This window comes from Poecilia formosa, unplaced genomic scaffold (assembly GCF_000485575.1).
Source record: "Poecilia formosa unplaced genomic scaffold, Poecilia_formosa-5.1.2 Scaffold49, whole genome shotgun sequence".
In the NCBI taxonomy this organism is placed as follows: domain Eukaryota; kingdom Metazoa; phylum Chordata; class Actinopteri; order Cyprinodontiformes; family Poeciliidae; genus Poecilia; species Poecilia formosa.
This window is the reverse complement of record NW_006799988.1, coordinates 1,288,590-1,428,136: the sequence shown is the minus strand read 5'-3', so window position 1 is coordinate 1,428,136 and position 139,547 is coordinate 1,288,590. Positions and strand designations below refer to the sequence as shown.

The 139,547-nt window shown below is 41.0% G+C and overlaps 12 protein-coding genes across 19 annotated transcripts; 6 read left to right on the top strand and 6 right to left on the bottom strand.

Moving 5' to 3' along the window:
- Positions 1-7,213: 7,213 nt before the first annotated feature.
- Positions 7,214-23,230, bottom strand: mmp14b (matrix metallopeptidase 14b (membrane-inserted)). Its single transcript, XM_007552574.2, has 10 exons — positions 22,578-23,230; positions 14,150-14,298; positions 13,914-14,036; positions 13,478-13,785; positions 12,851-13,012; positions 11,401-11,561; positions 11,175-11,313; positions 10,941-11,091; positions 8,838-8,953; positions 7,214-8,754 (listed from the first exon to the last, which is right to left on the bottom strand). Exons 1-10 carry the CDS (start codon positions 22,674-22,676, stop codon positions 8,306-8,308), a joined length of 1,857 nt encoding a protein of 618 aa, XP_007552636.1. The 5' UTR covers positions 22,677-23,230; the 3' UTR covers positions 7,214-8,305.
- A 1,024-nt stretch (positions 23,231-24,254) lies between these two features.
- On the bottom strand, positions 24,255-31,172 carry sall2 (spalt-like transcription factor 2). The gene is made up of 2 exons (XM_007552572.2): positions 27,541-31,172; positions 24,255-26,326 (listed from the first exon to the last, which is right to left on the bottom strand). Exons 1-2 carry the CDS (start codon positions 31,018-31,020, stop codon positions 26,048-26,050), a joined length of 3,759 nt encoding a protein of 1,252 aa, XP_007552634.1. The 5' UTR covers positions 31,021-31,172; the 3' UTR covers positions 24,255-26,047.
- A 7,269-nt stretch (positions 31,173-38,441) lies between these two features.
- On the top strand, positions 38,442-49,103 carry trim110 (tripartite motif containing 110). 3 transcript variants are annotated; one of them, XR_001662200.1, is made up of 8 exons: positions 38,442-40,338; positions 41,699-41,794; positions 43,269-43,502; positions 45,309-45,331; positions 45,465-45,610; positions 47,206-47,477; positions 47,993-48,343; positions 49,000-49,103. XR_001662200.1 is itself a non-coding variant. In XM_016671769.1 (8 exons), the coding sequence occupies exons 2-8, from the start codon at positions 39,850-39,852 to the stop codon at positions 48,260-48,262; spliced, it is 1,530 nt and encodes a 509-aa protein (XP_016527255.1). In that variant the 5' UTR covers positions 38,442-39,117; positions 39,820-39,849; the 3' UTR covers positions 48,263-48,447. The 3 variants fall into 3 exon arrangements, 2 of the variants coding, with proteins under 2 accessions (XP_016527255.1, XP_007552633.1); XM_016671769.1 differs by lacking the exon at positions 49,000-49,103 and having other exon boundaries at positions 38,442-39,117; positions 39,820-40,338; positions 47,993-48,447; XM_007552571.2 differs by lacking the exon at positions 49,000-49,103 and having other exon boundaries at positions 38,442-39,304; positions 39,820-40,338; positions 47,993-48,447.
- A 194-nt stretch (positions 49,104-49,297) lies between these two features.
- cbln12 (cerebellin 12) lies at positions 49,298-55,508 on the top strand. Its single transcript, XM_007552570.2, has 4 exons — positions 49,298-49,445; positions 49,996-50,300; positions 51,772-51,891; positions 51,981-55,508. The coding sequence occupies exons 1-4, from the start codon at positions 49,415-49,417 to the stop codon at positions 52,176-52,178; spliced, it is 654 nt and encodes a 217-aa protein (XP_007552632.1). The 5' UTR covers positions 49,298-49,414; the 3' UTR covers positions 52,179-55,508.
- Positions 55,509-56,446: 938 nt separating this feature from the next.
- Positions 56,447-80,914, top strand: chd8 (chromodomain helicase DNA binding protein 8). The gene is made up of 39 exons (XM_007552568.2): positions 56,447-56,551; positions 58,319-59,495; positions 60,361-60,663; positions 62,906-63,019; positions 63,111-63,616; positions 63,699-63,810; positions 64,239-64,445; positions 64,581-64,649; positions 64,727-64,782; positions 64,856-64,973; positions 65,057-65,140; positions 65,249-65,386; positions 66,406-66,527; positions 66,635-66,878; positions 67,610-67,786; positions 67,879-68,022; positions 68,116-68,214; positions 68,947-69,106; positions 69,195-69,405; positions 70,357-70,552; positions 70,644-70,814; positions 70,912-71,202; positions 71,948-72,168; positions 72,267-72,469; positions 72,569-72,725; positions 73,244-73,333; positions 73,420-73,523; positions 74,021-74,144; positions 74,733-74,808; positions 74,916-75,187; positions 75,306-75,538; positions 76,463-77,128; positions 77,210-77,316; positions 77,412-77,633; positions 77,741-77,836; positions 78,547-78,660; positions 78,776-78,877; positions 79,559-79,663; positions 79,783-80,914. Exons 2-39 carry the CDS (start codon positions 58,422-58,424, stop codon positions 80,161-80,163), a joined length of 7,869 nt encoding a protein of 2,622 aa, XP_007552630.1. The 5' UTR covers positions 56,447-56,551; positions 58,319-58,421; the 3' UTR covers positions 80,164-80,914.
- Positions 80,915-82,386: 1,472 nt separating this feature from the next.
- On the top strand, positions 82,387-87,220 carry tox4a (TOX high mobility group box family member 4 a). Of its 2 annotated transcripts, none has more exons than XM_007552566.2 (9): positions 82,387-82,839; positions 82,912-82,977; positions 83,141-83,428; positions 83,517-83,762; positions 84,105-84,449; positions 85,235-85,315; positions 85,404-86,027; positions 86,398-86,540; positions 86,638-87,220. In XM_007552566.2, the coding sequence occupies exons 1-9, from the start codon at positions 82,735-82,737 to the stop codon at positions 86,693-86,695; spliced, it is 1,956 nt and encodes a 651-aa protein (XP_007552628.1). In that variant the 5' UTR covers positions 82,387-82,734; the 3' UTR covers positions 86,696-87,220. The 2 variants fall into 2 exon arrangements, with proteins under 2 accessions (XP_007552628.1, XP_007552627.1); XM_007552565.2 differs by having other exon boundaries at positions 82,391-82,839; positions 83,138-83,428.
- Positions 87,221-88,523: 1,303 nt separating this feature from the next.
- LOC103138395 (E3 ubiquitin-protein ligase RNF135-like) lies at positions 88,524-94,118 on the bottom strand. Of its 2 annotated transcripts, none has more exons than XM_007552564.2 (8): positions 93,874-94,118; positions 93,470-93,741; positions 92,089-92,406; positions 91,942-92,019; positions 90,908-90,989; positions 90,732-90,821; positions 89,976-90,020; positions 88,524-89,143 (listed from the first exon to the last, which is right to left on the bottom strand). In XM_007552564.2, the coding sequence occupies exons 2-8, from the start codon at positions 93,725-93,727 to the stop codon at positions 88,608-88,610; spliced, it is 1,407 nt and encodes a 468-aa protein (XP_007552626.1). In that variant the 5' UTR covers positions 93,728-93,741; positions 93,874-94,118; the 3' UTR covers positions 88,524-88,607. The 2 variants fall into 2 exon arrangements, with proteins under 2 accessions (XP_007552626.1, XP_016527263.1); XM_016671777.1 differs by having other exon boundaries at positions 93,470-93,744; positions 93,874-94,117.
- Positions 94,119-95,032: 914 nt separating this feature from the next.
- On the bottom strand, positions 95,033-102,137 carry LOC103138394 (zinc finger and BTB domain-containing protein 14). The gene is made up of 4 exons (XM_007552563.2): positions 101,683-102,137; positions 101,294-101,424; positions 100,342-100,435; positions 95,033-99,020 (listed from the first exon to the last, which is right to left on the bottom strand). Exons 1-4 carry the CDS (start codon positions 101,930-101,932, stop codon positions 98,047-98,049), a joined length of 1,449 nt encoding a protein of 482 aa, XP_007552625.1. The 5' UTR covers positions 101,933-102,137; the 3' UTR covers positions 95,033-98,046.
- Positions 102,138-103,007: 870 nt separating this feature from the next.
- On the bottom strand, positions 103,008-112,519 carry LOC103138393 (calsequestrin-1). Its single transcript, XM_074560039.1, is given in 12 exon segments — positions 103,008-103,729; positions 103,731-104,195; positions 106,184-106,258; positions 106,376-106,476; positions 106,624-106,678; positions 106,822-106,867; positions 106,971-107,101; positions 107,811-107,884; positions 108,083-108,194; positions 109,087-109,187; positions 109,919-110,012; positions 112,095-112,519. Coding segments are annotated over 12 exon segments (1,512 nt in total). The 5' UTR covers positions 112,332-112,519; the 3' UTR covers positions 103,008-103,708.
- A 3,177-nt stretch (positions 112,520-115,696) lies between these two features.
- LOC103138392 (crystallin J1A-like) lies at positions 115,697-119,942 on the top strand. 2 transcript variants are annotated; one of them, XM_007552561.2, is made up of 10 exons: positions 115,697-115,736; positions 116,367-116,433; positions 116,548-116,724; positions 116,906-117,004; positions 117,099-117,191; positions 117,269-117,425; positions 117,584-117,699; positions 118,763-118,840; positions 118,925-119,064; positions 119,171-119,942. In XM_007552561.2, exons 2-10 carry the CDS (start codon positions 116,367-116,369, stop codon positions 119,267-119,269), a joined length of 1,026 nt encoding a protein of 341 aa, XP_007552623.2. In that variant the 5' UTR covers positions 115,697-115,736; the 3' UTR covers positions 119,270-119,942. The 2 variants fall into 2 exon arrangements, with proteins under 2 accessions (XP_007552623.2, XP_016527245.1); XM_016671759.1 differs by lacking the exon at positions 115,697-115,736 and adding an exon at positions 115,743-115,849.
- A 2,992-nt stretch (positions 119,943-122,934) lies between these two features.
- Positions 122,935-131,457, top strand: LOC103138391 (translation initiation factor eIF-2B subunit epsilon-like). Of its 2 annotated transcripts, none has more exons than XM_016671758.1 (16): positions 122,935-123,038; positions 126,119-126,243; positions 126,344-126,529; positions 126,622-126,799; positions 127,386-127,466; positions 127,542-127,619; positions 127,713-128,025; positions 128,107-128,252; positions 128,774-128,918; positions 129,005-129,106; positions 129,188-129,289; positions 130,153-130,243; positions 130,332-130,455; positions 130,542-130,667; positions 130,763-130,873; positions 131,177-131,457. In XM_016671758.1, exons 2-16 carry the CDS (start codon positions 126,146-126,148, stop codon positions 131,237-131,239), a joined length of 1,944 nt encoding a protein of 647 aa, XP_016527244.1. In that variant the 5' UTR covers positions 122,935-123,038; positions 126,119-126,145; the 3' UTR covers positions 131,240-131,457. The 2 variants fall into 2 exon arrangements, with proteins under 2 accessions (XP_016527244.1, XP_007552622.1); XM_007552560.2 differs by lacking the exon at positions 122,935-123,038 and adding an exon at positions 125,702-125,909.
- Positions 131,458-132,067: 610 nt separating this feature from the next.
- Positions 132,068-134,923, bottom strand: LOC103138390 (mitochondrial ubiquitin ligase activator of nfkb 1-A-like). Of its 2 annotated transcripts, none has more exons than XM_016671760.1 (5): positions 134,679-134,923; positions 134,415-134,533; positions 134,247-134,334; positions 134,035-134,155; positions 132,068-132,897 (listed from the first exon to the last, which is right to left on the bottom strand). In XM_016671760.1, the coding sequence occupies exons 2-5, from the start codon at positions 134,529-134,531 to the stop codon at positions 132,405-132,407; spliced, it is 819 nt and encodes a 272-aa protein (XP_016527246.1). In that variant the 5' UTR covers positions 134,532-134,533; positions 134,679-134,923; the 3' UTR covers positions 132,068-132,404. The 2 variants fall into 2 exon arrangements, with proteins under 2 accessions (XP_016527246.1, XP_007552621.1); XM_007552559.2 differs by having other exon boundaries at positions 134,415-134,541; positions 134,679-134,922.
- Positions 134,924-139,547: the final 4,624 nt, after the last annotated feature.

Genomic DNA, 139,547 nt, shown 5'->3' with positions numbered 1-139,547 from the left:
GCTCTACAAAGTAAGCCTGCAGTTCTGGGCAATACAGACACATAAAAAAGAATGTGGGAGTTTAGCTAAATTCGACTGAATGTGTGACAGGATTTGGGTCAGAGCAGACGTGTCCATTTGTGTACATGTCAGACTTTTTTTGTTTGTCTTAGCTGAACTTGTTAGGAACAATACAAAGTATGTATACTTTAATAGCAATGGGTTTTTTTGCAGTCTTTTTAATAGTTTTAATAGTAAACAAAAATCACAAATATCCGCAATGTTAACGTGAACTGTTTCTTTTAATAAGACAAGCCAAGATCTTTTTTTTAAATGTTTTGCTTCTACAAGTATTTACAGATCATTTTCCCTCAAAAAAACGATTATTTGTTTAACTAAACTGTTCCCTGTGTTTATTGTTGAGTAGGTAAAAAAATGCACACAATATTTTTGTTTTTTTATCTAAAAGAAATGTATGTAGCCCTCGAACACCTGAGAGTACGGTGTGAGGATGCCTTATATGAAAAGATGTAAGAATTCAATATTTTAAACATAGTAAAAGGAAAGAAAAAATATTTATGTAATGAGGAGCAGAAATTTATAGAGTCCCAAAAATCTGGCTGCCTTCATGTTACTTTGGAATACAAATTCATATCGTAACTCTGCACCCCTTAATCTTTGTGACTGTTTATCAGGTTACAATCACAAATATCAATGTTTGAGGGAAAATCATGAAAAGTCAGATTAAATTACTAATTTTTAAACCATTTAAATTACAAAGAGGCATCCACCAGTGCTGTCCTCTGCTTTTTGATCTGGGCTTAGAGCCCCCCACCATTTCACTGTGTACCAGTAAGGAGAGATATGTGGCATTAAGAGGAACATAAGGTGTCGCTTTGCGCAGACGATCTTTTGCTTTTTTATCTCCAAGCTATCAGCTTCGTTCTTTTCCACCTCATTCTGTTGAGCCAGTTTGGTCAGCTTCCTGGGTATGAGCTGAACCTTACTAAAGGTGAGCTTTTTCCTTAAAGTAGAAAAGCAATTATGTCAGATTTCACTAATCTGCCGTTCAGAATTGACAGACAAAAATTTAAATATCTGGGTATCACAGTGACAGAAAATTTGACTCCTTTGTGAAACCAAGTGAAAGGATTTCTCACAAAATGGTTACTGCTTTCCAGGTGCTCTTTAATGAGCTTAATTTGATTATTTTCATCCTATATTTTCCCTAGGTAATTGCCCAAGACTTAATAATATACATTTTCAAAAACCTAAAGGGGAGCGTGGAAGGTTTACCCTTGCCAATTTATGATTTTATGATTGGACTACCAACCTTAGATGCTTAGTGTTTGGGTATTTTCCCCATAATTTAAGCCCTGACTGGGTGAATTACACAGTGACAACAATTCAACTCAAAAATACTTTATTGATCCCAAAATGGAAATTAAGTAATGCATTCATACCGGCTGTCCTCTGCTCTCTCTCTTCATCTGACTCTATTTTAAATCCGGTTGTGAAACATCCACTGAAAACATGGGGGCAAGTTTAAAAATACTTTAAACTCCATAATATTTACCCTTGTAAGACCAATTGCACTCAACCATTTCTTTAAACCATCTGTTCGGGATGCGGTGTTCCTAGAGTGGCACAGGAAGGATCTTACTCATTTTACAGACCTTTTCATAGGGAAGAAATTAGCATCATCTTAACAACTTGACAACAAATATGGTCTACCACAATCCCACTTTATCAGATATTAACAAGCCAGAGTCTCCTCTTTCAGGCTTGGTTTCTCTGTCAGAGTCGACATCATTGGACTTCATTCTACTATTGGACCTGACCCTTAAAGGACTCATGTCGTGGCTTTACAATAAAATGCTAAATACGACATAGACCTTCTCACCAAACTCAAAACTTTATAGGAAGAGGACTTCCCAGCTGGAGACATCTATGTTTAAACTTGTTTATTGAAAAAGTGAGCATCCGCCATCGTCTTGTTCCGTTTAAAGCGGTACGTAGACCCCGCTTCTCCAAATGCAAACCGTCTTGTTCAGTTCTGGCACCAACGTTTTTCCTACGCTGTCCAGGTTCCTCAGAGTGGCAATAACACCTAGCCCTGTCTTGGCTCTTTTTGGCATCAGTGGTGAGGAGTTGCCTTTACCAGCCTCTAAAAGACAGGCGTTGTTGTTTTGTTCTCTGTTAGCGAGACGCGCAGCTCTAATCAGACGGAGGGGTGTTTCTCTTCCAAATTACAAGCATTATTTATATGACCTTATGACGCGCTTGAGACTGGAAAAAATAAGATGTTGTCTTCAACACTCCACTGGGAAATTATAAAAACAAAACAAAACAAAAAAAAACTCGGGACTCCTTTCTTGACGCATTTCAAAACATACAATAATATTTCAGGTGAATTTGTTTTTATTAAAATGTGCTCCATTCTTGTGAGGAGTCGGGATGCAGTGGGCAGTGACCTGGGCAGGAGTGAATGAGGTTCTTTTGTACAGATTATTGTGTTGTAGTCTGTTTTTGTTTGAATATGTAGTTTAAATAGACTATATGTCTGACTCCTCTTTTCTTTATGTATAAAAGAAAAAAGCTTTAATAAAAAAAATTTTTTTAAAAAAAGTCATTCAGCTAGACATTTGCTAGCTATAAATTACTTTGTTGCTTCTGAAAGAGTTTAAATGAAAACATTTCTGGTACTCAACCTCAATTTAAAGTCACTTTTATAGTAGCTTATTTTCTAATTAGAACTGTCAATCGATTAAAAATTTTAACCAGATTAATCAAACGCTGTGATTAATCACAATTAATCCCTAACTTTGTAAGCTTAAATTATAAATATGCAAGCAGAGGTGGTTCCTTCGGTTATGGTCCCTCTTTCTGTCACACTTCAACCAATTAAAATGCAAACAGTTATCAGATTTTTTTATTTTTGTAGCGATGGCAGGTAATGCAGTTTCCTGGTACTTAACAGCAACTAAGAAAAACTTACTCCACTACACATTCGTACAAGTACATAGTATAGTAAACTTGTTCAGGGGGCAACTGAAAGATAACATAAACAGCTCTGGAAAAAACAAAGAGATCTTAAAGAGAAACTTAAAATGATCAGTTTCTCTGGTTTTACTTTTTATATGTATATGTATATGTCTGAGTAAAATGAACATTTCTCCTTTATTTTATGAACCACTGTTCATAAAATAAACTTGGAATTTCAGATGTTTCTGAAATGAGAAATAACAAAGATGCACCACTTTTGGACCTCAAATAATGCAAAGAAAACAAGTTCAAATTCATTTGGAAGCAACAAAACTAATGTTTTAACTCAGGAAGAGTTCAGTAGTCAACATTTGGTGGAATAACCATCAGGTTTTAAATGGGGTTCAGTGCAGTGGTCTCTTAATTTTGTTCCAGAGCTGTATTTCATTTTCCACTTCTTGGATGCCCCACGCCTTTCTGATGGCACCCTGGGCAATTGCCCATATTGCCCATATCAAAAACTTGACTTTCCCACATGGTGCTGTCACCTAGGTAACCCTCAGTGGAAGAGAAGCTATAAGGTAAAAAAAAAAAAGATAGTTTGATTAATCAGCGTTATGTAATATTAACGCATTAAAACCTCCAGATTAGTTGTATATTTTAGCATTGACATATGCTGTATTAGAAATTTTTACTGCAATAAGTACATTGAGATTTTCTTAAGATGTCCAGTCCAACATTTCAGTCTGCAGAGTTGCATCTGGTTAAAATGGGAGTGGAGATGGCTAAAAGAGTCCCGGACATAGTGGTGAGGTCCTTTTGTTGGGCTTTGTGAAAAGAAAAGAAAACAAAACAAAAGAAAAGAAAAGAAAAGAAAAGAGAAGAAAAAAAAATCAATGAGTCATTTCCCGGACAGTGAAGAAAAGTTCTCCAGTTACACACAAAGAAATGAAGAGAGAAGACTGTGGGGAAGAATTATGCTGAAGCAATTCTTTTCTGCACTCTGCAGAGTCAGCTGGGAAAGGACAGAAAACATCAAATGTTGACCCTCAGTGAAACATCTGACTTGTTTGCAAGCCACAGAGGACTGAGACGAAGATGATCCATGGTGAAAGAACGTGCTCTAAACCCTGCCTGGAAGACAGAACATTTTAAAAAGCTACTAAAATTCCTTATTGTTTTCTGTTTTCATAGTCCAATGGATCCCATCCCCCATCGCCTCATCACTCCGTCCTGCTGAGTGTCTGGCTCACATGATGCAGTCGGAATTCCAGATGTTGTTCATGGAATTCTGCTCCATCTCTGGCCTCCAAATGCGGCTCCCCTCTCACTCCTCCTTCCTCTCCCCCCTAAAATGCCTCGTGACTCTCCTCTCCAAAACACTGCAGAGAAGTGAACCAAAAAAAATAAAAAATCGGCGCCCTAAATCTTTCTTGTGCAATTGGAAAATTACCTCATCATTGTAGCAGCGTGATACCCCCCTTTCTGTAATAATTGCATATCATTGAGGCGTTTTAGCGCCCTCCCCAGCCCATCGACCCAACTCTTTGTGGCAACTGTAATGTATGTATGGAAGTTGTTTGGAGAGTGGGTCATTAAGAAGAGGGGTGCCGCCTAAGTTTACTGTTGGAGCCTTTATTGGATCACGATGTAAGGTTGCGTAAACACACTGTGCATAACGTGCAAAACACATTGGCTTGCAAAATTACTCAAACCACTTTATTCTTTTTGACATTATATCCACAACCTCAAATGTTGTGGATGTAGACCAACATAAAGACGCATGTTTGATGCCTTACCCCTCCTTTATCCTCTTTTGACAAAATGATGCCAGGTTTTGGCCAGCTGTTCCTCAGTACAGCTCTGACATCAGGTCGAGATCTGCTGGTTCTGATTCGTTCTTCCCAAGTCGGGAATTTTTGACAAAACAATGCCTTTGTCAAAAATCCCCTAGGTTTGGAGAACTAAGAGGGGGACTGTTGACCATGTTTACCCTAGTTCCACTGCTGGGAACCTCGGTAAACTTTGTCAAAAATCCCCTGGATCTGGAGAACCTAGAGGGGGAACTAGTGACCCTCTTTCGACGACTTATCTCTTCTTACCCTCATTAGGGCCCAGCCCTCCCTAACCTGGCCATTCGGAAAGATTATTTGGCCAACTTTGAAAAATTGTAAATCCTTAACCCAAGGTCACAGCAGGATCGCCTGAAAGCCTTATCTTTCATGACCTTTATGTCCCTATATCAGAATTTTTTTAACCTACGGTGAGACCGTGACAGACCGCCAAAGTTGCCTTCACACAAAGTTGCCTACTGGTGGAATTCACTGATGCGTTACAGTACCTAAAATCGCCACCAGATGGCGTCAGGATATTTGGGTATACCTTTAAATGGCATATTTGGGAAGTGGTCTTTGGGGATAAAACAGGACATTTGGGATGAAAATGACTTTTGCCATGCATTGAGTAGACATAGGGGATGAAACGGGATATTTGGGGAAATGACTGTCAGCCAGCCAACCTGAGTGTTGCAGACATTTGGGAAGAACCACCCAGAAGTACTGGGTGTAGAGACTGGGCTTATAACCTTTACCCATCCTCACCACAACACAATTTTTGGGGATTAAAAGGAGCTGAAAACGGGGTTCATTGATAAAGCGTGCCAGACACCCATTTTTTAAACAGGTTTTATGTCAACACCACCTAGCTATCATAACTTAAAGTTACTTCTTACCTTCTTTCGACACCTTCTCCCTTTTTCCCTTAATGAGAATACGTGAAACAAAGTTGTGTTAATCTACTTATTGTAGTCTAAATAGAGGAGCATGTTGAGCAAAGAAAGACATTAAGGTGCAAAAGTTCACTGCACAATGTGCATGCAGTTCCGTCTTGCTCCGCTCCTATCAGTCACACGTCCCAGAAGATTTGCGCTTGACTCACTCTGCTGTTACAACAAGCAACAAGATGGAGGCGGAAGATGTTGAACAAAAGCTAAAATCGGGAGAAATTACACTGCTAACTCAAATTATGATCTAAAAATTAAAGTAGTAAAAGCTTACCTAAAATAATATGTGGGATTTACTTTGGGCTCAGGTCTTTAATTAATGTTAATTAGTTGGTCGAATCAGGCTCTGGCTAAGTTGGACTGGATGTTGTTAGGCCCGATCTAAGCTCTATTGTATGTTTTAGCCCTTGAGTTGATATTGGAGTATTTGCATGCTTTTACGAGTACCAGTGCTGGTACGCTGGTATTGACCCAATTCATTAACCCAGATTTTTTCAGAAGCCAACTAAATCATAAATAGAGCCCACCTGTTTGATAAAGAACATTAAAGAATTGCCCTTAGCTAGCAGGAGCTAGAAATAGCATCATGTTACTGTCTTATTGTCTCTAAATGTTGCTTATGTGTGCAAAGGTTTGTTTTTTTTTTGCAGCCCCTCACTGCATCCACTGGACACAGTGTGGGACAAGATTATTTGTATTTGTACAATAACTAAATAAAGCATTCTGATTCTGATGAAGACCAAGAAACAAACCAGACATACAGGTCAGGGAGAAAGTTTAGCATTTACTATTATACAAAGTAACAATATATGAAATATATGAAAGCTTGTGGTTGTAAGAGTAAAAAGGGTTAAAAACCTGTAACACATTCATATCTCGGCAAAACACAAACATGTGCATCTGTATTGCTGTCTTTTTTATTTTCTACATTTAATCACTGATTTATTCAAAATAGACAAACTTTTGGCTGATTTTTAAACTCTGGATTCAAGCGTTAAGTCACACAGAAAACAAAGTCCTCCGTCTTTTCAGCGTCCTCATTATTCTGTGCTTACATTCCACGAACCGTCCCCATAAGCATGGAAAGGCAAGGACACACACACACTTTCTTTCTTTCTTTCTTTCTCTCTCTTTTTGTCTCTTTAATTGTATAGTTTAGATATGTTTTTCTGCTGTGCAGCAACGAGGTTTATACAATCGTCCTCATCCCTGTTTCTACTTAAGATTTGGATCCACTCGGCATTTTCCAACCCAGTTAAAGTTCCTGCCAGTTCCTGAGCCCCAGTATTGCAGTGGTGCGGTTGGGGAACAAGAAACCTGGAGGTCCAGGGAGAGTGGGGAAGACCAGATGGAAAAGAGACACGATCGGCACAAGTGATTCAGCTGAAATACCCAGGTGAGAGCTGGATTATGAGTAAGCGTTTTAAAAAAAAGGAAATTTACTGAGTGAAAATTAAAGCACAGAAAGCCTTTTAAAATTACTTTATTCATGTAAGAGAAAAAGGGAAAAGAGGAAGTACACACAGTCTTGTTAAAACCAAATAGTTGTCATTATAATCATAATCACTACTATTATTGTCACCGTTGAACTACTTTTACCCCCTGACTAGGAATGTAGCACCGTAATTTAAAAAAAAAACTGTTCAAGTACAATGACAAAAAAAGGAGTCATTTTTTTCTTAAATCTTCAATTTATTTTCATTTGAGATAGAGTCAATGTATATTTAAAAAAAAGAACAATCAAGTTTCAAGCATACATAGCCCCGTTCCCCCGTTCACTGTCCCCACATGTATAAAATTAAGGCCACTTTCCAAAGTGTATGTCTCTGTCCAGCAGGACGTTTTAATGTCAATTTACAAAAAAGAAAAAAAAACATTCAACAATAATAGTAACAGTCATAATGCTAATGACAACATCATTCTCGACAAAATTAATCACTGAACATAAAGGTAACGAATCAGCGGTTGTGAATGACTGAACTCGTGAGTGTGTGTCATGTTTTATGAGGACGTAACCAGATGGCTTGTTTCCCTTTTATGGTCCAAACTGGCTCCAACATGTTGTTTGAGTGGAAGACCAAGAAATACAGCAACTATTTGAATGTGGCTTTCAAGTGTGTGTGTGTGCGTGTGTGTGTGTTTTAGTGAGTGTGTTCAAGCTTAACAAGAGGAGAGAAGGAACTGGTTGGAGGTGGGTGCTCATGCAAAGAAAACATGCTTCACTCTGCGTTGTGGAAATGAAGCTTCAGACTGGGAATTCACGAGAACACAAACCATACCATTGGCAAAAACTACAAGTAAGACATTGAAAACGGCTAAAACAAACAGCAACAAGCTGGCGTCAGTTACCACAGGAGGACTGGAAGGAGAGAAAAGGAGAGGAAAACACAGTGGTTAAGAGATAAGAGATGGATGAAGTAGGCAGTGGTAGGATTATTTGAAAATAAAAGTCTCGCACTATTCCTTCGGCTCTTTCTCTCTCGATTGGCTATCTGTCAAACTTTTGCTCCCATTTTGTCCTATTCCCCTCCTTCCTAGCTCCTTCTGCTCTTCCCCCACCTACACCTTGTCTAGTAGAGATCTTTGGAAGTACAGGATTCGGCGTGGAGTGCCATACATACGGAAAAACACCAAGGCTGCCAATGTGGCAATCACACAGACCAGCAGGAACAGTGGCAACACCACAGCCACTGCTCCGTTCCCCTGGTTCGTCTCGATAATGGTCACATCCACCTCTTCCTCTGTCTCCGTTTTATTCTCCGTTTCCCTGTCTTTAGCTCTAGTTCTGTCCTTATCCTCCCGTCCCTTTTCCTTTTCCTTTTCCCTTTCTCTTTCCTTCTCTTTGTCTTTATCATGGCCGCCGCCGCCTCTCCCGCCGTCTGTCTTGGAATCCTCGTTGGGGCAGCCCATCCAGTCACGGAGCGCCGATTTGGGGTATCCAGGTTCCACACGCATCCTCTGATTGTCATATTTCCAGTACTTGTTGGCTTTGTAGAAGTAGGTATACGCTGGTGGACGGAAGACTGAAATGTTAAAAACAACCTCTGACAAGTACTAACAAGCATGAACTGATATTATATGTTGGCCTTACCTTGATCTTTACTCATAAAGGCTGCCTTGACGTTCTCTGGAACGCCCTGCCACATGTCGATAGATTTGGGGTAACCGTCTTCAACTCTTCTTGAGTCTTCATTGAAACGGTAATACCTGAGGAATGGGAAGGAAAGGAAATACATTTGCTGTAAGTTACTACTCACACACACATCTTCAAAACTGAAATGTTTTACACCAAAACTTGAAACCTGACTTCAAACATACGTTGGATAGGATATAAAATTTGCTTAGGAAGAGCCAGACCCTGAATTAGATGATTAGTGGGATTAGTCGTGCCAGAACATTCTTCCCTTACTTAGTGTTTTTTTTTTTTTTGATTGAACATCCTTCCCATGATTCAGATGGTCTTTCTAACTATAGGCTATCATCTAAATTACTTTTTCTGTTTAACTGTAAAAGATTGCCCTCGGTCTAGGCCAAACTTGTCTTGTTAATGACAGTGTTTGGGTAAAGTTTGAATTTGCTCACATAACACAAATCTATCCTTTGAATGAGTTTTCATGATCTTCTTGTAACTGTTCAATAAGCACGATTAGTTGTTTTAGTTCTTTTAGACACAACTACAGACTTCAACCCAATCGATCTCCTTCTCTCATTTAGACTTTAATGTACTTTTGGTCTAAAGGGGAGAGCGTTATTAGTTTTGTTTTCTGTTTCCAAAAGAAAAGAATAAGAAAAATGTCTTTGAAGTGGCACCCTCTAAAATATGAAATATACACAACTTTATTCAAACTTATGAATCTATCCAGTCTTAAATTTCACCTGGTAAACTTCACATTTGTTTTCATTCAGTTAAATGAAAACAAATGAAACCTCAGGTCTTCATGAGGTCATTACTCCTTGTTTTAGCTTGTTTTGGGTCAATATTACTGCATTTGTTTTTTTTATTTTTTGCTGTGTTTATTATATTGGTTGGTGGTTTTAAACAATCTTGTAAAATATTTTGTTCAACATTTTTTTTTGACACACTACACATAAGTTAAATTAAACAATACAAGACCTGGTTTTAATGATTTGAATAGAGCTTGTAAAATGAATTATTTCATCATTTCAAGTTGGACTTGACGTCCCAGATAAACTATTATATATTCATTTTGACCCAATTCAATCTCTGATTTATATTCCAAACTGGGTTTATAATGAATCCATGCCTGAGTTCCTCTGTGATTAGCTTAATGTGACAGTTTGGATCCCTTGCTGAGTTTAATGGCTCTGTTTCTCACAGTAGACAGATTGAAGGCTAACAGCTACATGTATAGAGGATAAAATAACTTCACCTGAAAATCTCTGGGTTAAATGCTGCACCATTGAATATTACCACTTTCACAAGCGACAACTGAACAATTTGTCACTGTAAGAAATGATGCCGATTAATTGATTTTGACAATGATGCACAATTGACCACCTGTCTCAAAATCCCAAAGTTTACACCCTGCATCCTCAGCTAATTAAAGGCTGCAGCGGTGAGTGATTGAGGGAACAGCAGCAAAGTCAACAGTGGTTGCTTATGGCATTGTACATGGCTAATATAAAGTGTTTCATTCAACGGGTATTGATATTTTCAGCTTGAGTTGTATTAAAATGCTCATATTAGGGACAACGGTAGCCCTCCACTGATGATTGTTCCTTCACTTTTCTACAAACTTTCTGCATAACTTCACAGAACCTTGCATTAAAACTCCCTGTAAGCACAGGAAAAGCCTCCCTGTTGTCATTTTGCAGAACTGTAGAAATGGACAAAAGAAAGGAAATCTTTGCTGCTGCATCTCATGTTGAGGCCTGTGCCACAATGTAGGTGGCTTACTGCACCTATGACTGACTTTTGTAGGGGGTACGGGGTTTATACCAACGACTTTTGATTAAGGGTTTAGTTTATTTTTGTGTTTACACAAGAATCAGTTTTTTTTTTTTAATTCACAGTCATTTACTTTTCTTGTTTAAACCCTGTAAGGTCAACAATCAATCATGTCTTAGGGAAGTGGGAAAAGAGGGGTTTTCCTTTGAACTGCCACCATTTTAACTGGAGCTGTTATTTATTTTAGATGCACACACAACTGGCCACACGCAGATGTTGACTAACTTGTTAGCTCGGAAGAAAAATGTCTGTCCGTTGGGAGTGTAGAAGAGAGCAGCGTCTATCCGATCCTTGGGAAGTCCAGAGCCCATTTCCTTCAGATACTTGGGGTAACCAGAGTCAAGAATAGACTCGCTAAACACCCAATACCTGTCCCCTGCAGAGAGATAGAGACATGTGCACTGTTAGCCGTCTAGTGATTACACAAAAAAAGGGTTTACTCTCTGTATGTTGCCTGACCTTTGAAGAAAACAAATTTCCCCTCTTCATTTTCAAAAGCAGAATTTACGTGAGTGGGTAATCCTCTCCAAAAGTGACCAATGGGCATGGGGTATCCATCCAACACTCGGCTGTTTCGAACTCGCCAGAACCATTTGTCCTGGAATGTTTAACAAAGACTTAGCTTTATAGTAGACCAAGAGTAAATAAAAACAACCAAAATCAGGGAGTTTTTATAGGATCTCACCTTGAACACAAACATTTCTCCTCTAAAGATCCCGATGGTGTCAAAGTGTCCATCGCAGATGTCGGGACCAAAGTGAGGTTTGTCCGGTGAGTAGGTGGGCTGAGGGTTGTGGTCAGGTGGGTACGGTGTCAATGGAGGGGGTGGCAGACCTGATCCAGACCCTAATGGAGTACAAAGACATCTTAATCTATCAGAAAACCAAGTTGTAACTTCAGCTTTTAAGTCACAATGCCGTAAAACTAACATTTCTGCAGTTTGCCTCAAACTCAGGATATTTGTGCATCCTTAAAAGTCTTTTAAAGTCTGAAATTCATGTATCCAAAATGACTTTTTTAAGGTAATTTTGTCTTAAATACTTTAATCACAAGTCTTAAATTTTGTCATCAGATGACTATCTAGGTTTTTTTTTTCCTCAACTGATTTTTCTCAGGCAAAAGTTTGAGTCGCACACCAACATCTTTACTCTGTGACTCGAGGCAGTTGAGGCTACCGCTAGCTAGTTTCTAATACATTTTTTAAATTTTTGTGTGCAGCCGGTTGGCTGAACAACATTTGCTTTTGCCACTGACTCACAAGGCTACGTCCATTCTGTAAAAAACTTTTAAGCTCGGCACTACAGTGGTTAAAGCTGGGGAAAGCCAGATGCAGTATGCGAAGCATAAAGCTGCTCCAAACAAACCCCAGAAGTTTGATTGTTTGTACTGTGTAGCCGTTGCAAGTCTTTTGTTTCTACCTGCTCTAAAACACACAGAAACTCAATTATGTGCCCTTTGAGAGCTCAAGCTAATAGCATGGCCATCTATTTTCAACTCTCACCACAGATTCTTAATTGGATCTAGGTTTGGCCAATCAAATACACAAAGCATGCATTGCATCTATACATCGATAGCTGTACTTTCAGGGTTACAGTCCTTCTGGAGGCCATAGGTCTTTTGCAACTTCTAACTGGACTTCTCCCAGGATTGCCCCATATATAATTCAACTGGCCAACTCTGAGTGGCTTCCTTGCTGTTGTAGAAGAAGAACATTAAAATCTGGGACTGCTGCCACTGTGTTTCAGTGTGGAGGATGTTCAGGGAGTTGTGCAGAATTAGTTTTTTGACACAGAGTTCTGCATGTTATGTGGTCAAAAAAAACATCAAGTCTGACCTCATTTGACCAGAAAGAACACTGTCTACATGTCCCTTCTTATTGCTTATTCCCTTTCTACTCGTCACTCTTCCATTAAGGTCAGATTTGGCACTTTCTCTGGTTGGTGTTTTCACCTGGTCCTTTATTTTGTTTTTTATACTTTTTATATTTTTGATTTTTTTTTATTTTTTTTTACCAACTCTTCAGGGACAGAAGAGTATTTTAATTAAACATTTTAGCAGGGCTTTGGGGAGCTGGCAAGTTGTTTTGCAAAAAAAAAAAAAAAAAAGGTGTGCAGTAGTTTGTGCCTGCAACACACCGTAAAGTTGCTGTATGCCCCTGCGGTCATCATCAGGAAGCTGGAAGTTGTCCGTGTCCATCCACTGGTAAAACGGAGCCATGATGGCCGACGGGTCGTTGGAGTGCTCAAGACCCAGAGCGTGGCCCAGTTCGTGCACCGCCACGAGGAAGACGTCATTCCCTGGAAGACAAAGACTCGTTACAACAAACGCTTCATTTTTGAGGAAGAGTGAAGCATTTATCCTGGTGCGGTGAAGTTTTAGAGGAAACAGAACTGCTCCCTCATTTAGAGATGACTCAAAAGCACGCTACTATTTCACATCGCACCGGTGGATCAAAATAAAATTGGACCAAAGTCATGTGAACACAAGTTTGACTTGAACAGCTGACAGTGGACATTTCTGTGGTTTCTGCACTTCGAAAATAAGCACATTCCTCCGAGCCTCATCTACCTCAAAAGTTCTGACACAAGTCTGGACCTGCACCAGGTTCTGCTTGTGACAGCAAAAAGAAAGAAAGGCCTAGACTCTGAACAAACAAGTTACTCCCAACATTTAAACATTTTCATGTTTCATCAGATTTCAGAGAATCTATACAGAGATTTAAAAAAATTCCTTCTTTTACTTCAGGCATCTCGGAGCCTCACCGTACAGATCCTGGTTTCCAGTCGTCCACGGCTCGGCTGCGTCAAAGTGAGTGTCTCCTCCGATGCCGTTGCCAGGAAAGTAGGCGTGCGCCAGGAAGCCCCCCTCGCCGTCGAAAGGACTGCTGTCGCCGTGGAAACCCTCCGCAAAGTAGATCATTATGTCGGCAAACTCCTCGACTTTGTCCCGTATGTGGCTGTAGGGGATTTCCTGGAAGCGGAGTGGGGTGATGCTCTCCCACACCTTGAAGGCCTTCCTGATGGCCTCGTAGGTCTCGTACTCGCCCACCTTCGGGGTGTAGTTCTGGATGCTGCACAGAGCACGAGTTTGATTGGGATTTTAAGAAAGATTACATCCCATTGGCTAAATTATGTCTATTATTATTTCTTCTACTTAAAAATGGCTTCATCTGGCCCACTCAGGGCTTCGTTGACTTACGAAAAAGTGATGCGGTTCTTCTGCCACTTCAGGTTCTGGATGGCGTAACGCTTCCTCCTCAAGTTGCTCTTCAGCTCAGCTCCGAACTTATCCGGCACCCCACAGCGCGGCCGCTTCATGGCCCTGTGAGAGAGAGAGAGGAAAAAAACAAAAACTAAAACAAAAGCAACGTTCAGCTCAAGGTCAGAAATAGCACCTGTCATGTTTTGTGCGCTGCTTTATTCATCGGTACTGACGTGATCGTATTCTCGTCGATGGCACCGGTTACTGTGAGTCCGTAGAACCTCTGCATTGAAGCGATGGCTGAGGAGACGGATTGAGGGGAGCGAAGGGAGTGGGTCCTCAGATCTCCTGGGGGAAGATAGCCGTACTGCTGCAGCCATGACTGGCAAAATTAAAAAAAAAAAATAAAGAGGAAACTCATTAGATTTCTCATGAAACACACACACGCACACACACACACACACACACAAACACACAAATTCCTGTTTTTATCCAAGATAAAACATAATTAAGAAATAAAAACACATTTCAGCTCATTTTTGTTGATGACCCTGCCAGGTGGATGGTACTGTACGAGACGAGGGAGGCTACAAGGAGTACAAGTTCAGGAAGTTTTTATTTGGCTGCAGCGAAAACACATTCTGCTCTGACAACCAAAAATGAGCTCTTAAATTATTTTTCTCCGTGTTTTCTAGCCTGAAGGAGTTGCACCATTTCCAAGCGCTTGGCCAGTTTCCAGTTAATTATTAAAGCCAAATGCTATTCAACCATCAACATGACTCACCCCAGTGGATATGTGCGCTAATGCCGAGCGAAACCTCTAATAAGGGCAGTTTGGGTTTCGACAAACAGCCACAGGGGCTGGAATTCATACAAATCACCTCAAGAGGTTGATTATTAAAGTTTTAAGTTATTCTGTGCTAGTTTGGCATCTGAGCCAGCTTCACTTCTCCCACAGAGCTTCTCCTACACCCTTTGCCTTTTAAACCAGAACCAAGAAAATAACACCGAGGCCTGTCCAAACAATGGTAAATGACGTTTGTGCTGTACGCAGTAACCCTGTGATCTCGGCTGTGGTTAGGTGGTCTCTTTTATGTCTCAAATATACTGTATTTGAATCCGTGCATGAAGTAGTTTGATTTGAGGCAAACAATTGCACAAGGTCATTTGTTTTGAATGGTGGGGTTTCGGAGCTGTGGGTAAGGTAAGGGCAGTGTGGAGAGAAAAAGAGAATAGCAGAGGCAGAAGAGCAGAGAGCAAGGGAGTGTCCCAGGGTGAGAGTCATGCCCTGGGCAAACCCCAGTCGATGTCTCCAGTTGAGCAGCAGCGTCAGTCAGTAATTTAACTGAGAATTTCTCCTGAGCCGCATCCAAACCTCAGAGTCAAACTCCCCTTCGTTAACGTCTCTGTCCTTTCCTCATCTCACTCCCTCCCCTCAACTCCCTTACCCCACTTTTATGGAAAACCCATTTGCTTAAATAATCGTAAGGAACCACACCCTGACCAGCTAATTTTTTTGCTTTGCAGGATATTGGTTGCTAATAGTAAATTCAAAATGTTTTTATTCGCCTTTTTTCCCCCGTTTTCCGCTGACATTGTGCTGTATTTAATACCCTGTCCACTCAAACATTTTGCAAAACTATGACGTAGCAGATTTATGGATGTCCTCAATTGCTTCAAAACATCTTAAATAGTCTGGACTCTTCATCTCCAATAAAATTCAAAAATAAGATAAAGAAACTAGATAAGATAAAATTAACCATAAGTGTTTTCAAAATTTTTTTAGTCAAGAACTGCTTCAGCCTGCCACTGCTTGAAGGACGATAGCCTTGGACTGCTGTAACGCAGCTTCATTTTAGCCTGGAACTACTTTAACTGAACAATAGCATAGACTTGGACAAGTTTAGCTTTGCACTGTTTTTAACTAGCACTGCTTTAGCCTCTCACTGTTTTATCTTTAAATTGGTGTAGAATAGCATAAATGCAGCATAGAATTGATTCAACCTACCACAGCTATAGCCTAGCATAGCATCGTACTGTTTTAGCTTAGCACTGCTATAGCCTTGAACACTTTTGGCCAACAACTGCTTTAACCTAGCCTAGCACTACTCTCTGTTGTTAGCAATGTTTTATAATATAAAACTAACTTAATGTAGCGCTGCTTCAGCCTAGCACTGCTGCACTCTAAAACCATTTTAGCATCATGTAGCTTTAGCCATGCATTCCTGTAGCCTAGAACCACTTTAGTCAAGCACCACTCGACACTGCCTTAACATGGCATTAATGTAGTCTAATGCTGGTTTATCCAAGGCAAATACTTCTTCAAGCTAGCACTTCTGTGTTAGCCTAACATTGTTAGCCTAACAATGTACTAGCAGTACATTGCTAGTACTGTTCTAGCAATGTCCTGGCTCTTCTGCAATGCTGCAGCATCATCCCAGAAACTCTGTAGACACATTTTAATAGCATCGCCACCATCTGAATGACCTCCAGGTCTATTTATTTTTACTAGCTTTATGTTAAATATGCTCATGCACCTTGGCTGAGATCTGGCAAGAGCAGAACGGCAGGTTTTAGGTCCTCCAAGGTCCAGTTTTGCCTCCCCTGTATACCCTAGCAAGACATGGAGGTCTTAGTGTTTAGACTTCACCCCTGAATGAGTTCTTTCTGGTTCTGACTCACCGCTGTGGACACATAAAGACCCACTGTTTGTTTCTGTTACAGCACGGCTCCGAGAGTGGGAAAGAAAGAGTGGAGCGCAACAAGAAAAAGATGAATTTTACATGAGTCCAGATAACGCAGATAGGAATCACAACGAGCCCTACAGTTTGTCGACAGTGTGCGACGTACGTCTTCTGAAATCAAAGGAAAGCCCATGCTATCCCCATCCCATAATACTGGCCTCAGCTCAGAGAAAAACAGACTCATGAATGACAGAGAACACTTGTTTTAACTTTAAGGCATTCATGAGCTCCTCAGGTTACTTCACAAAGTCTTATTCAGTCACACACTGCTATTTCTGAGAGCACATACAGATTTGGTAACTAAAGCAGAACGGGGAAGAGGAAGTGGTCAGCATTTACAGTGGGATAAGAAGAGACATGTAGGGATTATACAGTCTTTTGATTTTTAGTTCCTGCTCTTTTTAAAGGCCTGACCAAACTTCTTACAACATGCCTGATTGTTGTTATGTACTCTAAATAGAAGTGGGGTATTTGATCTATTGGTTTTTATGTTCTTCGTCATATTAGCTGTAGTAGTTGATCATGTTTTCTGTTATCCACAAGCAACTTTTTATAATGGAATAACTGGGTTTCCAACTATGCAATGCTCCTTTTTTGATGTAATGTCACCCATGATTCGAGATACACTATCATTTTACCTGCGCCGTATTTCCATTGCATAGAAAAGTATGCAACCTTTAGTAAATAGCACTTCTATCATCACTTTTCTTTGCATCTGTTACTGTAGCATAAGTGACGTGATTACCTGTTAGCCAGGTTTCATCAGATTTGTTGGATATGTTGGCAACTATGAGATGCAATATGACCGCATTATTTGTTGACCAGTATATTTCAAGAGTCAGGAATTCCCATTTGCATGCCAATAAAATATTATGCCAGTTGGACGGAGTCTTCAACAGGAACACACCGTATCATCACTGCACTAGATGCACACAGAGAGTAGTCAAAACATTTTACAAGCAAAGCCATCAAACATTAATACCACTTCTACTAAATTTAAGCAAATACTCCTGAAATGTTGTAGAGACTGAAAAGCATAACCTAATCTCATGCTATGGTATGCAGACACTCTGTCTGCGCTGATGAAGACTCAGTCACCTCGGCATGCAGGGTGTTTAATGTTGCTCCAATAATTATTTGACGATTTAGGGTCCTCTTCCTTTAGTATGGTTAAAATAAATTTGATGTTGATGAGAGGGAACTTACTGAACCTCAAGCAGTTTGACTCTCTAAACTTTGCACCCTTCCTCTCAATGGATACACACCACACAAATCAGAGACTCAAAGACGTGACAGGACTTGACGCTTCCCAAAATGTACATTTTATTCCACATGTAGACCCAGGTAAAATAAGTTTTTTATGTTTATATACACGCCAACTCACTCAGTGAAGCGTTTATGTTGCATAGGATGAGAAAGGGAGCAAGAAGGACACTTACTCAGTTGTTCCGTTAGCTAAATGCCAACGGAGAGAAACTCTGGTTACCGATGATGGGAGTCCCTCTGAGGCATGCAGGCTAAACAGAGCACGCACATCTGCTTATTACGCCTCCCTTCCTTTATAGAGAGGGTGGCAGGATTGTGTCAAATGACGTGAAATTATATCTTCCAATTCCCTTGCAACTGTCCATTACAGGATTTGATCGTGTGTGGGCAGGTGTGTTCACCACAAGCCTGCAGAAATGGCAGAAATGTTTCCCTGCTCTATAAAGATTTGCTTGAAGCATAGCTGAGGCGTTTGTGACTTCTTCCCCATCTTTACAAAAGACCTCATTGACACACATGTAGACTCCTGGGATTCCCCATCTGCTATCTGCTGCTGACACGCATATGACGTACAGCAGTCTTTTATGAGCAAAAAAAAAAAAAAAGCAAATGCCAGGCAAATATCAATGGCAAAGCATTGTTAAAGGGCTTTTCTTTTACATTCAGGAGATGAGGTAATTTGTTTAAGTGGTTCCTCATATCCTGGGACCCTTCCTGGTTTTCCTCCAGGAAATTGCCATTTAGCTAACAGGTTAGGATTTAAACAATGGCTTGGTCTGAAAACCATCCAGACTTCCTTCCTTTTCTCCTTCTATCCTCTTTTCCAACAGAGAGTTAGCATAAATTTGCTCCTCCAAATTGTCTGAACTGCATTTACAAGCAAAAGGAGTTGGTTTTATTCACACATGCGTAACTGATGTACATCCTGTCTAATGCAGTAAGACAACTGCTTCATTTTTCTTCTTTTTTTCCCCCTGCACATTGCCTCACTCCCTCAATGCATTACAATGCCTTCCTTTCTCATGGCCTGCAACAAGCCCCTTTACTGTCCTCATCATGTCGTTTCATGACTGTTATCCTTTATAGTTGATGATCTCAGCTTGCAGACGTTTTCGTGTGTTTGTGTAGACACGGATGTGCGTGCGTCCTGAAAGTTGCTGGGTGCTGCTGACACAGCACAGTGGTTTTGGATTGAAGTTGACCCACTTCCTTCCTTCACCGCCGACCACAGGAAGTGGCATTTTTTGCCACACTATCTCCAGGTGTTTATGTCACTGACCAACATACACCTACTGGCCTGATTGAGATAACTGCAGAGGAATAGTAAAATGCCCACAATGGAGAAAACAAGAAGTCCACGGAAACTTGAGTCTTTCTTCATTAGACTTAACCGAGTTTTTTTTTTTCCTTTAATGGTTAATTTTGTTCCTGCTGCTTTTAAGGTATATTTGTGTCAGACATGTTCAACACGCTCATGATGGTAACAATAATCCTAAAGGTTTGTTTGCAAAATATTAACAATTTTATGTCCTTAGAGCTTCAAAATAGATCGCTCGTTCACTGTTAACAGTTTCATTCAGGAAATCTTTGTCATGCAGCATTTCCTGCTGAAATTCAGTTGGACATTCAAAAATAACACAAAAATGAGCACATTTATGAAAGATTTAGCAACAAGTTAAATGACCTTTGGAAAGCGTATTAGTAAAGTAAGGAGCACAATACATCAAAAGCTTCCCTGTAACATAATGTTGCCATCACCAAATGTAACGAAGGCGATGATATAATCACTTTGATGTGTCTTTACAAATCCTGTCACCAGACTAAAGTAACTAAAGTTGAATTGCAACATGAGACCAACTGTGCCTTTGCAAAGCACATTAATTTCAGAACGCCTGAGTTTATCCCTCCAGTCAGTAACGTCTATCACGGCTCGCTGCTGTTCCAGCTGTAGATCTTTTTGGGGTAGATTTCTATGTGCTTTGCACTTCAAGAGACTGAAGGTGTTGCTCATGACTGTTTGCAAAATAGTTCTAGTTCATTTGGACTGTGCAACTGTCTGTGCACGTCCGTTCTTAAGTCTTGCCACCGATTCTAAATTGGGTTTGGGTCTGAACTTTGACTGGGCCATTCAAACAAGAATTTGCTTTGGCCCAAAGCACCATGTTTAGAGTTGTAAACCTCCACCCCAATCTAAGGCTTAAGGATTAGCATGATGCTTCACTGTTCTTGGATGACAAAAACGTCCATTTCTGTTTCAGCTCACCAGAGCACCTTTCCCTACATGACTTTTGGAAAACGGAAAATGGATTTTTGTAGTTTTCTTTCAGTAAATGCCACTCCATCAAGGCCAGATCCAACCTTCTCCACCTACTTGGTGTCTTCTTTGGTCTGCATGATTCTGCTTGTTCTCTAATCTCATCCAACAAACCTCTGATGCCTTCAAAGAACAGCTGGATTTATTAATTAACAAACAAGTGGAGTCTGCTGACCGCTGACATTAACTGGTTGCTCTGGATTTTATTTTGAGACGTCAAAGTAGAAAGCCATTCAATGTAAGATACCATTTTGTGCAATTTCCTAATGTAGTTATGTGTATGTAAGACTAAAAACCATCCAGAAACGTGAAAAAAAAAAAAAAGGGTTTGAGGAACTAAAACATTTGGAAAACACTGGTTGCCGTCTTAGTTTACATTTTGCAGCTCAGTCTTTCAAGCCTCCAGCCTAATGTAGGTCAATACAGAAACTGAACTCTGTTTTTTTCCACTGGCACGGCTGCAGCTCCAATTCCTCGCAGGCCACAGGCAGGATGCAGATATTACAGAGACGATTGGCGCCGTTAAGATTTTTGGAGAAATCTTCATAACTCGTTGATCGCATTCGTGGTGAAAACAGTGGCCTTTCCCGCGCGCGCTTGGCGTTTGCTGATGGTTCTGAAGGAAACAGGTGTGCAAGTATCACAACCGAGTCACTTCCTTGAATTAACACTGAACTTCCCCCGTGGCTCCATGGGAATTCTGCAGATAAACACGTCACGGAAGAATCTAAACAAATAGGATTGGGTCGTGGCAGAGACATTTAAACTAAATTGTGGCTTTCTGGAGGAAATTTAGATCCTTCACAGATGGATTTGCTGAGATCCGTCAAACCCCCCAGATTGTGAAAACCCAGCTCACCCCAGTTCAGACCTAATTTATGACATATGTCAACAATTAGCCTACATTTCATATCCCTCGAGCAGAACTGCCCCCACATCTCACAACCCCTCCTTCAATAAAAAAAAGAAAGAAATGCCTCCGTCTCTGACCCAAACCACAATACAATTTCATGCATTACTTGCACATTTCTTCCGTCTTTTGCTCCTTGCGTTTTTGCCCTCTCAGCATTTTTTTTTTTTTTTGTGTGTGTGTTTTTATGAGGCTATCATCATTATGGGCTGTTTCCCCTAACCCAGGGTCAAAGCTTTTCCCATTTCGCCACAGAAATAATTACCCATTAGAATATGTACTGAAACACAAAGCTATCAAACGGATTGCTTTGATTCCCGGCCTGAGAGGGTGTTTACGCAAACGGATTCACAAACAAATCCTGATTGTTGTAGAAGAGAATGAAGGTCGCCCCTGACAGGAACTCACACGACAGAAAATGGATCCAGCACAGTAGAGTGCCGAGAAGTAAAGAGTTTTTTGAAAGAAGGACGTAAAAATTTAATGTAGAGGACAAAACTCTAGTGCGATGAGACCAAAACTCAGGTTATTTATGGTGAAGCACATAGTAAAACATGGCAGTGGCAGAATGATGCTGTGGGGAGGCTTTTCTTTGGCATGGGAAGGGAAGTTGACCTAAACAAAGGGCAATCTTGGAAGAAAAGCTGATAGAGGCTGCAGAAAACTTTAGGCTGGGGTGAAGCTTCATCTTCCTGCAGAACAACAAACCTAAATATCTAGCCAGATAAAAAGGGGAGCGTTTGGATCGGCACAATTCCATGTGTTTAAGTGGCAACGTCAAATTTAAGACCCAACTTCAAGGGAGAATTATCAGCAAGACTTTTGAAAAATTGATGCTCGCTTTTCATTTAGCAGTATCAGACGAGAGGGAATTGAATTCACGTCACATTTTTAATTATAACATGAAACCAAACTGGTGTGAATACATTTATGAAGCACTGAACATTTACCTCTTTAGTTGTAGGAAACATAAGACTATACTAAGACTACGATCTACTCGTTTTCTATTGTTATGCACATGCTGTTGCCTATACGCATTTCTTACAATTGCAAAAGTTTCCACTTCTGTTTATACAACCTCCTTATTTTTTATTTTTACCTGGTTCTCATCCTATGTTATTTATTTTTATATTCTGTTATAGTTCCCAGTTGTGACCTAATACGCATCATCGTTTCGTTCTGCAGAGCATCTCCGATTGCTATGTTGAATGACAATAAAGATAATCTGAGTCACCTTCGTATTTTAAGACCTGATCTGTGATCTCCATTCCCTCTGGCATTATTGCTACACACTAATTAGATTTTATCAGTTCGCATATTGTTTGCTCTTTTAATTGAGGCTTGTTTTGTCTTGCCCAACGCGGATGTAAGTAAATGAATCGTGTTTATGAAAAGTGTTTTATGCTTGATTTTTTGTTTTTTCTCACCTCCGGGTTGACCTGCCGCTGCGTCGCTCCATGCGCTCTCAACTCCCAGACCACTGCCAGCAGCAACAGCCGGACCACCGACCTCACCTCTGGTATCATCACTTCACCCACAAAAAAAAGGAAAAAAAAAAAGAAAACGGACACCTAACTTTGGCAGATGTTCCTGTACACGTCTGCACAATCTTCCCCCTGTTTTTCTTTTTCTTTTTTACTTTGTCAAAACATCGTCTGCGGATGGAAAGAAGAAAACAACGCTCCTTGACCGACTTGGCGAGACGAACTGAATAATAAAAAAATTAAAAACGCGCCTCTCCGCAACTTCAAACTCGCGTTATTTCAACTGATAAATCTCCGGTCTGTGCATTCTTGGGGGTTTTTTTCACTGATTTTTTTTCTTTTCTTTTCTTTTTTTTTGCGCACGGTTATCAACTTCGCTGTCGTTCCTGAAGGCAGGAAGTAAAGAGGGGGCTTGCGGGGCTGTCCGAGTTCAGCCTGCGCTTTGCTCCAGATGTTGCGGCAGGCTTTTGTTTCCACACAAATGAAAGCTCTCTGTTTCCTCCTGTCCTCTGCCTGCTGGACTCTCGTCAGCCTATCCTGACCCCCTCTCCTCTTCCCTCTGCAGACGTGGTACTGTGATACTCCCGGGAGGTTTTTCAGCTGGAAAATATTGGGCTGTACACCTCCTCCTCTTCCTCCCGCCTCCTCCCCCTCTGCCTAAATCTGCCCGCCTCCTCTTGGAAAGCTAAACGGATTTAACTTGATGACCTATCAGGCTTGGCACAGTTTTCTCTTACCGTCAGGCAGCAAGTAAATAAATAAATTAAAAAGCCTTAATGACACACAGAGATGTTACTGTCCTCATGAGAGAAGATAGAATCAAAAACTTTACACTTTTAATTTATATATATATATATTTTTTTATCAGTTTTGTACTTTCTATCTGTTTGCAATCTCAATATCTTGAAACAGACGATGGTATTATAAATTTTTATCTTTGCACGTTAATTTCTTAATTATTATCGCTTCCGTTGTTCAGGACTGATGCAAGACGAGCACAAATACACCGTTTACCATTTGTACCATCAAACTACTTTAAGAAGACGTAATTGCGCCCCCTAACGCTCATATAATGCAAGGTCAAGAGCAGGGGGTCAATCTTTGTGCTGCTCACGTCTAGGAATTAGATTTGTGCAGAACAGTAAAACTCTTTGTTATCATTATTATGTAAAATGTGTTTTCTGTAATATTAAAGAGCCAGAGTTGTACTCCTGTTTGTGGAGTGCAGAACAGTGAAAATCCTACTTTTATAATAATCAGGTCCACCAAACATCTGCAAAGTTCCTGGCTTGAGCTGTTAAAATGCTGAACTGCTGTTAACTACATCAAACTACACATAACACATCGATCTGTTTTGTGTTTTAATGTATGTTAACTTCAATCAAAGATCTAAGATAAACAACAATGTTGTTTTGTGTTAATTTACTGACAATATTGTAGTTAATTAGATTAAAACAAATCAAACTCTTGAAGTTTACAGAATGAAAAATGATTTGCTTTAGGATATTGAAGAAAAGCCTGTGGTGTGCAGTGTAGTGGAGAAAACAAAATGGTATTTCTGCAACAACAACAAAAAATAAGATTGATTTTTTTATTAAAATTTATTAAAAAAAAAAAAAAAAAAAACCGGCTCAGCTCTATGTCTGTGTCCAAAATTATAATGGACAATGTGAAGGTGCCAAAGAGCCACATGCAGCTCTGGGGCTGCAGGTTGAGTATTTAATTAGGCCAATATTAATGAGAAGCTTCATTCAATAAAAGCTTTCCTGTTATGCTCATTACCTAAGTTTTTCTCTTTTTATTTAGCTTGATGACCAAACATGTTAATATTTGGTCATACTTTTGGGGAATATATCTTTTCATTTTAATTCAAACAAATGTGCATATAAAGAGCTAATAAGACAAAACATCACTGTGACTCAAGGAAGCAGGGATGGTTTACATATTACAGTGATAGCAACCGTTCATATAACCTCAGTATTTCCGATCCTTCGCGTCTGTGTTTAAGGAAAATATAATACATCAACTCATTACAAAGACTTCTGTAGTGTTAAAAACCACTAATAAAGTAGTGCACTTTTTTTTCTTCCCAAAGTGAATATTTTTAATAAGGGGAGGTTACATAAAGTACAGCTGACAACAAAATGACATATATTTTAATATATATATACTTATAAACATGTAGGTTTAGTAAGTTTAGTAGCTTTAAATGTGTTACAGATCTCACTCGTGGGCCGTACAGCAACAGTAACAATAACATTCCCCAAGCTGAAGGGCTAACATCACAGGACAGACCACGCCCGCACCGGGCTCACAACAACAGCACATGTGCTTTTGTTTCAATAGGACAATACAGTAGAAAAAATAGACTAAAAAGACATGAACTAGTGCTCCCCTCCCCACAAGAAAATTAACAAAAAATAGGAGCAAAACACTTCTTGTTCCAATAGAAATGCATTGTATTGTCTTTGTATTCTCTTACCACTGCTGGATGAGCTCCCCTTCACCAAATTGTATCAACATGAACTTCTTTTGTTTCTTCCTATTTCTATTTTGAACATGTGGAACTAATTTTAACCCATGCAGTAACACCGCTTTATTTCTCTCGGTAGTTAGGTATTTTTAGCGAGAGATAAATCGCTCTGAAATTCAACTGCATGTTGTTTTCATAAGATTTTGTATAACACAGTAGTTACATTGATTGGGTCAGTGATCTTGTTCGGACCTTTTGATTCTGAGACAGATGAGATGAGTAACGTCCTGCTGTTAAGATAAAACATTTACTGGAATCAAATAAGCACATTTCCCTACAGCAGAGCATGAAGAAATGACAAGACAATTATGGAAAATTCAACACAGAAAGGTGGGTACAACCTGATGAATCATGGGTAAGAAACGTCCTTGTGGTAGGCCAAAAAAAGTTTGATAAAATGGTGAGGAGGCAAAACAGAAAAACAACACCAAGCATTACCAAAACAGTTCATTTTGGTTGTACTGAACCTTCTTTGGTGCCATATGGATGAGCCTCAACACATGGCACAGCAGTCACAAAGTGTTTCGAAAACAACATAAAAACGGGCAAACTTGCTCTTTTTGTGTACTTTTCAGTGACTCATCAAGATGCTAGAACAGGGTCTTCTTGCATGTTCATGATTAGTACTATGAATCACATAGTTCAAGGCTTGGAGACAACTGCTGCCAAACCCATTAATAATTGGACTACTGCCTCTTTTGTAGCACAAGACAGCCAAGATGGCTGGCTCACAAACTTCACATATGAACATGTTACACTGATTATCAAACTGTGTCAAATGTGTTGTGGAAGCAATACTTTGTGAAGGGCAACAGAGTTGTGCTTAAGGACAAACAATAAAACAAAATACCAAAAAGCATTTTCTAGCCAAACAGTTAAGTTATGAATCTTTATCTGGCTCTTCCCCAGCTTCCTCCGAGGTTCCAGTATTCTTCTGTGCTGATTTATTTTCACCTTGACCCACAGTCTTCTGGTCGTCAGCTGACGGAGTACTGGTGTTGAGGAAGGCTTGATACTGGTTCCAGAAGCCTCCTGAGCTCCTGGTGGCTGGAATGTTTAAGGACACAGAAGACGAAGGAATCTGGTCAGAGGAGGAGCGACTGCTCCTGGCCGGCGGACGTGATGGTTTGGCTGCACCCCCATGGTGCTTCATGTGTCCCTGGGAAGGAACATGGACAACATGGTTCTCACTCCAGTGAACTGTTTACTCTCTTCCCCCCCCTTTCAAAAACAGAGGCTGACTGACTGAAAGGCGGTAGGGAGGGAATGATGTAGGAGATAAATGAAGAGAGGAGTGGAAGACACAATGGGTAAAGTGAATAAGGCAGGAATGAAATGCACAAGGAATAAAGGAATAGATTAATAATTACAGACACAAGGACCGGAGGTGGTGAAGGAAGTAAAGATAGGAAGGACAAGTACGGAAGGAAGGACACAGTGAATGAAATATAAGGATGGGAAGGAAGACATCCTTATATTGTCTTCCTACAATTAAAATACGAGAATTTTAATGCTTTCAGGAGGAAGTACACAAAGCTGAAGTAGTTTTAAACATTCCTCTTTCTGTGACTGGTATGTGCTTTTTATTTGTGTTTATTAAGGGATCTGTGTAATTATGTGAGAATGCCTGTTGATGGAGCCCTTGTCAAAGAAGAATTTCTGTCACCAATTGACACAGATACAGCTTTTCTATTCTAAAAGAAAGAACACAATGGATTGAGAAAGACAGAAGAAAGAAAGAGAGCTACGAAAGGAAGGCGGAAAAAAGGAGGCAACTTTTAGACAAATGTCTACAGGAAAAAACTCTGGAAATACGAGAATTTTAATGCTTTCAGTGCCTGAAGTTACATAAAACAGATTTCTTACTCTAACTGACTATAGATTTCTTGTGACTGAAAAATCTCCAATATGACTAATAAATAACACCATTGTAGTAGAATCTATTAAAGATTTCAATTACCATAAGACCTGGGGCCTTTTTGTTGATGGTGTACTATACTTTAGTAGCATCTTCCTCAAACTTCACAATAAAAATGTAGCTTATGTTGACATTTTTACTTGAATTTATTTCTATTGCTGACTTATACATATATAGCATTATTTTATGCTGAAAAACAGTTTCACAGCAACTGTGAAACTGCTGCTGTGCCTGCATTTGTGAAACCGGTGTTTGATGAACTCCCAGTAGATGAAGTGGTGGTGCTTGAGAAAATCTCCAACATGGATGTTGGAGTAGAGGGGGAAAACCATGGAGTGCAGGAAAGTGAAGGGGACTTCTCTAGCTTTTGATGCTATTACATCAAATTGTGTGTATAGATACACAATTTACACCAGAATATATATATATATATATATATATGTATATATATTTACCTTTAATCCACTGCGACTGGCGTACTCTTTTCCACACTCGGCACAGCAGTAAGTTTTCTTTTCAGGACGGGACATTGGAGATGGGAGGGTTGGAGCAAGGCTGATGGGCACTGAAGCATCCAGAGCTTCGTTTGAAACCAGTCCACTCATTTTACTGGCATCCGCCTGGTCTTCCCTCCCATATGAACCAAAGTGAAAGCTTTGGCCTGTCTCTCTGACAGATGTGGCCTGCTTGTGCAATCCCTCCCTTACTTCAGCAAATATGGGGTCTGCATTCTCCACCACGGGTGTCATTTTGAGGTCTTTCTCAGGCACAGTTACTTGCTCTTGTTTTGGTGGTGCATTCGTAGGAGATTGGCCTTTGTCTTCCTCCATAGGTTCTGGTGATTGTGGCCTTGTGACGTCTGAGTGTGAGCCCAAAGCTGCCTTTGTGCCAGCATCACAAACGTCTTCAGTTGACATAAGGTTAGAGGTTGAACTGGTGTAATCATAAGGAGCATCAGTAACGGGTGTGCTTTGTAAGTCCTCTGGGTTTGGTTTGGAATCAAGGAAAGCATCAATGTTAGGTGATTCTTTCATCTTTGTGGGGTCCATCATCATCGAAGGGGGTGACTCTGTAGTTTTGTTATCACTAAAGAGAAGTGGTGAGGGGTTAGATGTTGGAATGAACATGTCAATAGGTTCCTGAGGTTGGACTTTGTCGTCTTCATTAGGAGGTGAGGCTGAGTCTGACTTTTGGGAGACCTTTAGTGGTGCACTGACACAAAGGACGGGAGGATCTTCAGAGCTGCGTGGTGGGCTTTGTGTGTTAGAGTCCATAGTAGGGTCAGGGCTAAGGTCAGCCGGGGGGATTTGATTTGGGCTGGAGGGTGGGGAATTACCAATATTTTTCTCAGCTGGTTTTTTGCTAGAAGAGGCGGGCGCTGAACCGAGAGTTTGAGTTTGGAACTGTGAGTTCGGTTCTGGGCTCTTTACGGGGCTGGTGTGAGGAGGTGTTTTGCTTGAAGGGGGGATTTGATCAGTGGACTGGGAAAGACATTGTGACAAGGATCTGGGATTAGATTCAGATGAGATCTTCTGTTCAGAATCCTCTGAGCCATCTGGGGGCAACTGTCCACCAAGGTGCATGCGTATGTGGTGCTGAAGAACAAGAGCATTGGTAAACTTACGCTGGCACAACGGGCAAGAGTTTTGGACATTGGGTGGCCGGGCATGATGAGTAGCAAGATGTGACCGCAGGCTGCCTTTGGTAGAGAAGGAGCGGCCACATATCTTACATGGAAACGGACGTTCTCCCAGGTGTGTGGCCTGGTGCAGCCGCAGTGCTCTAGGACAACTCAACACCCGAAGGCACACCCCACACTGGTTGGTTGTCAAGTTATGGGTTGAACCAGCGGCATTTGGTGATGGTAGCACACCACCCATCATGGTATTTCCTTCATTGCCACTCATTCTAAGAGCAACAACCATCTCACGGGTGAATTGGGAAACTGATGTGGTGATGTTTGATGATGGAGATGCAACTACATTGGTCGTGGAGCTGCCTGCATTTGTGAAGCGGGTGTTTGATGAACTCCCAGTAGATGAAGTGGTGGTGCTTGAGAAAATCTCCAACATGGATGTTGGAGTAGAGGAGGAAAACCATGGAGTGCAGGAAAGTGAAGGGGACTTCTCTAGCTTCTCGACTAGTCTCTGCAACTTAGAGGTTTCAGATGTGGGAGTAGCAGTTGCTATGGATGTGGGCAGAAAAGACTGAATGGTGGTAGTGGGTGAATTGGGATTTTTGGGAAGGGAGGAAATAGGAAAAGAAAGCTGGGAATGACTGGAAGAGGCATGTGGTTGGGATCCTGCAATAGAAGGTAGCTGGGTGCGTAGTAAGCTCAGTGATGGATGGCTGTAGAGGGATGAGTGGGCAGCTTGGGTAGATGAAGAAGTTGAAACAGGTGAGAAAAGGAGCTTTGGTAGGTGAGCTAGTTGGGAATAAGCAGCAGGAGATAGCAGAGGTGCGTAAGGTGGAGTGTTTTCATCAAAGCGCTGCTGTTTGACACCTTTGAATAGCCCAGCTATGGTAGATGATGAAGACAGTGAAGGGTTTGAGAGAAGGGAGGTCGCCAAAGAAGAAGTGGAGGATGAAGAGGTTGGGATAGAGGAAGCACTAGCAGCAGCAGCCCTATTAAGCTGCAGGAGAGAATGTGAAATCAAAGCCAGGTCCACACTAGGCGGAAGGGGCAAAGTGGATGGAGCTGACTCACCCGAGGTCCCCATAGAAATGCCACTACTGTTACCACTGATTGTCAAGTTGTCTCCACATGTTTCATCCTCCGTCCTACTTTTTCGCTTTTTTTGTGCTATATTCATCCCGCTGGTACTCCCAGAACTATCAGTGATTTGTCCAATGTCTGATCCCCCACTGGCTCCTAAGGCTAACCCAAATAAAGATGGTGGCAGGAGTGAAAGTGAAAGCTCTGGATTTTGTTCGCGGTGACGAAGGAAATGCACCTTTAGATTGCCTCGTGTTGTGAAACGACTGAAGCACACGGGACACTGATAGGGCCGTTCTCCTGTGTGTGAGCGGAGATGTATCTGCAGAGCAGAATCACTGCTGAACACTTTTCCACAAAAGCGACATACATGCTGGAGTCGGCCAGCAGCGATGGAACTTGATGCGGAAGAGTCGCTGCCGACAGAGGCGGCTTGCAACTGTGAGTTTGGGTTTATAGACTGAGGTGTGGTAAGGGATGAGCTTAAAAAGGACAAATCACTCTGCCCACCTGCTGATGTAGTATTGGAAGATTTCTCATGTAGATAGCGATTGGGTAGTGCCAAGGATAGAGCTAAAGCATAGGTGGAAGAAGGCACAGAGACACCTGCAGAGGAAGTTGTGAATGAAGAAGAGCATTGGGAGGTTTCCCATGACTGACCAGTCTTTCCGGTTCCTTCAAACTGTGATTTATGAGGTTGCAAGATCTGAGACAATGACGTGCTTGGCTGTGTGGTTTTGTTGGCTGTTTGAGAGGGGTGCAGGGAAGAGAAACATGACAAGAGAGGAGCCAAAGAAGTAGTGGGTTGAGGTGCCGCTGGCTGGGTTATGGAGCTAGATGTATTTTTGGTACCTTCCAGACAGAGTTGAGGCAAAGGGGGGAGGATATGCTGGGATGGTGTATCTATGGCGTAGGAGTCCCCACCCAGGCGTAACACCTGTCTACAGATCTCCTCAGTGATCTGCATCTGGTGGATCTGCCGTTGCTGCAGCACTCGGAGCTCCTCTAGGATCAGAGCGATGCTCAGCTGGGTCCTTACGGGTGTTGCTGACGCAGACGTTAATCCTGGGCTTGGGGTGGGAGTTACAGGACTTGGAGGACCCTCAGGTACCCGACTGGGGCTTCCAGGGTGTGGTGGAGGGCCTAGTGAGGCTGAGGATGATGAGGAGGAAGAGGAGGTGGTAGTTGTGGCTGACAGGCCCAACTTGGGAGAGGCCATGTGTGCACTCTGGGAACAGTGGCCAAGTAGCACTAGAGAATCAGGATTCAGGCAGAGAGTCAAAGGGAAGGTAGATATTTGGTGTTAGAAAGATGTGTATGGAAAGTAATAGGAAGGAGTGTTTGGTGAATCTTTGAATGGCTGTCCTGGCAACGAGGGTGTTAATGGAGCCCGTGTGGGTAGCGGGGGATCTGAGTGTCTTTAAAAGATGCACAAAGAGCAAGGGGCAGATGGGAGTTTTGAGAAGATGGGGAGCATAAGAGAGAATCCGTGATGATTGTAAAGGAAATTTACTTCACTGGCAGGTTGTGATCTGGAGAGGGTTAGAAAAAAAAAATCTAAATTTAGGAAAGGGAAGCAAGTTTTAAGCAAAATATACATTTCTAATAAATCAATAAGGTTAACCTTCAGACTTTATTTCCACCAGCTTAAAATCTACCTTAATTTGTGTTTTGATTCTTTCATTTTCCCGATCAGTTTTTTTTTCTTTTATCAAAGGCTGCCTCTTTACCCCCATATACACTCACAAAAGCAAACATTATGCAGGCTGAGCACAAACCTGCACACACAAAAACACACAGCTGTGCCCTTCCATTAAGGAGCCTACTTTGTTTCCAGGGCAACACACAGAGAAAAACAACAAACTTTAATACCACTAGACATTCTGCCCCATTAAAACATGAAGTTGTAATGCATTCTTTCATTCATCCCCGTCTCTTTCCCGGCCTTCAGTTCTTTAAGAGCCCTGGTAGTCCAGTGCTGTGCTAAGGGTGAAGTCCCTGCTGAATACTGAATGATGCACAGCAGACGTGACCTAAAACACTCTGAAGTCGCTTTCCTGATATTGTTCCGAGGCAAGCAGAGAAAGCAGGGTTGCATGCACTCCTTGAAGCTAACTAAAAGAATATAGTTTAAGACGCAGTGTGGACTCCATCTTTGGAACTAAAGTGGACAGTCAGACACTGAAGTGAACAAGCATGTATGTAATGTACTAAAGTTTATGGCTCCATTGAATTTTATTTATGGGTATTAAATTGAAAGAAAGACTGAACACCTTTTCATGTCACTGTTCAGATTATATTACTTTCCACAAAACAATTATGTACTACTTTGTATTAATCTGTGACATAAAATCTCAATAGAACGCAACGAAGTTTGTAGTTGAAACATAACAATACCTTGTGTTAAATGAAGAAGGCAAACCACAGAGTCATTAATCAAACTGCCATATATGATGATTTGAAGAAACCGGATTTACTGTTCGACCATATCGGTGGGATTGTAGTTAGGAGGAAAAGAAACTCATACTAAAGAGGTGGTTTCTCTGAACAAGTGTCCCTTTTGTCAAAACTCCTGGCTGGCCCTCCTTCTCTTTCTGCACACACACAGATGCACTCACTTGTTCATCCACTGCTTTGCATTCAAAAAGAGAGCGAACTCCAGGTCCTTTGAGACGAGGGTTCTATGTCTCTTTAGTGAAACCTTTATACACTGGAGCTCAACTTCATCCCTTTATTGGCCGTAGTAAGGGATTCCAATTATTAAAATGAAACTTCCTTGCAACGATGATCTTTTTGTGCGGAAGACTGATGGATTTGGCAAAAGCTGTATAAGAGTTGCAGCTTGTAGTGATGGGTCGTGCGCAAAAGCACTGACACAAGCTTTTGCAGTAGAACAAATTTTCTAGGATTGGGTAAGTGTAAGGCTTCACATAAAAACATTAATGATTTATTAACGTGCAAAACATTCATATTTACTAAGCTAAAATATGAGGAAACGGATGACAATAAAATCAGAGCCATGTGTCAAGAGCACTCAGCTCTCTGGACAGAGCTGCACTTCCCGTCCCTACAGCTTTGCAGATGCTCTAGTGTTCTTGCCATCACAATTTGGCCCCTTTCAAACTATCTCAGATCTTCACGCTTGCCCAATTTTCTTGCCTCTAAAACATCAACTTTGAGGACATAATGTTCACTTGCTGTCAAATGCCGTCATGATTAGTGGTAGTTGAGCGGTGAGGCAGACGCAGTAGATCCAGGTTATGGAGAGTAAATGGAGATTTAATGATGAACAATGCAGAAATCCAGGCAGCACAGAGTGAGCAGAGCTAGTAGCTAATCTGTGGTAGCAACTTGTAATCAAACAAACTGACAGCAGACTTGACGACTAGACAAGGACCTGACAAAGAACACAGGTGGGATTAAATACACGGAGGGTAATCAGGGAAACGAGACACATCTGGGAACAATCAAGGGGGAGACAGGACAACACAGAGACTCAATAGACACAGAGACCTAAATGAATACACAGAAAAAAACAAATCCTTACAAAAGAATCCTATACTCAAAGACAGGCCTGCTCTTTTTAAGGCCATTGAGTCACATCTGGCTTAGATGGGCCTGCCTGGCATTTAGTCAATGGAAAATCTGACACTAAAAATCCACAAACTGGTAATTTTGCAATCTGGTTATGCTGCTTTTAATTTGAAGCTTTCAGTTGTGTGTTTTGATGCAATTAGCTCAAGGACTTCGCAATGCATCACAATCGTACCAGTGCATTATTCGTATTGTAAAGGACAATTTGGAATGCAGTGTTTGTTGGTTGATATTTACAGCATGAATACACACTTTGCATACCTGCTGAATGGAATCACCATGCAGTAGAAACCCACACAGATGAAAGCCAAATGATTTCAGTCTTTCTTCCTTATATGGCACATCTCTTACTCCTAAAAATGTATTTACTCAAGTCGAAAGTAGCCCTGTTACAATATTGCATGATAAATTAATTGCAATAATTTCCTTTTGCATGAAACACAATTTCCATTTTATGCAAAAATCTGTTAATCTAATTGAAAGTCTTCAGTCTGGTGGGGCAGCTGGTCTCAACAAGTTCATTTTCTGAAGGACAATTTGTTTACAGAGACTTCATCATTTGTTTTATTTGTAGTTTCTCTTATTTATTTATTTTTTATTTATTTTGGATATTTAAAATGTCTTCCAGTTCCAAAACTAAATGTTCATTAGAATGTAACATTTATTGATCTTTGAGAATCTTCTTGTGTTATTATACCACTACCATTATATTATTTGAAAATTGTCTCAAAACAACATTATAGTTTATCACAATAATTCTGGGACAATTTATCGTCCAGCAAAATTTGTTATCGTGACAGGCCAAAAGATGTTTTGTTTGTGGAGATAAACTGCTGTTCTTGAGTATTATACCTTGAACAAACATGATCAGACTAAATACTCTATTTAGTAACAAATAAAAAGCTGAACATGTTGTTTCTGTTCTGAAACATGGTTTTGTTCTGAACATGTTGTTTCTACTGACATGGACCTTTGGAACAAATTAATCGCCCACCCCTGTGGTAACGGGATAAGAAAGAGACAATCTGTGTTATTTACCTGTCTTAATGTTGTGTCCGTTTTGTGAAAAAGTTTCAGAGAAATCCAGTCAGGTCAGTGTGAAGTTCAAAATGGCAAATTATGAGGTCCGTTTTAGTGCCCCCTTCTGGCCCCCCAAAAAACTGAGTTATATTTTTTTGACCCAATGTTTGGGTTGAAGCTACCAAACCTCTCTCCTAACAACATAAACCCAAGCATTCCTCAGAGGGCATTACCTTCAAATTCATATTTTCCAATTGTAGGAACGTCGCACTCATTTAATTTAAAGTCCAATCAAAATTCCCGCGGTAATCTGTCTCCAGTGGGATTCAAAGTAGGCCTCTTTGTGACCGGAGCAGCTGAACTGGGGAGGAATGTGCAACAATGGCGTTAGGGGAGCACAGCTGAGTGCACATCACCCTCTCACACAGACTCTCCAACACATAATGCCGCTGACTGGAGGCACAATGCTCCCTTTTCTTACCCTCAACCAGACTGTTTATCACGTGGGGTGAAGGTGAAAGGTAGCGGTGGAAAATGGACAACCAGAAAGAGAAGGAAAAAAAAAAGAAAAACATTTAAATGCGTGCTCCCCTTCACCCTACCTTCTGTGGAAGCCCCACCTCCCGCATCCCTCCACTCCTTTCTGTCTCTCTGAAGGCTTGGCTGGAATAATAAAACGCACAACTGTTGTGATGTAAGGTTTGAATGAATCGCACACATGCGACGTGTTAAAAATGCGTTTTAGCGTGTCGCATTTAATCTTTTAGTTCCAGCGGAAAACTACAGTTAACAGTGAGACACATAGATGCAGTTTAGTTTATCATTATTTGGGGGGTCTTAAATCTGCTTTCTATTCCAAGAAAAAGATGAATAATTTACAAAAAAAAAAGACATTACGATACACTACAGCTGCATGTCACGGTTACATTTATGAATTAATGCACTCAACTGATATAATTGACAAGCTGTAAAAATATTTACAAGAGTAGATTTAATCGTATTTTAGGCACAAAAGGCTTCGATAGTACTCGGTGCCTCTTTTTCCCCGTTTCTACCCGGTGGTTGGGCGTTTTTTTCCCTCCCCCCCTTTTTTTTCTTGCCACCGACGTTTGGAAATCAGCGTCAATAACACTGTGAAAGATGCGCGCTCCCGCTACTGTACGGCGACCTGTTGCACGCCAGGCGCGCTCCCCCCCATCATAACAAGTTATGATTCATAAAATGTTATGACTCCTAAGTAAAAAAAAAAAAAGACGCTGTCCCGGATGTGCATTTCCACCGCTAACCGCTTGTCTCTGCTTCAATCCTCTTAAATATAACAGAAATATCACTTACCGCGTTGGAAGCGATGATTTTTGTATTGTTTGTTTTTTTTCTTAAAGCCCCCTCTTTTGGCACCGATGCTGTGGAATGACAGGAGTGGTGGAGAGCAGGAAGGGAGGGAGGGAAGAAACGCTCCGGAGCTCCGGGGTTTTGATCGGCTCCGTCTTTCAGCCGGGACACTTGCGCAGCATTTCCCTGTTCAGTCCCGGGGATGCGCAGTCGGACAGCTGCATTTTTTTTTTTCCGTCCCTCCCTTCAATTATTTATGCTTGTCGTAAATTGCATTTAACTCTCAAAACAAAAGGTTATGTTCTGCCATGATGTGTCTGCGGGATGAGGAATAACGGGGGCGGGGGGATGAAAATATCTGGAGAGAACACTGAAGTGGGGGGAGGATTGATTTTGTTGGCGCTGCTCTTCCTCCTCTCTTTGTATTTGTCGGGGGGCCTGTTCTTGTCCGGCCTGCCTGTCTGCATTCGCTGCGGTACTCTGTCTGTCTGTCCGGTTATCCCGGTCTGCTGTCTGGTATAATTAACGACCCTGTCTTCCACGTATAGAAGCACCGACCAGCTTACCAGCTCCACTAGCTCACAGTCGAAGTAAATAGCCAATATATTTTGAACAAATTTGCTTCGCAGACCTCCATTATCCTCTTCTGACTCACGTACACAATTCACATGTTGCATATTTAATGTTTAGTCAACAATTTAAAGCCAAAGTGGGTTCAAACACATAAGCTTTCAATGTATTTTAATGGAATTTCAATTGATAGACCAACACAAAACAGTGTATTAATATCAACTGAGTGAAGTCACCTTCTTCAAATTAAGCCGAATTTTGTCTGTGTTACATTTATGCAGTACATTTTCTTTGTTTGTACCACTATGATTTTAAAGACATTAATGATAATTGTTTCCAGAGGTCATCAAAGGTCAACTAGCTGCACCACATTTACAAAATGCAGCAAATTTGGTTACTAACTCTGCTGCAAATATTTCAAACATATACCAATCAATGTATATTGATTGTGTTTGATTGTTTTAGTCACCTCTGGCAAATGTCTTACGTGGAAAAAATAAAAAATAAAAATCACACTTGCAGAGGGAAAATTGAAGTTTTTTTTGTTGATATAAGCTATTGCATCTCTCATTTTAAAATGTTAAGGAAATGTTGTACAACATGTAAAAACAATGTTGTAGAAACATTTTTAAAAAGAAAGATGGATGGTGCTAAATGCAGAGCAGTCATGGAAACAAATCTGATAAGGGTGATTAAATATAAGGGCACGCCACACCTTTCAGATCTTTACCTATAGACAACAAATGAGGCACATTTTCTTTTCTCTCCTTTTAAGAAAACATTAGAAAAACATCAGCAGTTTTCATTCTTAGTTTGAGAATGATACTATTAGCATCTCATGACGTAGAGGAGTAACCAGTCGCTCGTTATATCCACTAGGTTGCGCTGTGGAACAAGCATTACAGACTTGTTGCAAAGAGCTGGATTACAGCTTCAAAAACACAGACCCACAAATTTTAACTCATCACAAATTCTTTAATGTTTCAATATATAGAATTGAGTAGATCCTAGCTGGGCGTTTAGACTGGATAAATGAAAACTCAGACAAATAGCAGCACATGAATTGTTAAACTACCTCATTACTTATTTAAATGCACAAGCACTACATGATAAATTATGTCTATCTTTGTTCATCCAGAAAGTAAGCAACTGCAATGTGGACAAAAAGTGTGAGCACTTCTGCAAAAATGAGAAGCTCTGTCTGTTTCCGGTCGGGAACATCCATGTGAAGAAGTGACAACAAATCTACAATTACTCCCCCCCCTCCAAAACACAAAAAAATAATGATTGTTAGGAAATATATCTAGGAAGGGTTACGAGGCCATTTTGCTCACAATTTCTCATTAAAGGTAGCATTCGTTGGCATGGGATTGGCCAGAGAAACACCAAACTTCCATAAACAAGCTGAGAAGCCCAAAAATAAACAAACAGCACAGCTTGACTTCTGTTTGCAAAGCTGCATCTGAACAAACCACAAGATGAGAAAGTGGAAACACATATAAGCCAACATATAGAGAGAGCTTCCTCAGAGAGAAATGGACAGGGTTGTGTGATTAGGAATGTTTTCTCCTCGTTATATCTTGAAAATTTGGTTTGTTCTGGTAATCAAGAGCCATTTTTTTCCACCACTAAGTCTCTCTGATTCAGCCTTCCTTGTTTTGTGGAGCCGTTTTCCAGCCTTGGGAGTTTGAGAGCCGTTCTTTTTTTTTTTTTTGCACCTATCTTATTAAACTGAGCCTTGTCTGAGTTTGCACTTTTTATTATAAAAGAACTGTGTGAAGGACATTTTTTAACAAGCCTAAATAATGCCTGTGCAATTATTTTCTCAAAGCAGAGAAAGGTTATTATAATAGTACGGAGCTTTTTGGGTACAAATGGATTGAATGTATGATGATACTTGAGGAGGGAGGATTTTTTTTTAAGTGTAACGTGTAAAAAAAGTTTATATCCTACCTTTATCTTTTTATGTCATTTTACATTATTACAGCAATCCTCAATCTTTTGTCTAACCAGAGATGTAAATGACAAGCACAATGTTGCACAAAGCCAGGAAATCAAAGAAAATATGCACGGTTTTCACTTTTTTTCCACATATAAAAAATATAAAGAGCTGTGTGTATTTCTATTTAGCCTCTCTGAACTATGCAGAAACACCTTTTGATGCAGTTACAACTGCTTTCTTACAGATTTCTTGATTTTCCATGATGTCTCAAAGGGAAACAGTGTGTTTGAGTTAAAGTATGCCTCCTTTTCACTCCGATATCATAAAGTCTTGGAATGATCTTTTAGGCTTTCGTGCTAATTGTTTAAAGGTACAAAAAATCTTAGTGTGTTTGATTTTGAAGTAAGCAATGAAAAATCTACAATTTTTTTGGTATTTTGCGAATGCTACGTATCTCACCTTCTAGTGAGACATATAGCACTCACTAGAAGGTGAAAGTCCTTCCAGTCTCAAGTCTGCAGTCTAAAAATAGCAGGACAAACTTTTATTTAGCTCCACTACTTTATGTTGCTCCATCACATTAAAATACATGAAGGTCTGGAACTGTGACGTTAAAAAAAAAAAAGTCTTAAAACGCAATGAATGCTTTTGCACTGTATAACCAGAATGAATTGAAATCAGGGAGAAAAACTCCTCCACAAACAGCAAATCTGTTTGCCTTTAACCTTACCTAATGACAACCCTTCACCTCCTCCCGTCTCGGGGTCAGGTGACCTCTCCGTCTGCCTTGAATCAGCTGGGATTAGTCAACATACCAGCTGCCTTCGGCTGATGGCAGTAGTCCAGTAACACCAGCAAGTAAGGAGCGTGCTTTATTGTTTCCTTTTGATTCTCTTATTGACAATTAAGAAGCCCGTATGGGGATACGGGAGTTAAAACAAAAGACGATCTATAGGGAACGAGTAGAAGAAATCAGGACGAGGTGTTGAGGATGATCTCCTGATCTTTGCACCTCAGCAGCTTAATGACTTAATGTTCATTTGAGGTTAGTGTTATACTCATTTCACCTTTGCTTAGATTAAATAATAATAATAATAAAAAAAACAGTTTTGGTTTTGTTGTTATATGCTTGTTTTTCACTGACTTCTTTGGTACATTGGTCTTCTTGTAATGCCAAGTTAAGGATGTCCGTTCACAAGTTAGAGCAGATTTGTGTTTAAGTTCATTCACTTTAGATCATTTTATCTTTCTGTTATTGTGTCATCCTTCCATCTGTTTTTATGGTGATTTACTGGGCGGTGATCTAATCTTAGAGCGGAGTAGGCAAAATCCCAGTAGACAGGATTACTGGTTTGAGTGAACAGTTGGCACTAATCAAAGGCTTCCCTCTTGTCCCTCTAATGCTGTTACATGAAGCACGGACATGTAACCGGGGCAGATAGTCCTTTATTTGAGCCTCAAAGAGAAAAGCTGTTTTTAATTTTATTTTCTGCTTCACTGATTGTCTTCCAAGTCACTTGTCTGCTCTCCTCTGTTTCGGGCCGATCTTTTACCTCGTAGCTCCCATCAGGCATCATCTTCTGAGCTTCCATGGCGTCTTTGGACGAAGAGCTCACCTGCTCCGTTTGCCGAGACAGCTTCAGCCAGGCCCACCCTCTACCTTGTGGCCACAGCTTCTGCCCCGCCTGCATCCGTGAGGCCTGGAGCGCTCAGGTGGAAGGAAAGGGTCGCTTCACCTGCCCCCAGTGTCAGGAGGAGCACGGCGAAGTCCTGTGCGACTGCTGCCCTCTGCAGGCGGAGGACAGTCGGCCGCCGATGGCCGTAAAGACCTGCTTGAGGTGCGAGGTGTCGCTCTGTGCCGACCACCTTCGGCCCCATCTGGAGAGGCCGGCGTTCAGCTCCCACCTGCTGGTGGAGCCGCTGGGGGACCTGTCCCAGCGGAGGTGTCCGGCACACGCGGAGGTATTCCGCTACTACTGCGTGGACGAGCGGGTGTACGTCTGCGGGGACTGCCTGCTGGAGGGGGCACACACGCTGCACAAGGTGAAGCCGCTGAGGCAGGTGGAGGAGGACCTGAAGGTGAGCTGGGTGACAGGGCAGTGTTACGTGTTTTCTCTTTCTTTCAAGGTTATTCCCGGTGTTCTAGTGGCCTTTATTTGAGAGTGGTCAGGCAGGAAAGTGGGTTATGAGAGGAGGAAGACATGCAGCAAAGATCAACAGGATCCATTAAGGCCACATCTCACGCTTTATCCTTGCCTGCGACTGGGTTAAAAAAAAAAGCTTACGCAACACTACCCCTATGTGAGGATGATAGTGTGTTGCATATATCAAACATAATATGAGGGTCACAAACTGAAGCCGATGTTCAGCAACGTTTAGACGTCTCTCCTCTTCAGCCCGGCTCCAATATTAGCTCTTTAACTTCATACTAGAGAGGGAGGTTCACCATTTAATTCAAGTGTGTAGGCCATAGGGACATATCTAAAAGTTGCATAAGTCTCTCCCTCCAGGAGTGCAGCTGGAGACTGCTGACTTAAAAGAAATTCGACGCAACTTGACGCCTTGAAATTGGGCCTCTGTCTCTTTAAGAAGTTCCTGCTGTTTCCAGCGCTCCGCCTTCAGCACATCATCACTTCAACTCTTACAAACATTAGTCAGCGCACTGGACTGAGAAATAGTTCATATAATGTGGATGTGCAGTTCCACCAGGTGTTTGCTAATTGCTTCTGGCTAGTCTGAAGGAGCTGAGTGGTGGAGCGGCTCTGTAATGCAGAAGCTTGGCTTGGAAACTGCAGCAGCGCATGGAAGAGTAGAACAGAATATTTTATAAGGCGGCCCTTGGTTCAAGGATTGCTCAAACGTGCACGAGAGAATCAATAAGACTCTACAGGTATGTTTTTGATGAGGGAATAACATCATTACATGAAGTAAATATCAAAAAAGTTGATTTTACACAACTCTGCCCCTTTAAACATTCTAAACTTGTCCATGCTACAACCTCAACTTTCAACGTGTGCAGCATTACTGGGATTTTATATGGCAAACCAGTACATTGTACACAGGGAAATGGGAGTTATTGCATTATATGGGTGACTTTCTTTTGGCATGGATTTTAAGATAACCTTTTTGAGTATTCCAAACACTTTGTTTAGATCAAAGCACATTCAAAAACTGGAACTGGCCATTCAGTTGCAAAGAAGAATATGGAAAGCAGGTGTTACGTCAAAGCTGTAGATTAGAAGGTGCAACTGCGGCAAAAAGTGGTTTAAGAAAGTATTGACTCAAAGAATCCGAATACAAATGCATTGTTTATATATAATGTCCCAGTAAAGCTGCATTGAGAAAAAAAAATGTAGAAAAGGTTCAAGGGTTATTCATGTTTTTGCTGGATTTTGGCAGGTCCGGGTAAGGTTGCTCTAATGGCATCTTGATTTTACAGGTCATCTTACAGACGCTCCTCATCAAAGCAGAAAAGAAGCTAAAAGATGGAGAGAAAGCTCTCAAAGACCACGAAAACATCGACTCTGCAATGGCGGTAAATAAAGACTTTGTCTTATCAGTTTAAGTTATTCCAAACCGGACAAGGCTAATCCATTTGAGGAGTCACGAAAGGCGATCAATGTCTGTCATTACACAATTTATTCAAACATGTTGCATGCAAACTCATGTGAATAAAATAGGACACCCCATATCTCATTGGTCATCAACAAACATTGACGACTTATCTCTGAAAAAGAAAGCTTGATTGCACTTAAATTACAACAAAAAAAAGCATGATATGCTTATCTGAGAAAAAAGTCAAACAAAAAATATGTTTTCTAGCTAAGCAAAAAGTTAGCGCACCCTTGCCTCAAATAATCTCACATCTTTTGACTATAATAGCTTCTTTGAGAAATTTGCCCCAGTCTCTGACGTCAGGTGCGGGGAAACTTTTTCTCCTCTCTTTACTTTCAGCTGTGAGATGTTTGAGGAGTTTCTTACATCTACAGCCTGTTTCAAGTCACGCCACAACGTCCCAAAAGGATAAAGATCCAGGCTTTGACTCAGCCCAGTACTCGCCATTTCTTAATTCTCAGTTCTTGGTGGATTTGCCGGGATGCTTTGGCTCGCTGTCATCTTGCAGAATCCAGTTCTGGTTCAGTTGTGGCTTATATTTTTACAGAAACTCTCATCTTTTCCTGCAAAATTGATGGTGGATGCTGTGATTGTGAGCAAATAAGCCCCTGCTGCATAAAGGCATTCCCACACCATGATACCTCCACCTTTGTGCTTTACAGTTGGCGTGAGGTTTCTTCTCTTGTTTATGACAATATTTATTGCACACATTCAATAAATGAGTGATTTTTATGAACTCTATTCATTTATGACTAATTAATTACTTTTTTTTAAGTCTACTGGTACTACTTGAAATTGGTGTCCATATGGTTGACCTTTGACCTATGGAGACTTTTTTTTATGAATATCTTTAAAATGGTATGGGCACAAACACAGATCAACAATTTTGTTTAATTTTCGTAAAGTTTGGTTGACCATTTGACCTTTAAACTGGAATTAATTTCTTCAAAACAAAAGCAGCACAAGAGAAACTTTTATCAGCACAAACGCAGCAACCTTGATTGTCACAGATCGTGTTTGAGTTCGCAAAAGCGAGGGGACCTTTAGAAATATTTATTAAAATCTTTAAAGCAATAGCGGCACAAATTAAACTTTTGGTTGTGCAAAACAGCAGAAAGAACGTACAAACATTTGACACCTGTCTCATCTGATTTGACAGATGGTGCCATGTTGTTTCGCCAGTTCAATTTGGGGTAATTGTGGGGGCGTCCTAATTTATTCCGCACCATAAATTGTAATTCATTTTTTTTAGTTACATCTTAGAAAGACACAAATAAACTCTCTTTTCTTCAGCTTAAGTAAATCGGTCGCACTTCTAGAACTTTGCAGAATCATTATTTCCACATTTCCACGTGTCAAAATGTGCCAAAAATCACATGACTGGCTTCCTCCAGGACTCCCTGAAGCGGGACGACGGCCAGGTGGAGCGGCTGGACACGGACCTGCAGGCCCAGGTGAAGAAGCTGGTGGCGGCTCTGAAGGAGATCACCAAGAGGGAAAGGCAGCAGATCATAGAGCGTGTGCACCAGGACTGCGCCAAAGTGAGAGATGACATGAGCCAGACGGCGCACATTCAGCGCTACCTGAACCTGCTGCTGGCAGAGACCGACCCTTTCCTGCTCATCTGGGTAAGACTCTACAGCTACTCAGTGCAACAGTGGGAATCGGCTGAAAAGCGTGGCACAAGATCTTTACATTTGAAAACACAAGTAAAACCACTTGAAGGCATTAAATGGGAGAAGATGGGTGATACTGCATATTTTGGTATTGAGCCAATGCCAAGTAAATACAGAGCCAGTATCGGTAATACCGGTACTTTTTCTTTAAGTTTGATATATCATCAAACGTCTGACTGTTAGGTGTTTTTGTGGTTTTTCTTTTGGATTATTTACCCGGGACAGAGTCTGGACAAAGTTTATAGGTATCTACAAAGTACTTGAATAACTTTCTAACATGTTTTGTGTGCATTTTTAGTCAATGAACAAATTGCAAAAAATATACAACGTGAGAGGAAATCGAAACAAAATCTTTTTTGTGGAAGAGTCGAGAAACCACAGCACAAAAATAAAACAAAATGTCAAGAGGGAATCTGAGGCTAAAGTATCGATCTTGTGGATCCAATTTTACACCTGTATTAACTGGTTACTCATCTAATTTTGGTTTGCAAAATGAAAAATACACACATTTTGGATCATTTGTGCGTCCCTTCTTCTGACTGCACCGGTCAAGATATTACATACGGCGCCAGATTTAAATGATCGGAGGCAAAGGAAAGAGTACAGAGTAGCCCTTACCTGCATCTGCTCAGCTGGTGAAAAATTGACAGTCATAAGGCAGAGTCTATCCAGTGGATATAAATCATTTACACAATCCTGGTAAGACGTAAGGTATCTCTGATATAAAATGTAACTTTTTCCACAAGTCTGTTGGAGGGAAATTTAAAAAAAAACTAAAAGAAATGGCAAGAAACCTGACCGCGTACGTTCACACACTCTTTGACTTTGACTTTCCAAAACCGTCCTCTAATTAAAGTTCAGAAGCGAGACGCACACTATGCCAGTTTAACCATCTCACAGGAATATCTCTGGCATTTTCCGCTTTTAACTGTAGCCACAGTTTGCAAAGAGGAGTCATTAAAAGAAGTTAAAAAAATTTAACTTCAAAACTGTTTATCTGGGAAGGTTTGGATATCAGAGCTTAATGATTATAGTCAAGCCTAAAATTATTCAGTAAATGTAGAAGAACCTTTAAAAGTATGTCTGCTCATAGGCTTTACCTTTTCTGAAAATTAGGTAAATACAAGGTAAAAAAAAATAATGTATGCCCTGAAGTGAAATTTATGTTTGTGCTTTAGCTTTCAAAATTATAAAAATGAATCCGAAATATACAGAAGTGGTGTTAAAAAAATATGCACACTCTTCCTTCTTTCATGCCCCTTTAGTGGGTTAAGTACAAATTATTAATTGATTAACTGATAATTGTAACGTCTTGGAATCGTAATTTGCTGTAAAACAGAAGAATCAACATGTTCCTGTGAAGGTCAGAGCTGCAGTCTGATTGAAATGCTCCTCTAACATACTGAGAGACACAAATTAATGAATTAAGAAAAGCTAAAAAGACGAGTAGAAAATAATTATTTTATCACAATGTCAGAGACTAATAAGGCCTCATAGAGCGGAAGGTGATTCTCCATCTTACTGAATCTGAGAGGTTTTACGGTTTCTCAAATATTCTTGCTGAAAATGTAGCAAGTTGTTTCATTTAATGAAAAAAAAAAAGAGAAGAGACAGGAACATGCTTCGTGTGAATGAACAAAAACGTGACCTTGTAGGTTTTTTTCCCTTTTTTTTCAGAGCAGATTCACATGAATCCTTGTAATTCATTCTGTTAACGTAACGTGTCACGTTTCTTTCCACTGTCCTTTTCTCTTGCAGGCGTTTCAGTCAGACGACACAAAGTAAGTCCAGTTTGTTATTTTTCTGTTAAGCATGCTTGGGATGACGTAAAATCTAGATTGGCTTGCTATAAAAATGCAAGATGTAACAATCATGAGAGGATTTTCTTATTCTGCACCATGCGGTGTGTTGCAGATTGCTAGCAGACCTGAACTGCCCACTTTTCCTCCCTGAGCCCATCTGTGTGGACAGGAAGCACATCCTGGAAGACGTAGAGGGCAAATATCGGGAGTTCATCACGTCCACCCTCCGCTGCCTCAGCGAGCTCAAGAGGGAGCTCTGTGAGTGGCTCGTTAGTTTCACCCGTCGGCTTCACCGAACAGCAACATTACTTATCTGTGGGGAAGTAGTTTGACTTCAGGGAAATGTTTGCATTTTTCGGTAACACTTTATTTGAAGGGGTGTGCATAAGAGTGACTTGACACTGTCATGTTCATGACATAACACCCGTTATGAACATGAAGAAATCTTTATGAATGTTTATGACAGTTGTCATGAAGTGTCATTCAGTAAATAATGACACTTTTAATGCAAAGTTGCTCTAAAAGTTGCATTGAAAGTCCATTAAAAGTGAAAACTTTGCATGATTTTGTAAATTATGATAATTTAATGCAAAGTTGGCATTTTTAATGGACTTTCAATGCAACCTTTAGAGCAACTTTGTATTAAAAGTGTCATTATTTACCGAATGACACTTCATGACATCTGTCATAAACATTCATATAGGCTTCTTTATGTTCATGACAGGTGTTATGTCATGTTTATGACGGTGTCATGTCAGTCTTATGCACACCCCTTCAAATAAAGTGTTACCCATCTTTCTAACACGTCTACTAAATTTTACAAACTTATTCCCAGACATGATCCTTTTGGAAAACTGTTCTTTTTTAAAAATTCAGTCATGAAAAATTATTCATATCCCTTGATTTATTTATTTACTTCCTTTTTTTTAATTTATTTTTTATTTTTTTACATTTTATTACATTACAAGCCCAATCCCTTTGTATTTATTTATATCTTATGTAGTGAAGTAGAAGGAAAAAATATTTCTGGTTCTCAAACTTTTTTTTATTTTTCTATTTTTATTTTTACCAAATACAGAATCTGAAAAGTGTGGCATGCTCATCCTCTGAACATATAAATGTTGTATAGAACCACCAATCACTGCAATTAAAGACACAAATGTTTTGGAGGTATTTTCCTTTGATATTTGACTTACTGGATTCAAAGGCATTAAGTCAAGTGCAAGCTCAGGTTAGCAACCAGAGCCATATTTATCCTGTGGGCCTGATGGCATCAGGTCCAGATTTTACACCTGGGTTGTGAAGATATGTCCCGACTCCATCACTATCCACAAAAATATAACAAATACAAAAGATAGTTCATCCAATTTTAGAGAGAAAAACACAGCACAGCTTTTTGAATAGCAAACTCCAGGTAAGTTCAGCAGCTGTGCATTTTAAAATCAAACTCTTGACTTATATAAGAAATACAACCTTGCTCTTCCCAGATCCAAATGAAGTTGCATGAAATTGTAACTTAATGCAGGAAGGCCTTCACACAATATATGAATTTAAATTAAGATTACATTACGTTTAGGTAGACGCTATGTGCAAATAAAGTGATTTCCGCTGTTGCCTTAGATTTTTGTTTTGGGTTGTTGGATTAAAAACCTTGGAGGTTTTTTCGGGACAACCCTTTGCAACGTCCACAGCGAGGTCTTTAAGGACGAACAAGTATTAGAGAAAGTGTTTAAATTAAACTACCAGAAAACGATTCACTGTTTAATACAAGTCCGGATTTCTTGTTAGGTTTCAGATCACTGATAAGTGCAGTAAAAAGTAACCACCTTAAACGCTGGACTCTCTCCCCGCAGTAACCAGCCCTCTGTCCCTGGACACAAACTCTGCCCATCCTCTACTGAGCATCTCTGACGACCTGCGTTCAGTAACGCGTGTAAAAAGCCGGCTGCCCTGCGCCGCTCACCCCGAGCGGTTTGACCACTGGCCACAGGTCCTCACCGTCCAGACCTTCTCCTCCGGGACTCACTACTGGGAGCTGGAGGCTGAGGGATTCTGGGATGTCGCCGTCTGCTATCGGAGCATCGGACGGAAGGGGAAGGAAGGGAACGCTTTTGGAAACAACAAGGTAAAACTGTCGCTACGTTGTGACGGTATAAAACGAGACGACCTGCGTTCCCAGCCTTCACAAATCCTTGTGAAGGCTGCTGCATGTGTGAATAATCTGTGAGAAACTGGGTCGGACCTGCTGACTTCAAAATATAGACTTATGGTTTTCCTTTGCCTCATTCCTTTTAGGCGTTACTTCTTGCTACAGGTGTAGATTTTGCTGATTTACCTCCTTCTACCTCTCTCGATCTGTTCTGAAAGGACCAACTTGAATCTCCTGTTGCCGCGTTCATTTTAAATAAAGTCAGAAACGCGTTAAGAAGGCAAATTTGCTTTTCACTTGAAATGTAAAAATACCAAAACGTCTTTCCGAGTTTCTATCCGGTGTTAGAATCAACAAAGACCTGAATGTTTATGTGGTTGCGTTGATGATTCATCGTTGAGTCGTGTTGTTTCTGTTTGGAGTGCAAATCTATGTAACTTTTCCCTATTTTGTTCTTGTTTGGTTAAAGCATCGTTACTGTATCTTCCCAGGTGTCGTGGAGCCTGACGCAGCAGCATGACAAAAAGCTGTCTGCCTGGCACAACCGCAGGAAGACACGGCTCACGTACCAAATGGTCGGCAATCGAGTCGCAGTTGCAGTGGACTACAGCTCCGGGACCATCACCTTCTCCGAAGTGGGACCTTCCAACACCCTGATCCACCTCCATACTTTCTCCACCAGCTTCACCCAGCCTGTGTGTTTGGGCTTCGGACTCTATAAAGCCGAGCTCAAGAGCCGCATCTCTGTCGTCAAAGTGTGAGCAGGAGATCGACGCGACTGGGACTTTTTCCGTGAGCCACGCTCACTTCCTGACTGACTACTGGCGTTCTCCTCCTAAAAAGTGCGTTGGTCGCCTGTCTCAGAAATGCTTTCTGACAATGTGAAATGTGAGCACAGAATCCTGACGGTCTTTAAAATAAAGAGAGAGTTCTGTTTTTAAGCAAATTTGAAGTATTCTTATCCGTTTTTTATTATTAACCTTGGATTTGAGAACACCCATTCAATTAGAGAAGGATATATTTTTTTGAACAAAATCACACAATTATTGAGTCGGTACATCCTATAAAATGTAGCTTTAAAGAAAATTGAAGCACGGTAGAGTATCTATGATGCCGGGGGCCGATTTCTCCTCCAAAAGCCCTGAAACCCTTGTGAGAGCGCATGGCGGCGTAAAGTCTTTCGGTGTAACTCAAATTAAGAAAAATAAATTATTTTTTACTTTTAACGCAACACATTTTCCCACATCCTTAGCAGGGGTGCAAATCCTTGTGAAGGCTGCTGCATGTGTGAATTTCAACCAAAAGGATTCAAGTTGCCACACTTCCAAGTCTTAAAAAGAAAATTCTTTTCCCTTTTTTATTTGACAAATTCACATCTTGTAAGTAGCCTTCTGAATTTACAGCTTTGAAACCGCGCACTGTTTGGCACCATAGCTACCAGCCAAGCAAATGATTATTACTTTACCGGAAAGATTCATTATGCTTTCATCCTTTTTAGCTAACCTTCAACTCGAGTCATGTCTCTGCTCTTACTGGAAACTAGAAGAAGAAGAAGAAGAAGAAGAAAGAAAAAACAACTGACACTCTCTCTGTAACTTTGCTCTTTGAAGCTGAGCAGACTCCCAATCACCTTCCTTTATTCCTCTGTTAGGGTGAGTGGGTGGATGCAAGGTAAGAGGGTGAGGAAGAAGCAGATGAACAGAGGGGGTGGCTGAGAAGAGAAGGGAGGACAAACACACACAGAGAGAGAGAGGAAGGGAGAGAGAGAGGCAGAGAGAGAGAGATCAGAGGATACTCCAGATCGGCAATCAGTTCGACTTGCAGTGAGAGAATGTGACGGGAAGAGCTGGAAAACAAGGATTTTTCCCGCTTCGCCTGACTTTGGCTGGACGGATCTCACAGGGTTTGCTGACATGGGACACAAGCTTCTTCAGCTGAAAACAGGTGATTGTCTAGTTTTTATTTACCACCTATTCTTTCAAGCAAATAGTCATTCTATTTAATGGTAAATATTCATAAACAATATTCATTAAAACTGAGGTTCTATACAGGGGGGGGTAGCCTCCCCAAAACAATGTTTCATTTCAGCCAGCCAGAAGATCATAGGGGGACACTGAGCTGACCAAGTCCTGTTAGTGTGTGCAGCTACAGCATATGTTGAGACGGTGTTTTCGTGAAGGTGTGTGTGCTGAGGATGCGTGAGGGAGGGAGGGGGGTCTCTGTGTAAAAGACAGATGGTCACTCAGTGGAGTTGTTCCCTTTCTCAGTCTCTCCTTCTGGGTCTCCCTGTCATCCCTCCAGAATCCTGCCTCATCACTTTTTTTCTTTGTCATCCATCCTCTTTTCTCGCTTGTCTCATTATTTATTTATTTATTTATTTTTTGCTGTGGGAATACAAAGTATATTTTTTCACTCTGTCCACACGCATGTCTCTTAACTCTTCAGACTGCTCAAAAGTTATACTTTCAGACCATCTCGGGGCTTGTTTCACCAGGTTCAGTCATGCCAATCTGGTCTGTCCACTTTGACCTCCTGATATTACCGAGCCTGCTGCTGCAGCTGCTCCTGTTGCTCTCGCCGCCCCTGGAAAGCGGCGCCCAGAACGACACGGAGCCCATCATCCTGGAGGGGAAGTGCCTGGTGGTGTGTGACTCCACGCCTTCGTCGGAGCCCGCTGGGAGCGCCCTGGGCATGTCCGTCCGCTCCGGCTCAGGACGGGTGGCCTTCTCGGCCAGCCGGCAGACCAACCACGAGCCGACAGACATGAGCAACCGCACCATGATTATCTACTTTGATAACGTGAGTAACTTTGAAATAGTCTTTAAGAAGGCTTTTGTTGCAGGCCACCGAATTTTATTTGTTTATCAAAATTTAATCAGTCTATTACTGGAATGAGTAAATAGTTTTTCCTAATCAGAGAGTCGTGGTACTGCTGCGTACTTTAGGCTGACTAACTGAGGTTCCAATGATGAAATTGGAATATTGAGAATGCAGCCGAAAACTGAGCTATCACTTACCCAGTCAATAATTAATCACACAGCAATATCGTAACGATGAATTAAGTAAAGAATCACTATCAGCCCAGAAAACAGCCTTATCAGAACACCAAATACTCAGAGCGTCGCGTGGCGCGGTGGTCATCTTTACGGTTGCTATAAAGATGACGGCCGTAACGGGTTCTACTCTTACTTGTTAGATTACTGTCAAATAAAGGCTACGGGTGCCGAACAAACACCTTACTTTGGTCTGAATTGTTTTGTTTCTCTTCTCAACAAACTGAGCAGGGTCTCCTGTGGTACTCTGTTCCCTCCGTGGGTCGTTTTGTGGTAGGTCGAAGGACAGTTTTCCACTTTGGATCAGCACCAAACCAGTTTTAGCAAGGACAAAAGAAGAGAAATGAGAGCTCTTTCAGAAAGCGGGCTGAGAACAGCTTGAAACTTCACAGATTAGTCTGTGGTTCTGTCTTCTTGGTTCTTTGCTGGCCCATTTTAAGAGCAAACAGAAGTGGCCCCAATGTGATTATGACAATAGGCGCTGATTACTAAATTGGGTGCTACATTACACAATTAATGCCAGAATAGGATCGATGATATTTTTCAGAACCACAAGTTAAGTTTCCAGGGAGAGATCAAATCCAAACCAAAATATAACAAAAAAATTTCCGTCTGGAAATAGTTTGTGCTCGAGATCTTCTAGACACTAAGCATGTAAGATCATTACTTTAAAGAGCATTACCTGACACTGACAGGTTAAGACCTCCGGCAAACATCTTGATCTGAGTGTAAAACTGTGCAAAAAGTTGAATTTCTGAAGTTTTGCATCTCTACGCATAACAATGATAAACACAGGAAATTGCAGTGCTTGAAAGGTGTGAAGAAGAAGATTCACTTTTGTTGTCCCACGTCTAATAATATGAATGCACATCTGATTACATCCAGGCACTGAGGCTAAATGATAATAAGCTAAAGATTGAACATTTGGACTTGGTGTGCTGCCCACAAAACTGTGAGATTATGCAGCACATTTGAGGCTTTTTTACAGTGCAAAGAAGAGAGAATCAATAGCTTTGAGACCGAGGGCCAACTGAATGTGTAATAAATAGAGTTACTGGAGTGACCTTGGAGTAGGCATGAATGCTTTTAACAACAGCCCTCACACTTCTTCAAAGTGTCTTTCTTTGAAGACACTTTGAAGAAGTGTCATACCTTGGACAATTTCCTTGCTGACATCGCCTACCTCGCCTGCATTTCCCCCCTCGAAATCTCCGCAGATTTTAGTCAACGTGGGCACTCACTTTGACCAAGAGAGCAGCGTCTTCGTCGCGCCACGCAGAGGGGTTTACAGCTTCAACTTCCATGTCGTAAAGGCCTACAACAGACAGACTATTCAGGTATGCCATCACCCTAATTCAAGCAGTTGCAGTTGAGGTTGTAGCTGCTTTGTGCGTTCTCCCTGATCCGTGTGTTTGATGGCTCTTAGGTCAGCCTGATGGTGAATGGCTGGCCGATGATTTCAGCGTTTGCGGGAGACCAAGATGTGACCAGAGAAGCAGCGACCAATGCAGGCCTGGTGATTCTGGAGAAGGGCGACAAGGCCTACCTCAGACTGGAGAGGGGGAACTTGATGGGAGGCTGGAAGTACTCCACGTTCTCCGGCTTCCTCGTCTTCCCCTTGTGAGATGGGTGGAAAGTGGAAGTGCTGGGTAACAGGAAAGGTGTGAGTGATGGGTGTTACAGCGCTTTGCAAAAGTAGCTACACCTCTTGAACTTCTTGACATCATGAATCTGTTCGTCTTTAGAAAACATGTCAGGCTCGGTTAGGTTGGGTGGAGAGCATCTGTGAACATCATTTTCCAAGATGTTCGCATCTTGGAAAATGATGCGAAGACATGCTGGGTCATTCTAACACATGATTTTTTTTTTTTATCTTACCAGAGTCCCTTCTTCTACGTGCTTGTTATTTCTCTCACATGACTTCTGGAAAACTGCAAAAAGTACTTCTTTTGATTCTCTTTCTTGCCACTATTCCATAAAATTAAGATTGGTGGCGTTCATGGCTGATGGTTGGCCAATCAATAGATTATCCAAAATGAACTGTGTATCTCTGCAGCTTGTTCTGAGTTACTGCTTGCCCGCCTCTCTGACTGATCCTGTACTTCACTTTAGGTCAGATGCCTTATCTTGGTAGGCTTAGATTTGTGCCATAGTGTTTCCATTTCCAAATAATTGGTGGAACATCGCTCTATGAGATGTTGAAAACTTGGGATATGCTTTTATCAAAACTTTTCTACACCTTTCTCTCTGACCCATCTGCAGTGTTCCTTGGTCTTCATGATGCATGTTCTCTAACAAGACTCTGAGGCTTTCTCAGAACAACATGGATTTATAATAATATTATATAACACTCAGTGGACTGTCTAACTTCTAAAAACATCTAGTTGCATTGGATTTTAATGAAAACAAATCAAATTAAAGAGGGTTTATTTCCCTTCAACTTCACAACTATGCTTCTCAAAAAAATATCCCACAAATGTAGACAGACGTTTCTCATTGTAACCTTATAAAATGTGTAAAAGTTTGAGGTGTATGCCTTCGCAAGGCGCTGTACATCCAGTTTTAGGACTAAACAAATGAAGAGAACTATCTATAAAAAAAAAAGTTGCAGAAAAGCTACAAACACCCAATGGAAATATTTTATTTATTTTGTCTTCGTGTGAAATATTTATTGTTTATTAAATATAATGATTGTGGAAAAAGTATCTATTTGTGCTCCTGTGCTGACGTAATGCCAAGCCTTAATTTTTGTTTGTGTTAACACCTAGCTGTGCTCCAAATATCCAGCTTTAAAAAAAGTATTTTGTTTGAGTTTACTGTATGACTGTTTCTCCTCTGTCTGCCTGTCAGCATCATACAAAAGATGTCTATTTACCAACAAATTTCTATAAAGAACAAAGCACTAAAAAACTGAAGTCACCTCAACTTGACTGTTTGCATGCAAAAAAAGGATTTTATGAATCACTGCAACTGTGACTGTTTAATCTGCAAAAGCAAGGCAGATTTCCTCATGCCCTTTCATGCTGCCGCGTTTGGCGGCAGCGGTTTGTAAATATAGCTCCCACCAGCCGTGCTGGCGTTGGCGAGGACCAGGCACACCAGCGTGCGACGCGGTATAAGTGCCGAGTGTGGCGGATGCTCCTTGCAGAGACACGGACAGATGGAGGCTTTGGCGAGCCTGCCGGCTCATCCCTGCAGGACATCCATGGATAAAGTGTGGCGCACTGTCACATGAAGTCATTTACGCTTCCCTGGTTCAGAACCACCGCTCTCGGTTTGTCTGTTTGTTTTTTCTTACACGCGTCTTTACTAAAACAGTCATAGATACAGGACCAGGTTTAGGGGTATTTGGTCACAATGCCCTACTCACAGAGGTTCCTTTTACACTTAAGCTACAAATTTCAGTAGATTGATGGTTAAAGGGGCAGCAATATATAAAAATAATTTTTGGGGGACTTTATATCATGTCATGTTATTCCTCTCATCAAAAACAGACTTGGAGTGCTGCTTTGATTATTTTATGCTTTTTTGAGAAATCCTTTAATTTCCCATGGAAACCATTTGGGTTGCCTAATCGCTTGCTGCTGCAAAGCTCCGCCTATTTGCACGAAGCCCCTCTTTGTAGCTCCAGTCTCCAGCCACTCAGCTCCTCCAGACTAGTGGCAGCAGCAATTAGCAATCACCTGGTGGAACTGCACATCTGTGGAGCTAAAGATGTGAACTATTTCCCAGTCCAGTTCTCATGAAAACGTTTGTGAACAGCTTAACAGAGAAATGTTGCAATGACGTACTGAAGACAGAGTCTTAAAAGAACAGCAGCTTCTTAAAGAGACAAATGCCCAATTTCAAGGCATTAAATTGTAAAGTCAAATTTCTTTTAAGCCATACTTGATATATATATACAGCACAACCAGTGGTAACATGCTTACTTGACAATGCCATAAAATACTCATATGTACCTGGAAAATACATAATACTGGCCCTTTAAATACATCAGCTACAAGGATTTTAGGTATTGTCCCCATGAAACTTTGTTGTTCTAGAATTATCTTTATAAACATCTCCTACTTATGGCATAATTTTACAGATATGTCTTCATCTGTACAAGAGAAAAGATATACATCCAAAAACCCACTAGACAGGCTGCTGGCTGCTAAAATTAATCTCTGAAGTGCATAAAAGTAGGTCTGTGCTCTAAACTGAGCTCCCGTTGCAATTTTCCAATAAAATGTCATCACACTTAAGGTGCACTGCTCTAGTCAATCTGAGGAAGAGCAGCAGGGACATTTAACAAAGAATAGCAAAAGGAGTTGGTGTTCATTAATACAGAAACACTCAAACTGACCCCAAGCATTATGATAACTATTTGTGACAATGAAAATACACCAGAAAAATCTGTTTTAACAAAAACATAATCATTGTCAAAACCTTTCTTATTGATTATTAATTATTAAAACATTTCATATGGGCTTGCTTACAAGCTTTACTGCTTTGGTTTTTATGGTGACAGTTTGAAGTAAGTCAGGACTCTTCAGACGAAGTGCAAACAGTGAAAGTTACTAATGAACAAAATCACTTTAGCAGCGAAGAGAAATGACCAAAATGCTAGTACAATTTAAAAAATCTGGTGGTTAGCTGAGGGTAAGGTGTTAATTGGGAGAGGACATCTGTCATTTTGATTAAATGGAGCAGAATGGTCGTTTTCAAGGGGTTTGGTGCATGAATTTGTTCCTCCTTGAACAGGTTTCACATATAAGAAAACTGCTATTAGTAAGATTGTACCCAAAATCAGCCAACTAAGGATTGTTCCCACCAGTGCAGACACAGCCTGCTCAAGGACAGCAGAAAGAATGTATGATTTAACTTTTTTTTTCTTTTGTGCATGTACAGTTTGGCTGAGACTTTTGGTGTCAAGAATGGCAACAAAGAATCCAGATTTCTCTCTCTCTCTCTCTCTCAAAAACCCATCAGCAACAGATTTCCATTCCACAAAGAGCACCAGGAATTAAGAGTTGTAACGTTATTTTTTTCCCAATAAATCTCCCAGGGAAGTTTGGATAACGCCTGTCCCGAGATGAAAAAGTGCATGATGTTATGAGCCCTGTGCCATATGAACAAAGAATCACGATCCAAATTGAATAAACTTAACATAATCTCATTACATTAAAAGAAACTCATAAAACAAAGATCTAAACAATAAATTACATTAAAGGTGGAATGAACAAATAACTATCTTCTCAGATTAATTTGACCCCTGCCTTTCATAAAAGAAACTCTATCAAATGGCTGTTTTAGTGTCAGGACGTTAGAGGGCGCTAAAGTCCCGTCTTGGATACTGGAATTTCTGCTAGACGCGCGAACATCATTTTGATACAATATGGAAAGCTTGTATATATTTGATATAATAATAATAACCAGAACACGATGCAATGGGTAATCATGTGGTCTGCGTTTACGGATCTAAAAAAAAGTCAACAGCAACACCTCAGGAAGTCTGCATTCAAATGATGGAGGCTGATAACCTGAGCTATGGCAAATGCAATAAAATGCTAAAAAAAATTATACCGTCAAACACAAACACGTCTGAAGGGTGAGTGGTCATTTGAAACACATCAAATTACATTTGGTTTTCTCAGGTCAACTCTAAAAGCGGCTGGCTTTAACTGACGGCATCTTCAGCTGTAAAACTGCAGTGATGAAGATCACCGAGTCAAATGATCCCTACTAGGCCGCATTTATTGTTCTCTCAACCGAACTACGGGGTCTCATCCCGCCCATGCTGGGGGAGAGTAAAAATGACTGATGGTAAGCTGAGCCAATGAAATCGCCACATTCCGCCGGCCGGGAGAAACCCGACCAATCACCGTTTAGCAACTGCAGAGTGGGCTCGCTTTCTGCGTTCTCTCTAGCAAGAAGTTAGTTCCTGCTCTTCCCTGGCCGTTTCCTGTAATCGTACAGTGTTGTGAGACGGAGAAAGCCATGTGTGTCGATGCAAAGGTAAATTTAGCACCCCGAATTTATTACTGTGAGAGTCGAGGGGGTGGTTGGGATGGTTATTTCACGGTATTTTTGCCGAAAATTTAGACGCAGACCAACCGAAACAGCATTGCGGCCTAACCTGTGTCTGAACGTTGTCGGGCAGTGGTTATTGTGGCACGTTGCTTTGGTTTGGTCCGGTTTGTTGATGAGATTGAAGGAGTCCGGTAGACTGAATGGTTACTAGTAAATGACAGAGAAGGGACCCAAGAACCACGGACGTCCTGTGAACCGTCTTTTTGACTCCTGTATGTGCACCCGGTGTCTCAGACGCTTTGGTAATCGGCACATTTTGGTCGCTGTAGAAGCTAATGCTAGCCGACGGGGTTTATGAGAGAGACTGCGATAGGAGCAGGGAGGAAAACATCCTACATGTCCTGCATCCGTACCCTGCTTGTTTGACTTTACTACACACTATTCCCATTCAGAAGATTTCTTTTGAACTACACTAAATATTTAATAGCACTGAATTTGCGTAATTATGCTTTCGGAGTTTATTCTACCCTCATTGTACTAACAAAGGTTTTCTGCTCATTTTGTCCAGGAATGTATAAAAAAAATCTTCTTTCCTAACTAGTTTTCACTCTTTTATGGACCGTTTAGGATTAGTAATAATAATAATTATTATTATATTTTATGCAATGCCTTTCAGAAATGTCCACTCCTCTGGAACTTTTTCACACTTTGTCCAGTTGCAGCCTGTGATAGAGCAACACAGGGCAGAACATCACTTGTGAAGCTCAAGGAAAACAATAATCTTATTTTGTAAATCCTTACAAAATTAAAATCTGAAAAGTGTGGCGTGCACTTGTGTGTGAATGCCTCACATATAAGGATTCTTTAATCTAAGGTATTGCATTTCTTATCATGGTTTTGAATAGTAAGCCTCTGTTACTATTTCCAACAGCTTCTCTTCTAATATTGCTCTATATTTTGCTCCATTTAGCTTCTCATCAACTCTGAACTGCTTTTCTGTTCGAGCAGCATGATTCTTCCACCACCATGTCTCACAATGCAGATGATGTGTGATGTTGTATTTTGATCGCACAGCATTTTGCCAGTTGGTCACAAAGTAGAAAACACAATAATCTATTTTAATAATACACAAATTAAGTTATTTTACAACTTAGTCGACTTCTGAAGGCAGTTGGATCAAATTTATTTATGTATATCAGAGTAAACAAGGTGTAATACAAATGCACGTTCCATTTTTCAAACTTTTATTTATTTAATTAAGTCTTGTAAAATTATGTTCCTTTTCTTCCACTACACAATTACACTGTTTTTCTTTGACTTAAAATACAATGTGTTCTTTCAGTTTTATGAATTTAGTCATACAATTTGCAAGGTTTAGATAATGACGCACAGAGTTCAATGTAAATTCAAACTTATATGAACTAATTTAATATACTACAAGATTGTTGTTACTTTATTATTTGGCCATATATTGCTTAAAACCTTTCGATCCTTGAAGCCTCCACTACACCAGGATGTTTATGTTGTCTTCATGTTTATATACAGTGCTTAAGTCTATATTACAAATCAAAATACCAATAAATACTCTTTATAGTTAAAGCTCATTAGATCAGATAGTTTTGTGTATTTTTTTTGTGAATTTTGGTTTATGTGTTCATATTGGCTCGATTCTTGTCTTCAGCATTACTCTTCTAGAAGTTAAAGCTTCTAGTTGATGGTAAGCCATTCAACTATTTGCCTTTTTTTCCTCAGCTGTCTACCTGAAAGTTGAGAAGAATCGGGACAACTACCACATCGCTTCCATCTCGGAGTCTTTTAAGCTTTCTGCCCGTCTCCCTGTGCGGAGTGGGCAAAGATGGCGGATCCCATTATGGACCTCTTCGAGGACACTCCCCTGTTCAACCTGGACTCCCTGCCGGACGACTCCTTCTCTCACGGTTCCTCGGACCCCGTGGAGGAAGCTCTGAAGCTGGCTTTGGGGCAGGCCGTCCCGACGGGCGAGCCGGAGTCCGCTCCCGACCTCGCCATCAACTCCAGCCTCGGCGTTCCTGTAGCAGCTCCGGTCATCCCGGACCCGGCCCCCGTTCACGTTCCCACCCAGCAGCCGGTGCCGGCGGCGCCCGTTCAGACTGTTTCTGTCGCCCAGGCTGTCGAGGCCGGAGCGGCGGCCTTCATGACCTCAGCCCCCGCCCCGGTTGAGACTGTGCCACAGATGCAGGCCCAGACTACCATCCCTGTTGTCAGCAACGCCAGCGGGGCGTCCAGTAGCACCGTCCTGCTGAGCTCACCTCTGACTGTTTCCAGCTCCCCAGCGACCACTGCCACCACGCAGCAGCTGACTCAGATAACTCACCAGCTCACGCCCCAGCAGTTAGCCGCCATCACGCAGCAAGCCGGCGGGAAAATCGTCATCCTGAAAGGTCCCCAGGGCCAGGCCCAGGTGCTCCAGGCCGTATCGGGAACCGCGGGTCAGGCCGGTGGAAAGGTCATCCGTCTGTTGTCTGGCACGCCGCTCAAGCCTGGCATGTCCATACTGCAGGGAGGGACAGTCTTAAATCAGGCCAGCCCAGGACAGACCCAGGTCAAGGTGGGGGCCGCAGGGGTGCAGCGCCTGCTGCAGTCCGCCAACGGGCCGGTCAAGCAGGTGTTGCTCACGTCCATGCCTCAGCAGACACAAGGTCAGACCGTTCAGGTGCAGATTCCAGCCCAGGCACAGATAGGTCAAGGTCAGACTACTGTCCAGGTTCAACATCAGCCTCAAACTGCTCAGATCCAGGTCCAGCCTCAGGGCCAGACCACCCAGATCCAGCTCCAACCCCAGGCCCAGACTGCCCAGATCCAGGTCCAGGCTCCGGGCCAGGCAGCTCAGCCCCAGGTCCAGACCCAGGGTCAGGTGCAGCTCCAGCCGGCCATGCAGGGCCAGACGCAGGTGAGCAATAACAGGGTGTCCTCTACACGGAACTGACCTTGGTGCATGACAAAATAAAAGCCGCCACACCTTCAGAATTAATTTTTAATATAAATGCTTAAAACAATGTGAAGCAAATGAGATTATCAGAGTTTATCGTGATACGTTAAAATTTGCCTTATGTTGAAAAACCAACACCGCCGCTTCCCGCTTGTCTGGCTGCGAAGCTGCTGTGTGCTGCGCTGCTTTCAGGAGTGAAGTAAAAGTAGAGACGACAGGCTGAGGTAGAGGGAGAGAAAATCTGAAAGGAAAGTTCCTAAAACAGGTCAAGTTGAACACATTGTTAGATCAAGAGTATGAAAATGACTCCAGGGTTAACAAATGTTGCATTTGAACGACAATAATGCAGTTAATTAATACAGCTTGACCTTCATGCATAATGTTTCAGACACCATTTGAACAGCACCACACATATCAATGTCGGCTAAGTTTTATTTTATACTCGACACCAAGAAAGTTGAGTTTAAAAAAGCGTGGTTCTAGATGTCCTTATTCTAATAATTGATCGATGTAAGTTTGTACTTTTTACATTCATTTATGAATAATGTTTTTATTTTACCACATTATCCTGATTCTTCATTCAAAGTTGTTAATTTTTTTTAATGGTTTCCATCTGAGAATCCGCTGATTGTTGCAGGCTACTTAGAAAGTAGTTTTTAGTTCAAAGTTAAGGATAAGATAATTTTTTTTCCGCATTTGAAAACTCTAGGAATCTTGAAGGATTACTGAACTGACTTATTTCGATGTCAAAAAAAAGCAGAAAAACATCCCTTTACCGCTCTACAGATGTCTCATAATGACTACCCTCTCACCTGTCTGTTTCTAGGGTGGCGAAGCAAAGCGGATCACCCTGGTTCTCCAGCAGCCGTCCCAGTCCGGCTCCGCAGCCCCTGCGGGTCAAGCCGTTACCGCTCCACAGCAAGTGACACCCGGAGGTCAACAGCAGCCAACGCAGGCCCCTGCCAGGCTGGTTCTGGGTCAGCTTCCTAGCGGCAAACTGGTTCTCCAGGGAAGCCAGCTAGCGGCTCTGACCCAGGCCCGGGCTGCAGGTCAGGCCGGGGGGCAGCCCAAGGTCCTCACAATCCAGCTGCAAGTACAACAGCAGCCCAACCAACAAGGAGGAGTGAAGGTGAGATTTGAAGTGGGTAGACCTGGTATTAACATGCATCCTGGCTGAGCTGATTGGAAGTAGCACTTCAGATCAGTGTTCATATTTTGCACACTTGACATTCTAATAACCATATAGCCAGTTTATGGATCTGCTGGTGTTTTCTGTAACGTCTTCATTTCATTCTGTGACTTTGATCCTGGTGTGGTCCAGCTCAGATTAGTCTGAGACACATTTGAGTTGAGTTATTTCAACTCCAGACTCTATCAGCTCACCTGTGAAGTTTTAGAAGATGTTTTATGAGACGGCAAATGGAGAATAAATAATGTGTGACCTTTCAAAGCTTTAGCTTCAGCACAGAAGAGATTTGAACATATAAAACCTCACAGCAATAAAACTGCACACTTGGCTAGCACACTGTTAGCTTAAGCGCACAGTTGATTTAATGAGTGCGAAATCTGAAAAAGAAAAAACTAAATATCACACAGATTTCTTCAGACCACTTTTAGAGGCGTGCTGAATATCTATTATGAAGAATATTGTCCTAAATATGATGACCGAATGTGATTGAATAATTTTCTTTATGTGAAAGTGAAAGCATCTGCTCACTTTCTGTTTATATTGTTATAGAAATACAGTAATTAGTGCCAAAGTCAAATGGAAAAGTACTTCCTCTTTATAAAGAAAACAGTAAAGAAAAGTTATGCAACACTTATTCAAATGACATCTAAGCAATATTATCTCAGATTGTTAAAGCTGCAGTATGTGATCCTTATAAAGAGCATGTTTTTTTTTTTTTTTTACATATTTGTTAAAACTGTTGCTACGCTGTGACGAATAATATGTAAAAAAAACAAACAGAAAAAAAACAATCAAATATAGAGATCAGCTGCCTTCTTCCAGAACTGCAGAAATAAACTGTCAAAAGCAACCAATCAGAGCCAGGAGGAGGGACTTAGTCCTGTCAATCAGGCTAGTGCACTTGCTGATTACATTTCTCCAGATGGAGCTCAGTTTTTTTCACAGATTATCCGTCTCATATTAAACTGTCTTAGCAAATATGTTAAAAATTTTGATTATAAAAGTTACATGCTGCAGCTTTAATGTCTGAATATTACAGTAGCTTAAGTGTATTGAACATAAACAGACCTGTTTGTTGCTCAGCTGACACATGGGACACACTGAGTGGATTTTCATGTGAGTTTTTGGTGGACTTAGTAGGATGTGTGTTATTGCCAGGTCTGAAAGAGGCTTGAGTGAAGTCAAGTTTTTGTACAACACATTTCAGCAACAAGGCAGTTCAAAGAGCTTCTCTCCATAAAAACGTAATACACTAACCAATAATGAAGCAAGCATTGAACACTGCATTTTGTCAAAACCCATCATCAACGTGCAACAGGGCCGACCTGTCGTCTGCAGCGAGCGCCTACGTGAGCGCCGTTTAGTTGACTAATTCAAATCTTTTTCTCAGAATGACTAATGCATATGAAAAGATGTGGGATTGTGGTTTTACTGTATGGTTTTTGTAGTGAATCACATTCAGGTCACATCTGGGTACAATATTTAATGGATTCAAAACCAAATTCTGCATCGGTGGTTAGAGGAATCACTAAGTTCAAATTCTGTAAAAAAAATAAATAAATAAATATGTATATATATATATATATATATATATATATATATAGTTATATAGTATTGGGCACTGTTTGCTCTCCAATTATTAATTGGTTAATCCAAAAAATAGTAGCTTTATATATGATAGTTGTGTATTAAGTCAAGCAGGAAGGACTGAGACTTTCATATGTTAAAATTATTTTTAGCTGTAGAAGCATCCATTCTTTATCAGTGACTAAATGGTTGCTATGTTATTACATTTTAGGCAATAAAATGTTTACTTTCCATATTTATAAAATTAATTTAATTATTCTTTAATCTTTTAGTGTTTAATTTAATTTATTTAATTAATTTAATTAATAAAATAAAATAAATAAAATAAAATAATTCATTGTACAAAATAGGTTTAGGTGGTTAAATGAAAAAGTAGCAGACTGGAAATTTTTTATTTTTATTTGATTAATTGTCAGAATAATCGATAGAATAATCTATCACTAAAATAATTGTTAGTTGCAGCCCTAAAAGTATTAAAAGATGTGAGTTTTGCATTTTAAAACCTAGCCAGTGTAGGAATAGTTTCTTTAATTTTAAAAAAAATGTTTTGCTTACTACTATATTTATGGTTAACCTTTCTCTCTGGCGTTGACAGTACCAGTTGGTATCGGGGGCTGGCGGCACCGGCAGCCCACAGGTGCTGCAGATTTCCCAGGGCCAAGGAGGGCAGCGGGTCGCCGTACCTCTCAAAATGCTGCTGCAGCCGCAGGTAGAGCCGCTCACTTGGATGTAAACGCACGCCTAAGAGCGTAATCGTGCAGAAAATAAAATTTCTTCTGTTTGTTTTTCTCTCCGTTCAGACGAGCTCGGCCACATCTTCTGGCGGCACCGTCTCCGTGGTGAAGGTCATCAACCCGTCGACGGCAGCCCCGCCCGCTACGACCACGACTCCAACGCAGGCCATCCGCATCACCAAGGCCCCCGGCGAGCCCGCGGCCGTCCGACGCGTGGAGATCCTCTGTAAGCAGGAGAAGGCCAATCGAATAGTGGCGGAGGCCATCGCTCGGGCCAAAGCACGCGGCGAGAAGAACCTGCCCAGAGTCCTGAATCAGGACGAGCTTCCGTCTACGCAGACCTCCCCGGAGATGGGAGGGACTCTGACTGTTGTCTCGACCGCTAAAAAGAAAAGCAGCGGCGGGGGGAGCAAAAAGAAGAGTCCCATATCCGGAGGACCGATACCCAAAATCATTGTGGGGACTGACAAGAAGGGCAAAGTGGTGAAAATATCAGGAGGGACGATTGCAGTGAGCGGCGGCGCAGTTATAGCCGGAGCCGGAAACAAAAGCAAGAGCAAGGCTAAAGCAAAGTAAGTGTTCTGCTCTGTGTAGTGACTTCACCATGTTAGCTCATATCTAAGTTTAACCTTTCTCTCTACTTTACCCCATCAGCACTATTACGCTGGTAGGAGCAAAGAAAAGAAAGAGAAACGCATCTTCAGACGTCTCTGATGGGGAGCTGAGCCCACCTTCACCTGCTGCACTGGAGGACGACATGATCATGGTAAAAAAAAAAAAAAAAACATACCTGGACACAAAGATTCAGCACTTCAGAGTTTTGATTGATTATTTTGATGATTAATAGAGCAATCAAATAAAAAAAGCTCTCCCATTCTGTCACAGCTACTTAAGCTAGTAAAATAAATATATGAAAGTGGAAAAGTTCCCATTTTACGATTCAAACATCACTTTCAGTCTCAAATTTGAAGTATGACAAAACAGATGAGGAATAAAACATTTCAATTTAATTTAAAAATTAAAAAGACAAGGTTAAACTGAGGCATTAGTAAACCGTGCCTCTTGCATTACATTTCACTTTCAGCCCCAAACTTAAAGTGTGAAAAAACATATTTAAAAAAAAATAGATATTTCTTGTCTGTGTTTTTTCATGTCATTACTCTTTTTTAACTAACAATTCCCTGGTCTGGCCAGAAGAGGCGCTCCAACCGTGTGGTGAAGAGGAAGAAGTACACGGAGGACTTGGATATTAAGATAACAGACGACGAGGACGAGCAGGAAGACGTGGACGTTACCACGACGGCAGCCGCCGTGGCCTCCATCAGCGGAGGGGCGGCAGCTCAGCTGAAACAGGAAGTGGAGCTCGACGGCAACGGACAGCCCAGCATGCAGTTTTTTGTGGTGAGTTGCTGAAACGAGAAATTGTTTTGGATCAATAATGGCTGTTTTTTGTTTTTTGTTTTTTTAACATATTTATATCTATTTCAGATTTGATTTTGTTTAAAACTCTTTTTTCTTTTTTTTCTTTTTTTTTAGGAGAATCCAAGTGAGGAAGATGCCGCCATCGTAGACAAAGTCTTGTCAATGAGGATAACCAAGAAAGAGGTTTTTTGTTTGTTTAAATCACAAACACTTTCTCTTGCGATTTGACTCTTTTCTAAATGTGTTTTCTTCTTTTTAAGGTTTCCCCGGGCCAGTATACGAATGCTGAGGAGTTCTTTGTTAAATACAAAAACTAGTAAGTCTCGTTCATATTAGTCACTGTAACGAGTGTGAAGCATCGCCGTGAAACCTCCCCGTCTCGTTCTCAGTTCATACCTGCACTGTGAGTGGGCCACGCTGGAGCAGCTGGAGAAAGACAAGAGGATCCATCAAAAGATCAAGAGATTCAAGACCAAACACGCTCAGATGAGGCATTTGTTCCAGGAGGTCAGCTCCTTCTGGCCGACTCCCGCCCATTCCCACGGAGGAAGGACGTCGGCGAACTGAACTGTATTTGTGGTTCTCTGCAGGACGAGGAGTCTTTCAACCCAGACTATGTGGAGGTGGACAGGATCCTCGACGTGTCCCACAGCGTGGACAAAGACAACGGCGAGGTTGGTGACAGGTCACTTGGTTCACAATGAGACCTAAGACTTTTCTACTTCTCTGCTTAGTTTAAGTGTCATATTTTCAGGAAGTTAATATTGTCTGATTTGCTCCAGCCCGTCATCTACTACCTGGTGAAGTGGTGCTCTCTGCCCTACGAAGACGCTACCTGGGAGCTGAAGGAAGACGTTGACGAGGGGAAAGTTGAAGAGTTCGGCAAAATCCAAAACAGACAGCCTCGCCTGAAGAGATCGGTGAGTCGTTTCTGGTTCAAAGCATATTTTAAACTTATCCAGACCAAGCGTAATGTTTATGCTGGGGAAGGATTAGAACATTTTGATAAATGATAAAGCGGAGAATTCGAGTTGTTGTCTGTAAGTTGTGGAAAATGCATACAAGCGACTCTAAAGCATTACAGTGTAGGAAATCCTGTTGATTTTATTTGCTGTTTTTGTTCAGAATCTTCTAATTAATGATGAAATGTTTCAATAAATTACTTTATTAATCAACTGCAGGCTTTTCTACATTCATAAATTGTTCAATAATTCCTGATTTTTTTTCTATTCAATTGTTGAAATCTTGTCTATTACAAGAGCAGCTGTTTGTTGGATGTTAAATGTGTTGCTCTTTAATTTCAGATAGATAAAAAAAGATTTAAAAAGAGACAGTTTAGTGAAACATTTAATATTCAGCTTTTTAAGCTCCTGTTAGAGGTTCTGTTCATTGCTGTCATTGTCTATAAAAGGAGCCATTTTCTTTTCCTCCTTTTTCTAAAGCTTCTTAAGCGAACTCAAAATTTGCTTCAATGTGGGTTTGTATATTTTGGTTTGTAGTTTGACTAAACAGTCTGTTTACTGTTAAATATTTATTATACTTTGTAAAAAGTTGTTAAATGTGTTCAGAAATTGTTTTCTTTAAAGGCTCAATTATTACAGTTGGAAAAAAGTAAAAGAAATGTAACAATTTTAGAAAAACTATGCTATAAAAAACTATTAACATTATTTTTGCTCTATCACAAAGAGTGCACCAGCGATTGCAGTTTTCCAGCAATCACTGATATTTTAAAAAACCTGGCTTTCCCATTTTGATTCAGCCGATATTAATTTTTTTGTTTAGTTTTTTTGTTTTTTCCTTAAAAGTCTCTAAGTTGGCAATCGTGGATCTGCTGTCACTAACTGTGCAGACTTTACCTCGCGGGCGGTTCGGTCAGTCAACCACCTCTCTTGTAATAATTGTGGACAGCTGATCGACTTGTTCCTTACTCTCTCCTCAGGCGCGGCCTCCTGCCAGCTCATGGAAAAAGTTAGAGGAAACCCGTGAGTACAAGAACGGCAACACACTCAGAGAGTATCAGCTGGAAGGAGTCAACTGGCTTCTCTTCAACTGGTACAACAGGTAACCATCAAAACGCATTCATGTGTTAGTCGCTGCCATCTTTACTGGCGTTTCGCTCCAGTCCTCCATCTTTTATTCACACTCCCCTGTTGTACGGCGTCTTTCAGGCAGAACTGCATCCTGGCAGACGAGATGGGCCTGGGGAAGACCATCCAGTCCATCACGCTGCTGTCCGAGGTGTACGCCGCCGGAGTTCAAGGCCCCTTCCTGGTCATCGCTCCGCTCTCCACCATCACCAACTGGGAGAGGGAGTTCTCCACCTGGACCGACATGAACGCCATTGTGTACCACGGGAGCCTCGCCAGCCGGCAGATGATCCAGCAGTATGAGATGTACTGCAAAGACAACAAGGTGAAAAACGCACAATAACTGATTACAGAGGAGCTGGGCGATAATTAGATTTTATTGATGAATTGAATTGATTTTGAGAAAATCTGGATTTATTTTTGTCACTGATTTGGACTACTTGGGTTTCCATAGTTCAGAGTGACATCAGTGCACCCAGAGCCGCCATTTTGTTTGACGAGCTTGTTCTGCAGCTCTTGTTTATTTTTTTAGTTACGAGAATTATCACAATATTACCAGAAAAAGTTGTAATTTTATAAGAAGTAAAAAATACCAAAGAAATGGGAAATGTTATGACTTATACTTAGTTGTATAATGAAAAACTTAAATATTTTTGAAACAATCGTGCAGACAAGTCAATTTGAAGACAAGACTTCACGAACTGAGTCATCAGATTCTGATAACTAAAAACTTTTTTTCTCATTAAAACTTTTTTTCAGGTAAAATTCGGTCATTTATCCTAATATTACGACTTTATTAGGATAAATGACCGAATTTTACCTGGGGAATTAAACCAACATTCTTGTAGCCTGGCCCTAGTTCTCCATCCCACCACTCGCAGAAGGGATTCCACTTTTTGAAAATGTTTTCCGCAATTTCTTTTTTAGAAAAGAAAGCAAATAAAAAAAGCAATTAAAATCAGAAAAACTGAATTTTATTTTTAAGCCATACCACTCGGCTCTCAGCATGACTGTGGCTCATCCTTAATCAAACCAAAACTCCGTTTCTGTTTCCAGGGACATTTAATCCCAGGCGCGTACAAGTTTGACGCCCTCATCACGACCTTCGAGATGGTTCTGTCGGACTGCCCGGAGCTGAGGGAGATCTCATGGCGCTGCGTCATCATCGATGAGGCTCACCGGCTGAAAAACCGAAACTGCAAACTGTTGGACAGCTTGAAGATGCTCGACCTGGTGAGAATCAAGGAATCAAGACGATGAAATATGCAATTCTTTTTTTTTTTTTTCTTCTTCCTTCAGCTTAACGTTTTGATGGATTCCCTCAGGAACATAAGGTGCTGTTGACCGGCACGCCTCTTCAGAACACCGTGGAGGAGCTTTTCAGCCTCCTCCACTTCCTGGAGCCAGCTCAGTTCCCGTCTGAGATCGAATTCCTCCGAGAGTTTGGAGACCTCAAAACTGAGGAGCAGGTGGGAAACGCATAAATCTGGCATTTCGTTGCCACTTTGTCTGCAGCTCCACATGGAGCTGATTGCAATTTTGCAAAACTGTCTTTTTAATAGGTTCAGAAACTGCAGTCCATTTTAAAACCTATGATGTTGCGGAGACTCAAAGAAGACGTGGAGAAGAACTTGGCACCCAAGCAGGAGACCATTATTGAGGTCAGCTTGTCTTTTTTTATTACAATTGTCCATCAAACTATTTTTTAAAACTTTTAAATTAAGTTTTAATTGCATAATGTCAGATGAATTTCTGTGCACTATAAATTAAATTACAGTGCCTTTCAAAATTAAGTCGACACCCAGAACCTTTTCACAATTTTATAACTACAAATTTTAATAAATTTGATTAGGATTTGTTATTTTGACATTTTCCACATTCACTTACATAGAGAAGTTACATGAACAATTCGCATCCAACACTTTATAAAGTAAAATGAAATAGAAACACTTTGTTTGGGAGCTATTCTTCTAATAGTCCTTTTGTTTTATCCAGTTTAAGTTCTGTTTTAGTTTTTTTCATCACTGACTGTGTGATGAAAAAAGGACAAATGGACAAATAGTGTCCATTTGTGTTTTTGATTGAAATTTTAAATGACAAACTTAAAGTAAAGCCTGATTACATAACAGAAGCAAAATGATTCATAGTTTTAGAAAATATTTACAAATAAAAATGTGAAAGCGAAGGGGGGCAGACGTCTTTATTAATATAAAATCATATAAAATCCAGTACAGCTAAGAAGTGTTGGATTATAAAACAATATCACAAACTTTTAGGAGTCTATGAATTGACCCGAACCACACAAGCAGAGCATCAGAGCCAATCCAAAGAATGTCGAGGTGGTTGCTTTTGTGAAAGATAACTGGGGAAATTAAAACCCCGTTTCCTCCCAGGTTGAGTTGACTGATATCCAGAAGAAGTACTACCGGGCCATTCTGGAGAGGAACTTCAGCTTCCTGAGTTTAGGAGCCAACAGCAACAGCAACGTCCCCAACCTGCTCAACACGATGATGGAGCTCCGAAAGTGCTGCAACCACCCCTACCTCATTAACGGTACTGCGCCATCATCTTTAGCGCGCTCCGTTTCTTTTAGTGTCGACTACGTTTTATTTTTTTAACTGAGACCTGGGGTCCTGTTCAGGTGCCGAAGAAAAGATCGTGGCGGAGTTGCGGGGGAAGTACGACCCCCTGGCCCCCGACTTTCATTTGCAGGCCCTAATTCGGTCCGCCGGCAAACTGGTGCTACTTGATAAACTGTTGCCTCGGCTGAAGGCCGGCGGCCACAAAGTGCTCATCTTCTCCCAGATGGTGCGCTGCTTAGACATTCTGGAGGACTACCTCATCAACAAGAGGTATGCTTGTTTTATTCAACTTGCTAATATTGTGTTGAAAATTTCACTAAACCACACAGTATCAAAAATAACACATACTCGGGTAGAGCATGTGTTTTGTAGCCATCAATAGGTTTTTTTTTGTGTGTGTGGATATTTCATGCTTTTTAAACGCATTCAATTAGGACTGAAACAATCTGATTCATCATGATCAATTGATTATTGAGATGATTGTCAACTAATTTAGTAATCAATTAATAGTGTTAACTGCAGTATACAGACAAAAAAAGCATTTCTTTCAAGAATAACACACTGAGAGCTGTGATTATGTCAAAGCTGTACAAAAATATAATACAATTTGCATCTAAGATGTAAAAATATCCTTTGTCTTTAAATATGTTCTGTCCAGAACCAGAATTTTACTGGGTTCAGATTCTGTAAAAAAGCACCTTTTGCTATCCATTTACCCACAGTTGCCCAAAAAGTGGTCAATAGATTATAGATTGATTGAGATAATTGAAAATTAATGAGGTAGTAGATTAATTGTTGATTGGATTGAAGACTAAAAAAGATCACTTGATGAAAGAACAACATACTCACTGCAGTATGTCAAAACTGTACAAAACACACATACATTTTGCCTTAAAGGTATACACATAAAAAACATTTCTTCCATAAATATGAGGCAGAGTTTTAACTAAACCTGGTTTAAACTCTGTAAAAAAAATTACCTTATTAATCAAATTTTACTACATTATACTAAGACTAAATCAAGCAGAAAGCACTAAGCTTTTCAAATATCGATATTAGAAACATCACTGTATCAAAACACTGATCAAGCATACACTGAAGGAATGCTGTGGTGTTGAATTTTAGGCAATAAAGTGTTTATTTTCTTATTTCAAAAAACAGTCAAATTGTTTGCATCAGCCATTTGTGTGCAAGTTTCATCCAGTTCCCTCCCTTACGCAGATACCTTTACGAGAGAATTGATGGAAGGGTTCGTGGGAACCTGCGACAGGCAGCCATCGATCGGTTCAGCAAGCCGGATTCGGATCGCTTCGTCTTCCTCCTTTGTACCCGTGCTGGCGGTCTGGGTATTAACCTGACCGCTGCCGACACCTGTGTCATATTTGACTCTGACTGGAACCCTCAAAACGACCTGCAGGTGCGACGTCCTGTCACGGTCGTGTTTTGTATTTTGCGGTCATAACCGCTCCGAGTTGTGGCGGCAAACGTTCTGCGTCTCTTCTGTCCAGGCCCAAGCAAGATGCCATCGTATCGGCCAGTCGAAGGCAGTAAAGGTCTACCGCCTCATCACCAGGAACTCCTACGAGAGGGAAATGCTGGACAAGGCGAGTCTGAAACTCGGTCTGGACCGTGCCGTTCTACAAAGCATGAGTGGCAACAAGGACAGCAACGTCAACGGGGTAAGGAGAAACCCGTAGCACCCGAGTTCGAGCAGAAAAAAAATCTCTCGTCCCGTTTGTATCAGTTGTATAAATGGCTTTACGTCTCGTACGACAGCTCCAGCAGTTCTCCAAGAAGGAAATCGAAGACCTTTTGAGGAAAGGAGCTTACGCCGCCATCATGGATGAAAACGACGAAGGCAGTCGGTTCTGCGAGGAAGACATCGACCAGATCCTTCAGCGGCGAGCCACCACAATTACTATCGAGAGCGAAGGCAAAGGTTCTACGTTCTCCAAAGCCAGCTTCGTCGCATCCGAGAACCGCACCGACATCGCCCTGGACGACCCCGAGTTCTGGCAGAAGTGGGCCAAGAAAGCCGACATCGACATGGATTCCATCAATCAGAAGGTAAACGCAGCAGACATGCTCTGGTCAAGTTTTTACAGACAGATTTAAATGTGTAGGTTTTGTAAAACTTTAATCTGTGTTCAAACATTTTTTAGAACATAGAAGAAGATCTAGGAAAATCATTCAGAATGTTTTTCTGGCTGCATGTTGTAATTGGACATTAATCATTTATATTTCAGGATAGAACTATAAATGACACGGTGGTGCAGTGGTTAGCAGTGTTGTTCCTGCAGGGTGTCTTAAAAAGCCTTAAATTAATGTGTCCAAAATGAAGGGCATAAAATGTCTTGAATTCATTTTAAAAATTAAGTTGGCCTTTAATGTATTAATCGCATGTGTTAAATTTTTTCTTTACAGGACAATCTCGTAAATTAAATGTATTTTCTGTCAGGCAAAAGTTTGAGTCGCACTCATCTTCATTGCATTCTGCGACTCATGAGGCTGCCGATAACTCACTGCTAACATACCCTTGCTAACTAGCTAGCTTTTTTCCCATCTGTTATGGCTTAATGAAAATGTATTGCCAGTTGACTAGATGAAATTTGTACATTTCTGTCGTGATGCAGGTCTTAAATTCCATTTACAGTAGTCTTAAAAAGTCTTAAATCTGAATTGGTCAAACCTGCAGAAGCCCTCCCTGTTCCTGGACTCAAATCTCGGCCTGCGTTTGTTTGAATAGGGCTGATAAATGTATTGACTTTGTATCGCATGGAATAGCTAACTAAGTTTGTCGTTTCTTGCACAGAACACGCTTGTGATCGACACTCCCAGGATCCGGAAGCAGACGCGCCAGTTCTCCAGTTTGCGAGGCGAAGGAGGAGACCTGTCTGATTTGGACAGCGATGACGAGTATCCGCCTGCCAATTCAAGACACTCCAGATCTTCCCGCCGCTCCGACCGCCACAGCGGGGGAGGTTACGGCCGTACCGACTGTTTCCGGGTGGAGAAACACCTCCTTGTCTATGGGTATGAAAATATTTGAGGCGTACCATGACTTTATCAAGTTTTGTTTGTGTTTTCACATTGTCTTTTTTTTTTTTTTACAACCTTTTCGACCGGTTCAGATGGGGCCGCTGGAGGGACATCTTGGCCCACGCCAGATGTAAACGACGTCTGAGCGAACGTGACGTAGAAACCATCTGCCGTGTCATCCTGGTGTTTTGTCTAATGCACTATCGTGGCGACGAGAACATAAAGAGTTTCATCTGGGAGCTCATAACGCCACCGGAGAACGGCAGGGAACCCCAAACACTACTAAACCACTCTGGTAGGAAGCTGCACGTTTATCAATATGTAAAAATAAATGTAAATAACATTTCTCTCCCACACAAAATATTCCTGCTTACATTTAATTTTCCTGCTTTAGGCCTTTCCATCCCCGTTCCAAGAGGCAGGAAAGGTAAGAGGGTCAAGGCTCAGAGCACGTTCGACGTTCAGAAGGTGGAGTGGATCCGCAAGTACAACCCTGACACCCTGCTGCTCGATGACAGCTACCGCAAACACCTGAAGCACCAGTGCAACAAGTTGGTGAAACTTTTCCAGAACTAAATTCACGTTACAGTGGCTCGCAAAAGTTTTCTCACCCCTTGAACTTAATCACATTCGGACGACATTACACCCACAAACTATTTATGTGGCAGATTAACACAAGCTCAGTGAGCAGTTGTGCGAATAATCAGTTTTATAGATTAATCAAATTCTCGGTATTTGAGAATTTAATTTTTGGAAAATCAGTTTTTTGTTGTTTTATTCAACAATGCATTTCTTGTGTTTCCAGAGTGACGTTAACACAATGAAGAACTACCGTCTTACAGAATTTGGTGTTAAAAAAAATCTGAAATTTTATCGTTTATTGCCCAGTTCTACGTTTTATAGATGTGCACCATGTTGTGTTTGCTCTTTAAATTAAATCCCAGTAAAGTCCCATAACGTTTGTGGTTGTGCAGTGACAACAGATAAGTTGAGGGATATAAATACGTCAAAGCTCTGCCTATGCAAATTTTCCTGGTTGAACATTAACTCCTCCCCTCTCCTTTCTCAGAGTGCTGCTCAGGGTCCGTATGCTCTACTACCTGAAGCAGGAGGTCATAGGTGAACATGCAGAGTCTGTCCTGAAGGGGGCTGACATTAGGTAACAAATGTAGTGAAGTGCAAGCAAATTTCATCACCAGAGTTTACTGAGATCCAGCTTATGAAGCGGGTTGGATGGTTTTTCAGGGATGTCGACATCTGGATGCCGGAGATGGAGCAGCAGGAGGTGCCTGCAGCTTGGTGGGACTCTGACGCCGACCGCTCGCTGCTCGCTGGCGTCTTCAAACATGGTAGGTCCGGCTAAAGCCGTTCTGCTTTTCACGTCCAGGTTCAGTGTGTCTGCGCGTCCTTAAAAAGTCTTAAATTTGTGTCTGAAATGAATGCCTTAGATTGTGTTAAATTCTTTTAAAAAAGAAAGAAAGAGCCAAGTAATTCAGGTTTTTTTCTCATGGGATCTTCCTGTTGAGCAAAAGTTTGGCTGTAACTATATGTAGTGTTGGAAGCATGAAGCCAGGTTCACAGTTTATGCTAGTCTTGATTGTAATGCAGCAAGTTCTGCCAACCATCCTCTAGATTTATAGGTATTTTTGGCTTTATCATTCAAGGTGGCGTTAAAAACTCTTCAATTTGTCTTGATGAAACCTGCAGATACCCTGAGGACGGTTTAGTTTGTGCCTTGGTGTTCTGATGAGCCGCTCCACTTTTCACATTTGAGGAACTTGCACTCTATTCAATATTTTTTTGTTTTTTCCAGTTGAACAGCCTTGGTTTTTATCCCCGTTTCCAGGTTATGAGATGTACACTACCATGCGGGCCGATCCCTGCCTCTGCTTCGTGGAGAGAGTCGGTCGGCCAGACGACAAGGCCATCGATGCTGAGCAGCACACTGGAGACGCTGAGCTTGGAGACGAGTAAGTTGTGTTTTTTTATTATAACATCAGTGCTCATGTTGGGAAGAACTGCTTGGATTGTGGTAGATATTAGCTGATTTAACTATTTGTTTCATATATTCACAGTTATCTTGCCCCAACAAAATTGTATTTTTCTGAAATCTTTCCCACAATAAAAAGCAGTAGAAGATATTGTTACACTGGTCCTTAAATGCTCTGCCTGGTGTCGTCGCGTTGACGTTAGCTAAAGTTCACAGCATTTACCGGATGATTTGCAGTTTGTCGGAAAATAGGGATTTTAGTTTGTATTGCAGGTTCGAATAAATGTTTGTTTTCCAAAATTTCTTTGATTCTTTGTCACAATAAAGAAAGAAAGCAGATGTTTAAGCTGCTATAATTAGTGTACAGCTCTTTAAATTAAGATTACATAAAAATAATCCAACAACCAGCAAATCATTCTTCAACCCATTTAATTTTTAGTTTATTCTTTTATCTAGCAATCTTTAGAGTGTGGTTTGTTTGGAGTTTTGTATTTCATAAACTGTTAATCTTTTTCTGAACACCTTTTTCTCTCTCTTTGCTTGACCGTGTCGCGTTTGTTACGCTCAGTGGCGACTTTGACAAGTTCTCAGAGGATCCAGAGTTCAAGCCAGCATCTAGACTCTCCAAAGATCTTTTTGATGAGGTACCGATCGCAGCAACAACTTTGGAGTTTTGTAGCACCGTTCTAGAGCAGGAAGCTTTGGAGCTCAGCGGTTCACTCATCAGTCTTCGCTCGACGTTTCCTTGCAGCCTGACTCTATGAACGTGGATGACGAGATCTCAGTGGAGGACAAGTCGGTGCCGATGGTCACGGAAAGCGCAGCCGTCCAGAGCGGCGTGTGCGAGTGGCCCTCGAGCTCTTCGCTGACGGCGCGGCTGAGGCGGCTGATCACGGCGTACCAACGCAGCTACAGACAGGAGCAGCTGAAGATGGAAGCCGAGGCCAAAGGGGACCGCCGGCGCAGGCGCTGCGAACAGGCCAGCAAACTGAAGGAAATCGCACGGCAGGAGCGACAGCAACGGTAAACCATTGATTATTTGTTTGAGTTGCCACATCGAATCATTTATTTAACAATTCTGTTTTCTTTCTGGAACGAACGGTTTAGTTTAGAGTGTTTTTTATTCACGCCTTCTCTGCAGGTGGACGCGGAGAGAAGAGAGCGACTTCTACCGCGTGGTCTCCACGTTTGGAGTGGAGAAGATCAAGAAGGAGCCGGGTGTCTCGGAGGAGGGGGATGCGGAGTTCGATTGGACCCGTTTCCGAACTTTTGCCCGTCTGGATAAAAAAACCGACGAGAGCCTCAGCCGATACTTCCGTTCATTTGTCGCGATGTGCCGGAGGGTGTGCCACCTCCCCCAAGGCCGTGGTGAAGGTAGCTGCTGTTTATTTTGAGGTTTTCTATTTCATCCCTTTACAGTCTGAATGTTATTTTTCATTCGAGATTCACCAACTTGGCTTAATTCTGTTCTAACAAAAATTAATTTCAAGACAATCCTCATTTATCTCATTTTTATCTACTTAAAATGATGGCATTTTATAGATCCAAAATGTTAGATCTATTTTAGAGTGTCGTCACTCTAAAATAGAGCTTCTTTATATCTGATGGTGCGGTAAACCCAGTTTGACTGGGGACCAAAATTGCAACATTTGTTGCATTTCCAGCTGGTGCGGTTCATTTTCACACTGCACTGTGTCAAACGGTCCAAACTCTTTGAACCTCCTGTTCAGCCCCTTCACCTGTGTTGGCGCTGCACCAAGGACTACTGAATGAAACGAAACAAAATCCTCTGGAGAAGACACAAAGCAGAGCTTCTACTTGAAATGTAAACAAAAATGGCATCAGATTTTAGCAGTCGTAAGGTTTTACTTTTGTTCTGGTAAAAGATCACTATCAATTTCTCCCACTAACGCTGGACTTGTGCATTTGTTTTGATTCCATTTACCCAGAATGCACTGCGCTATAGTTCACTTCCTGCTTTTGGAGCGGTCTCTGGTCCACTTGTATTCAAACCGCACCAGAGTTCACTTCAACTGAAGTGGACCAGAGTTTTTTTTTTTGCGTTCCCCCAAATGAACCGAGCGATCCACGCAAGTAAACTAGAGTTTGTTAAGGCAGGCTAAACAGTGCTGAAGTCGACGCGCTCAAAGTTGAAGGCATCCAAGGAATAAAAAAAAAATCTATTATTGCTGTTTGATAATTACAAGGGAAAAGGGGTCATCTGATTGGTGGATCTCTAGTTTGCACTACAACGTACAGTTTGTCCTGCAATAACAGAATACTTGTTTTTGTCCGCAGATCCGTCAGAGGTGACTCAGACTGTGGCTCCCATCACAGAGGAGCGAGCCTCCCGCACGCTGTACCGCATCAGCCTCCTGCGGCGCCTCCGCGAGCGCGTCCTGCCCCACCCCTCCCTGGAGGAGCGCCTTCTTCTGGCGCCGCGCAGCGCCGAGCTGCCCGCCTGGTGGAGCCTGCCGGACCACGACCGGCAGCTGATGCTCGGCGCCTCGCTCCACGGGGTCAGCCGCACCGAGCTCTCCATCTTCTCAGACCCGCAGTTCACCTTCATCTCCGCTCGCGACGAGTTCATCCAGAACCAGCAGGCTCTGCCGCCGCTTCCACCTCCCCCTCCTCCTCCACCGCCTCCGCCCATCATGACGCTCAGCCAGTCCAAGTCTGAGATGGACTTAGCCGGAGCGAAGGGGGAAGGTGCTGACGAGAGCGCCCGACTGTTTGGGGGGAGAATCGGTAGCGACCTGCAGAGCACGCCCTTGGGTCACCATGGCGGCAAAGCGCAAGGTCCGGACTGGAGCTTCAAAAGCAGCAGGGAAAGAACGGAAAAAACCGGAAGGAAAGGCGAAGGAGGGTCCGATTCGGATTCAGACTCTGACTCGGGCTCGTCGTCCTCGGAGCGCTCCGGTAGCAGCGACGACAGCGGAGACAGTGACGAGGAAGTAGAAGGAGGTGAGTCCATAGATGGGATAAAATGAAAACACCCGGAAGTAGAACCAAAGACTTCACATTCGCACTGTTCTCACTTTTTAGGCGGCATGAAGGTGGGAGACGTGGATGAAGAAAACAGTTTACTCTCCATGATTCCAACTCAAGATAGCATACTTCCACCTGAGCCGATCAGAGTCGACTGGCCTAAGGTACCTAAAAAAGAAAAACTATTTGTCTACAGCGGACCAAAAATCTACCAATAGCTTCTTCAGACTAACGCCACACGTTCTGTTTCCTGTTTCAGGACCGCGTGCTGATCAACCGCCTGGACAACTTGTGTCACCTGGTGCTGTCGGGTCAGTGGCCCTCGGGGCGGCGCTACATCCCCGAAGCCCAGCTCAACCCGAGCTCTGAGCTGGTGGGCGAGGACATGGCGTACACCCGGGTCATCCGGAAACCCAGCAGCGCACCGATCGGCATCGGGGCGGAGGGAGAGGACGGAGAGTTCACCGTGAAACTCCTCAAGGTGACATGATACGGGAAGACCAGCCTGGTGTTGGACATCCGCTGCTTTCCTTATGGTGGGTAGCGATTTGGATCTGTAACTTTGACGCCTCTCTGTCGTCCTTTCAGGAGGAGGGTCTGAAGCTGACGTTCTCCAAGCAGGCTCTGCTGCCCAACGGGTCAGGGGGAGAGAGCAGCGGGCGCAAGAAACGCAAAGACCAAGAGGTATGACTTCATGGTTTATTCTCCTGTTCTGTTGGTCAGTTTTTTTTTTTGTTTTGTTTTTTTAGCAGTACGGTGTTACAAGCTCTTTATATTCAGTCATTTTGTTTAGTCCATTTTAATCGAGATCCAGTAAGTTTGTATAGAAAGTCCGGTCCGTTTGTAGAGGTGTGAATCGAACTCTGATGTGTACCAAGAAAACGAACTCTGGTCCACCTAAAAGCCCAGGTCTCAGTATTAGGGAAGTGAACTGTGGTGTGGTTTGAATGCAAATGGAGCAGGAAGTTTATGATAGCATAGGGCATTCTGGGTAAAAATACAACCAAAACAAACATGCGTCTATCGCTTGTGGTCTTCCTTCAAAGATAAATGAGAAGTCTTACAACCACTGCTCTATTATTTATTTATTTTTTTAACATTTCGTGAAGAAGCAAGTTGCGTTCATGTCTTCTTCTGAGATTTTCATGTTGTTTCCTTCAGTGGTTCTTGGTGCAGCGCCCCCCCCAGGCGAGCAGGGGAACAGGTTTTTCAAAGGGTTTGGTTTGTTTGGCTCAGTGCGGTGTGAAGGTAAAACCGCAGCAGCTGAAAATGTAACAGATTTTGCAATAGTCGAGTCTACCGGACTATGAGCTGTGAAAACACTCCAACTTATATTTTAACTGAGTGTCCTTAAAGCAAACACCAAACTGACCGACCTGAATGATCTCTTTCAGCTATCAGAGCTAGACGGCCTCCATGACCCGCTGGAGCGTGCTCCTCGACGGAGGGACCCCCCCACGTGGCTGAAAGAGAATCCAGATTATGAGGTGGAAGGAGACATGCTGGAGGTGAAGTCCTGGCATCAAGAATCAAAAAAGTGTTGTTTTGTGTGGCAACCCGGGCTTCGGGCATGAATTTCAACACTTCCAGGGCGATAATTCAGGTTTGTGTTTTGTGAACCAGCTGCTGGTGAACAGGAGCAAGAGGAAGAGGAGGAGGCGAGCGAATAAACCCCTTACAGGCACAGAGAAGGTCAAGGTCATCAACATGCTGACGGGAAAGAAGGTGACGCCGTTTTCTTCTTCCCTCTATGTTCCCGTTTGTCCCTTTGACCCCATCTTCCTTCATTCTGTCATTTTTCTTTGCGTCTCTTTGTTTCATTCTTTCTTTCTTTTAGCAGTCTTTTTCTCTTATTTTTTTATTGTTTATATTTTCTTGTCTGTCATTTTGTCTTTTTCTTCCTTTGTCTTGTTTTTTGTCTTTTCCTTTGACTTTCCACTTTTTTCTCTTTTTCTTCTCATCTTTCGTTTTCTCTTCCATTGTGTCATTTTCGTTTCCTTTTTATCCTCTTATTTTCTTTTCTCTCTTTTTTATTTCTGTCATTTTCTTTCAGTTTCTTTTTGTCTAGTTATTTCTTGTTCTTGTATTTCTCTTTTTGTCTTTATGAAATTCTTGTTTGGCTGTTTCTCTTTTTTGTCTTTTGTCTTCCTGTCTGTTTTGTCTTTATTTTTCTTTCTTTTTTATTGTTTCTTTCCTTCCATCATTCCTTTCTTGTGTAATTATTTTCAGTCATGTGTTCTTCCTTAACTCCACGGTTCTAGATGTGAATCCTGTTCATCATAGAAACATCTGATGAACTTCAGTGTTTTCCATTTAAAAATGACACCTGCGGCCTGAGAGTTCTGGAAAAGTCAGGAAGTTTTATGTCAGAGCTGAACCAGCTGACATTCCAACGTTTCTCTGTAGGTTGGAGCTACTTTCTGTCCAATGCTGCAGGATCTGAAGGAGTATCTGGAAGAGAATCCTAACATCGCCGTTGCACCCGAGTGGTCTGAGACGGTTCAGAAATCAGTACGCTACATATTTTATTCTTCATGCTGTAAAAAAATTACCTTTAACAGTTTTTTGTTTTTTTTGTCAGCTTCTTTACATCTTAGACGGATGTTTTTATTTTTTTCTTCTTCCCGCAGGGTTTGCTGCCTGAATCCCTCTTCCACCGCCTGCTGACGGAGCACTCCGAGATCCCGAAGAAAAGCCACCGGCGGCGTCACCACCACCATCACCACCACCACCACCATCACCATTGCCACACTCCCGAGCCCACGCCCGAAGACCCCACCCTGGACGGCGTAGAAGAAGAGACTCTGGTTTCGGACGGAGCCTACATGATGGACGAGGAGGACCTGGAGACGTCCCACCACTTCCTCACCAGCCCGGACTTTGACGTCAAAATGGAGGGCGGCGACAGCCTCTCCCAAGGCGACTACGACAGCTCGGATCAAGAGGCGCTGCTGGATGATGTCATCATGGCGCAGAAGGACTCCGACTCTTCATCAAGCTCAGACGACTGACTGGACTGACTCGTCTCCCGCGCCCCCACCATTCAAAATGAAATCATGCTATTCCGAGATCTTTTTTTTTTTTTTTTATCAACATGTAACAAATGAATTGTTTTTTTGTTTTTTTTTTTTTCCTACCTTTATTCTTTTGTTTTATTTAGGATTGTTTCTGTGTAAGGAGCAAAGTGTGCGTCCATCAGTTTTTTTTTCCTACCGCGGTCATGCTGCACCAAGCTCCTCTCGATCTTCCTCGTGACGTCTCTCTCGTCGTTTTTATTTCCTTCTCTTCCATCCAAACCCATGAATTCCCATCACATTCCCAAACGTGACCAAACGGGGACCCTCGCTGTATAGACACACTTTTCATATCTTTAAAAAAGAAAAAAAAAACTCAAAGCTGGTCCTCGAACGCTACATGAAACTGGATACATTTACTGAGCAGAACAGATCCCTCAATCCCCTCCTACCCCCGATCTCCTTTTCCAGAGGAGCCTGTGAACTATTGGAGGTGGGGGGGGGGTTCCAGTGTGTGGATATACTGTTAATGTTTTCACTCTGTGGGAAGGGCTTGTGGGGAGGGAGGGAGAGGGGAAAATGGCGTTATTAGTTACTGAAGCAGTGCGAGGAGGATGGGTGTATTGTATAATGTAGAGCTCGTCAGTTGTGTACTATGGTGCAAAGATGACGGCTGTGAGGTATTATTCTTGTTTTATGATCTGACTGTATCTGTGATATGAATAACAGCAATCTACAGTGGTAAAAACCCCTCTTGTGTGCATCGTCTTTTTGACACGAAAGGAGAACTTCAACTGGTTACAATAATTTCAACACATTGGAACAACTCTCTATTTAAACTAGATGATTATTTATTTGATCATTTTAATGTGGAAAGTCAACAAACCAAAACTACTTGCATCTATTTTTTTGTTTTGTTTTTATTCTGTTGAGCAACAACTGACAAACTATTAATTTCCAGCTCTGCTCATTTTTATTTTTGTAGAACTTCTCAATCACAAGTGAAAGTCAAAACCTAAACACAAAACAATCATAAAGTAAAAAACTAAAACAAATTGTCACCTTCCTAAAATAATGGCTCCCAAGGCCTTTTTTCCCAAAGGTGATTTTTGGAAAAAAAAAAAAAAAACACAAAATCCCTACCTCTTTTTTGCTGAAAGATTTGGTTTAAAAAAAAAAAGACCTAAACTATTATTTTAGGAAGGTGGTGAATTAAAGGTATGTAAAATAGGATTAAGTTGCCAAGTAAGGAAATTAATAAATTAGTAAAAAATTAATTAAAAGGTAAAAGTTAATCAAACTAAACTAGGATATTTCAAAATATAAACCACAGGAAAGAGGAAAAAAGGGAAGCTAAATTGCCAAAAGTATTGGTTCATTTCCCTTCACACGTCCCATTTGTACTCCATAAATTAACTCAATCCTTGCTGCTATAAATGCTTCAATTCTTGAAAGGTCACCTCAAGGTTAGGAGTGTGTTTTATGTGTATTTTTTTACTATTCTTCCAGAAAGGCTATGCTGCAGGAAAAGCAGGCAGCTTTCACAGAGTTGCGTTAAATTGATTATATGACCATATTAAGGGTAAGATGAGCAATAAAAAGGCTTATGAGATGCAACTAAAAGACAAAGCTGCAAAAAATATAAGATTTCTGTTTTTTTAAGCATCCAACCAGTTATAATTTCTTGAAATTATAATACTAGCAAAGTTGTTCTTTCTCAACTGCTTTTTATTCTTGATGTCCAATTCCAGTTTTCAGCATATTGTATTTTACTCTATGTGCTTTGTGCCTGAATAATTCACATATAATAATTTAGAGGCTGGATAAGCAAAAACTGAACAAAGTTTTAAAAAGTATAGTCTTTCTCATTAACTTTCTTTTTTCAATCAATCAATCAATCAATCACTCAGTCAAGTTTATTTGTATAGCACATTTCAGCAACACGGAAATGCTTTATTTACATCGAGCAAACATAAAATCCCCATCATAAACACATCATAGTCAACAGTTGTGAAAACCAAAAACAGACACTACATTTTCGCTAATTCTAAATCCCTGCGCTGGCCAGGAACTTGTAAAACATGTTCTAAATTATTTATTTTATTTTATTAGAAAGTAACAAAAGAATCTTTAAACCTCCCCGTTACTTCGCCAATAAATTATGGCTCCGAGTGAATACCGTTAACCGTATTTTATTTTTACGAAAGACCACTAATGCAGCACCACCTTCTACTTCCATCCACTAGAGGGCGCTAGTAGTGTTACATTGACGAACATGCTTGTTTAGGGTCGCTTGTCAACTTTAGGCTGTAAAAAGACCAACACGTTAAATTTAATTATCAAAACGGACTTTATGTAGCTGTTGTTAACTATAAATCACACAAATATTATCTAATTTCAGTTATTTTAATGTGTGTTCGGCTGTAGCAGCATGCTAACCGTCTGTTTGCTGTTAGCTAGCTAGCTAGCTGCTAGCGACTACTGATACAGATGTTAGCCCCAGTTTGTGAGCTGAATAGAGAAATATCTTCTAAAAAGTGTGTAGTTTGACTCGAAAAACAAGTCTAAATGGATCTCAAGTTTTACTCTGAGCTGTCGGATGACTGTCCTGCAAATGTTGACACAGAGTTTATGGACACCCAGCCGTACGGCGGATACTCTGAGGAGAACAAGGTAACGTTACATCCGAGGATGCCTGGTTATAAACCTGTAGTTGGTTAAATTTTATTTATTTATCTGTTGCAGTTTTCTGAAGGCAGCGACAGCTATCTAACCATTAGTGGAGCTGGGCATCATTTCCTATCAGCAGAGGTTAGCGAGTGACTTCATTGATGAACCATCTAATTTCTAGTCGTGTTTTTAACCCATCTCTCTCTCTCTCTCTCTCTCTCTCTCTCTCTCACTCACACACACACTCTCTCTCTCTTTCTCTCTCTCTCCCTCTCTCTCACTGTGTTTTTCCCACATGCAGCAGACATTCCACACTCCTAGTCTCGGGGATGAGGTGTTCGAGATCCCCCCGATATCCCTGGATCCAGACCAGGCTCTAGGCATCAGCGAGGCGGTGTCCCACTTTGACTTGACCGATGGCTCAGACGACACCAGCGGGTCTTCTGGCTCTAGGAGCCTGGTGAGCAACCTGGTGGTGGAGGCCAATGATCCGTCGTTCGCCTCCACCTTTGGGTCTCAAGGTCTGGAGAGGTTGAACCTCGGGGCAATGGGTCAAGCTGGAGGGGGAGCCCTGCTCAGCTCCTCTGCCCTGGTGAGTTCTGGGATCAGTCAGTCAATCAGTCAAATCTGAATGCTGTTTGAAACCTGGATTTCTTTTTTTTTCTTTTTTTCCTCTTCAGGAGATGGGGAACTCCAGCGGCTCACATTTCAGCCGCTCTCCTCCCATGACCATCGATGTTCAGCTGAGCGAATTAGGTCACGGTCTCCTGGAAGGCAGCCAGCTGACTGGCATGAACCCATCAGAACTGACGCTGGGGCTCGGTGGAAGTAACCCGGGCCATCATCCGGATGCGCCAGAGGAGCCACTGCTGATATCCTCGTCTCCAGTCGGTTCCCTGCAGGACGAGGACATGGATGACTTCAAGGTAGCAAGGATTTTGCGCGGTGGATTGTAAACGCTGGCACGTTCCAATCAAGCTTCAAATTGTCTTCTTTTTTATTTATTTATTTATTTATTTTTATTATTCAGTTAATCAAATAATTTTATTCCTACTTCAAAGCACTGAAACAATTTCAACAACTTGACTGAAAAGGTACAAGTATAAGCACAAGGCTTATATTTTGCCTGTCCTCATCAAATTAAACTAGAACACCCCTTATAAAAACCCAAAACAATCCCCTTCTTGTATGTAAAATCACTTAACAGAAACATAAAAGGAAAGAATTATTTTTACTTTTTTTTTGACCCACCTTCTCTCTTCCTACAGAGAAGCGTGCTGGTGGACTCCCCGGTGTCCATATCCTCCTCCCCGGTCCTGTCCCACATGTCCCCTTACCCCGCGTCCCCGTCCTCTGCCTCCCCGGCGGCAGCGGCCACGCGGGTCGGAGGGAAACCCGCCGCTTTGGCCTCGGCAGCCGAAGTGGCGGCGGGAGGAAAAAAAGGCAGGAAGAAGAAGGATCCCAACGAGCCGCAGAAGCCCGTCTCGGCGTACGCTCTGTTTTTCAGAGACACCCAGTCGGCCATTAAGGGCCAGAACCCCAACGCCTCCTTCGGGGAGGTGTCAAAGATCGTGGCGTCCATGTGGGACAGCCTGGCGGACGATCAGAAACAGGTAGAGCTGGTTGCCTTCTATTGATAAGTGGACGATTAACATCTAGAAACAGGAATAGGGCTTAGAAATTAAGTCAGATTCTTTTTTGTACCAGATCCGATTTTAGTCTTTTATTTATTTATTTTTTTCCTTTGACCCGCTTTCTTTTCTTAAAAATTAAACGATAGAAAATGTTTTAAAAAAGTGGCTTTCATGTTAGTTATCCCTTCTGAGTTGAACGACGGAGAATTAGAGCGAGGCTACGAGAACATAGTCATGTTGGCAAAAGAAAAATCGACTCAATTTTTACCAGAAAAAGCATCTTAAAATTGCAATATAGTTGTTTTTATTGAGAGTGAAGCTTATTTATCAGCATCTGATGAGGCCAGTCAGGTCCTGTAGTTCTTTGAAATAGACACAGTTGTCCTGCTGCTAATGCATTGAGACTAAATATTGTCTGTAAAACATACTTTATTTTTTATGTTGGAGTTCTTATAGGATTCCAAATTTATTCTGGTAATATTACGACTTCATTCTCATAATTATAAAAAAAAAAATTTAGTCTGGCCTTAATATTCCATACAGTGGACCTGAACTCAAAGTCCAATTAAACAGAAGCTGTAAAACAAGATGGCCGCCCTGGTTGCGCCAACGTCTCTCTGATCTTTTGACACCCAGGAGAAAAGAAAAAAAAGAAACAAGATTTTCCAAGAATTAAATCTTCTAAAACCAAAACTTCAATTAATGGATTAGATCGATTTCTCGCTCGGCTCTAATCCAGAACGACGGTTTGTTGTTTCCTGCAGGTTTACAAAAAGAAAACGGACGCTGCCAAGAAGGAGTACTTGAAGGCGCTGGCAGCGTACAAAGCCAGCCAGCTGACTCAGGTAACGCCATGCTGTCCTGCGAAGGAACAACAACTCAGCGTCTCTGCCTCCCACTGATATTCCTGTGACCTGGATTCCCTCCCTGCAGCCGGTCGCTGTGGAGACGGAGACCTCCCCTCCTGTGGTGGATCTGACCCTGGCAGCCCCTCCTCCTGCGGCCCAGCAGACCCTTCTCCTGCCCTCAGCCAGCAGCAGCAGCATGGAGGCCAACATCATCCTGGACGTTCCTCCCCAGGCAGGCGCTCCGAGCGCCGTCCTGCCTCCGACCCAGACCGTCACCAAGATCATCATCCCCAAGCATCTGCTGCAGGCCGGGGGCCAGGTGGTGACGCTGTTATCCGGTGGGGTCGGTGCCATGCAGCCCACCCTCCTGGTGTCCAGCGCCGCCCGCCAGCCGCCGCCACTGCAGCAGATGCAGAACGCGCCACCCCCGCCGCGGCTCCAGCAGATGGCGCCGGCCCCTCCGCCGCTGCAGGCCAAACCCAGAGAGGGAGCGACAACGACACTGGGCCAGCCGGTCACCATGGCGGCGACGCCTCCACCTCCGCTCCAGATCAAAATAGTCCCCGCGTCGGTTCAGGACAGGTTGGCCGCCAGCGTAGTCGCACCTACCGCTGCTGCTGCGGCTACAACCGTGCAGCCGGCGCAAGACGGGAGTTCTGCTGCAGCTACAGGCGACGACGACGTCACCGAGATTCTGGATTCAGACGAGGTAAACCTCTGACTGACCAGCTTCCATATTTTTAACATCGGGTTGGCGCGTCCACCATGTTGACCGAAAGGCTTGATGGATATTTACCAGTTAGGTGGCTTCTGAAGGCTGCGGTGGTTTGTAAGTAGGGATTAGAATAAAACGCAGTGGAATACAATTGCATGCCACACTTTTCAGATCTATATCTTTTAAAAAAAAAAAGAAAAGAAAGTTATCGATTAGTGAGTGAAGTCTGTTAACTATGTGATTCCCTAATCTGACCTGTCAAATGTAACGATAATGTGAAACTCTACCACACGTTTCCGTAAACACATGATCTCCTGCTGCTGTGTGGCGTTCACATGTGCAAACGCTTTGCTCCTGCTTCCAGGACGTGATGGAGGTGAGCGCGTCCGTCGGCGCCGTCTCTGTGAAGAGCATGTGTGTGAGAGCGGGCTGCACAAACCCGGCCATCGACAGCGAGGACTGGGACCAGGAGTACTGCAGCAACGAGTGCGTGGCCACTCACTGCAGGTGACGTCATCTCGTTTCTTTATTATTTTTTGTTTTGTTTTGAGCCGTCAGAATAAAAAAGAGAACTTAAAAATGCCAACATGTTGTTGTTTCGTAGGGATGTCTTCAAGGCGTGGTGCTCCATCCGGAACCAGAACCTGGGGACGGTGAAGTGAAGAGCGCCCTCTGCTGATCGACACAGACACAACAACGGATAGATATATTTTGCTAGTAACAAAATATAGTCAGCTGAAAAATCAGTTTTTTTTTTGTTTTTTTTTTAAACTGGAACAAAGATAGGTGGTGATTGTTGTCACTGCTTTGGATGTAAATTGTAGTTTAGTGAGTTTGAATGAAAAGTGTCAGTAAATCCGATCCAGAAGTGGAGAAAGCCGACGCCGTTGTCGGTACCGGAGGATCTAATGGCAGCTAGTACAGTTTGAAAAGTCAGTAACATTTTACCTTTTTTTTTTCTTTTTTTATAAAAATAAAATATAGAAAACATTCCCAGTAATGAACAAAATAAAAACTCCAGACCAGTTTAGCATTAAATGCCTTCATTTGTTTGTACATGTTTGGTATTTGATGATGGCTTTCTGTGGGATAATGCCTTTTTTGTATGAACTTTTAATCAGGCAGTTAAGTTGTTTCAATATTCTCATGTTTTTTTTTTAAATAAACAAAAAACCTGTAGCATAGGACCATTTGTGGACCTCTTTATTTGTTTTAAATAAATTTTTTTCAGGATGAAACCAGACAGTTTTGAAACAGTGTAATTACATAATTTATCCATTTTATGAAAACTTTCTAAGGAAGTTTTCAGAAACAACTTCCTTAAAAATCCACCTGAAACAGTTTACTGTAAGAAAAAAAAGATGGATGAAAATAAATATAAAAGAACAAGTGACTTTAACAAAAACACATCCAACCAGTACAACCATTATCCCAGTTGTAAGCCAAGGGAGCAGCAGATGTGTCCAGACGTATTTACGGTCTCTTCTTCCTCCACCCTTTTCCATTAATATCTTGTTAAATTTTAATCAGCCTTCTCAGTTTTCCCTGCACGTTTAAACTTCTTGAACCCGTTGTGACCACGGGAAAGCAGTGAGTTGGTGCTTAGCGTAGTTTCACATCCAAGATGGAGACGCGTTTTATTCAACTTCCTCAGCAGCGTGGCCGTTCTGATTGTGTGGGTTTTATGGCCAAGAGGGTTTGTTTGGAATTTGTCTGCAATTTACTGCCTGTCAGAAGGTCAGAGGTCATTCCTGGATGAGCTGAACAAATTCCTTTGGGAGGGGAAAAAGTGTTTAGTTCTCAACCCCCCATCCTGGTTTCCTTCCTGTGACTCCCCCCCACACCCCGACACTTAATGTTGCTCCCAGGAATGATTTATCAGAAATCCCACAAGAATTATTTGGTAATCTGATAACGACACACTATCAGATGACAAGAATTTTTTTTTTTTTTTACAGAGCCCAGGATTTTCAAAGTTGTTTTGATAAAATCACAAGATTTTACTTTCAGAATAATCTAATTAATTTTATGAATTCTTTAAATCACTGTAATTTGACTTTTTGTGTCACGTGTTCTTTATTTTTTTTATGACTATTAGGGTCATTAAAAAAAATACAATGAAGTCATATTTTGAGAAGAAATATTACGAGAATAAATCGGTAATGCTACATCTTCATTCGCATATTATTTCAACTTTACTCTTGTTAAATTATCACTTTATTCTTGAAATTTTATTTGAGTTTTTCTTAGTATGGCCCTAATACTCCATCATCATTGCATGCATGAAGTCAATCAAATCAGTGATTTAAAGAATTCATTAGAAAGTGAATTAGATTATTCTCAAAGTAAAATCTTGTAACTTTACCAAAACAACTTTGAAATGCTTAAAACATTCTTTGTCCATTATCAAAAAAAATATATATCTTGTTTTAATTTTATTTCCTTAACATTCATATTGTGAAAAATCAAAACCCAGAAAAGTTTACTTTATACGATTAAAAACCTCTTTATTTAAATATTTGTTCCTGAGGTGTATTTAGGCCACCAGACTCCATGTAGTTTGTGTCCATTTCCTCATGAAACCTTCACAATGGAGGCTCTGCTGGGCGGGTCGACGTGATGGAGGCCCAAACCCAAACACACAGGCTGCGTCAGCTCCGCCTTGAACTCGTGCAGCAGCGTCTCGGTGGCGCCCACGGCACTAAAGCCGATTCTGCCTTCCTCAAAGTTTACCTCCACCGCTATCCTGCTGCTAGGCAACGATCCGGGCAGAGCGGTTCTGTGTCCATCGTGGAAGGCGAACAGCTCGCCCTGTCCACTGTGGGACAGGCTCCAGGATTCCGAGTTGTGTCCGAATGCGCTGCTGCCGTCTCTGCTCCTTCGCGGGACGCTCCGGTAGGAGACGGCGATGTCCCAGCAGCCCTCGGCCTCCACCTCCCAGACGTGGGCGCCGGAGGAGAAGCACGGGGCGGAGAGCACCTGCGGGGCTTGGTCGAAGCGGCCGTCGCTGTTGGGATAATGCAGCGCCGCTTTGACTCTCTCCACTGTCCGGAGGTCAGCAGAAAGCCCAAGGAGACGACTGGCGGTGTCCAGGTCAAACGTGACAGTCCCTGACAGAGAAGGTTTTGACGGAGGGTCACACTCACACACGCTTTCTCCACATCTGTACATTCTTTTAAAGTAATTTTTCTCAAACTTTTTCAGGCTGAGGACCATTTAACTCATTAACAAACTCTCATCGACCACCTAACCTGACACGGGCCCCACAAAAACACCTTAAGCTGAAATGAAAAATATGAGTCTTTTAACTCATTGTCTTTGTCTATCCTATTGCGAAGAGTGGTGCTGTTTTGCAAATATGACTGGCCACGACAAAACCATGAACAATCTACACATGGAAATAAAAAAAAGCCCTAAAATAGCCCTAAAAAGTAAAATTTTCATTTTCATTATAGGGCTACTTGTAATTTATCAGGATAATAAAAGAATAACAGCATTTTGACAAAAACAAACTTCTTTTTTTGGCCCTGATATACGGTAATTTTGCTTTAGGTGTTAAGATGCTTTTAGCGAGCAGGGGGCGCATCGATGCTCACCGTCACATCCCACTCAGCTCAGCCTCAGACATGCCGATGACATTTTATGTATCATAATAGTTTTCTAAAAACAAAAGCTTTGCAACTCACCCTGAGAAACTGAAAAACATTCCTATGTACATAAATTCCTCCGATTATATAAATTGTCCTGGTGTTTTCGTTTCTTCTTCAGCTTTTCTTCTAAGCAATTTATTTGTTATTTTTAAACACAATCCTTTGGTAAGCTAACTGTAGCATCGTACTTTGAGCTCGCCTCACGGCAAATAAACTATTGTTTACATGCAGTACCTTGTTGACCGGTAGGGGGCGCCTGAGTCCCACCTGATTTAAAGGGACACAACCATACCTTCGTCTTCTGAAAGCCTCTTCAGAGGATGATCAGCCATGTGTCCTGTACAGGAAGAAGATGGGACTGAGTCAGAATGAACATAAGCTCCACTTTAAAAAAATAAGGTGTGTTTATTGAAAGTGTGTTGGAAGCAAATATTTACTGAGAGCAGGCTCCAAATTATTTACATTGACATGTGGCGCGACTTTGAACTTTCTGAGATGTATGTAGACAAATTATAGGTGTGGCTTTGTTATAGATCAGATCATTTACACAAGCACAAACATCTGCTAAAAACAGAAAATGGTGACCAGAAATCAGTTTTCCGCCATAGCTTTGGCGCCCCTTCTAACGCAGCACCCGTAAGCATCACATACAGTGCATACCCACTTTTTGCGCCGTTGCCGATACATTTTTGAGATGTGGTGCAGCACTAGCAGAGTTTCTCTAAATCACTTGATTTCCTAGCTTACAAACTCTCAAACTTTTTGTACTTTTCAAGGTTAGCTCAAACTTTCTGATGTCTGAAACATCAGAAAGTGTGTGTCCTCCCTCACTCTGTGGGGCATTTTTTTAAAATGTTTGAGTCAGAAAGTTGAAACTTTAAAACAACTAGTTGTTTTTCCATCTGTTAGTCTAACATTCCCTATTCACTAAGTATAACGTGGACACGGAGACTCAAGTCTTTTAGCAGACGCAAGCTATAGGCATTGTCTTTTCATCGTCAAACCCGATGTCGCTTGGTCTGATGTGTGTGTGACGGCGGAGTTTCACCTGCAATGCTGGAATAAATGTGATGCACACGGCTCTGCTGCCTCTCCAGCGCGTCTGCCAGCGTCTGGTTCTCCACAGAGTAGTGGTAGGCTGGTGAGAAACAAAACATGGATGTCAGCGGTTTTATAATGCAGAACGATGGTGCCCGGTTGAGAGCCCGGCATCGTCTCTCTCACCGTAGTAGAGAACTATGAACCACAGCGAGAGCAGGACCACCGTGACGCCGTTGAGACGATCAAGAGGGTTTCCTTTCAGTTTCTGGTTTGAAGAAGAAAAAAGAAAGTTGAAATCTGACTGTCAAAGACATTTTTGAATCATAACATTGTTTAAAATATCAAATGTAAGGCAAACTTTATTTCAGTTACACAAATCAATAAGTCTTTGAGCCGTTAGGAAAAATAAATATTCATTCCATTGAAACAATCCAAACAAATGGTGTTAAGGTCAATTTTATGCTCAAATTAAATGCTTAAACAAAATATACAAAGAAAGGTACAAAAAAAAAATTCTAAGAAATGTTGCCGCTATGTTTTCTGGCATCCAGTAAATAGAAATAATTTTGGTGATTCTATCTGACCTAAAGCAAGAAAGGTTTAGTCTGCTAGTGAAACAACAATGTGTCTCTTTTTACCAAGTGTGTGAAAATATACTGTAAACAATGTTTTCCAAATTTAGGCTTTGAATCAACGTTAGATTGCACTAGACTCCCCTGGATAGTCCAGAGAAGTGAGGAAAAGATGAAAGTACATCACTTTTAATATCCACCAGCCCTTTTCCAAAGAGGGGAGCGAAAGGGAGGATCCCACAAGTTTCAGTTTACTTCACAACTCTGGTATTTGCACCTGCAGACTGTTACCTTGGATGGTTCAAACCCAGTTCAGAAATACCCTTTATTACATGTTTCCAGCAAGCTGCCTCCAACATGAAGGGTGCTTTATAGCTATAAAGGTAAAATTGCTTGCTTGATTGATTGATTGAAATAAAACAAAGTTTGACATAACGATGCAACACTTTAAGACTGAAAATTGCGTCTATTCTTAGCTCAGGTGCAGTCGGATTGGGTGGAGAACATCTTTGAACAGCCATTTTCAACATTTCCCAAAAAGTTCTAACACGTGGTTATTCTTTGACCTAAATCACTGTGTTGTAGCTCCAGCTGTAGACCTTCACTCTAAGTCAAACCCAGTGAGCTTCAGAAAACATCACTTACCTCATGTTGGGTCCTTACAGCATTTATAGACTCATTCATTTGCTGCTGGAGCGTTTTAAAGTACTGGTCCATGTAGTCCTGTTGAATAAAGACACCCTGATTATCTTTCAGCTGATGACGCTGCTATGGGAACGATGCTGAACTCACAGTTAGCTGTCGTCGCAGGACGGCGGAGGCGTCCGAGGCCGAGCCGAGCTGCTTGCTCTCCAGGGCGCACATGTTACAGACGTAGCGCCTGGACGAGCAGCAGTAGTACCGCAGCACCTGGTCCCGGTGCTGCGGGCACTTCCTCTCCAGCAGGTCGCTGAGCGGATCTACCAGGGGGTGACCGGTGAACGCCTGCAGCTCCAGGTGGTCCTTCATGTGCTCCCTGCACAGCGACACCTCGCACTTCAGGCAGGACTTGAAGGCAGCGGTTTTTGTTTCGGGGCAGCAGTCGCAGTAGACGCATTCGGCCAGCGTCTCCTGCGAGGAAGTGATCAGAACAGATACACTCAGACTATTTTAGAAATTGATTTTTCTGTCGATTATTCTGATGATTAATCGAATGAAAAATTGGAACATTGAACATTTTTCGTTTAATCTATTAACTCTTATTTTACACAAGGTTAGAATCCTTAAAAAATGTTAACAAAAACACAGTTTAATTGTTTTGGGGGTTTTTTAAAGTAAGAAAATACAAATTTTATTGCTTAAAATGCAATAAAGTAGCATTGATCATATGTAGTAAGGGATGCGTCTGCAGCTAAAAAAGTACTTCTAACATCAGCATGTGAAAAGCTTGGCTCTTTCTGCTTTACTAAACATCAACACAGTGTAGGACTGATCTGTTGATTCATTTTTGATTAACCAATTAATGATTGGATAGCAAAAGGTATTTAATACCTTTATTTTACAGAATTTGACTCAGTTGAAGCTAAAAGAATTCAGGACTTCAGTATAGAACAGATTTATAGACAAAAAAAAGTTTTTTTTTTATCTTAAATTTATTTTTTGTACAGTTTTGGCTTAATTACTGCTCTGAATAGAATACAATGGACTTTATTAATCCCGATGGGGACATTTATTACTTTCTGACAAGCTACTTTATCCATTATGCATAAATAAATAAAATAATAATATAAGTTGCTCTTTCAACAACTGGATTTTTTTAAGTCTTGATACTCTAGTTAACATTATTCCTTGCTAAATTAGTTGACGATTATTCCAATAATTGATTCATTACGATTAATGTGATTAATCGTTTCGGTCCTCCTAGATACATTTTCCGTAGATTAGCTCTGATTGGTAAACAGTACTGAAAAATCTACATTATTTTTATGTTTTCTATTGTTGTTTTGTTCTGTAAATGCACCATGCAAGCACTGTGTTGAACTGTTCTAGAGTTGAATAAAAATCAAAGGTTAGAGTTAGAGGCATATGTCGTATGCATGTCCGACTTCAAAGAAAGCTGTAAATTCATATTAGGCAAAAACAAAAACAAAACAAAAAACGTCTGGTCCGTGCACCTGAATTATCCAACACATACCCTCCTCTTCTTGATCAGCCTGAAGTCCTCTGCGATGCTGGCCAAGGCATAGCTCTTCTGTAGCTCTACGACCTGTCCAAAGTCCGCCCTGCAGTCCGGGCAGCGGAAAGGTGAGTCCGTGGAGTGGTCCAGCAGCTTGGTCAGACAGTCCATACACATGCTGTGTCCACAGGGCAGCTGGCGGGGATCCTTGAAGGTGTCATGACACACCGTGCACCTTAGCAGTTCCTCCCACCGGGTTTGGTCCGTATCTTCCATCCTTGACTCCTCTGCTGCTGAGCATGAGTAGAGAGTTAACTACAGAGATATTACCACCCTCCTGTGCTGTTGATTTAGTTACCACTGTATTTTGGTTGTTTAGAATAAGTTGTGAACTCGGGCGTTAAAAATGCCTCATTTCTTACCCAGGCAGCAAAGGGTGGCCACATCGGTGTTTCTTTGTTGAAGTTTAGGGTGAAAGTGAAAGCGGAGTGGAAACTCACAACTCTACTTCCTGGTGGGGCGGGGCCTATGTGACGGCCCTAGTTCAGTCCACACTTGAAATGAAGAATAGCTTTTCTGAACACAAAAAAGTAGTCCAATGATATTAACATGATATTTTAGTACGTCTTTTCTTAAAAGTTGTCATTTACGTTGAGTTTAGTCAATGAGAAATCCTACAAGCACGTTGTCTACAGGTCAGAAAGTGCGCAGATAAAAGCGTGGCTAAGGACTATACGTCATCGCGTCCGCCATATTGTGAGTGGCAGATTTTATAGACGCAGTTTTCCAAAGAAATTAGTTGCTAAAGTTTATATTGAAGAAAATTGTCATCATTTTTACATAGAATTAGCTAATTTTAGGATTAATTTTGAACGAGATCTCCTAGTCATAATAAGGCAGACCAACCTTATTATGCATTTTAAGAATGCGCTTAAAATGTACAACTAATTCTAGTTCTAATCTACAATTATTTTACAGTAACTATAATGCAACACAAATAATAAATACTACAATAATTTAACACTATAAAAAAATTTACTAGTTATGAACAAATTAATCAAAAGACAGATGTGCATTTTTAACAAAGGTTATGTAATAATTTCCATAATGTATTATAATTAATACACACTTTAATAATTAAAACACTTTTTATCCCTTTATGTAAATAATGAGGAAATATTGGAACTGAACTAATATACCAAGTGTAATGCCAGGTAAATAAATGTATGTCCATATTTACTCATTTTCAAAGCACAAACTTTCATCTATTAGGATTTCACATTAAAAATTTCTTATACAAATAAAATACCGAAAAGTGTTGCCAGTGTTAAACTCACCTTTGATCCAAGTTTGTGGTTGCTATTTCCATCTCACCTTTATTAACCAAAAACATGTGATTCTTTTAAGTACTTTTAAAAGTAAATTAACTTTCTAACCTATATTTTTTAAATATAAACTTGCTGTTCATGTCTTTAGAGTTTCTGACTTCTAAATTGGTTGAAACATCACAAATTACACTGCAGTTTAGCACAATTTCATGCTTTGATGCATTTAAAGTTAAATAAATCTTTCACAAAATTCTTCTGTTTTACAAAAACAATTTATTTACCAACAGCAGTTAAAAAGCAGATGAAAAACAGACTTTTGTCAATATAAAGTATACATCTTGAGAACCGTAAAAACTTTTGAAAAAGTCTTTGCAAAGCACATATAAGATTAGATTCATCGTTCGTTTAGATTTAAATGTGTTTAACAATAAAAACCTATTATAAAGAAAGCTTGACAACTCATCAAGGCCATTCAGACATGAAGTTATAATCTCACGGCAACACAACCTAGAATGTTCTCTAGATTGCTAATTTTTTCTGACCTGACTAAATCCATAAATGAAATGTTTTGAAGAACATCTTGTTCTCCGTACACAGAGAGATAAATGATGCGTCAGCTGAAGAAAATTCCTGAGCATTCACCGGAGTAGTTCATATTGCAAATCCCATATTTTAACTTCTTAAACCTGCAGGTTTGACTGAATCCTTGAGCAACTTTAAAAGACAACCAACGTCTGAATGACCGTAATGAAGCAGTGGTGATGGTTCAGTCCTTCATCTCTGGCTTTAGAAACTAACCAGCCTGGCAAAAAGTTTTTTGGGGTTACGTCTATATACATTCAGTAATCTTTAAGAAAAAAAAAAAAACATAAATGTAAGGTTAAAAAAAAAAGCAGTAAAAAGTAAATAAAAAATACACAAGTACACACATAAAGTTTAGCATCTCAGAAACTGCTTGGTCCCGTTACCCAGAAACCCTTGCTGGTGTTCTCCAGGCAGAGTTCCTCGTGCAACAACAGACAAAACACTGATTTCCACAGGCGCTTCCACTTCCTGCCTCAGTATTTCCTGGTTTACGCAAAACATCTAAAGTGGGAAATAAGGCGTTTTTAAAAAATCTTTTCATTTACTAACTTTGTTCACAGACTAACTTCACTTTCATATCCACATGTCACCGTTTTCTCCCTTTCCCATAAATAAACTATGGACTTAAGACTTTATCTAGCAATAGGTTTTTCTTTGTGATCGTTGAGATACGTGTTCATACAAACAATAAACTGTCACACACAATAGAACTATGCTATTTTCTTAAAGCTTTGCATTTGACATTATTTCTATTTACTTTGGTTCTGATCTGTTTCCGCCACTTGACTCATAAAATCTGAAAGACTATGACCGGTTAATAAAAAACAAACAAGCAAAAAAAAAAAAAAGAAAAAGTCAACAAAAATGATCACAGTTACCACCATGGTCCATATAAACAGTCATGTGGCAGATGGCTCCATTTCATACCCGAAAAAGGTCGAGGACACACAAAAAAACAAAAAAGAAAAACACAAACTATACAAGGGCGAAGTGATCAGCAGCTGGAATAACACTAGAGCTGAGGAAGTTAATGCTAATAAAAAGAAATAAAGTAAGGAAAGCAATGATATTCCCTTTCATAGGATGGTAATTAGCCTGGTTTGTTGTAGAGAACAAAAACCACACATATGGCAAAAAAAAAAAAAACTTGAAATGGATCAGTTCAGTTTGTAGAAAGCAAAAAAGGAAATAAAACAACCCGTCTAAAAACTGCAAGTGAGTCTGCACAGTGCATAGCAACCTGCTGCACCTATCCGATTGTGAGGAACCATAAGCTTAAAAAAGTTAAAAAAAAAAAAAAATAATAATAATAATAATCTGAAATTTCATCAAAGAAGGTCTTTAATCATGTGACCAAAGACAGTGACCGTTTTCAGTTGGATGTAAAATTTGGACCAACAAACAAATGCAAAGATTTTTTCTTTGAAGGAAATCAAATGAAAGTAGGCCTTGAAGTGTTGCGACACAAAACTGAAAGCAAATGTTGTAAGTTATAAGAAAGGAATGGCCATTTGGCAAAAAATGAGAATGTCAGCAAACTTTAAGAAATCTACATTCAGAAAACACAAAGGCAAGCCATCAGATTCATAACAAGTCAGAACCTTTCCCACAAACAGAACCTCTTTAGCTGCCTGGTCTGACTGAGAAAGCACCAATAAAAGTGGCATTGTGAAACCAAAGAAGGCCTGGAGTGGAACTTAGTGGGGACAGAGAGAAATTAGTGAAATTAGAGTCAGATATCTTATGTCTTAAAGGGTAGAAACACTCCACAGATTCTTCACAAAACCCTGTGAGCTGCTCTGTGTTGGCAATGGGCGACAAAGGATGCAACTCAAAGGTCTCGTGACGGTCGTCCCGGTGCATTTTCTCTTAAAACCGTTGGGAGGCTGATCAATCCCGTCGCAACAAACTGCCAAGAGAGCTAATCATTACCAGAGTCAACTACTTCGACTCAATCACGACCGCACTGTCCAGCTCAGAGTCCTCTCAGAAAACACACAGACACACTCTCAAGATGTTTGAGACGCTCCGTGAAAGGGTCAAAGGTTACACAAAGCTTTTTGGAATAAGTCGGTTTCAAAAAGCCAAAGTATGTTCACGTCACATCCGTGGATTTTAAACAAAGGACGGAGCATTCACCTATCCAATCGCATTCGCTGGGCGTTAAGAGCTGATCTGAACTCTTCCTCGCTCCAGAGCTGAAACTCAATGACCGGACAAATCCAAGAGGAAAAACAAGTAAAAAGTAGAAAACCACATTCAGCTGTGTTCAGACAAAAATGACCCCTGGACACCAGTAATGGTGTCGCTACAGTAGAAACAAAATATCAGGAGCTGATATGGATTAGTTACAGCTTAAAGCAGAGGTCTCACACTCCAGTGTTCAAGGGCCGTGTTCTGCAACTTTTAGGTGTCTCTTTGCATTCAGCACACCTGGCTCCAAAGTTAGCTCATTAGCGGAGCTCAGCTGGACTGAATGTTAGTGACGCCGTTTCACCATTGAAGTCAAGTGTGTAGGACAAGAGACGCATCTAACAGTTGCAGGACTCCAGCCCTCGAGGGATGCAGTTTGAGACCAATGGCGTAAAGTGTCCTTTCTTCTGCTTTAGAGGACGGCCGTCTCCATGAGCAGTCCAGTGTTAGCAGTCTGAGGTAGACAGTGGTGCGTAACCGCAGTCGCCTTCACAGCGACAAGCCGGCGATCTTCCTGAACGAGGGCACGAAGAAGTCGCACTGGCTCAGTTTGTGTTTCTCCATATTCCTCATGATCCGGAACGTCTTCCCGCAGGTGGTGCAGCTGAAAGGCTTCTCTCCGCTGTGAAACCGCAGGTGCGCCTTCAGGTTGTCCCGCAGCCGGAAGCTTTTGCCGCACTGCGGGCAGGCGTGCGGCCTCTCGCCCGTGTGGAACCTCAGGTGGCGACGGAGGCTCTTCCTCAGCGCGAACGTCTTGGAGCACTTTGAGCACGCGTACGGCTTCTCCCCAGTATGGAAACGCTCGTGCCGCCGGAGGATCTTCCGGCGCTTGAAAGCCTTCCCGCAGTTGCTGCAGACGTATCCGTCACGGGAGTGCGTGACGATGTTCTGGAGACGCCAGACGTCGTTGTCGCACCTCGTGAAGCAGCAGAGGCGATGGCCCGTGTGGGGACCTTGGTGCCGACGCAGGTCTTTGGGGATAGTCCTGCCAGATTTGTTGTTGGCGCTGAGAGTTTTCGCGGCATCGTCACCCTCAGTCTTCACCTCTGGTATTGTGAGCATGTTGACCAGCTGTACCGCGCAGGGGAGAAGCAACTTTTGATCTGGAGAGGTGAGCTTCAACTTCATCTGCAGATGGTTCTTGGAGTCTTTCGGCGAGTGGATCCGCTCCCACACTCCGACCTGTGCCGGGGTCACGGCCCCGTCGGACGGCGACGGGCTGTAGGCGGTCCCCTTGGCCGTGCTGACACAGGCTTGCTGGGGCTCAGCTTGAACGGGCTCCTCTGAACTCTCAGCTTTAGGAGCCAAAGAGTCTGGCGCAAGGATTAAGGGACAAACAAACTTCACTGACTCCCCAGAAGTGGCATGTCTCGTATCTGGTTGAATCAGAAGAGGCTTCTGCTTAGCCGGTGATATTTGGGTAGATCCACATTGCGACGTTCCAGAACCTCTGTCTGTAGAGACTGAAATGCAGCACAGTTTCTATCATTGCTATGTTTAGTGCCAACATACACAAGTTCAAAAGCACCCTTTGACCATATTTTCTCCCTTCATGAACCACAAAAAACATTGTGAAATTAAATGGAATATAAAGCTTGGCTTCAAAATGTTTCACTAAAAATAAATGAAAAAAAGAAATAATAGTGAAATTATGTGGTATATTTCACTCTCTATCCTAACAGCCTTAAAGAAAATCAAGTGTAATCAACTGTAACTAGATTAGATATTTTCACAAATTCAACACTTTTTTCTGTTTTCTTTAATGGAGAGGAGGTCTCAAAAAAGATTTAGGTTTAATCTTTGACTGGGACATTTTAGTACATGAATACGATTTGATCTAACTACTTCATTTGGAGCTCTGGCTGTATGTTCAGAGTTGTTCCCTTCGCCCTATCATAACATTTTTTATCACTTCCAATCAAAAAATGTAACTGATTTTAAAAAAAAAAACAACAATAAAAAAAACGAAACTATTATTATCATCCTCTTCTGTGCCTACTTAATCCATTCATGGTTATGAGATAGAACAATAAATACTTACCCAAAAATAAAAAAGGAAAAAAAACCTAATGCTTTTAAGTAAAAAAAATAAATAAATAAACCAGGTTGATCCGTAGAACAGCTGAATTTATGCTGAGATTAAGTAACATAATAGATGTACTCTCTCAGTGAGGGTGCAGAATGAGGAATATAAAAAAAACTGTACCTCTGCTCCAAATGAGTTTGTGTCTTTCAATACACAACTAATAACCTGCCTTTGTCTTACGGTTGACTGAATAAATACAACTCGGCTCTGGTCTCACCTGGAAGTGATATCGCCAAATAGAAGAAGCTGAATGCAAATGACCGCCACACTTTTCAGATTATCAGTCACGTTTCACGTCACAGATAAGGACTACATTGTGCTAGCTTCTCAGACAAACTGATAAAATAATTTTGTGAAAATGATAAAGAGGAGTAACTTTCACCAATTTATCAGAAGCAATCTGATTGAAAAGCAAATTTCAAATGTGAAGTTTCCAGTGTCGTCGACAAGTAAAGTTGAGTACAGCTTTAGACTTGTACGTATTTCTACCATGAGAAATAAAGTAAAGCGACAGTACAATTACCAATTTATAAGAACATATTGCATCCCATTCTTTTACCGGTAGCTCACTGTAACTGTAGCTCACCAACATTGTGAGGAGCGTTTTTTTTGTTTTGTTTTTTTTTTACTCCATCAAGATCCTGTTATTTTTGTTTTTCAGGCTACAGCAATGTGCATCCGTTCATGTGAGAGCTTACCAGGCAAAACATCCCTTAGATGAGCATCATCATCGGTGAGAGAGTCAAGCTCAAGGCCGCTCAGCTCCAACGTATCCACAGAATCTGCTTTAATCTGGTAAAATAAGAACAGAAAAATATAGAACTTATTAGACCTAGTGTGATTTCCTGTTTAAAGGCAAAATGTTAATGAAATAATTTATTTCATTGTTATTTGTGATGCTCATTTTCTGATTGGCTTAAGGAGCTGCTTTGCATCTAAAGCAGGAAATGTTAATGGTTTTAACAAGAAAAAGACCAAAGCAACTGTCCAGCAAAAAACAGAACTGCAGGAATAAAATAAAATTTGATGTGACTAATATGAAATATTACATATTTGCTTATAATCAAAAGAGATTATTGTGATAAAAAAAAAACAATATCTGGTAATAAAGTCACAACAAATTGTCAGATAACAAAATTTGCCGCTACAGGACTCATGGCCATCTAATATCAGATATATGAGGCAGCATTTATGCTAACGTTTTAATAATTATTACCCATTGAATGGTGGGTAAAAAAAACATTCTAAGAATTGATGTTTCTTTACATATTTTGTAGCACTGTCTGTAAATGTGCAAAAGGGCTCCACCGCCAGAGGTCAATGCTCTTTGGGGAGCCATGATAAGGAAAAGTTTGGGGACCCCTGTACTAGCTCACTTGCAAACAAGTGCAAGTACTGGTTACCTAGTTACTTGTTAACATGCCACGTTGCCTCATAGCTTCTTAAAAATAAAACAGCAAGTAGCAAGGAGTGAAAACTGTGGATAAAACAGGAGAGGTCATGTCACTACTAGTTTGGAAGTATTTCAGATATTTAAAACAAACACACACAAAAAACCGTAATAATTATCGATGTCGACCGATATGAAATCTCACATCGTCCAGCTCCACTTATACGTAAGTGATTTACAGCCTGTAAGCCCCCACAGACCTGATCCTCCTGAGGTGCCCAATGAGGGTCAGTGTCTTCAGCCAGAAGGACTTCGGACGGAACCAGACCGCCCTGCACTTCCACATTGTTGGTCTCCCACAAGCAACTCGCACCAAGCAGAAGGGAAGAGTCTGGAGAGTAGAATAGGGGGAGGGGTCATGACACCGAAGGAAATGTGTTCTTTAGCGACAGAGATTACTCGGAGAACTAATCCGGTTCTGCAGGAATAACTGATGCATACAAGATAAGCAAAAATGCACCGATTGCTTTAAGCATTTAAGCAAAAAAGAAAAGAAAAGAAAAGTATTCTTCGGGTTTCATCATGCAGCAAAGCAAAGCATTAATCCTATCTCATCATTGTGCATGGAAGCCAAAACACGCAAACCCACCGAGCTCCACCGTTGTTTTGATATCCTCCTCCACTTGCACGCCGATGCTTCGCTTGCTGTCCCCGTTCCACACGGCGCAGAGCGACTCCAAGCTTCCGTGTCGCTGCTCTTCCTCTGCGCGGCCCGCGGCCACAGGCTCTGCTCGGTATCTGCTCTCAAACAATTTGATCAACTCCACCGACGCCGCCTTGACCAGAGCCCCCAGCACCGTCTCCACCTGCGCCTGGATGTTCACGACGTCCGCAGACATTTTGGCCCCAGTGGCTTCACAGAAGTCAAGAGTTTATCCCCGAAAAGCCCGTCCTAGGCGGAAGTCACCATTTAGCATGTATTTACCAACCACAGTCTGACCACATGGCCTTCTCCAAAGGGAAGAGGCGTGTTTTGGGTTGAGCGCATGCGCATCAAAACCAGAGAGCAACTGACAGGGACGGAGCAAAGATATCTAGAGCCCCCGGCTGAAAGTCTGCAACACACACACACACACACACACACACACACACACACACACACACACACACACATATATATTATTCAAATAAATAAATGCTTTTTGAAATTACACTGTTGGCTGATCATGTAAATTTCTAAAAGAACCTTTAAAAAAATCTACTATAGATAATGAATTAATATTGAATTGGTGGTACATTTAAATTTATATTCAAAGTTTGTTATCATTTGTTTTATTTATCATTGTTTTTAATTTAGCTTTGATATGGCTGAAATTGACGTCTATAAATATAAATCATAGCATGACACTGCCTTAGCATTAATATATTTACTGCGTTATAGTTCACTATATTTTGTTATAGTTCACTATATTTTTTCCTTCTTTCTTTTTTGAACATTTTGAAATGTAATTCAACAAAACAACACAATTCTGGAAGACAATAAAGCACAATTTTGCTCAACTTGGTATTTCAGAAGGAAAATAACTTTACTGTTATGCTTTAGATTGCTAAATCAGCAATTTCTTGTAAATATACACTCCAGTAATACTGGGCATTTCAGGTCATACCCTTAAAGGGTTAAGTCAGATGTTTTTTGCAGCAAGTTAAAGCTATTAGCAGTAATACACCCCTCACCTGTTGTAGACAGATGTCATATCACGATAAGATTCATAAAGATGAAAGTAGTAGAGGTAGGAGCAAGTTAGACTTTAAGTTTTGATTTTTGGTTTGATCTGCTTGCCCTCCTTTCCTTATCGTTTGCCCCTGACATTGTTATATTACATACAGAAAAACCCAAAATCCAGAAGAATTGTTCAGCACACTTATTTCACACAAACACCCACGCTCACCTCTTTAAGAATTATACAATAAGTAAATTTCTTTCCAAGTTGTTGTTTATTTAAGACTTCACAGTAAATTAAAATTCTCTCGTTACAAAAATAGAATCTGGTTGTTGTCATAATTCATCATCATAGAAAACATCCATATGATGTACAGTACTTTCATTGTACAACATCATACTGACTGAACACAGTAGACTGGTGGTGTTTGAGACCCAACGTGACAGACTGTTAGCACCCTTGAATCGGATATTATTCAGTTCAGTACCGGGGAAAACAAGAAAATATCTGAGTGCATATAAAACATGCAAACAGCAAAAGACAAGACATTTGGGCTTATATATTTTGCATAAAAACAACAAAATCCTTTCAATTCTATGAATATAAAAACTTTAATATGTTCAAAATCCAAAGCAGTAGGTGACAGGATTTTTAAAGAATATCTTCTTTTATTGTACAAGACAGTATTACATGTGGAAATAAATAGAAGATTTTTTTACATCATAGATCAGTAACTTTGTCAGGGAGAACGACAAAAAAACTAATGGAATATACTGATTCTGGTGAGCTGCTGAGAGAGGATGATGAAAAGATGAAGGATTTACATGAACGGACGACTTCGTGATCAGAAATTGTCAAAAAGTGGTTGATTCAGCAAAGTCATCGACGTGATGGTAATGTTGACTCTTTAAATGGCATTGGTCAGACTTAGAGTTTAAATTACGACTCAGCAATCTAATCGTCGTCGTCATCNCTAATCGTCGTCGTCATCGTCGTCGTCGTCATCATCGTCGTCGTCGTCATCGTCGTCGTCATCATCGTCGTCATCATCGTCATCGTCGTCATCATCGTCGTCGTCATCATCATCGTCATCATCGTCGTTGTCATCGTCGTCATCATCATCATCATCGTCGTCATCATCGTCGTCATCATCGTCGTCATCATCGTCATCATCATCATCGTCGTCGTCATCGTCATCGTCGTCGTCGTCATCATCGTCATCGTCATCATCATCATCATCGTCATCATCATCGTCGTCTTCATCATCGTCGTCATCATCGTCATCGTCGTCATCGTCGTCGTCGTCGTCGTCATCATCGTCATCGTCATCGTCTTCCTCAGGATCAATATCTCCTGACAATACATCTTCAAGCCAATCTTCCAGCTCATCCACAGAAGGTAAATCCTCCCCATTATCAATGTCCATCCACACGCTGTCAGCCTGCACAGCAACAACAGCAGTAAAGCAATGTTTTCAATTCCATTTAATTCAATTCAGGTTCAAATTGAAAATCAACTCAGTTATTTTTGAACAGGGAGAAAGAACTAGACCTCCCCTTGTTAGTCAGTTGTGCCAATTTACCAGATCAGCTGTGACATGTCAAGTCACAGCTAATCAGTTTGCATCAACTGAGCAACTAGTAGTTGTTTGAAAATTACCTTGACAGACTCACAATCATCTGATTTGCCAAATCAGCTGATGACACAGATTGATGCAATGTGGTGATGCAACAAATCATTAACATCTGTCAACTAAAGGTAGGGGATATCACTGATAAGAGCTTAGCGGAAAAGTATTTTAAAGCAAGCAAAGCAAAGATGAGACTCTGAGATCATGATCATGAACGCCTCAAACAGACTCATGACAAAGACAATGTCCAGTTCATTCTCAGAACAAGCTCAGTTTTGTAGTGAGAATGCAGAAAAAGATTTTATACAAGGACTGGGAAGCCAATCTGAGACACTCATACTCTTACAGCACCCCACCCAACACAAAATGCCATGGGGGTCACAGTTGTAGCTCTTTTTTGCATTGGCAAAACACATATGGACTGGACAACTAGACTCAAGTTAACCAAGCAGCACCTATGCTAGATTAAGAATCTGGTATGGCTTGCCACAGTCTGAAGAAAAGCCAAACTACCACTCTTAAAATCAGATTGATCAAAACCTCTTTTCCAACCCCTATGTTGATCCATCAACAGCTGGAGCACTCTGCCCATCCCCTCTTCTTAGGAAGATGGTGGCGACAGTGGTAGCAGTTCGTCCTGCAATGGGCAGGTTACCAGTTCAATCCCCACTCTGTCTGCCTCTGTCATTGTGTGACAATTTAGCTTGGGAACTTCAGCCACTGCTTGCTCCTACTCAAAGGTTTCATCACGATCATTACCAATGACCTCTAGACCACAGATCTTGGAAGCTGCATCTACTGAGTATCCCGAACACGGACCATTCAGATTCCATTGTCTCAACCTTTCTCTCAACATGATATAAACTCTCCCATGGATGGGAGTTAAATCACTCCTGAACTGTGTCCTTCATCACATATTCCTAGGTCACCCTACACTCAATTAGATTCACCTGGTCTTTATGGTAGCTCTCCTGATATGGAATCCAATTAACAAGTTGATGCTTATCAATAGTCAGCTCTGCCCCTCCCTTTAACCACCTTTTGAAGACATAAAACCAAAGGTGTGATTTCAAGCCTGGTCATTTACATTTGGATGAAGGTGGCGTGGTACCAAGAGCATTCATTGATCACTTTATGTCCAAACATGTTCTGGACATCCCATACCTAGAACAGACATCCATTCCTCGCAATCATACCTATGCAAGGGATCCCACCATTCCCAATGGTACAATTAAAATCCCCCAGGAACACAAGAGATTTTTCAGATGCCACCCATTCCAGCACAGAGGCTAAATGAAGACCTGGTTTTGTGAACTTCAGCACATTGGCACAAGTTATATCCAACTATCTCACAACTCAATGTCACTAAAGAGGAAGCCTCTCACTCACTAAGGAGAACTCCAACATATTGGAGCTCAGCCAAGGGCCTTTGAGCGTCCCCAAACCTGCACAAGGCTGGGATCTAGTGGGTCAGAAACATCCCCAAAGAGGGATGTGTGTCCAGTACAAAATGTGGCAGATGGCTCCTTTTCATCTTTTCATAGGCGGTCAGAATAGATCAAAACTGTGAAAGGATGAAATTAAGTAATAAAATAACAGCTGCACCTGTTTATAGACCCATTTTCACTTAAATAGGTGACATTCTTACACGGGCTCAAACTATTGCCGTACAGATAAGCTGTAATCGAAAACAGAACCCGCCTTAAGTTAAATGTGCTGCAAGAGTAACATTAATTAACAACATTTAAGAATAGATAAACTATCCAAAGTACAACTATTTTCCTACGAATAATACTTACATCATCAGCTTCAATGACACCAATCTGTGGGTGGGACAGATCGATTCCGAAGGTCTTTTCCCAGTGTGGCAAAAGCTGAAGAGGGAATCAATCAAATAATTATGGCACTACCACTGTTACCAACTTTTAAATCCAGGTTTTCACGTAGATTGTTCAGTATCATTTATTGTATTGTATCATATTATTTCTTACCAAAGGGAAGTCGTCAGGGTCAATCCAGAGAATGCTGAGGTTAGGGTTGTCGGTGTTATCCTCTGCAACTTGTTTCAATTTGTGCAAGAACTCAAAGCCATCTGCAGAACAGAAGATGACAGTTAAAGTAAAACGTTTGCTTCTGCTCTTCATGACACACTTGTTTATTTATAGATATATATGTTTCTGCCCATACAGATCCATCTGTTTATTAGAGGAATTTTCTATTGAAATGTATTTTTCTTTACCAATATCGGCCTCTTCTGCAAAAGCGACAATATGTTCTCCACCGACATCATCATCCTGTGAGCAAAATAACAATAATCTGTACTCTAAAAGACTTGAGATTAAGATAACAATATCAGAAACTAATACATATTAATACATTTACTTAAAGCCTCTCCATAATAAAACTGATGCAAAGCTGAAAGTGTAACATTTCTTACCCAGATCTCATATACGTTGCTGGGTTTCAGTTTCCTCAGTGTTGGTCTAAACAAGCACAGAGCCATTAAGATAAAAACATACTTAGCTTATTCAGACTGTTACACTTATAACTAAAAATATCTCGGAGCATGCCAACAATAGGAGCTACCTGTCATTATTTTCAATGAATTTCACCAGTTCTTTCTCAGAGTAAGGTTTTCCAGGGATGACCACAGGATTCTCAATGAAGGATTCATAGAAGTCTACTTCGTTGAGCTTCAGCTCCAGGGCCTTAGCAACCTGCGGCAAAACAACAGTAATTGGATTTATGACCTGACCATGATGGCTGTATCAGTGACGCAAAGAAATACTGGGTATTACAGAAAAACACAGTGCTCAGCAAGGAAAACATGCATCCTGTCATTTTAACAAATAGTAGCAGGATCTAGTGCTAACAACTGATACCACACGGTTTTCAGGTTGCACATAAAAACAGAACGACAAACCTTTGCAGGTTTTATTAAATTAAGAATGCACACAAAACATTGCATCATGTATGTCTGAATTAAATAAGATGCAAAACTGAATGCAAAGCAGCAAAATTTGCAGAAGTGGTGAAATAAAAACAGAGTATATTCTGTAATTTAACAAGTAACGAATAACTTACTCAGACCTTACATTGCTGCTTAGGTTTATTTGCAGTTGTGCTGTAGCGATCTTCTCATAATAGTGTTTCCAAAAAAGTTTACTGTCTTGACTTTGACTATACCCTTCCATGTCATAGTTTACATCATGGTCAGTGATTATTTTGTAAGCTGCCTGTCTATTGATCAGACGGCTCATCGTGAATAAATTTCAAAGCACTTAGGTGTGCAGGTAAGCTTATGGCTGATTAGTGACTGCACAGTGTTCAGGTGTTTTTCAGTTTTTTACTTTCTGGAATGTAATTAGTATTAGTATTTAGCAAGCTAACGATACTGAAATCTTTTCACAATTAAAACGACCTTACCTTAGGATTAAATGTCGCAAAGAACTTGATGTGAGGATGGAACTCTTCAGCGGCATCTGCGAACGCTTCGAAATCTGAAATGTTACATGTAATTTGTCAGTTTGTTCCAGTCTTTATGTGAGATATCAAACAATGCGCAGCTGCTGCATCACTGCTGCTGACTGCGGGTTAAAATCAGACCCGTGAAATTATTCCAGGCTTTATGCTGCTGATCTCACATCTAGCTACACAGTTACTCGGTACAGATAGTCATGCCATCACAATATTCTTACGTTCTGACTTGTGACTCTTAAAGTAGCCCACCAGTTTGATGTCCTCTTCGATGCTTTCAAAGCCTTTCAGTTCTCTGCTGTTGTCAATAATTTCCACAGGATCCTCAAGAACCTGAGGGAGAAACGAAGTGGGAGGGAAGAGAAAAGAAAACCACAGTGAGAATATCTGGTTGGAATATCCATGTAGCCAGCAAATACAAGCCCCGATCGGAAAAAGGCAAGATGGCATGGATAAATGCAAATAACTACTAACAGCAACAATGACCGAAAGCTATATATTGTCTCCAAGTTTAGCTGACTTATGCATTTCAGGTCAGATATATATGGTTGAAACCAGATGTAAACCAAATAAAACACTTTTTTTTTTCATCACTGTCTCAAGTTAAATCAGACCAAACTTCTCCTGTTTTATGTTAGAATTACCAAAATTATTTCTATTTGCTAAATGGCAGAAAACATAGGGTTTTTTTTTCAAATGTTTTCTGTAACTTCCTTCAAATTGAGAAGTTTACACATAGAGTTATTACTGTCTCTTTGAAGCCCAGATGATGATTTCATAGCTTTTTTTATTCATTGTCTGAAAATATCTGGTTTCAATCGTAGCAGCAAACTGTGATCATGATTTGATTAAAGCTCTTTTTATAAAGGCTTGCTGATTTCTCATTGTCATAAACCTAACTTTATTTCTAGAAATCATCTTAATTGTGCTAATAATCTAATAATCTTTGTGTACTATTTTGCGTCGTTTCTGTTTTTTTCTTTTCTATGGAAAGTTGTAATGGGAGTAGATGTCAGCTCAAAGTGGATCTGGTTACGCTGGAAGTTTCTCACCGTTAATAATATAAATATCATGTAAATGTGAAAACTATCTTTTTTGTATCCACTTGCATTTTCAAAATGCATCTTGACTTTTTCCTGATTTCAGGTTACAAGTATTTGCTTTCCTTCCTTCTTCATGCTTAAGTAAGGCAGGCTATTAACTGGGAGACTATATCCTCACGAACATCATAGATGAACTCCACAAGGGTGTGTGCCTCAAGTTCACCGTCATACTCTACAACTTCATCGTCGGTGAAGATGAAGATGCTGTCTGACTCTTCAAGGCCTGGAGAGAAAAAAGACAGTTATTAAGAGGCTGATCTCATGCGACATGTTCTAATGCCACAGCAAACATAAATCTGGGAAATATGAGTTCCTTGTAAAAAATATTCCCATGCCTTAAAGTTTTTTACGTTATGTCACATCACAAACAGAAACTTCAATGTATTTTATTAGGATACTGCATAATGCATAGCTTAAATGTGCTTAGAAAACCTAACTGTGCGGCACCTTAACATTCAACAAGACCAACAATTTAATGGTTTTGGTTCCTGTGTTAGAATGGCCCAGTCAAAGTCTCAGCCTAAGTGGCAAAAATCAGTGTTTTTATGTAGCTCTCTAGACTCTAGAGAAAAAAAATAGAAAATTCAAGATGACATTTCGGTGTGCAGCTGAAATATCATTTTATCAATCAAATCAACACAGATTTTTTTTTTCTGTATACCGATTACATCAATATGAAATATTTTTTAATTTTAAGAAGTACTTATCTAATGCAGAGAAAGGTATTTATTAATATTTTTTACTGTTTCTTAGAGGATAGTTTGATCAATTTATACTGCCACAACCGGTCACATTTATTTTGGTAGTTGTAACAAGAAACAATGTAAAAAGGTTCAAGTGATATAAATGATGTGCAGTGTTGTACATCAGCACCTTCCTAAAATAATGGCCTAAGTCATGTTTTGACAAAAAACAACAACAAAAAAAAAAACATCTTTCTATCAGCGCATTTACCTAATTTCTTTGCAACGACCTTGTCAAGCTTTGCATCAATGAGTCCAACTCCAATATCCTCATCTTCAAACTCATCCAGGACTTGGGCTGCACGCTGCAAAAACAAAACACTCCGTTACCTAAACACATTTCATGAAGAACGCAACCACATATTGAGGAAAAACCGCACTGGGGGAGCTCCACTACCATAAAAGCCTGCTTTTCAAAGAGCTGCTTTGGCACTTTCTAAATCTGTACGAAACATGAACCTCAAGACTGACAGTCAATTCCACCAATGGGCTGTGACCCTCTTGCCTTGAGGAAGTGGTTTAAGGTTGTCCAAGTGCATTTAAAGACTAGAACGCACTTGCTTCATCGCTCGCTCACTAGCTCACGTACACACATGTAAGTGGAGTATGAGATCTTGAGCAGCTGCCTTTAGCGGCATAAATAGTCGGCATAAGCAGGTCGCCCTGCAGGTTGTTGAGCAGATGATTCCTTGCATTGCTTTGAGCTCGTCTGTCTGTCGTAGATCAGAAATTGGAAAAGTGAAGCATTTTGAATGACACTGTTGGCACAATTTTGGAGAACATGAATTGTCATTTGGTGATGGGTCGCGATTAAATCATATTACATTATATTACAAATTATCTATCTTGCACTAATCCAGTGCCGTCGCCTGCAAAATGTCCTGCCTTTTGCCGTTTCCCCTTACTGACAATAACACCTCATTATGTTGAAATCATTTTCTGTTTCCGAGGAGAAACCCAAGCCTCTAACTCCAGCATCTCCGGTCAAATATAAACCGAGGAGCAACACCAGCCCAGGCGCTATTTTGGTGAAGCGATGCTCAGCACTCGGGGATCCGCTGACAAGTACAGTGCTGCAAGTGTCAGTCACAGCGGGGAGCTGAGGTGGCATCACTGAATCCAAAACCCCCAGTGCTGGCCTGCAGCCCTGACCAACCCAACCCCCCACCAAGCGGAGACACCAGAACCTGCTGAGATGATGTGATATGCTAAAGGCAGATGCTCACTTCAATCTCCCTGTTCTTCTTGGTTTTTAATGTCTTGCTTTTAATAATTTACCTTCAACTTTATTTTTTCCTCCATCGTTTATATTTCCTCCATAAATTTCACTGTCAGTTCATGTTTCAGGTGGGTTTAATGCAGACATTCCAGTCATATTTGCATACTTGGAGTGTCTAGAGGCTCATTCGTCACTGTTGACAAATACCTCACCATAATAAAAGAATTATGCCCTTATATTTCCCATTTGGAATTTGAGAGCCATCACATTTTTTTAAATTACATGTAGGTTGTGAAACGTCCATAAAAGCAGATTTATCTATTTGCCTTTAGCAGTTCTTTAACACGTCTAAGCATCTTCCTAAAATAATGGCCTAAGTAATTTTTTTCCAAAAGTAATCTTTTTTTTTTTTTTTGCCAAAATCACTTTGGGAAAAAAAAAAAAAAATCACGTAGGCCATTATTTTAGGAAGGTGATGCCATTAAGCATGCACCATGTGATAAAATGTCATAATATCGGCCACATTCTTTTTTTCTTTTTTTTTTTTGGTTATGAATGATAGAAAATATTTTTTTTAAAAAGCGCCAACTCCATTGTAAATCTTGTAAAAGGAAAAACAAGGAAATGTTTTAATGAAATGTCAAATCTGAAAGCTTTGTTAATACTAAATGCCAGCAATGGTATTTTGGGAGTATTTGATGATTGCTGCCTTATAGATCATGTGCAAACTGACTCTATGACCCTTGATAAGCCGTTCTTCAACACCTTGAGAGCTGATGCAGAAGCTTTATGCTGGATGGTGACGTAATGTGGGGAAAACTGCTGAGTCTCCACTTCTGACAGGGGTCCTAATGTTTGACTGGCATGCACAAGCACTCAACGTCATGCACAGTCTTTGGGGAATAAGAAAGAAAGAAACAAAACAAAACAAACAAAACAAGGCAATGTGTGGACTTGTTTTTTTCCCCCACTGCATTTCAATTTTTGCAAATTATGCATACATTCACACCTTTCTTAACTAGGAACGTTGCTTGATTTTGAGCCTTTAAACCCAAAATGAGTTGCAAAGTTAAAAACTCAACCTTTTTAATAGTACTTATTATTTTTTCTGAGTTATGTTAATTCTGGGTCTATTTCCAATTACTCCTCCATATCCATCTCAACCCACCTCGAGGGCCAACTCCTCAGCCTCAAACTGTTTCTGGGCAACGCGGCTGGATCCGGGGTGGTCATGGTAGTACACCACCATAACGTCGTACTTCCTCATCACGGACTTATAGTTCTTGGCGTTCAGGTTGTGTACTCGGTCCTTGCCGTCATATTCGGGGTAGTCCAAGGTCTCCTTGGCCAGTGATTGCCCGCCAAATGACAGCAAGACTGCCACAAGCACCCATGTCCACTTCATGGCTTCTCTCTGAGACGATTTAGATTTCTTTTAATTATCGTACAATTAACTGAGTGGGGTTAAAAAATCTTTTTTCTTTGCTTGCAGAACCCTTTCCAATCCGCGTCACCCAGAAGAGAGCAGGACTAAACTCCTGGATCCACCTTATGACAGACCCCACATGGGAAACTGGCAGTGGGGCACAGGGTACAAGAGGGGCTGGGCTAAGTTTGACATAGGTGTGACGGCGTCCGCCTATGGTGGGGTGTAACTGAGCAGGGGTGAGGTGGTTGGTGGGGTGACAACTTTGTGTGTAGGTGTGTTTAAATGTTAGCTGCATACCTATAAAACTGGGCCAGAGTGACGCGATGAGGGCCCAACTTGTCAAGCGCAGAAAATTTGGAAGACAAAGCTGAAGCTGCTGGGACGAAGTGCAGGCGCTGTGTTTGGACGCTTCTTCTTTTCTTGCCAAAAAAAAAAAAAAAAAAAGGTGCGATAGATTTAGAGCTGGCCGCAAATGTAAGGCAATCTTCTCCCATATTAAGTGAAGGATGAAGTCTTGGATCCCAGCTAAAAATAATGGAAGTAGGACAGAGAGGTACATATCAGGAGGGGCTGCAGTCGGTGTCTATTTGCTGCTGCTGGCATTGGTGCAGTGCTAAAATGTGGAGCTGGGTCACTCAGGGACAAGAAGAGAAGGGGGGTGGGGGGACAGGGGTCTAGTGAGGCTTCAATGTAAAGATGTCACAAAAATAGATTTTTGCAAGATTCTGACTTTCCCTCCCCAGCTTTTTGTTACCCAAAACAAGCATCCTGTTCATTCTGCCAACTGACCACTTGCTTTACAATCTAATGATGTAGAGGCCACTGGAGATGGCACTGCCTTGCAAAGAAACACAATGAGAAGCATAATGTCAAGAGGAAGGACGAGGGGATTTTTATTTATTTTTTTTGCCAAAAGTGGTTTGTGAAGATGCTCTAATTAGATGAGACCAACATTTAATGTTTTAACCTATATAGTGTAGCATGTGGAATGCTACAAGCGAAGCTCTTCCTGTAGAGGAAGACTAACCATCCGCCACGTGAGAACGTGTTAATAGTGCATAAGTGTCCGGTGGATACATAACGATAAAAGATTTTCACCTTTTGGATGTATTCTGTCTGCAGTATTAAAAACAGTTAGCTGCTAATGTTTGAGGCGACTCGTGGCGCACAAGGAGAACCGTAGGACATAGACCTCGATGATGCCGTCATGATTTCGACTCCCACCCTCGTTTCCCTTGCCAAAGGTCGTCCTCCTTCTCTCCAACTCCTTCCTGTCGGATTGCTCTCAAACTAGTGCTGATAAAAACGACAATACAAAACAAAAAGAACAGTTAATCCCTGATAATATAGTTCAGCCAAGTTAACTATCATTGTCCTAGAATATACTTTGACGGCCTTCCAAATATTCCTGAATTTGTTCTTTCTTTTTTATATGTTGAATGTGAAACACAATCTCTGTTCAAGTGTTGAATAAAAGACAGTTGAGTGGAAGGACAGAAACCGTTTGGAGAGACAGGTTAAAAGTTGGAGAAAATTAGAAAGAGTGTGAAACAAGATAAACAATGTTGCAGCGGGAAAAGTTGACACAATGTTCAATTTGATGGTTAAATATGGAGTAAAAGTTGAGTTTCTGCTTCTTTTCTCTCAGTGGTGTTTTAACAAAGTTGTGTTCTGCGGTTGATGGTCAGTTAGCTTTTACATGAATGTTTCTTAGGGCATAAAACTGTCATATTAATGGAAAAACAAATGTCTTGTTAGAATAATAATAATAAAAATCTTGCTTCCCTTTTATTCTGTATTGAAACCCATGCTTGATGTACAAAAGCAAGATGGATGGATCTGTGTGTGTGTGATGATGTTTGGCCTGCAGCTGAAACAGCAGTGACTTGGATGGTCTCAGCACCTGTAGAAATTCAAGCTGAAATGTGGTTCTTCGTGTTACTGTAAACATCTAGGGTTGCATGAGTCAGAGGCTAAATGAGAAGAGAGAGGGATTTATGTGTGTGTGTGCGTGTGTGTGTCATTTACACCTCAGGTGGTGACAGATTTCATTACGAGTTTTCTATTCTAATTTCATTAATTGGGCAAAAATCAAATAACATTACAGCTAATTGGTGGGTTAGTATGCTGTGCTGGAATTCACTTATGATCACCATTCTGTATATATATTTTTAAACGTACTTCTAATTTACACTACAGTTTTACTTAATGTTTTCCTGGTGGTTATGTCTGGAACTGTAGTTCCCTCAGCTGTCCAGTAGAGGGTGTTCTCCAACGTTAAAACACCTGTTGTTTTGACTCAGTTGCTACGAATGACTTCTTAAAACTTGAGGAACATTCCGAAGATGCAAAAGACGATACTTTAAACACGTCCTCCTCAAAGGTCAGCATGTTTTCAGCTTTTACTGCTTATCCTGAAATACAGACATATACAATGTGCATAAATCATGGACATGTTATTGAAATGCAAAAACACCTTCGACATTTTTATTTTGCCTTCACTACAAAATTAAGCTACCATAGCCGACAAATGTCTCTGGCTCTCTCAATTTATGACCTAATCAGAGTTAGAGTGACTTTTACCGTAACGTGCTTTTATGACTACTACACCAGACTTTTTATTGAGTAATATTATTATGAAGTGTTTCTGCATACTCTACTCCGCACTGTGAATAATTTCACTCAATAAAGGAAAAATATGCTTTAACCAAAAATGCACCAGACACAAACCTACAGTTTATGTTAAAGTTAAATTTATTCTTTGACAATGAGCTTCGATGTTCTATGTTATTTTCTATCTGCTGAGCCTGTGATTTGCAGATCAAGCAAAGACACTCTTAACTCTCTATATAGTCACTTAAAGTACCTATTCTAACACATATATAGCTAGTATATTAGTTATAAGTTGCATATTTAAACAAAATTTAGGAAAGTGTATTTTTGTTGCTTTTTGTTTTGCTTAAAATTAATCATTTTATAATGCTCCAGATGTTTTATTTTAGTCTTTAAATATCAGAATTTGCAGGTACCTTCGTATTTTTGTCTGTCTCAGTTATTCAGAACTTGATTAGTATTTTTACGAAGTACTTTTTTATTCTTCTTTGATTCTTGGAGGATTACTTTTTACTTTTACTCGACCAAAAATATGTTGAAGTAGACCTACTCTCTTGCTGGCTGCTCTGCCCGTCTCTGGATATAATATATTTATAGTATATATAATTAATGGGAGTTCTAGCCTTTAAAAATTATAGGTTTAATGAATTTCTTGCTCCTAAGTGTTCAAACGTATTAATCACGTGATCAGGAATCGGCGCAGGACAAAGCGCTACGTGGGGGGCGGGGTTATCTTAACTGCTTCCGGTGTGGGCGGGAACCAGCACGGTAAGTTTGATAACGCTGCAGGAACTTTACGTATCAATAAAACAGTAATTATTTACACTGGAGAGCTGAAACAACCCGCGGAAGGTTTTCCACCCACTGACAAGGGGGCTAAGGTCAGACTTTTGATCTTCAGTCTATGTTAATGCAAATAATAGCTTAAATAGCTTTTTAACGTCGCTGTCACAGTAACGGAATAGTTGTAGATTGAGCCACCTCGCAATGAGGTTTGACCTGCCAATCCTACCACAAGCAGCGTACTGGAAAGAACCTCACCACGTTAAACCTGCGTTCAAATAAATGAACGAGTGAATGTCAGTGACCTCTAATCACTGCTACTATTACTGCGTTGGTGCCCAGCTCCAGTCCAGGACGGCCAGAGTCAAGGAAAAACAAACAAAAAAGAGTACATTTCAGCTTTTATTTTTAATTATTTCAGTTTTGGTCCTGCATAACTGACTGAGACCTTTTGAGTTAATGTCGAGAAGGTCATTCAGGTGTATCGTCAGCATAGTTTTCTTAAGATGATCTTAAACGATGTGATCAAGAGATACAAATGTTTTGAGTTCTTTTTTTCTCTTAGTTGGCAATGATATGGCAAGAATGAATCGTATGCATTCATTGTCTTGACAGATGACTTCAGCTGTGGCCAACAGAGCAGTAGGAGCCATTGTTGGATCAGCTGTTGCAGATGCTGCAGGCATAAGTTTTTCCCCTGCTCCAATCCTTAAGAAATAATCAAATACAATTATTGTGGAGGTTCATTTTTTGATATGATTATATGAAAATTGTACGTGTGATTCATCCGCTGCAGCTCAGCCCCTCCACTGGGTGTATGATCTCCAGAAACTGAAGGGGATCTTGGCTCAGGATCCAAACCCGGAGTTCCGTTCCGAGTCGGCCAATCCCTTCTACCGGAGGCAGACGGGCCAGCAGAGCTGCTACGGAGACCAGGCGTATGTGCTGCTGGAGTCCCTTTCAGAGTGTGGAGGTGGGGCTCGCCTATTTTTTATGTCATAATTCGATGTTCTACTTTTAACACTCATGGACTTAAAATGAGAGTAAATACTTTGTATACAGAAGATGGTGATTATTACTAAAAGTTCATTAAGTATTTGAGACAAACTCCTTTTTTGTCACCAGCGTGAGACTTTATAGACGTTTCTTACCAGGTCTGAATGTTGATGATCTGAAGCAGCGGACACTGAAATTCTTTGGGCCAGGGTCAGAGTATGACACCCCGGTCAATGATCCGTACCGAGACCGGAATGGTGAGAAATCTGTGCACTTAATATGATTATGGGTAACATTTTTAATAAAGTTGCTTTATCAATGTGATACTAATGGACGTTATTTTATTTCCAGGCCCAAGACCTCAGCTGCCGATTGAAGGACCATGGAGACAAGCAAGCTTGAAGAGTTTCTTAAAGAATGTCGATGCGGGCAAAGAGGAGACAGGTAAAGGACATTCACTGGTTGACGTCTTGATCTTAAGAGGCACGTTGGGTTCAAGCATTTGGTTGTTTTCGTTGCAGGCTGTGAGACGGACTGTCAGATTGACGGCATAGCCAAGCTGGCTCCTATAGTGGCTTTTTACGCCGGACAACCGGACATGCTGGAAAAAGTTGAACAGGCCATCCGAGTCACCCAGAACAACGACGAATGTGTCGCTGAAACTCTGGCGGCCGCAAGGTCTGTACGCCCCCGAGCACCGTTTGATTACTTGAGCTTACTGTCGCGTGTTGAGGGTAGCGTTTCCACCAGACTGTGGGGATTGGTGTGTGTTCAAGTAGCGTGAAAGCTTTCGCGAAGCACCACATCTTAGACGACAAACTGGATTCTTGCCTCAGGTTTCTGGAGCATTTTATCCTGACTGGTCCAGACCCAAATGTGGTGGATGTAGTGCTAAATCAGCTCAGTGACCCCAGCAGAAAGCAGCCACAGGACTTGGACAAAGCAGTGATCGGTGAGTGAACTCTGCAGGCATTGCTGCTTTCTCTCTTGAAGTCACGAGACCGAATCATGGGATTTAAGGCACCATGCTTCCTCATTCTGTGAAAGGTTTGTGCAACAATTTGCCTCAACAAAACCTGTCTGGACGTGAAGATAAAGAGCTGTTTAACATTTGTATTGATTGGAAGTATTCCCTCATTTGGTATCTTATATTTAGGGCTGCGAGTAATGATGATCCCAGTAATTGATTAATCTATCGATTATTTTGACAATCGATGAATTGCATAAACAAATGTGTACATTCTGCACATTTTTATTTAACCACTTAATCCTTTTTATTCAGTATTAAAACACATTAATATGCAAACTAACAGTTAATACAAATAATTTCTTGAATAAGAAAATAAACATTTTATTGTATGAAATGCAATAACCACATTTCTTTAGTGAATGCTTTGTCATTTGTAGCAAAGGATGCATCTGCAGATAAAAAACTCTATCAACAGGGAAAAAGCTCAGACCTTTCTGCTTGACTTATCAATACTTAAATATAATAAATAGGGCTGATCTATTGAGTATCTTTTGGATTAACCGATTAATAACTGAATAGCAAAAGATGTCTGGTAGTAGATTGTTCAGATTTTTACAGAATTTGAACCAAGTAAAAATATGCCACACATCAATACAGTGTAGGGCTAATAAATGTTAGCTAGGTTTTGGATTAACCAGTTAATAATTGGATAGCAAAATGTGCTTAGTAGGAGTTTTTCTTCTTTTTTTCTTTTCTTTTTCTTTACAGAATTTGAACCAGGTGTAGCTGAAACTACTTGAGTTTTGGTTAGAACTTAATCACAGATAAATATTTTATCTTAAATGCAAACTCCTTATTTTTTGTAAAGTTTTGGCTTAATTAGTGCTCTGAGTGTGTTATTCTTCCAGCACTGTCTTTTTTAAGTCTGTGTGCTCCAATTAACAATTAATCAGTAACTAAATTTGTTGAGAATTACTTCAATTGCCGATTAATCCGTTTAATCGTTTCAGCCCTATTCATATTCCTCCCATTCTGCGGCTTTCAGGGCACATTCATCAAGTGAAGGAGAATTTGTCGAAGCGTCCACAGGAACTGATCCCCGCTGTGTTTCCCAACACATGAGGTATGTTTAACCAGCTTCCACCAACTTCACTAAACTCCAGCCTGACTCGGATCAGACAAGTAACGGGTGCAATACTCACTGCAGGTTTGCCAGGTGCATTCCAGGCAGCGCTGCATGGAGTCCTGACAGCCGAGCACTTTGAGGCGGCCATCAGAGACACCATGAGCTGTGGAGGGTGCACCTGCAGCAGAGCCTCCTTCATCGGAGCATGCGTTGGAGCCCAGGTGTGACCGTCTCTTAATTCTTCGTTCTAGTCTCTCGTTCTCCCCTGGCTTTTGTCTGATGATTTTTTTTTTTCTTTTTTTAATGTCTTTGGTTTGGATTTTTCAGATTGGGCTTGAAGGAATCCCAGCTTCGTGGCTTAGCAAAACCTCACGATCCAACTCCGTGCTGGCGCACGCCAAGAAGATCGCCAGCCACCACCTGTAAGATTGCAGTTCGCAGCATGAGGCGGACGAGAGCGTTGTGAAAAACTGTTGGACTTTTGCAGAGCTGCTAATGAAGGCTTTTGTCTAAACTTAGGCGTGACATGAGCCAGATGTTTTTGTCTCTGTAAAAGTTGAACATGTTGAGTTCAGATGTTCCGGAAAAGAGTTTTATTTTTCTTCACCAAAGTCTTTTCTAAGTATTGATTTAAAGCTTGATCAGGAACTGTCTACTATTGTTGAAAATAACTCTTGTGTAGGCCACCATTCAGTTTTTTTTTTTAAATCTTTGATTTAAGCACATGTAACCAGATTGATTAAATACAATTGTCATTAATTAAAGCTTATTAATGACAATTAATTATTTCTTCAGGTTATTATGTGTAGCCCAACTAAATTAAACTGTGACTACTTAAATCATCAGTGTAAACAGAAGAAGCCACTGCAGATCTAACTGCAGCTAACTGAGGCTTGAATGAACGACCTTTGATGATTTTAGTTGTACATATTTTTGTCTGTTAGATTTTGCCATATTTTGTGTGAATTTTCAAATGCCTTATAATAGAGACATGGAAGAAATGTCTGCAAACAGACTTTCTGCTGCAAATCTGTTAACAGTCTTTGTCATTACTGGACATAACATTTCACATAATCAAAAAATCATAGAAATAAACAATATAAATTGATTGATGTCCTACTTGGCCTCACTAAAAGCATGCTTATTAACAATTCTGAGTTTCTCATAAATCCTTTATTGTTACTAGCTAAATATCATATTCATTGTTCCAGGTAGGGAAAGCCATGCTTTGCTGCATTTTACAATGAAATTAACTTGCAGTTTTAGGTGTGACCCAGACAGCAAGAGCAATGGCAGAAAACGTTTGGGCAAACGTAGATGTAAGTGCAATGGCGGAAAATTATTTCTTGTTGGCAAAAATAAAAGTGTTACAGCAGAGCCCCGTGAAGATGAAGAAAGAAAATGAGCAGCTTCAAAAAGCTTGAGGACGAAAATCGAGCGCCTCACTGGTTGCCAAAACAACAATGCAAGCAGCTGGCAAGCAGAAAATGAGATCCTGGTAAATCAAAATGAACATTATAAAAAAAAGATTAGGTCTCTAAATTTCAACTTGGAGGAAGCCAGAGTAACAGTTAAGTGATTGAAAAGTGATTATGATGCCATGGTGAGATTAATTGTGCTCCTTGAACGGACACATAAGACAATAAGACAAAATGCAGAGGCTTCATTGAGAGAGAAGTCCGAAGAACTGGAGAGACTGCAAGCAGAGAATAAAAAGCTCCATGAAGAAATCTTTGATTTGAAGCAAAAACTTCAAAACATTAATTCCAGGGTGGCAGCAAAATCCGAGGATGTCCCTCGGAGTTGGCTCCGGTGGTGGGGGAGGAAGCCGGTCAGACCTGGCAGGCCCAAACGTGTTGTGAGGATCTGCTGGGAACGTCTGGCGGAGTCCCCTGTGAGACGAAGCTTTAACTCCCATCTCTGGCAAAACTTCGAACACATTCCAGGGGAAATGGGGACATTGAGTCTGAGTGGACCATGTTCCGTGCCTTCATTGCCGAGGCGGCTCATCGGAGCTGTGGCCGCAAGGTTGTTGGTGCCTGTCGCGGCGGCAACCCTCAAATCCGTTGGTGGACACCTTCGTTGAGGGATGCTGTCAAACTGAAGATGGAGTCCTATTGGGCCTTTTTGGCCTGTGGGACTCCAGAAGCAGCTGATGGGTACCAGCAGGCGAAGCGGCATGAGGCTCGAGTGGTCGCTGAGGCAAAAACTCGGGCGTGGGAGGAGTTTGGAGAGGCCATGGAGAAAGACTTCTGCACGGCTTCGAGGCGATTCTGATCCACCATCTGGCGTCTGAGGAGGAGGAAGCAGTGCAGCACCAACACTGTTTATAGTTGGGATCGTGTGCTGCTGACCTCAACTTGGGATATTGTGGGCCGGTGGGCGGAATACTTCGAAGACCTCCTCAATCTCACCAACATGCCTTCTGTTGAGGGAGCTGAGCCTGGGGACTCTGGGTTGGGCTCTCCAATCTCTGAACAATAATACTTGTGAATATTACTTGTTATTAATTTGATGTTAAGAGATGAACGTTGTTTTCTGGTAACAAACTGTCACGAAGTATAAATCAGATTTTTACATTTGCATTGAATATTTCATACTATATTCACCACCAATGACAAAAAAAAAACATTTTCATCTTTCTGAAAAGTTCACCAACTGCAGTTCTTAAGTAGTATGACAAACGAGCATAGGAAATCATATGTTTTTTGAACAATAACAATATTTGTTGTTAATCTGTTACTAAGAGTTGAGAGCGTTTTCTGGTAACCTAGTGTCACGAAGTAAACATCTGATTTTTATTTTTACATAATTTTCCAACTGTAAATTTCTTGTGTCTAAGCACATAAGCTGCACATCAAAAGATTTATACTTCTTCACAAAGTAATAAATCAGATTTTTACATTTGAGTTGAATGTCTGTTTTATAATATATTAAAAAAGAATGACCAAAAACAAACAAAAAAAAAAAACCACTTTCACTTTTCTGAAAAATTCGCCAACTGCCCAATTCTACTTCAGTAGTATTTCAAAAGAGCAGAAGAAATCTTGTTTTTTGAACAAAAATATTTGTTGTTAATGTGTTGCTAAGAAACCAGCGATTTTTCTAGTAGCGAACTGTCACGAAGTATAAATCAGATTTTTACTTTTGTGTTGAATGTCTGTTTTATATTTTTTGTCATTATTTACTACTAATGAAAAAAACAACAAAAAAAAAAAACATTTTCACTTTTCTGAAAAATTCACCAACTGGACAACTACAGTAGTAAGTAATGTAAGTAGTAATTCAAAACAGCAGAGGAAATCTTATGTTTTTGAACAATAACAATACCTGTTAATCTGTTGCTAAGAGATGAGAGTGTTTTCTGGTAACCTAGTGCTATGAAGTAAACATCTGATTTTTACCTTTGCAAAAACAAAAATCAGAAGAGAGTGCTTTATCTTTAGCAAAACATTAGCAGTAGACTTTTCCCTAAAATAATCTTTTTAGTCATTTTGTTTATTTATTAGTCATGCTTAGCACACTGAATGGAGGAAGTCAATATAAGACAACATGCTGATTATACCCCACATGCCACTGGCAGCATTTAGGCTACCATTAGCATTTTGGCTAATTTGAGCTTATACACAAATTTTAACTTACTGAATGGAGTAAGTCCATGTTGCTCTGAATGCTTGTGACTGTCCACATGTTATTGAGTATGTAACTTACTTTAGCACTGACGCTAATGTTTAGCATCAGAACGATGGGTTCCAAATGACAGGAACACTTTGGCAGGCCATGGTTAAATTTCTTCAGAAATGTTCTATTTATAGGTTATTGTTAATGCGGCTCGTACCGCTGCGTGTCCTCCCACAAAAAAAAAGGTATCAAAACGTGCGGCTCGATCGAGGGCTATTATTTTTCTTGGGGTTTCGAGTAAAAATGGCGACGTAAAAAGTTGGAAACGAGCGAAATTTTTAACTGCCGAAATGCAGAGTGTAACTGAAACCAACTGCCGTCCTATGCTCTCATACTGCTCTCATTCATAGCGGAACACTGAGTTAATACAGAGGAGGGCTGAGCAGGCCGTTAAAAACTACAATGATGGTGGAACACTGAGTTACTACAGAAAGCTGAGCTGGCATTTAGAAATATAGAAATAGCACCATGACGAAACACTTAATACAGAGAAGATGGCAGAAGAGCAAAGGAAGTAAGTACCATATGACTCATGAAACCTGACAACCACATTGGACTGTCGAAATGAGAGCATCACATAAACTACGTCATCAATGTAAACAGAAAAAAACCGCTGCACATATCTACAGTAAAACGACACAACTTACTGGGGCTTGAATGAACCATAAACATAAGAATAGACGCCTCATGGACCGCTCTCGCCTATTGTCGCTGATGAGATTTAGGGCGGCCATCTTGGAGCGGTCCACCACTCCACTCAGCGTGATGTGTTTAGCAGGCACAATTACGTATCAGCGCATTTAATCGATCATAACACGCTTTTTTTTTTTACTTTTTTGTTACTCAGCAGATGAGATTGAGTCCAAAATCCGATGCGAGATTCATCCGTCCTGCAGTGAATCCGTCTCTCTCTAAAGATATCTCCCTCTTCTTCCTCACATCGTGTCTTTAGGAAACCTTCAAAACAAAAACGGGAAGTATCTTACTTTTGACAGAGTGAAAGAATTATAAATACTAGTCTTTACCACCTGTGTAAACTTTGCTGGTGAATGTTATAACACATAATATAAGTTTTATAATATATGTTACATTGTTTCATTTCTAATGTAGGCTATTGTGTCAGATAATCTAAGTCAATGTTAGAGAATAATTAATGTTTTAGATTTACGGAATCTCAGTTAGCCTTCATAGCGGGGCTTCGTGCTGAACCCCGGTATTACACCAAGCACTATAGCTAATATTAGCTGGTATCTCGCCGGTGGACATAAATACAGTAAAGTAATATTCTAATCACAAAATTTACACAATAATATGTCCATCTTACTTGTGAAATGTTGTTTGTCGAGCCCTCAGATCATTAGTCCATCGATCTGAACAACAATATCCCTCAGTGCTGAGGCATCTTCTCCTGTTTTGGATGAGCAAAGTAGGAGGGTATACCGCTCCAAGATGGCCGCCGTATTTCCTGCGCCGGAGCAGCCAATGCGGGTCTACTCTTATATTATGTCTATGGAATGAACGACCTTTGATGATGTTAGCTATAGAATTTAGCTTTTCAGTTGTTTTCCTGATGGAAGTTTCAGATTCAGTAATTTATAATAGTCCAGGTTTTTTGCAAATAAAAGCAAATATGTTTTTAAAAACACCCAAATCTTTTCTGTGCATTTTAAAACATATTTTCTTATGTTAGATTTTGCCTTAGTGAGGTTTTTGTGTGAATTTTCTAATACTTTATAGAGACATGGTAAAAACATCTGCTAACAGACTTTTGGCTGCAAATCTGTTACAGCAGTCTTTGTCATTACTGGACATGACAAAGAACATTTCACATACTGTAAATGTATAACATTGTGTGCAAGGAATCCATATGGGGGCCAACTTTTAATGTTATTGAAGTAAATTAGCTATTTGATTTACTCATTTAAGATGTGGACATTTACAGTTATTTAAATCAAGTTGTGAATAACTTTTTTTTAATTTTTATTTTTTACAGCAAATCTGAATGTGTTTTATTTTGCCAGTAATTTTGATGTCCTTGATTTCTGGTTTGATACACCAGTTAGTACTGCACTTCATTTTTACTTTTTATGTGTATTTTGTCTGTTTTACAAACAACAGAGGATTAAAAAGAAGTATTAGTTCGATTGGCAGATTATTTAACTTATGGGAAAAATATCTTGTTAAAAGTATAATCTGTCAGTGGAACTAGAACTTTAAAAAAAATAATATTATTAAAAAAGCTTCTTAAAAGTTACTTGTAAGTTAGTTTTGTCTTATTTCACATGTTCTAAAAAAGTAGACCTTTTGTATGATTTCTATATACATTATCAAATATCCATCCATTTTCTTTACACCCTTATCCCTTAGTGAGGTTGGGTTGCTGCCTACCTCCTACGTTCTGGGTGAGAGGTGGGGTACACCCTGGACAGGTTGCTAGTCTGTTGCACGGCAACACAGAGACAAACAACCATGCATACATGGGGGCAATTTGGGGAGGCCAATTTAGCTGACATGTTTTTGGACTGTGGGAGGAAACTGGAGTACCTGGAGAAAGCCCACGCATGCACATGCAGAAAGACCGGGGCCAGGAATTGAACCCAGAACTTTCTTGCTGCAAGGCAACAACTCTACCAACTGCACCACTGTGCAGCACATTATCAAACATATATTATTGTAAAAACAAATCACTTCATACTGAAATTGTGTATTTCAGATATTATAATGACATAGAAATTAATACTAAAAAAAAAAAAAAAATCAGTCCACTGAGGCCTTGGGGCCCCAAGCGGCTGCTTAGTTTGTTTATACCTTGGGCCAGCCCTGGTAAAGAAACATGATAATTTTACAAATATCTTTAAAAGTTGCCTCTCAGGTGTTATTTCAGTCCATTTTCTCATCAATATGCGAGAGTTTAGAGCGATGCGCTGTCGTAGGTATCTGTGCAATCAGCTTCAATGACAGTTATGTGAGCTGCAGGAGAAAAACTACATTTCTTGAGGAACATGACGAATTTAAATGTTTTTACATGGCTAATTAAAATAAGCGGGGAGAAAAAAAAGAGTTTTGACGGTTATTTTAAATTATTTTCTGTGAAAACAACCGTCAAAACTATTGTTTTCACAGTTTTCTGCCATGCACCTGCGGCACCAAAAAAAAAAAGAAGACTGTCCCTTCTCCGCCACCGTAGTTGTTTCTGACGACATAATTGGGCTCCTGGGAGTCAAACATGGCTAATAAAGGGGGAAAACAGAGCCGCTCAAGCTCCGGCTTTACTGGGAGGAAAGGTGCCGGGGAGCAGGAGGAGGAGGAGCAGCCGCTACAGGCCGTTTTAGTCGCTGACAGCTTTAACCGGAGGTTTTTCCCGGTGACCAAGGACCAGCCGCGGGTAGGCAGCGAGCTGTGCTAGCTGACGGTGCTAACACAGGCTAACTGAGTGATGTCCATGCTGAAAGGAGAGATTCAGTCACACAGATGCAAGCTTGTTGTTGGATGTTTACAACAGACGCCTGAAGTTTTATTAAGTTTAAGACGTGTTTATATGTAAAAGCAGTTTCATAACTTCTTTACTATGTTCACCCTTTCTTCTAATGTCAGGCTCTGCTGCCGCTGGGAAACGCTGCTATGATCGACTACACCCTGGAGTTCCTCACCTCCACCGGGGTGCAGGAAACCTTCGTCTTCTGCTGCTGGATGGCCAGTAAAATCAAGGCCCACTTATTGTGAGTGTATCCATTGTGTGTGCGTGTGTGCGTGCGTGTCTGTGTGTGTGACTTTTGTTCAAAGCTAAGATGTCGAGATGAACCTGACTCTGTCCTACAGGAAGTCAAAGTGGTGTAGACCCTCCTCTCCTAACACGATCCACATCATCACATCAGAGCTGTACCGTTCCCTTGGTGATGTGCTTCGGGATGTTGATGCAAAGTCTCTGGTGCGCTCTGACTTTGTGTTGGTTTATGGAGATGTGGTGTCCAACATCGACATCAGTCAAGCCCTGCAGCATCACAGGTATGAGACCCGCACCAATGTTGAGCTTAAAATGGATTAAGTGATAAGGGATTACGACTTTTGGGTAATTTTATTTATCTTTTGCTCCGCAGGCATCGGAGACAGATGGACAAGAACATTTCGGTCATGACAATGATCTTTAAGGAGTCCTCGCCGGGTCATAGGTCCCGCTGTGAAGAAGATGATGTCGTCGTGGCGATGGACAGCAAGAGCCAGCAGATTTTACACTACCAGAAAACACAGGGGCTAAAGAAGCTACACTTTCCGATGGTAACCGTCTATTAAAAAAAAAAAAAAGATTACTGTGGAGAAATTATCATATTCCTTGAGGATTTTTATATTTTCTAACATTAAATCCTCAAACTTTAAGGTGTTCTATTGTTTGATGTCACAATAGAATACACAATTGTGAAAGGGATGCATATTTTTAAAATGTTTAGCAAAAATGTCATGATTTTTGTTATGCTTAATTGTAATACAGTATAATTCCTCAACCATCCCGTTTTTTTAGTTTTTTTTTTAAATATTTTTTTGTCTTTAATTTCCATCAAAGTAGGTGGCATTGGAAAGGTCTGAAAAAGTTTTAAATTTGACTGTCTGAAACCTGTATCTTGTTTGAAGACAGTGGATTCATGGTGCTTGATTATTTTGTCACATAGCATTTTATACAACATGTTCAGTTTTAAACTCATCCTACCAGAGCTCCTTTTCCTGCCACTTTACTGTCATGCAATGTTGGTCTGTTACATAGAATCCTACTAAAATGCTCTAACGTTTGTGGTTGTGATGATGACACAAGATATCTAAATGTTGAAGGAGAATTGATTCTTTTTGACAAGCTGATTCTGTTTCTCAGAATATTTTCCACAGTGGGAGTGATGAGTTTGAAATCAGGCATGACCTCCTGGACTCCCACATCAGTATCTGCTCTCCGCAGGTCAGTTTTAATCCAGATAGACCCTAATTCTGTGACTGGCTGAGGTAACGTGTGAGCCTTCTTGTTTCCTTTCAGGTTGCTGAACTTTTTACAGATAACTTTGACTACCAAACCAGGGACGATTTCGTCCGAGGAATACTGGTCAACGAAGAGGTGCTGCTCAGGATTTTCATGTTTTATATATATATTTATTTATTTTTTCTTTTCCATAGTACCGTGGCTCTAATTCTTTGTCTCGGGTTACAGATCCTCGGCAATCAGATCCACATGCACGTCACCAAAGACGGCTATGGCGTCCGAGTTTCCAACTTGCTCATGTACGATTCCGTGTCTTCGGACTTTGTGCGTCGATGGTTTTACCCCCTCACGCCGGAGTCCAACTTCACGGACCAGGAGGGACGCAGCTGCACCTACTCTCGCCACAATGTCTACCGGGGATCCGGGGTCAGCCTGGGTCACGGCAGCCAGATGGTGGAAAACGTTCTTATAGGCTGCGACACCAGCATAGGTGCCAACTGCTGCATCTCCAACAGCATCATTGGCGACAACTGCACCATTGGTGAGCTCTCTAAGCAGTGTGTCTGGGGAGGAAGAGTTGTGGAGGTTGCGGGGATAAACGGTATCTTTTTTTCTGATCCAGGTGACAATGTAACCCTGGACCATGCCTACATCTGGAATGATGTTCACATTGCCAGTAACGTGGCGATCAGACAGTCTGTGGTCTGCGACAAGACCGAGGTCAAAGAGGGCGTGACCCTGAATAAGCAGTGTGTCCTGGCATATAATGTAAGTGAACATATGTCTGGTCATTGAAATGTAATGACAGGGTTTCCCCCCCAGAAAATACAATTAAAATTAATTAAGTTGTTTACTATTGTCATTCAAGACACTTTTTTGTTTCAAGTGTCCAAACTGTTTTGGCCCTTTATCTGTGACTTGGTACTTTATTTGCTGAAGTTGTCACTGAAGAAACACTTTAACCATTATTTACCATCACGGCTAGTGGTGTGCATAAAAAAAATCTGTAATAGATAAACAAACGATGCTTAGCCTAGTGGGGGAACAAGTAAAGGCTGGAGGCCCGCCAGGCTTATAAATGCACTGGGAGAAACCCTGTTTGATGTTTTGAGGAGCCGACGATGCTAAACGACTCCACACATATCTGTGTTAGATCAGTTAAAATAACTAGAGCAGCAGGTTTTTGGTGTTTTATCTTTTTATATTGAGGTTTTACCTCCCAGCCCTACGTATCGGCGATAAATCGTAAATGAACACATTTGTGATGATCGGCGTGAACCGTTTTCCAGGTGGTGATCGGGCCCAACATGTCTCTGCCAGAAGGAACCGTGGTGTCCATGCACCACCCAGACGAGGAAGAGGAGGACGACGCTGACGAGTTCCTCAGTGATGATGCCGAGGTCGGGCAGAGCAAAGACAAAACCAAACAGAAAAGTGTGTATTATTTCCCCATGATACGCGTGTGTTCTGAAGTAGTTCACATGCAGTGGCATAAAGTGCGTTTTTAACGTGCCTTGCAGTTTTTAACCCAGCGGAGGTTGGAGCAGAGGGGAAAGGTTATGTCTGGAAAGCTGGCGGTCTGGATGACGCGGAGGAAGAGGAGCTGTCCCAGTGCCTGTGGGGTAGGAGAGCAGCTCTCAGCGTCTCACCCTGGCCGGTCCCAGGATGTTCGTCCTCATGAGGGTTTGCTTTTTGTCGGCCAGGTTTGGTGTTGAACCCAGATCCTGAGAGCGACAGCGAGGACAGTGAACCTGACGGCCCCGATGACCTCATGATTCCCTCACCTGAGATGGACGACGTTAAAGGTGAGGGCAAAAGTGATTTTGGGGAAAAAAAAGAAAAACAAATCACCACCTATTTTTGCCAAAATATAAAATAGGCAACAAAAATAAAATACAAGCAAAACAAAACACTTTGGGGAAAAAATATTTGAGACATTATTTTGGGAAGGTAAACAATGTAAAAAACGTTAAAGCTGAAGTTTATTACACATAATTGACAAGTATTCAAATGAACTGCAGCTTAAAAAGTACACAGACCTACCAACATTAATTAGCCGGTTTCTGATTTACATCCAATTATGCGGTCAATTAACGGTGAGCAAACAATTTAAAATAGACCAGATACATTTATCATGAGGTTTATGGTTCAAATATATATTCCTGGTCATAAACAGATGAACAAAGAATTATCCCTAAAACCGAATGGTGAAAAACTTGTCTTATAAATTGCTAACCATTGGCATAGTAGCTATCACTAAGCTAAACTTATATTTCCAAGCAAAACAACAGAAAATAACAGCAGCAGAGACACAACTTGCATTGGTCAAAACTGATTTGAAGCAGCTACACCTTCAACCAGCATGCTACTTTTACTCTCCATTTCTTTTCACCAATAGGTGGCGCCTCTGAACTTCATATTAAAAAATGAGAAAACGAAACTTGGGGACCTCTGTCTAAAACAAAACTGCTAACAAATAAGGGTGATGCATATTATATGTTGAAGATTTTACAATAATACCACTGCAGAAGTATTTTCCAAAAATATCTAATTTAAGATGCGTATTTAAATGAGTCTGGAGAAGAGACAGGGGGTTTGGCATGAGAAACATCAGGCATCTGTTACTCTGAAGTCCAGAGAATTATCATTGTGGTTTTCTGTGCTGCAGTCTTCCAGATGGAGGTGATGGGGACTCTGCAGCGAGGTCTGGAGGAGAACATCGGCTGCGACAACCTGGTGCTGGAGATCAACTCTCTCAAGTGAGCCGAACCTCCTAACCCGCTCACGGTCGAGCCGCTTCCTCCACAACCTTTTGTGTATCCTCGCTCTACGTCTGTCTGTCTCCAGGTACGCCTACAACATCAGTCTGAAGGAGGTGATGCAGATATTAACCAGCGTAGTGCTGGAGTACCCCTTCCAGCAGCAGGGCCCCAACCTCACGCCTTCACAATACGTTGCTCTGCTTCTACCCGTATGTATCGCACCCGACATTTCTCATCAGTTTTGGTAGAGAACTGTAGTTTTAATTCCCCTTCTTCTCCCTCCCTTTCTATTTAGCTGTTGAAGAAATGGGCACCAGTCTTTAAGAACTATGTGAAGAGAGCCCAGGACCACCTAGACTGCTTAGCTGCCTTTGAGGAACACTTTCTGGAGCAGGAGAGCCACTGGCCTGCTATGGTCAAGGTCAGGACCAAACGGCACGACCAAACAGAGCAACTGATGTTATCATTTAAGCGATGGCCATCCAGTCTGTATGCGTTGTGCTGTTTGCATCTAAGGTCCTCATGAGCATGTACGAGCTAGAGATCCTGGAGGAGGAGATGATACTGCGCTGGTTTTCTCAGGGAGCCACGACAGACGCAAGCAGACGGCTCCGAAAGAACCAGGGGGTGAGTCAGAACTCGGGTCAAGAAAACACTGAGATAACAACTTAGGGCTGGATGATACAGCTGATTGCTAGGTAACCAAAGAGTGAGTCAGTCGATGCCAACAACCTTGCTTAGCCAGCTGCGAGAGCTTGAGCAGCTCAAGCTTTTCTTCTGCCTACTTTCTTTTTTATTATTAACATCATATTATGATTTACTCCTGAAATGCCCTTTTTGGAAATATTTAAAAGTCACTGCCTCTGTCTTCATCCCCAAACCTTCAGTAAATCAGTATATGTGACCTTGATTTCTGATGTCCATTTCCAGCTTCAGAAGTTCATCCACTGGCTGGAAGAGGCCGAGGAGTCTTCAGAAGAAGATGGGGAGTAACGTGGAGCACTTAGTGATAGTTTTAACTTATGAACTCTTTAGCATACGCTGCCGTGTGACGGATGCAGCAGCTTCAACACCCTGCAGAATCTGCTCTCTGCAGGTAAAGCAAACATCCATTATTATCACAGACATCTAACTCGCGTCCAAAACTCTTGTGATCATAATGCTTGTAAGAATAAAGAACAGGCAGTCAGTCTGCTCAGACTGAAGCGTCACCATTTCTTTTACTTTTCTCTTTCGTTTGGAGTCAAAAAGACTATAAATTAAAACAGTCCTATCGTGTGTCACAAATATCTATCTCTGCAAAAGGACTGGAATCATTTTCCACTGGTAAAATTATTAAGCTTGAATAAGATTCACAGTAAAAATATTGGAATAAATGTATGCTTGGACTGGGTACAACCTTAAAAAGTCTTTTGCTTTTTAAAAATGTAATTTGGCCTTAAATATGTCAATAACAGGCCTTACATTTTGTTGTGGCAGGACTATTTAATTCTGCCTGGGGAAAAGTTTGAGTACTCAGACATCTTGACTTTGTTCTTTTTGACTCAAAGTGGTTGAGGCGACCTCTAGCCTAGCTAGTTAGGCTAACTAACTAGCCAGGCTAGCTAGCTACGCTAGTTAAGCCTACTTAGACCTTTGTTGCATTGCAAATTCATCTCCAGGGATGAATTTATAAGTTTTTCGTTTTTGAATCCAAACCTTAATTTAAAAGTTTTTAATTAAAGTTAAATGTGAAGTTTTAATGTTTTTAATGACTTAAATTTGACTTACTGAAACCTGTAGATACGCTTTGGAGCAGAAAAAGCTGCAAAAACATTTTCACCAAAATGTATTTAAAGGTACACCTTTATTAGACGAAAAACTTGTTTCCTTGATTAAAAAGCAGTAAAAATGTCCCAAAAATAATGCAACTAAAAGCTTGTGTTGCTTCACATCAATTAGTATGTTCACATTATGTCCTTCGGTAGTCACTAATCATAGCACTAACTGTCATTAAGGTCAAAAGCTTTGAATTGGTCCACTTGTGCTTTAAAATCTTTAAAATACGTTTCGGTGTTGCGGTTAATAGGAATATAAAGCATGAATGGTGGCTGTTTTTTTTTTTTGTTCTTTTCTGAGTGGAAACTTTAGGCACAGTTTTAAACCAGGAGGTCTGCGCCTATCTGGGTCTGTCGTCCGGTTTTCCGAACGCTTTGTACAAGATGCCGGCGAACAGAGAAGCCGCGGTGAGGCCGGTCACAGCCGACAGCGTCTTCCACATGCTGGCCGAAGCCTCGTGTCTGTCCATGAAGCTCCTGTAGTCGCTGGGCAGCAGGATGTAGCTGCGTCCGTCCTGCGGGGCCCGCAGGCTGACCACCCGGCCTCCCTCCAGCACCACCTCTCCGAGCCCCGTCAGGCTGCTTCCCACACGCAGCATCTGTTCGCTCTCCACCATGGCCACGGGTTTCTCGCCACTCAGACCCTGCGCCACCATCTCCGCCAGACCCTCCTGAGCGTGTCTCATTTTGGAGTAAACCCTCTCCATGTAGCACCCCGAGGCCTCCAGGGGGTTCTGCACCTTCACGTGAACGTCGGCGATGTAAGAACCGGGCTGGACTAAACTGAAGGGGACGGAGTTGTTGGTCTCGTTCTTGTTGATTGTCCGGGAGTTCCTGAAATAGAAGCTGTTATAAATGACTGATATTTACACTTAAGTGACATTTAGTTTGATGGACAAATTGAATATAATGAGGAATTGTGAAGCGGAAGGAAAATTACATTACAAATTACACATTAAAGTCACAAAAATGACTGCAATGACTTAAAAGAGACATTGTAGTTTTAGCTTTCTTGTTCATTAAAACCTAGAAAAAAACATAGAAACAACATTCAAGTCTCTTCACAGATCCATAGCTCAGGTGGGAAAGTCTGAGAGTACAAGAAAAGGCAATGAACTCCTAAGAAATACCATTGCGCGCCACACTGAATACTTCAGTTCTGCTGTGAAACACGGTGGTGACAGCATCATGCTTCCTCTGATACAGCAGAGGTTTTGTTTTCCAGCTGCGCTACAGTGGAATGACTTGGGCGAAAACATATTCATGTGTGGCAGAATAACCCAGACCAAATTTAGAATCTGTTGCAACACTTGGAAATAAATGTTCTCGGATGCCTTCAGTCTTAGTTGCCTGAGTTTGAGATATTTTCCAAAGAATGGAGGAAGGTGCTGTAAAGTATTTTTACAAGTATTGTAGTACAATTGTGCTAGCCTGGTTTCTTTGTTCAGACAGTCTGGAACCATCAGCTATTGAGAAACAATTGCTTCCTGGAGGTGTTTGTTGAAGTTTTACATTTTTCCCAATTGCTAAACATTTGGTTGTGAGGGATACAATGTGCCGGTTTGACACTATGAAGCTTACCTAAAATTGCCTGCTCTGTATGCAACCACTGCAGAGAGTGCCGAGCTGAACGAGGTGTCTGTTAATGTTGATTCGATATGTGGAAGTGTGACCTATAGAGACTTAACAGCTTCGTTCACTTCCTCCACTGCCATCGATAAAACTACAGGCAGACTACAATTCTAAAACTGTGCAGAAAATCACAACTTCTACTGTCTGCTGATTGGCTCGGTTGAAATTGTACCTAAGAAATCCAACTTAATGGGAGAAAGCCCAGACAGAGCACTGAAAGGAGATGACAATCAAACAGCAATGGCCAGACTACATTTATGCTCTCCTTAAAATCCGCTGAAAGATGTAGTTACAACAGAATATTCAAATTATCAACCTTTGTGAGCGAGTTATAGTTACCAAGTCCTGGTGACATGGCTCCAGTATTTCCAGTGCTCTTCCACTACAACCTTCTGAATCACACCATGGCATCGAGGGACAAATTTGCTTTGCAGGACCTCCCCATCAGCCTGAACAACGCCTTCACACAGACAGACAGAAAACTGAAAGTCTTCAAAAACTTCACATTGTACAAAAGTATAATTATAATAATAATAGAGACGGGTTTCTACCTTCAACAGCAACATACTGGAGTCGTTTGTGCGAAGATGCGTTCAGCACTTTAAGTAAATGGTCATCAGGTTTGAAAACTGGGATTTTCTAAAAAATGAGAACAAATTTCAGTCGCCATGAAACAAGGCACAGCTACCTTATAGATTCACAACAGAGGCCAAACTTGCCTTGAGCAGTTTTATCTCCTCCTTCTTTCCCCGATAGAGGTTATAAAACAAACCGGAGAAGGCAATGCTGGTGCCCATTCCGATCAAAACCAAGGGGTGTGGAGAAGAGTCACCCATAGCTGAAAACCTGGAAAGTGAAACAGTTTATAACAACCTGCATGGCAAAGCAGAGAAAATGCTGAGGATGGCAGTGTTGAAACATGAGTTTAAAACGGATCAATTACATTGTATTTTAGTTTCAAACTGGACAAGTTAAAAACAAACCTTTATCTAATAAAACCGAAGGGTAAAGGAGTCACATAAACGTGCTGGAGCAACAGAAAACGAAACAAAGGCTTAGTTTGTAGTTTCAATTCCTTGTTTTCTTGATGGCGTCACAACTACTCAACCAATAGAATTCCAGCTGTACTTCTCTTGTCCAGCAGGTGGCAGCAGCGACGTGAGAAGTCGTTCAATTTTCATTCACTTAATCCCGTTTCAAGGATAAGTAATCGGGTACTTTGTAACAATTTGGCTCTGCACTGTCTAAAATCAGTGTTTGATATAATATGGATTATTTAAACAGTAATGCGTCATAATATATTTTTCTATATATGATTAAACATTTCTAGTGTCTGTCCATTTGTTTTTAACCTACAAAGTCCTGCAATACTCTAATTTATGATTATTGAAATGTTAATTGATTTCAGTAACTGCTTACTAAGTGAAACACATAATAGAGAAGAATAACGCCCAGAATGATATTCTCCAACCTTTATTTCTGTTAATTATGATTATTATTCACAGCTAATGAAAACATGACAAGATTATAAAATTACACCAGACTCATAATAATAATAATAATAACAATAATAAAAATAAATAATTCTAATACAGACATTTATTCTTAATGAAAATTATTTATTACTTGATCCTTTTAATTTAGTAAAAAAAAATGCTTCTCATGAATAATATAACCTGGCAAATTTCTAACTATTTGCAAAGTTATATATAAAAAGTCTAAAGGTGCAAGAATTGTTCTTTTTGTCTAATTTAAGTTATTTTAATTAACTCTCTGATGTTCTGCCTTGTGCTCATTGCTCTGGGAAGACAACCACTATTCCATGTTAGCTTTGTGTGTTTTCTGCTTCTTGTGGTGGTGTGTTACAGAATAAACCTGCCAGCATGAATGATGCATTTACGACTGGGATCATTTCTAAACTGAGTAATGATGCATTTATTTTTTTATATTTCCTACAGCTTTTCTGACAGACATTTGAGTGTTTCTAAAGCACTTGTGTAGATTTGAACTGTAAGTACTTTTCTCATTGACACCATCTGGCTCATTTGCTTCAATACAAAATGATTTATCTTATTTTATTTTATTTTATTTTTTTCAGTTTGGCCCCTTTTTTGTGGAAAATATAAAATTACCACATTTGCAGTTCACCTGCATGTTCAAATCGTTCACGCCGAACAAAAAAAAAGAAAGTGTCACAAATGTGGGCTGAAAAGCTTTGAAGTGCTCATGGCTGCTGAAGCGTATAATTAAGAGTTACAGATCCTTCCTCAATAGCAGGCTTTCCAGACAAAGCTTGAGTGAATTTTGAGTCTGAATGAGACCGAATGCTGCAATTTCCTTCGCTATGGTAACCTGGGCCGCCAATTTGAGCTCTCAGAAGCTTATCAAACTGACTTTTAAAGATAATTACATGCTATACATAAAGACATGCTTTGATATATTCAAACCAGATAATTCAGAAGCATTAGCTTGGTTAGCAGTAACACTGTCCAGAAACTGTCCAGAAAGGATTTAGGATTCACTTTGCTGTTCACTTTACTTTGAGTAAAACAATATTTTTTTTGCTCTCCCATCAACTACAGCATCTTGAAGTCTTCAAAGAGTGATAGCAACTCCAGACCATCACACTACCTCCACCACATTCAATCTCCTTTTTCTGAAACCTTCTGTTTGTTTTGCACCTGACATAACAAGAAAAACGGCTTCACTTTAGTCTACAGAATATTTTCCCAAATTTCATCAAGATATTTTTAAGCGAAAGGTAAGACGAACCTTTCTGCTTTTATTTTTAATCAACTTGGAGCTGCAACTAGATCCCTTTTTTTATTTTTATATGAAGCTATTTCTGGAATTCTGCTCATCATGGCTGAGAAGGTGACGTTCATGTTATACTTTTGTCATTTTCTGAGACGGATTTGGCTCTTTAGAAATAACGGCTCATTCCAGATGCTTCATGTAAGCTGGCTGTATCCATTCCAACACCAGTTCTCGTGTTTATTTAATTTCTCTTTGGGATCAATAAAGTATTTTTTGCTTTTTCAATTGAATTCAATGTGTATTTGGGATGATGTCCTTGTTGGCACACGCAAGTTTCAAAGTATCTGTTGAGTTGAAGTGAAAGTGAAGAATTAAGAATGAATCGTTTGTCTGTAGGTTTGCTTTGTTCAAGGCACAGGAACCGCTTGCAGTAGATTAACCCCATTAGCATAATGCTGCTACCGCTAGCCCTGAAAGTTGGACGCTTCGCCCTGACTCCTTCAAACACTTGGTAGCATTTTGGCCATATTTGATTTTTGTCGACTTTGAGGTTTAGTACAGAAGGCAAGTCACTTGCCTATGTGAGGGGTTGCAAATTTAAATTTTGCTATTCTTACTGTTTGGGTCAGATGGTTAAAACATTTGGGTGTTTCAACCGGACCATGAACCTGAACACATATCCACAGATGTTCTGGAATGGGTAAAGCAGGTTAACCATAAGTTTTTGGAAAACATGGATTTCCCTTGTATAAAAAAAACAAACAAACAAAGAACATCTCATTTAAATGGACTCTACTAATCGTGCCAAAAAAGTTAAAAATATCCAGCCAGGATTGCATTAGAAGTTTGTTGATCGTTACAGAAAGCGTGTGGTGGATGTGCATCTTCTTAAAAGGCATTGGAATAAATATTTGTATGAGTGTAAGTTTATATTTGCATCTCTATAATGTTGACCAGGTGTGGATTAGAAACAAATTACAATAATTTCAAACCTTTCACTTAAAATACCATATCTATGACTCATTAAAGCTGACTCAATGCTAACTGTTAGCTGTTGTCTCACATCAAACTGAATGTTTTGTATAATTTCAGGAGACTGATGTTTACCTTAGAGAGGCAGGCCCAGAACACACATGCTCTCAACTCTGAAGCAGCTAATCCTCTGATTGCTTTTCACTCTGGCAGATTAGCGGTGACCAGTGCGATCTCGCCATTAATCACAGAGTGAAGTGTCAGACTCAGCCAGCTTCCTTATTCTCTGCTTCCCAATGTGTGCTGAGCACAAATCTGCTTCTCTCTCTTGGCAAACATCGCCTGCTTGTAACCACACACCTGCCGTACACAGACATTAGAAGAAATTATGGCACCCAGTGACATGTTCATTTCTTTTCTAAAAGAAAATAAAGATCTATGTTTTTTATGTCCCAAACATTAAAAGGATTTCCTGTAACAGTTACAAAAGGTTCAAAAGCTATTTTACTTGGTTTTAATTGTGTAGTTATACAATTTGATGGGTTTTTTTCAGTATTGCTAACATTCAGGGCTGGACTTGGAAGAATAAGGGCCTGTGGGCTTTAATTTACATAAAACAAAAATCTTTTACCCATATAAATTACAAAACAGTAATAGGTAGGTCTACATATTTGCAGGTACGAATTGATAGATGGTTGCTTTAAAACGTGGCACATGGCTACATGTCGGTCTAAAGAAATATCCTAAATTAGACCTATTGGAGTACAGTTTCAATTCAGGAAAATCCAACAATATTTTAATAAAACACCACAAGCAAAATGAACCCATGGCTTTGTGTATACTATAATATGAACATGTACAGTATGTACAAAAAAATATTTCTTTGGGCCACCCCAAAACTTAGAGCCCTGGGCAACTGCCTCTGTAAGCAATTTTTAAAATCTGGCTTAGCTAATGTTGGCACCAATCAACCAACCTGGGAGGAAGTCAGAGTACCTAGAGAGAACAAGCAAGCAGGAAGACATTTTGAACCCATGACCTTCTTAATGCAATAAAAGACTGCCCCACTCGTCCTTATACGCCGAGAAGTCACACAAGCTGTCACAGGGTGTCAGAGTTGACTCCTATTAACACAGATTAAATAACACAGGAAAGACATGAGAAAGTTAGATTCTGAATACTCGTGAGGAGAACAGACAGAGATGTAATTTCAGTTACAAATCTCCTACCGCTCTGAAAGCACATTTGCCTGCACCTCTCTTTTTATTGTCTTTAGGATTCCTAATCACAGAGAGCGCTGTAACTCTAAAGGGAAAACATTTCACACAATTACAGCGCCAATGATTATCACTAACTAACAACACAATCTATCTTAATGTGGATTATCTAGTTCCTGACACAGGGTCAAACAGAGCAAGTTGTACGTCTTCACAGCGATGGTTTTACGGCTATCTAACAGGTCAAAAAGCAGGGCATTCTGTAACGAGCTGCTGTCACTGCTCTTCTTCAGAGAGGCCCTCTGAGAAAAGAAATCAGAGTGATTAACAATACTGGAACATTTCTTAAAAGACATGATTAAACAAATAAGTGTACATAAAGCAAGAATATTATAAAGGTATAACAACATTTGATAATAATAATACAATTTACCTAACACAGGGTGTCCTAATTTTTTCTACATGCCTTTATGTGAACCAACACTTTTCCCTGTCCTCTGCATGCCACTCTCACACAACGTTTCCACTCCTGTTCCACGACAGAAAAGAGTCACCGAGACTGAAAATGTAAATTCTCTCACTGAAGCAGATTACTGCGTTTCTGGCTATCAGCTCCACAGAAATAGAAGCAAATCTTGAGGGATATCTCTGACTCCACGGGTTTTCATAGCGTAGAGGGGAGGCGAAGAAAGAGACTGCGGTGCATTAAATAATTTCAGTTCTCGCAAAGCCTTCTCTGTCGCTTCATAACGCCTCATTGTGATTCAGGTGTTGCTTCCTCTCCGGTACATCTGTCCTTGACAGCTCACTGAAAGGAGTAATGGCATTCGAATGGATGACGTCGATTTGCCCATTGTTGGAAGGCCTTTTAAGTAAGGAGTATGAAACTTTGCAGCTGCAAAACTG

Coding starts and splice junctions, on each gene's coding strand:
- mmp14b (XM_007552574.2), bottom strand. CDS start 22,676: ATGATACCAGAGGTGAGGTCGGTGGTCCGGCTGTTGCTGCTGGCAGTG. Junction 11,314..11,400: donor GAGAAATGTTTGTGTTCAAG/GTGAGATCCTAT, acceptor TAAACATTCCAG/GACAAATGGTTCTGGCGAGT. Junction 8,755..8,837: donor CTTTATGAGTAAAGATCAAG/GTAAGGCCAACA, acceptor TCCGTCCACCAG/CGTATACCTACTTCTACAAA.
- sall2 (XM_007552572.2), bottom strand. CDS start 31,020: ATGGCCTCTCCCAAGTTGGGCCTGTCAGCCACAACTACCACCTCCTCT. Junction 26,327..27,540: donor CCAGTCGCAGTGGATTAAAG/GTAAATATATAT, acceptor GTTCCTTCCCAG/GGACACATGAAGCACCATGG.
- trim110 (XM_016671769.1), top strand. CDS start 39,850: ATGGCGTCTTTGGACGAAGAGCTCACCTGCTCCGTTTGCCGAGACAGC. Junction 43,503..45,308: donor ACCCTTTCCTGCTCATCTGG/GTAAGACTCTAC, acceptor TTTCTCTTGCAG/GCGTTTCAGTCAGACGACAC. Junction 47,478..47,992: donor ACGCTTTTGGAAACAACAAG/GTAAAACTGTCG, acceptor GTATCTTCCCAG/GTGTCGTGGAGCCTGACGCA.
- cbln12 (XM_007552570.2), top strand. CDS start 49,415: ATGGGACACAAGCTTCTTCAGCTGAAAACAG. Junction 49,446..49,995: donor GCTTCTTCAGCTGAAAACAG/GTGATTGTCTAG, acceptor TTGTTTCACCAG/GTTCAGTCATGCCAATCTGG. Junction 50,301..51,771: donor TGATTATCTACTTTGATAAC/GTGAGTAACTTT, acceptor AAATCTCCGCAG/ATTTTAGTCAACGTGGGCAC.
- chd8 (XM_007552568.2), top strand. CDS start 58,422: ATGGCGGATCCCATTATGGACCTCTTCGAGGACACTCCCCTGTTCAAC. Junction 70,553..70,643: donor ACCCTCAAAACGACCTGCAG/GTGCGACGTCCT, acceptor TCTTCTGTCCAG/GCCCAAGCAAGATGCCATCG. Junction 74,145..74,732: donor GACGCTGAGCTTGGAGACGA/GTAAGTTGTGTT, acceptor TGTTACGCTCAG/TGGCGACTTTGACAAGTTCT.
- tox4a (XM_007552565.2), top strand. CDS start 82,735: ATGGATCTCAAGTTTTACTCTGAGCTGTCGGATGACTGTCCTGCAAAT. Junction 85,316..85,403: donor AAGCCAGCCAGCTGACTCAG/GTAACGCCATGC, acceptor CCCTCCCTGCAG/CCGGTCGCTGTGGAGACGGA. Junction 86,028..86,397: donor AGATTCTGGATTCAGACGAG/GTAAACCTCTGA, acceptor TCCTGCTTCCAG/GACGTGATGGAGGTGAGCGC.
- LOC103138395 (XM_007552564.2), bottom strand. CDS start 93,727: ATGGAAGATACGGACCAAACCCGGTGGGAGGAACTGCTAAGGTGCACG. Junction 92,020..92,088: donor TCCTGCGACGACAGCTAACT/GTGAGTTCAGCA, acceptor TTTATTCAACAG/GACTACATGGACCAGTACTT. Junction 90,822..90,907: donor GTTCATAGTTCTCTACTACG/GTGAGAGAGACG, acceptor GTTTCTCACCAG/CCTACCACTACTCTGTGGAG.
- LOC103138394 (XM_007552563.2), bottom strand. CDS start 101,932: ATGTCTGCGGACGTCGTGAACATCCAGGCGCAGGTGGAGACGGTGCTG. Junction 101,425..101,682: donor CAAAACAACGGTGGAGCTCG/GTGGGTTTGCGT, acceptor TCTACTCTCCAG/ACTCTTCCCTTCTGCTTGGT. Junction 100,436..101,293: donor GGGCACCTCAGGAGGATCAG/GTCTGTGGGGGC, acceptor TTATTTTACCAG/ATTAAAGCAGATTCTGTGGA.
- LOC103138391 (XM_007552560.2), top strand. CDS start 125,751: ATGGCTAATAAAGGGGGAAAACAGAGCCGCTCAAGCTCCGGCTTTACT. Junction 126,244..126,343: donor AAAATCAAGGCCCACTTATT/GTGAGTGTATCC, acceptor TCTGTCCTACAG/GAAGTCAAAGTGGTGTAGAC. Junction 128,253..128,773: donor AGTGTGTCCTGGCATATAAT/GTAAGTGAACAT, acceptor ACCGTTTTCCAG/GTGGTGATCGGGCCCAACAT.
- LOC103138390 (XM_016671760.1), bottom strand. CDS start 134,531: ATGGGTGACTCTTCTCCACACCCCTTGGTTTTGATCGGAATGGGCACC. Junction 134,156..134,246: donor CCAGTATGTTGCTGTTGAAG/GTAGAAACCCGT, acceptor GTCTGTGTGAAG/GCGTTGTTCAGGCTGATGGG. Junction 132,898..134,034: donor AGCCATGTCACCAGGACTTG/GTAACTATAACT, acceptor CTTCTATTTCAG/GAACTCCCGGACAATCAACA.